This window comes from Cyanistes caeruleus, chromosome 9 (genome assembly GCF_971803275.1).
Source record: "Cyanistes caeruleus chromosome 9, bCyaCae1.hap1.1, whole genome shotgun sequence".
In the NCBI taxonomy this organism is placed as follows: Eukaryota; Metazoa; Chordata; class Aves; order Passeriformes; family Paridae; genus Cyanistes; species Cyanistes caeruleus.
Genome location: NC_141709.1, coordinates 22,517,522 through 22,639,417, shown reverse-complemented (window position 1 = coordinate 22,639,417; position 121,896 = coordinate 22,517,522). Strand labels below are relative to the sequence as shown.

At 38.6% G+C, this 121,896-nt stretch overlaps 1 protein-coding gene across 3 annotated transcripts; it reads right to left on the bottom strand.

The window, feature by feature from the left end:
* Nucleotides 1–7,977: 7,977 nt before the first annotated feature.
* ADGRL4 (adhesion G protein-coupled receptor L4) lies at nt 7,978–81,453 on the bottom strand. 3 transcript variants are annotated; one of them, XM_086841281.1, is made up of 17 exons: nt 80,780–81,228; nt 79,243–79,392; nt 60,432–60,500; nt 43,772–43,924; nt 37,678–37,833; nt 37,089–37,159; nt 35,235–35,408; nt 34,962–35,145; nt 32,605–32,721; nt 31,314–31,507; nt 29,879–30,046; nt 28,159–28,362; nt 26,955–27,175; nt 26,794–26,860; nt 11,860–11,951; nt 10,110–10,278; nt 7,978–9,680 (listed from the first exon to the last, which is right to left on the bottom strand). In XM_086841281.1, exons 3-17 carry the CDS (start codon nt 60,475–60,477, stop codon nt 9,618–9,620), a joined length of 2,079 nt encoding a protein of 692 aa, XP_086697407.1. In that variant the 5' UTR covers nt 60,478–60,500; nt 79,243–79,392; nt 80,780–81,228; the 3' UTR covers nt 7,978–9,617. The 3 variants fall into 3 exon arrangements, with proteins under 3 accessions (XP_086697407.1, XP_023788415.2, XP_086697408.1); XM_023932647.2 differs by lacking the exon at nt 60,432–60,500 and having other exon boundaries at nt 80,780–81,453; XM_086841282.1 differs by lacking the exon at nt 37,678–37,833 and having other exon boundaries at nt 80,780–80,948.
* Nucleotides 81,454–121,896: the final 40,443 nt, after the last annotated feature.

Genomic DNA, 121,896 nt, shown 5'->3' with positions numbered 1-121,896 from the left:
AAGGAGGAAATGCACACACAGAGCCCACATCAATCAACAAGGGAAAAGTGAAACTCGGGTTCCAGTTGCTTTAGGGTGGGCAACTTGTGAACTGCTGCCTACAAAGTGATGAGGCACCTCAAACCACTGCTGTGTCTGCAACCATGGTGGCATTTTGGCCTCTGATGGAGCTGTGCCCTGTGAAAGGACCAGCTGCTAGTTCTACACATCTGGTCTGTCAGCCTGGAAACTGGATCTGAAACCCAGCTTGTCAAGCTGGCAGTGTTGCCACAAATGGTGACCTACTGATTACACCCGCAGTTTGGTGCTTATCTATCTTATTTTTCAAAAAATTATTATCTGGAGTGGTCTAGTAACTCCACCATACATTTCAGTGGGGTGTTTGAGCTTGGGAGACTGGTTTGAAAATTGTGACCCAAGTATATGGGTTATAACCAGGTAACATCCATTCACTCACAAAAAGGGTCAGTAAAAAGCAGCTTGCAGTGCAACAGTTCATGCTATCTCTGTCTTACAGGGTTGAAAAGTACTTTGGTTTCCTGTTTGTTGATTGGGTGCTTTCTCCAGTGCTCAAGTCAGTCAAAGGAAGAAAAAAAATTAACACAGCTTTATAGAAATATTATATTCTTTCCCCGGAGTGGAGGCAAAACAAACAGAAGTTTAAAGTAAACAATCTCTACCAGCAGATCTTTTCCCCTTTATTGCATGAATTACAATGCCCTTCAGCCAGCAGAAGACAGAGAAAGTTCTGCCAGGAAAAAGAGTTATTTGAAAAAGTTTACTTTAAACTTTTGTTTGCTTTGCTGCATGCACACACACACACACAAAAAAAAAAAAAGAAAAAAGGAAAAAAGAAGAGAGAACCTTTCTTCTTCCAGTTTAGTGCTAGGTAGAAAGAAAATGGATTTCTCTTTATCGACTGGTATGTGATTGGCAGAAGTAAAGGCAACTTTCCTCATGGTCATGCTTCTGTGCTCAACCATGACCTGGAAGAACATTGTGAGAGATAAAGCAGGACTGTCCTGTTCACCAAGGACATGCAGAGCAGTGGGAAAAACAAAACATGAGTGTCCCTGATCATTCCACTGATATAAAAAAGCAGAAAGCTACCAAAGCCAAACAGCACAATTTTATTCTAATGGAACTGTTCAATGAATCTTTTTCTTGTAAATCTCTGTCCCTTTTGTGATGCGGACGAAAATTGCAGTCTGTTTTCATTCTCACTCTTGTAAATCTGGAGTAACTGGGAAAGAGATAAAAAAAGCTCTTTGTTGGCTAGGACAAAAATTCTGAGTAAAAAGTAAAGTGTTCTCAAAACAAAAACCATCACCTTTTGTGAAAAATGTTCCCATTTCTGATCGGTTCTAATGTTTTCATTTGAAACAGACTTCTTGATCAGAAGTTAATAAAAGTGTGTTGTGAAATTCTCAGAGCATTTTATAAAATGTATAACAAAAATAGGTGGTTTCATGAAGACTTTATAATAGACAGAACAAGAAAAAGAGACAAAGGAAGATAAAAAGAGATTTCTAGCAATGTGTAAGCAGAGGGGGATAAAGCTGAATAGCTGTTGGATTAGTGCAGCATGAGTTTGTTTTTAAAGTACATCCCTTTTCTGCACTTCCACCCTCTCTTGTTTGCCCCACAACCCTGACCTTGTTCCTCCCCATTTCAAAAGAGCCGTCCCTTCTTATTTCCCTTCTGACCTGCATTCCTCACTGCTGGCTGTAATGTGGTGATAAAGGCACCAGTAAACCCAGCCAGCTTGCCTAAGATCAGAAGATATGGAGGGTGATGTTAGCAAATTAACTGATTGGTATAAAACAAAGGGGGAAAAAAGTTGTCAGGAAGCTGAGAACTTTTGAACCCATTTGAGCAAGTACATGGCAGAGGAGCAGGCTTGTCTGTTACAGGAACAGTGTCTGCAAGAACCAAGCCAGAGCTTGGAAACTACAATCAGATGCAGCCTCAGAGAGCAGCCCCTGGTAGGGGAACAGAAAGGGGAGTTCCTGCCTGGCAAAAGGCAGGAGACAGTGGGATGCTGCTCGCTGCCCTTTCTGCCCTTGCAGACCTGTGCTCTGGACCCTCCACCCTGCAGCACCTGAAAAGAGACAGCAAAGCCTCTTTGTGCACTCCCCTTGTGACTGTGTGCTCAAGGGCCCTGGGCTGGTAAAGAAAGCATGCTTTACTGAAAATAATTGCAGTTAAGGCTTTGAGACACACAGAGACTCATTCATTTAATACTATTAACTGGTTTTCCTGCTTTTCCACCAGCACTAAAAGGGTTAATACCTTCCTCCTGGGCTGGCCTCCAGAGATACTGCTCTCTGTGGCTCCAGCTGGCTTTCAGAAATCTCCGAAGTTTTGTTCCCTCATTAGGGACAGATGTGGGAGTTACAATTTGAAATGTAGGGTCCCTAAAGTAAAGAATTGTGTAATCCCAGGAACCCACAGAAGCACTCTAAATGGTGCCAGTGGTACAGATCACAGAAAACATGCCTCAGCACCAAGAACATCACTTTCCTTCTCCCCCTCCACTTTGTCACAGTATTCCAGTGCAGCTTTCCCTGGTAGCCTCCCACTTTGGCTTTTGCTGCTTCCCCAGAGCCCCACAGCATGGTGCCTTGCCATGGTGGGCACCCTGGGAAAGGGCCTGGCAGCACCGTGTCCTGAGCTAAATCCCACATGCCTCCTTCTGTCCTGAGCTAAATCCCACATGCCTCCTTCTGTCCTGAGCTAAAATCCCACATGCCTCCTTCTGTCCTGACAGCACAGGCACCTGCCCCAGGCACAGCTGGGCACTGATTCTGTCCTGGAATCAGCCCTGCTATTCCAGCACATTTATTACAACCATCTCCTAAAATAACCCGAACCAGAATGCATCTCAGCCACTGCATTTGCCATGAAAGTGGACAGAATTTTTCATCACCTCCATTCAACATACTAGAGAACCACTTCTGGAGTAAGCCTTTGTTACAAATTCCCTTCGTCTCTTCCTGCTATAGAAAGGGGAGATCTAAAATGTGGCTGCACTCCTGGAGAGGACACTTGCTTTGTCAAGTAGCCCATATCACTTGTATGCAGAACCTGACAGGTAAAGCCTCTGAGGTCAGCCTGCACTGGTGCTGTACTTGGAGAAGAGGTTATTGCTTCATTGTCACCCCACACTGCCCTTCACCAGCAGCTCTTGGGCAGAAAACAGACTTGGTACAACTCCCACTTGTACTGTCTTCCATTAGTATTGCTTGGATTTTGGTCTGGGGAGGAGGCCTAAAATAGCCAAAAAATGGGATCATTTCTGAATGGCCTTAAAGTAGATGGCATATAGTAGGGAGAATCTAACTTTTTGGTCATTCAAGTGCTTAAGATAACACTGGTCACCTGAAAGGACAGCTTACTTTAAAACATGGTTTTATGTAACTATTGTACACTGTGCATGACCGGAGAGCACATTTCTGTTCATCCTTCTCTGCACAGACATATAACATGTGCAGAGAAAATATCTCTGAGATGGATGCAGCCCAAGGTCAGCACCAGATTCAGAAGGGTGCTACTCATTTGTATCTCACAGCACATGCATACCCATGCACACAATGTCTTTTTGAAGAAAATAATGGTTTTAAAGGAGAAACAACAACTAAAAAAGACCATTCAAGCCAGGCAGCAGTATAAGCAGATCTCATGGTATTCTTTACTCACTCCAAAGCCAAATGTTGCACTCACTCCTTCTCAGCTGTGTTGGGGGGCTAAGACATAGAGGGAGGGTCTCTGGGTAGGTGTGTCCTCACCTGTCCCTCTGCCAGGGAAGGGCAGACACCTGGTCCTGCCCTATCCACTTAGAGAGGGCATCAATGCAGTGCTGCTTCTGAGAATGAGGAGTCAACCCCCAAAGTGTTCAGGAGTTGTATTATAGGTATTAAGTGTCAATTATAATGAAGACAGAGTAGAGCTGGGCATCAGAAGGGAGATTACCCTTCAGTAGGACATGCACTGTAATTTCACTGAGGATATACTTCACTTTTTTCTGCTTCAGTGTGACTAACCTGCCAGAGAGGAGTACAAGCTGCCTCTCCCTTAGCTGGCATCTATGCTAAATGGGTTACAGCTGCTACTCACTTCATTTAGGGCCTAACCCCTTGACGATAGAAGCCATGACTTGTGCACAGGATTTTGATGAGTCCTAGCTGGGTATTTGCAATTGGTATTTCTGCAGCTCTCTTACACAGCAAGGAGCATATTTTCAGCTTAAGAAGTGTGACCTGATCTTTCATCTCGAGCATAAATGAGCTATACTAATGTGGCTAAGGTGGGCATTTGTAAGTGGAGGGAAAAACCCCACATATGTTAAGTGACAGGGACAAAATCAAAAATGGCTGAGGAGTGGTAATCAAAACAACTTGAAGTTCACTTAAAAGAAAAGGCTCATAAACATCATGGAATGAAAAACAGCTAAATTAATTCCACTACTGATAATGAGCAGGAAGCCCAGTGCTTGGGATCACGAGTTTATGCAAATCTGTTATTACTGCAAATTGGCATCCTAAGACCCTGATCATACAACACTTGCACATATGCTTAACTCTATGCACATGAGCAGCCTCATTAACGCCAAAGACTTAGTCGTGCATAAAACTGAGCAAATACATGAGTGTTTGTGAGATTGGGATTTAAACACAAGGGAGAGAAAACAAATTTACTGTATCATCAACAATTATTTCTGAAACCCAGCAGAAGCCAAGGTGATGCCAGAAATCTACACAGTGCAGAAACATTCAAAGAGAGAGAGGGATGGGATTTTGAAGAGTGTTCCCTTTAACTCAATCCATTAGACCAAATAATGGTGGGCCAGACACAGGAGGAAAACATCTCTACCCAGATTAAAATATAACTGATTTTATTTAACAAAGTAAACTGGATTGTCTCTTGAAAACATAGTTTTCAAGCTTAGTTATTATAAAGAAGAACAGTTTACAATCAACTTGGATTTTACTAAATTATTCAGCAGTGTCTCACAAAAGTCTTACAAAATTAATTTAAATGGTGTTAGGTTTATGTGGATACAGAGCTGACTGCAGCATTTATATAAATTGTTACAATAAATACAAAGACTTACATTGGAGGGAGGTGCCTATTGTGGTGCAGTGAAGACTGATGGTCAGTCTTGGAGCTAGTTTTAATTAGAATATTCAGCAATGCTTTGGGAAACAGAGGAGCCTCCCCTATGTTTGATGAAAGTACACCTTTTCCTTGGGAATCCAGAAGAGTAAATACAATAAAATTTGAGTACTTACCAGCAAAGCAAGAAAAAAAAAAGAAGGAGCTGTAAAACCACATCTGTAGAAGTAAAGCCAGATTTAAAGGGATAGTTCTGGAAAGGGAATTCTGGGAAAAATGCAACCTTGCATTGGGAAGATATAACATAATGCTTCTACAAAATATAATTGCTATCATAAATAGAATCAGTAATAATTTATGTTTCATGATAATTTCAGTGTGCTTTTTAAGCATTTTTTTGTTCCACTTGGAATAAAAAAGAGTACATTCTCAAAAGTCAGTTTTACTGTTACATTTTGGTGTGCATGGATTTTTTTTTTTTCATACTTTCTGTTCTTCTGACCCAGTAGGACTGCTGCTGTCAATATTGCTGTGTGGCAGTAAAGTTGATGGAATTATTGTGTTTCATATTAGTCACATCTTGCAGCTTATTCTGAAGCAGCAGTTCCAGGGCCTCCAGGCTCCATGTGTGGCCATGGACCTGACTCCTGGCACAGTCTGGATGTGTCAAGGGCTCTTGGTTCTCCATAAGGTTTGCTCAGGAGGGTTGTCATGGAGATACAGAGTCTGAAAACAGCAGTCTCGTCCTTCTGTGGCTGCATCTCCATGGACAGGCTGCCCACAGCGATGGCAGTGAGGGCTGAGCTGGCAGGGAGCCAGGCAACTTGTGAAAATGCTTTAGCATATTTGCACTTGACAATTTGGTTGTGCTTAAATGGACTATCAGTGCATTGATGATCAGCTGTTTGCAAGTCTGCATCCATCTTAAAGGCTTAATTTTATAAAAAAATTGCACTGGGGATGACTTTGGTGAGGTGGCACCGTCGCTTCTGTAATCTCAGAGCACTGCACTGAATGTATAAGAACCAAGGGAAAAGAGTAACACAGGCTGGAGGAAGCTGTTGGCCAGTGGCCCTCCTCCTATCACTTTTCCCAGAGGAAAGTTTTAACTTCGTGGGTTTTGACTTTTTAATCTCATCTATACAGATTTCTAAGGAGGAGGTAGGGCTTCTCCTGGGATTAACAGGCACATGGCAAGGGTGTGAGTATGAACTGGCCTTTAAGGAAATATTATGATAAAAGTATAAAAAGTGATATTATTGATGAGAAAAGTGATGCTGGAGGTGTAACAGCTTTAGGAATCAGTCCTGAATATATTTGTCCTGCTTCACATGACCATGTGCAGCATTGCTTGATACGTGGTCAATGAGGTGCACAAGTGTCCAAAGTCCCGGCTGCAGAGCATCACCACGCTCTGAGCTGGAGGTCTGTGACAACTGGAGACTGGAGAAAAGTCTGATATAAATTTGCACTGTATTTATCTGGTTTTAAATGACTACCTGCTTCATTCCAATAGGTAAAGAGCACAGAAGATCTGTTTATTAGCACAGCTCCATCAGACTGAGCCTCCCAATGGCTATGGTGATAATATTGCAGTTTCTTTGAAATACAATTCTAATTCTTTTAGGGAATGTTTATTTTAGAATAGATGAGTCTTTACCTTATCTACTGTATTCTGAAACACACCTTGAAATGCAACACTGAACACTAATTTCTGTTTGGTTTAATGGAAAAAAAATCTTCATCAAGCATTTACTTTCAGAGTGAAACCGTAACATTTTCTTTTTTATCTCTCTGGTCAATCACTGATTTGTTTTTACTTTTTTTATTTTTCCTGTTGGCTCCACTGGACATGTCACATGCCTCTAAAGTGTGTGTAATCTTAAAAAGTGTTGAACAAAATTCTTAGTTTTCAAGCCAGTCAGTTAGCTGATCTGATAAATAGATTATATGAATTTACTTTTGGAAAAACAGTTTGCCTAGCACTTGAGTGCAAGTTTGCATAACAAAATTGTAACTAATGCCTGATTATTATTTTTCTGATTTGATACCATAGACTAATAGAACAATCCATGCTGGAAGGGATCTCAGAAGGTCATCTCATCCACCTTCCTGCTCAGAGCAGGGTCAGGTTGGGATCAGGTTGCTGAGAACTTTATGCAGTTTTAAAAACCTCCAAAGATTTTAACACAATTATAGAAACTCTCTGGGCAATCCTTTCCAACACTTGACTGTCCTCATGTTTTTAACTCATATCTTATTGAAACCTCAACCTTTCTTTTTTAAATTAATGTTCAGTGTCAGTCCTTCTCTCTCTGCTGAGTTGGGGTCCATGTAACTAAGGGTTGTGACAAATAAACCCTTTAATTTCTTGTCAGTACATCTGCATGCACTAGGATGGACAATTGCAATATCTTTTAGAGTCTGAGGCAGGGGATCTAAAAAATTTTTTTTCTGTTCTTTATGTGCTGTATTAAAAGATGAAAACTCCTCCTTGTTTGTAAGGAAAACAGAGTTTCAATGAAGATCTGACCCAGAGACAGAAGTTTTCTTATAAAAGAACATCTTTCATTACAAAGACTATTGTAAGCTAAACATTTATGATATATTTTCTTTCCAAGGACTTTTTTTCAATCTCCCTGAGCATGCTGAAGTCATTATATAGTTACTAGAGATGCTTTGTCCAGATCAGCTTACTGTAGGTTACAGTTCTGCAGGAGATTAAAAATGATGGGCTGGTAGATATCCTTCTAAAAACACTCTTTTAAGTAATATACATCTGCATTTCCCAACCCCAGAAGAACATGTACAACAGCAAAGGAAATACAGGAATAATTGAGGGCAAATGATATGTAACAATGAGAACTTTAACCACTGTATTTATTTAAATGAATGGAAATGTCAAAATGTGAAAGCAAAGCTCTCCAGTTTATTCACATATTTTACATTCAAAGGACCAGGAGATTTCTTTAGTATTTTTTTTGAAAAATAGACTACTCTTTTTTCAAAATACTTGACAAAGGCATGGAACATACTTAATGAAGCCTATCATTGCAGTGCATACAATGAAAACCTTGTGTATAAGAAAAAAAAAAAGATAAAAACCAAAGTTGACCATTACTAAAAAAAGATTTCCTTTAATATAAATAAAATTCAGACTAGTGCTTTATTTTAACAGACAACACAACCATGGGATTTATTAACTACATATTTACAGTGCCTCACTGGCAAAAATACTGGGCTCCTCTGAGATCCTAGACACTTCCTGAGAAGGCAATGTGGACAGGAAATTTCTCAGCACTTCACATAATTTGGGTGCTAAAAGGGTGAAGGCATTAAGGAATACTTTTCAAATAAGTCAGAAGCCATAGGTGGAATGGTTGATGCACTGTGTTTATGCTCTGATCTGCCAAACTTGCACCTCAATACTCCCTTTGATTCTAGTAGTTCTATACATACTCCTAAGGTTAAGTGCAGGATTGTTCCAAACCCAGGAGCCTTGGAGGAATAAAACTGCTTAACTCAAAAACGCTATGAGAAAACTGCTGTAATTGGAATTTTACATGGTACAGAGCCACATTAGCTTAAATTTAAATCTGTGTCCTTCTGCATGGGTGATTTCTACCACTTAAATTTGATCCTACAAAGTCTGGATTCCAAGTATTTCCATGAAGTGACAAACCTGTGAAAGCATCTTCTTCCCACAGCCTCCAAAATCATAGTGCCAGTTAAGCAGATCTCAGTCTTTTTGGCAATTAAATAAAACAAGAACCAGATCTTTTTCAAAGTATTCACAAAATAAACTTTCAGTTATAAAATGACTGTCCCACCATTCTTGTATCAGATCTGACCTCAGCTCTTTAGATCTAAACAATTCTTTAGAAGTTATAAAAATAAAGGATTGATTAATATACAAATATATATTTCAGAGTGATAAGAGAATAATATTAAACAAATTCCTTTTTTAATCTACTTTAAATTAAAAGAAATGTTTTCAAAAGTCTAGGCTGAAGCAGATCTTTATCTATTGACTCTTTAATGGAACCCATTCCCTGCAGATGGTCACATACAACTTAAAGTATGAAGTTCATTACTACAAAAGGATTGTGAACATGTTTCCACTAGCAAAGCACTTCATAAAATCTGCTGTGCCAGTTGGTTTTCGGTATCTTGATTTCAAGAACTGCAGATATTTTTAATATTAGAAACAAAACCTCAGTCTTTAAGTCTTGAGATTCTTTAGAAATTTGCTTCTTTCCCTTGTCTTAACATTTGTTTTGCAATGATCCAGTTTTTTGTATACTGTTAGTATACAGAATAATACAGATGTTCTGCACAAATGCACATGTATGTACAAAACCAGTAATTCATTTAAGAGATATGTCTGCTCACTGGGTCATTTCATACTTTCACAATACCATATTTTGTAGTAATATCCATAACACCACCACGTAAGTTGCTTCTTTCTTCAGCTGAGATGATTTTGGGTGTTTTCTTTCCCTTTATCTCAAGCAGCCAAAACAGCAAGGAACATTTTTGAACAATCTATAATACTCCTCCTGAATCTGAAATAAAAATATTGAATTCAATTATGAAATAGATTTATTAATAGGTCTATATGCCTTTAAACTCATTTTGTACTGCTCCCATCACTAGGTGTTTTAAGGCGGGGATGACTTTTAGTTTAGGACAGAGCACCGAAGGAAGTCTCATCCCAGGGTAAGCGTGGGTGAATCCTGCTGCTAATTGAAAAGACTGGAAGGAAGTTTTATATCATTTTCGTATCATTTCATCAGGTTAACAACACTATCACCAGTTTCATAGTCAAAAAGCCCCATTTTCCCACGTTTCATACATCAGTTTTAAAACTGGAGCAAACGTGAGGATGTAAAAACTGGGCAGAGGGTCTGCCTCCACTGAGGGCAGAAGCTCAGCTTCAGGGCTGGGCACCTGGGCAGTGTAGGGACATGAGTCACTTCCCACAAGGAACTTACCTTCCTAGACAGTACACAAAGAAATATGAAGATGAACATCCCCTGGAATGCATTGAAGATTGTAAAAAGATAGGCAGTAACCACAGATCCCTGGACCACATGGAGGACCCCGAAAATCCAGGTAGCCCCAAGGAGGAAGAGGAGAGCAAGGGCACCTCGGGCACAGGATCTAGACAGGAAGAAAACATTGTGAACAACACGTGGGCATGTGCTACTCGCCTTTTTCTCCACTTTGGGTGGTGAATGCTGCCTTGGAAAATTTTTTTCCCAGTTGCAAAGGCCTGAGAAGTTGCAAGTACAGGGGCTGCTCTTCAGGGTGTGCTGCAGCACTGTAGCATTAACAAAGTCTCATAATCACTTCAGAAGAGCAAAGGAGTAAAACTGGAGGGCCTTAAAACACTGGCTTCTTTAATCTTCAGATATGTTTTCTCTGGTGTACTGCAGCACCATATGATTTGATTTAAATCTACTGTTAGTGTAATTCCCCAAGGAAAAACATATGTCTGTTATGAAGCATTCCCCCACTTATCCTCCTCCCCCTTATCTTCCTCAAAAAAATAACCCAGAAAAATGTTCAGTATGCTCTTAGGTCAGTGCATGTGCATGACATCAAAGGATTCCCAGGCTGCCTCTCAGGTTCACTGTAGAGGATGGGGCAAATTGTAAAACCAGATCTTTTTAAAATTCTGTCTCAAAAAAAATAAAAGAAAGAAAAAAGAAAGAAAAAAAAAGAAATTGTTTTTAGAACACAAGTACTCTCAAATAGTTCCTGGGTCAGCATATTGATGCCTTAAAATTGTAGGAACTGATTGGCTACGATTTTTTTTTCCAAGGATGCTGTAGAGCACTGTTCACAGACTTGAGCAAATTACAGCATGTTGTCTTGGAAATGAAGCTACTGATTACTTTCTTATTCATTCTCAGCTCAGTCATTGCAGGACTTCCTTTGAACAACAGACATTTTTAGCACTGTTCCCCTGAAAATGAATAATTTTCAGCTTCATTAGAAACAGGTCACCACATGAAGCTATGAAAGGCGAGGAATAAGAGAAAGTAATCAATCAAACAATTGCTAAATCCTAACTATAAATCTAGTGCAATGCATTGAAACTGCAGGAGTGTTCCTAAGCAACACAAACAGTAAGTTGTTTTCAATGTTCCCTGTAGTACACTTCAGCTTTTCCTGCACAAACGGTTTTCAAGGTCCCTATAAATCAGTTTTAAAGAGAGTGAGTTGATGGAAAAATCATAGCAGCATGCAAAGTAAAGAATCCACTCCATCCCCCAGTGCCACAGAAGCATAATGTCCTACTGCAGACTTTTCCCAAGTAACATGAATGCCTCCAATCTCTTATCACTTATTACTTCAAGGCAAATATTTTGGTCACATTTCAGGCATAGTTTTGAATTCTTTTTTGCCTTGCATAGAGGCTGTGGAAAATACTTAAAAAAAAGGACAATTACTTCTTGAACTCTGCCATCAGTCTTTACCCTCTGGTTGATATGGGCCACTTGTTTTCTTTGTGCATCTTTCACACACACCCTATCATACAGGGTATTGCTCAGTGGGAATAATGATTGTGAAATTTACATCCAACTACATATAAGGGTAATAACAGAAAAAAAAAAATCTTTATTTTTCTACAGACCTCAGGATATTAAACTGTTACTTTTGAATACTCATTATCAACATACTCTGTCTTTATTTAAACCTACAGAAGGTAGAATTTGTACTGAATGGCAAACTTACCTTATATTTTCATAACAACTGACTTCTGGCTTTAACATTGCAGTGTGTCGAAATACTTTATAAATAATCACTCCAAAAGCCAACAAATTAACCTGGGGCAAGCAGAGAAAAAAGACCTTTTAGTTCAAACCAGGAAACTTTTGAATGCCAATACCAGCTAAACATTTAAATGAAACAAGACAGATACAATTTCTTTGTATCTGAAATCTACAGAATCCCATGCCAGAATGGGAAAAAACCCACCCTGTTCTGATTCACTTCTATTAAAAAAAAATATGAGCCCTGAAATAAAGATTGATCAACAGGGATGTAACCCTACCTTATCTCAGCAGTATCACAACCAACAGTCTGCAAATGTTTATTGATTTTATTGGTAAATCTCTTCTGCTGAGATTATTTTTCCTAAGTAGTGATAAGGAAAGGAAAGGAAAGGAAAGGAAAGGAAAGGAAAGGAAAGGAAAGGAAAGGAAAGGAAAGGAAAGGAAAGGAAAGGAAAGGAAAGGAAAGGAAAGGAAAGGAAAGGAAAGGAAAGGAAAGGAAAGGAAAGGAAAGGAAAGGAAAGGAAAGGAAAGGAAAGGAAAGGAAAGGAAAGGAAAGGAAAGGAAAGGAAAGGAAAGGAAAGGAAAGGAAAGGAAAGGAATTTAAAAAAAGGAAAGAGAAATTGAGAAACTCCTAAAAAACCCTCTACTCTATGGGTTTTCTATTGTATTATATATATATATATATACACACACACATATATATACATTACATTATATATATACCTTATATATATACACCTTATATATATATACACACATATATATGTATATACACACATTATATATATACCTTATATATGTATGTATTGTATTATTTATATTGATCTAGAAATATGTGTGTCTTTTGTTGCTGAATAACATTAAGAGCATCATACAGTTTGAGGTCTTTAGGGTGTGAAAACTTTCAAGTGACACAAAAATCTTAGAGGCTTACACATATAATTAAAAAATCTAGCTTTTGTTGAAAGGCTTCTTGCTGCATATCTTCTCATTTATTTTATGTTTTTTTTTCATAGATTAATAGTTTTGGTATTTTTTCCCTGATTTTTGTACAATGGCATTGCTTGATTAGTTTGAAATAAAGAAAAGCAATTTAAATAAGCAATTTTGCAAATGATGCTCAGTTGTGGTTCTGATCCTCTCTTGGCTTGGCTAGGCTTCACTGATCTTTCAGTTAAATTTATACTGCTTTCCTTTAAAAATGTGGATGGCTGCCTTCTTACTTTGCAGCATTTAACAGCAGAATATATTTAAAATGTTAGTAAATGAACCAAATTTTAGCTGTGTCATTCAGATACTGTTTTTAAATCCTTGGTTGCAGTCCCTCAGTCTGTTCCTGTGGGGTTCCAGCTGTAGAATGAATAGAATTAATGCCTTCCCCAAGCTGTTTCTCCAGAAAGACTGTATTCCCCACACTTTTTTTCATTGAAAAAACACAAACCAAACCCAAAACCCAACCCAAACAAAAACCCAAACCAAAACAAAAGTCTCTGAAATGCAAACGAAAAGCTGTTGGAGCACAGCACCACTTGAAAAGGAATCACTTTCATTTGTTAACTCTTGTAAGTTGTGTCCTTAGAACATTTTTGTTGTGTCAAGGGGGGAGTATCTGATACTAAGGCAGGCTCTGCTTTAATTAGCTGCATGCTCACAGTTTAATGCAGCATAATATATTTACAATTTGATAAGACAGGAGATAGAGCTGAGGAGCAGTTTAGGGAATTAATCCTTCAATGAATACCTTGTACTTGTGCTCATTGTGAGAGCTATTCTGAAGCTCCTTATATTTAAAATTGTAATCTCTGGTATCTCCTAAACCAGCAATTTTTCAAAGTTAATTATGAGTCAGTCAGCAGTTATGGATAATTATATGCAGACTTTCTTTTTATCTTATATTTGTTGGTGAATAATATATCAAATAACTTCATGCACAGACTATAATCTGCATAACCCATAATAATATTTATTAATTTGAAAAAGGTAGCGGGAAATGTGATCAAAGTACCATAAACATGGAGAACGCACCGCTACTTCTCTAGAAACTGCCAGAAGTAGGTTCTGTGAGAAGCTCTAAGGGCCAACCCCCCTTCCTCACAAAAACAGCTGCAGAACTGGCAAGGTTTTGCTGAGCAAGGATGGGGCGGGCAGCAGGCTCCATTTCTCCTTGTCCCAGTGGGGTTCCTTTACACAAATACTATTTGCACTGTCCGTTTCACAGGATAATAGGATTTGGCCTTCTGCATTAAAGTAATACCCATTAACTATGATCTTTTCATTCACCAAGCCATTCTAATGGGAATAATCTTTATGTATCAGGGGAACAGGAGAGGTTAACACCAGCTTCTTGGAGTCAGCTGCCAGAACACAATTATTGTACAATACGTCTCAGGTAGCCTCACAGGAGGTAGTGTTACAGGGTAATGAGGGTGAACTCCTGAAACACCCAGTCATTTCCAAGATTTATTAAAGTCTTAAGTCGGTCTTTGCCCCATTTTTAAACACTCCATTAATAAAAAAATTTCTATAGCAAAGTGAAAGCGCAAAGAGTGGCTTTACACGATGTTTCAACCTATGTTAGAAACCTCTGGAACTGCATTTTGTCCTTTGAATGGGGATGAAACAGATAACAAGAAAGTTGTAGTTACTATCCTGTGACACAGAAATGAAGCAAAACTAGAGGGAAAACAATAGCCTGAACTCAGGGGTAAACCCAGGAGAAAAAACTGGCTAATGTAAACAATGTGTCAAGTGTGGCCTTTGGAACAAACTGGTAATCCAAAATATATCCCAAAAGGTATCCTAAACTTAATGCATCCAGCTTCAACCTGATACTCTGCATGCTCTTTGCTATGAACATTCCAATGGCCTCAACTATTTCTGGGAAATGTAAAGTAAAAAGTTCATATCAGAGGGCAGGACTGAGTATGAACACTAATAAGTTGGACTTACTAGGACTAAAGGGGAAATAAAACTGAATTCCCTAAAGAGCTATATGTGTTCCAACAAATGGAATGAGAAGTCAAATCACTTAAAATGCCTGGCCAAAGTTACAAGCACTTAAGTAATTTGAATTTGTATCCAAAACTGCTTTTCAAACAAGCTGAAATTGAGGTAGTAGGCTGCAAAAGTAATCTAAAATGTAGGTGTACACAAGAAATCCTGGACCCCCAAATTTTCTGTCTGGGACAGAGGGGCTTCTGGATGAGAGACATTGAAACATCTGAAAAGTTTCAGTTGCTCCTTACAGCCAAATATTGTTTTATACTTACTTTGGTTGTAATCATGTGTTTTCATTTCTGTAATTAAACCACAGTCTTAAGATCTTGTTGAATAAACCTTCAATGATATTATAATTAAGACTGCCTTAAGGTGACAGGCAAGGTGACTGAGAAGGAAATGGCAAACATAAGGCAGTGTGTCTCCGGAGAGGGAGCGAGCTGGAGCAGAGCAGGATGTGCAGGCAGCTGTGAAACCCAGCTCAGGACAGCTCTGCACAGGGCTGGGAAGGGCCAGCCTGGGGACGAGTTAGCTGAATAATGAGCACAGCTCGCCTGCAGCTCGGGGCAGAGCCGGAGCTGAGGTGTTGTGGCACGGCCACAGTTTTATCAAGTGAATAACGATGTTACAGTGTGACACGGCAACTTCTGGTGCCTTTGTTTTCAGAGCTATTACATGGCTGAGCAGTCAGAGAAACTGCTGTGTGTCCTGAGAGGGGCTTCTCGGCAAGTCTAATAGACTAGAGGGGAATTGCATTGATTCCAAGCCCTGAACTGAATAATTTTTTTTGTATTTTATTTATTTAACAAACCACCCAGACTGCTATTGGGCAAACAGTGCACTCTGTCCTTACCATTTTACAAAGGAAACCTCTGACTTTCTCCCTACCAGGGCAATTCTCTGAAGTGCAGAGCATCCTCAGCCCTGCCTCCTCTGCATTCAGTGGGAATCATGTTTCACTCATTGCTCAGGTGCACTACAGGACTAATTTTAATAATTAATCTATTCCCTTTTTTTTTTTTTTTTTTAAGTGGTTAATCAAAGTCAAGGACTGATGCAGAAAAAGCCTCCACTCACAGCATCTTCAGGGAATCAAGTCTCTCTAAAGATATTTGTAAAAGTATTTTTAGCCTTCTTAAATTCTAGAAATGTTGTAGTTTATTTATGAACAAATGAAAAACTTAAAATATATTTGTGTGAAATAGACATTGAACAAGAGCAATTATTAGTATGCCACGAAATCAGGACTCTGTAGGTATGGGCAGCTACATTTATGTATCTGTATAACCCTGGGTAATCTCTAAGGAGACACAAACCTGCATGAGCTGGGTTGTATTGCACACCCGAGATGGGGTTTAAGGGAAGGATGGTAAGTGTTTGGTATATCTCTCTCTGGGGCATTACATATGAAAAGGGGAAGAGGGATTTAGGGTTTTGGAGTGACTTCTGAAGCCACTAAACCACTCCCACTGCCACCAGCATTGTCAAGGCTTTAGCCTACACACCACAGGGAATGGCAGTCCAAGACATTCACAGGCAACAGTGGACACTGCTGCAGGTTCTGCTCTGCAGAGCAGCACTTAGAGGTGTCAGGGATGCATACTGTGGTAAAGAGCAGGACAGTGACATTTTCCTGCAGCTGTTTTATCCATGATACAGCTCCCACATTCAGAACTGCGATGTTGGTGGGTTAGGTCCAGCATGCACATAAGGAAGAGTTCAGAGCAGTCTGGAGTGGTACAAGTCATAGGATCAGATCTGACCCACAGATTTGATCTGGATAATTTCCTCTTGTGAGAGAGAAAAAGCAATTTAGAATTCAAAGAAATTTCCTGGTGCTCTCCTAATCATCTTGTCAACAATAAGGAGGCTTTGCCTGGGCTTAGCCTGGGGAGCTCTGTTCAATCAATTGTATGTATTTTAGAATAGGATGGGAAAAGCAGCAGTGTGGAGTTAACCTACCTCCACCTGCATCTAGGATAGCTCTGAAAATCTGCTTGCAGATTAGCATCCCTCCCTCTGTCTCCCTACTACTGAACAGGTGCTTCTGCAAGAAAGGAAAGCTGGGCATGGACTCAGCAAGATGCTGCTGCTCTGGCTGCTACTTTTATCAGGCCTAGGGCTGCTCCAGCAGAGAGCACTGAGGAACAGTCTCATCTATTGTCTAAGCAAATTACCAATTTCTCTGTTGATTGCTAGTATTGTGGAAACTGAGTAATAGTATAAAAATGAGCATGTTGGTCCTAAAATGCTAAATATTCCAGGCTGCTCGAGTTCTGCTAGTAGCGCATTGCCTAGCAACAGCTATATTTAAAATAGGTCCTTAATTTCACTCTTAAATGTACGTATTTTACATACTGGAAGAGTACTGTAGTGTTCTGTCCTCAAGTAAATATGATGTTAGTGCCTCACACCGCATGAAACTCTCTCTCTTTGTAGATACAAAATGATAGTTATTGTTAGTTGAACACTGCACAGTATGAACTACACAAAATTTAATACAACTTGCAAATAAAAATATTTGCACTCAAGTTGAAGAGCTGTAATTTCTTGCATAATTAATTACAATTAAAGACACTGAGTGAAGAGATCCATCATCATTTTGCCCCATCAAAGTAGCTGAAAGCTGTCAAATTTGACAACTAAGACATCTTTCTTCCTTCTTCCCCCCCCTTCATTTTTTAAGGCAAGACAAAGAGCACTTGAAAGCTCAGAGGGGAACGGTCTGTCTTTCATGGCAGTAGCTCAGTTAGCACCTGGACCTCTGGTGAAATTAAATGGATCAGGACAGGGCATTCAAAAAAATTCATCCAATACTTTTTTTTCTTGAAAAATGTCAGTTCATTAGCACTAAAAGACATTTACTGTTTTAGACTGTGTTTTCACCAGGAAACGCTTCCTGACTAGGATAGCTTTTCTGAATAAAACCAGAAAGGACACTCCCGAACAATGAAAGTCCCTGTGGACAGCACATTTATACAGGATGTTGGAGACATGGGGCACAATTTTCTGTTTTACTTAATATTCAGGCTAAGCTATGACCCTTGGTTTCTCCAGGCTCTGTGTAGTTATTCACTGCTACTGCTGGATCTATTCCATGCCATATAAATAATTAAATATTCACTGGAGCAGAAAGACCTGGATTTCCCTCAAACCACCCCCCCCCAATTCCTCATCCAGGATTATCTAAAGACAGTTTTGTTTTTTAAACACTGCTTTAATTGTTTAATATGACACGGAGGTTTTGAGACTATTTCCAATACACATTATTTATAGAATGAAAAAGGAATTCGTAATTTCATGTAGGATATCTTTGTATAAAAGATACACCCTAGCCTTTCAAAAGTTATTAAAACATTTCAAATACCAGCCTTTAAAGGCTCTCTAGTGTTACAAAGAAGAGAAGGTATGAGAAAGAGGCAGCTAATTCTAAAGACTCAGACATACTAGTTCTGATTCAGTCTGAGCACTTCACATTCAAACTTCAAAAATGAAACCCCCAAATCATTCCCTTTTCCTTTCTTAGTCTCTGTCTCAATAATTGATGAAACCATCTATATGCTGATGTCAGATCTCACAAAAAAGAATGAGAAAATTTCTCCTGCTGCTCTCTTAGGCATATACTTGAATTTTTTACATATATCATATTGAATTTGGCTCTTTCAAAAAATGTCTGAAGTTCAGAGCAGCTGTATCTGTATCAGTCTGTACAATGACCCTCATTATGAGCGTTTGAATTAATGAGCTTGTGATGGTCTGAGTTCTGCCACAGAGAGCAATACATTTCTGTCTTTCTGGCTGGATGGCTAATGGCTGGGTAAAACGACAACATTCAGTGGGTCATCGTTATTTCAGTCAGGGGAGAACGGAATTAAGCTATTAACAATACAACAGTTTAAGCTTCAAAATGAAAATGTATGCTGTATTAATTGCATAAAATTGGACGCAAGCTGGCAGTCAAACAGTCAGGGTTTGTCTCCTGACTGATTTATCTCATTACCATGTCCCCAGTGAATATATCTTCTCAAATGCTTTAAGTATACAACAGCAGTCTTATCTGGGAGTAGGAAATGGAACAAAAACATTAATGAACCCCCTTCAGGCTGTATTTTTGGGAAGAATTTTCAATTATTCAGGCGTAGAATTTTATGCTTCTAAGATTTTAATGATTTCACGTGTTTTAAAAGTTAAAACACAGCCAAATGAATTTCTTACAAATCCTGAATCAGGGAAAAAAAAAATCCACATATGATTGTTTTTTATTTATGAATACTTCAAAGTTTTCTTTTACATACTTCAAGCTATAGATTTAGACTCAATTAAGTGTTTCCTTTATATTTTTAGAACACTTAAAAGAATATGTAAATAAATAAATAAATGGGGTTTCCATGCTTTTCATCAGGGCAAACAGCTTTGCTGACTTGTGGATTCAATGTTATTTCTCACTGGATTGCAAAACCAAACACATTATTTACCATCAGTTCTGCAGCCAAGGGCAGGAGGGAACCCAACAGAGCTGTACCAGACAGCCATAAATGCTACCCCAGTTAGATCCAGTGGTAGGACTGGGGTCTATTTTGCTCACACAGTAAATAATTCCTAGGCTTACTCTACATTTCCAGGGAGCTTTTGAGAGGATGTATTGTGATATGGGAGTGACATAAATCAGGCTGTTTAATGAACTAATCCAAGGTGCATCGGAAAGTTCAGATACACATTGCTCCTATGGTTTCCTTGTGTACATGGAAGCCTTTCTTAGGCTGCTACCGGAGCCTTATGCAGGAGCCCTGCAGAAGGTGTTTTACATGGAAAAGAGGGGCGAAATAGTTGAATATCATCTTTTGGTACAACTAGCTTCAGTGACTGGAGGAGCTACCAGGAAGGAGAAAGTATCAGGAGCATGACTGAGATGTGAAGTCTGGGAACAAGCTGTATTTTCCATTTTGGAGGTGTGAATATTTGGCAGAAAGCTATGTATATCTTCCACAATTTGCCAAATCCTCTTGAGGATTTGGTCTTTTGCTTTTTCAGGAATATCTATGATTCTGCTGTGGATATGGTCACAAAATCCCATGGTGTGATTTATTCAAAACCACAAATACTTCTTTTGGTGTCCAAGTGAGATTTCCAAGCAGACTATTCTTGTACAATTAGTATTGTGAATTTAAATTCTCCTATCTAAATGCCTGTCAGGTATGAATAAAAGGGGCAGCTGAATAGTGGAAGAAAATCTGATTCAAGTGAGAAAATATGTCATGCTGATGAAGTCATTATGCAATTGCTAAGAAGATCCAAAAGACATCATCAGTCCATGTTAACTATCTAAAGAAAACCTATGGTATCCTTTCAATGAGCACTTTAGGGCAAGCATATATGTTTATAGTAACTGTACTTTTCATAAGGTAATGTACAGAACCATCAAGAAGATATTAAACAATTAAAAAAACCTAAAAACAAAAAAAACAACCAATTTTAGTCCGTTGTGTGGCTTTCCTGAAAAAAATATCCACAAAAGCTGATTATGTGTGGATCCATTAAAAGAGTGGGGACGGTATAGATTTCTAGAACTGAAGGAGGTTGTGTGTGACATTAATCTCCACTGAGCTGTGGAACATCTCAGGAAATCTGCAGCCAGCTGGCACATGCAGGTGCTCTTCTCCTTTCCCTTGACATCCACCTGTGCTCCCTCCCCTGCTGTGTCTGCTTGGTTCACTCTGGGTGACAGAGGACACATTTGACTTTCAAGTCTACTGTCCTTTCGGTTGCTGCAAGGGAGAACTTCATATGCTTTTTATTACAGAACTACTAAGTTGATTTTTAAAAAAAAAACACTTTTGTTTGGAACACCCTTCAAGGACCCTTCAGCCTTATGAGTTTTTTACTATGCAATAACATAGGCTCAAGTAATTTTTCTAATTACATTAATATGACTAATGGACACCCCCTTTTTTCTATGCATTTCCAGGGACCAGAGAACTGAGGCTATAATGGCAGAGAGAAGGAAGATAAAACCTTGATCCATGTGAAAGCTCTGGTCTTGCTGAGAAATTTGGTTTGGCAATATGGAAGCCGTGTCTTGAAGATTTAGGCTGATCCTGTCCACTGAACAGGGCAAGTATTTTCTGAATCAGTTATTATTTAGCACAGCAGGTATTGTTGCTGAACAACACTGTGGTTTGAACTAATCTGATTCAAGCAAAGTTGCAGACTCTGTCTTTAATGCCACTATATAATTAATTCTCTCCACTTTATCCACAATGGCATAAGGAATGCCATGGAGACACCTTTAGCTGAAGCCACAGAGGGACCAATGAAAAGGGGACTATTACTCTTTAAAAAAAGAACAATAAAGGAATTGCTAGTCCCAGTAGGAATTTATTTCCACTAGAAAGGCAAACTGAGAAATGGCTGTAGATATAAAAAAATGTTTAAAATAGCTTTTTTCCAAAAAACATACAGTAAATGGTAGAGTATAACTTTCACATCTATCTAAGAAACATAACTAAGCATTTATCACAAAAACACCTGCAGAATTTTTCGGAGCATAAATATTCACTGAAAAATGTGAGATGGTTCTATGTTTTGTTAAGTCAGAGGTCAAGCAACATTTTTGATAATAATTGTTAGAATAGCAAGAAATGTGAGGAATACTGAATGTGCAGTGTTTCACTGAAGAGCAGGGATAATAAAGTGAGGAAGCCCAAAGAGGCAGTGGACTTGATGACATCAGTGTGATGTGATTCACCTCAAAGGGACTGCTTTTTTTTTTCTTTCCATTTTTATTTTTAAATGGTAACAATGGTCCATCTGACCGTGTTCTCTATTGAAGCTTGAGAAAATGTAATATCCTAGATTATTTTAATATTTATTTTTTTTATAAGAAAGATGTTCAATTTGAATAGCCTAGATTAAGTACATGAAATTTGTGAGTATATGAGAAAACAGCACAGTAATGGATTTACCAGGAAATTTCTCTGCATTGATTGCAGCACTATTACTAATCCTGAATCAACCTAAATGTAAAGAACTGAATAAGTATTAGAGCTGTCCATTAAGATTTGATAAATGCACTAGTCCATTAATTTTACCTTTTTTTTTGTTGAATAAATTATTTGACAAATAATGGTAAAATTCATCAAATAAATGATCTGATGAATGCATTTTTTAAGTAATCGACTAGCTCTAATGAATATGTAGGCAGTTGCTTAATGAAAAGCATTACTCTACTGTTAGCCTGCTTTCATCACTCATATGTCACTTTTTTGTATTTTGCAACTGCAATCTGTATATTTTATTCATTTACCCATTCATTTATACAAGAAAGGTTCAAAACAGTATGGTTAATCAATCACTGATGTTCTTAGAATATTTTTGCTTTACAGTTGATTATTCATTGCATTTAGCAAAAAGGGCTTGGATGTTCTGGGGACACCACTCCCAAGAATTATTCTTGGTTTTTTGTTCCAAGTCAAGTGCACAAGAATGCTCTGAAAATTGAAGGGTTCATGTATAAGCCATTTTTATAGCTGTAAACACTACAATTACCAATTGTTTCAAGAAACTGGAACTTGAAGCTAAGCCAGACACCTTCAAAGTCCTTAAAAACACTCATTAGAGGAGCAAAACAAGGCATAGCATACAGGAGCTGTCTCCTCACTGCACAGCACTGGGATGTTTGGACAAAAGCCACAGAGAGGATTATCTGGATGATGTTCAATTTTGGAAATGTTCCAACCTCAAAGAGCAAGTCTGTATTTTTTATTGCAGAGGTGATCTCAACAAATGATACTGATAGATTTATACTGTCAAATGGCAAATTGCACCTATTAATGTTACAACACGTCACACTTCTGAGTCCTGGTTCCTCACAGAGGTGTGCCAATTTATTGTGGCGGTGACAGTAGGTACAACAGTCAAGTCTGCATGACTCTGTCGATACTGTAAAAGTACAAATCATGTTTTCATGGGTGACTTTGAACTTGCTGCACAAAGCTCAGCTGAACACATTTGATGGGAGAACCTTGTAGGAGACAGGTATATTAGAAGGGTTGGCTATAGCTGCTCTTGGAGTAGCAGCGACTCTTTTCCAAATTTTCTTTTAAATGTCTCATAGGCTTTCATAACTACAGAGTTAATTGCCCTTGGCCAACCCTTCCAGACATCTTTGCTACTCCCAAATGGATAACTAATATATAGCTGAACCTCAAAATAGGTACAAGTGGAAGGACTTACACTGTGCCCATAGAGTTTAAAAGATGAAGTTTCCAAAAACTGCACCAGGGGTGCAGAATAAAGCCCTACACAAGTCTACTCCTGCTCAAAAAGCTATGATGCCAGAGGTGGGAAAGCCATGTTGAAATCCTCCACAATGGGAAGGAGTTTGTTATTGATTGATATTACATACTAAACAAAACTGCAGCTACGTCACCCTGGTGGCAAATAGTCATTTCCATTCTACACACTTATTACAGGGAGATTATTATTGTAGGAATGTATCACAATAGAATAAGTCTTCTAGGGCTTCTTTTTATTCTCTCTCTCTTTTTTTTTTTCTTCCCCATTTTCATACCTTTTATCACTAGGGTTTATATTTGTCTTTTCCTCAATCAGTCTTGGGTTGCTGTGTGTGTGAATGTTTGTCCTTTAAAGCATGAGATAACCTCATGTTTCTATAAAAAATTTAAATACTTGTTATAAGTAATTTCTCCATTTTTGTATGCTTTGATCTAATCTATTGCATAGTTTTAGTTAAAATGGTTGTGGTTCTAAAGATTACAAATATTAGGAGGAAGAAATAAGTTGTAGAAATTATCTTCAGTTTGCAGCTTGTTTTATAAAGGTTTTAAATGCTTTTTCTTTGCTAAGTCCATCTAAAGAGTTTCTGACCCACTTCTTTTCAAGTACAGTCACCAATCTAATAATAACAATAATTATTTTTAGATGGGATCAATAAAGCCATTGCTTTGCACTTAAGACTTCTAATAGAACCTTAGTATTAATAAGCAAACACTGTCAGAAGTAGTGTTTCTGCTTAGGCAATCAGGGGAGAACTTAATTTGTACTGATAAACACTTGAACTCCCTATGCTTCATTATTACTACAGATTTACAGCCCAAGAACGTGTTTGAAACAACATGCCCTGAGACAGCTAACCCATTGGTACAGGAGTGGTTCTGTTCCTCATCATGTACATGCTGTCTCAGAGGCATATTACAGCATAATCCTAACCACAAATCTCCTGGGCTCCCACTCACAGAAATGGAAACCACCATTTGGGTACAAGGGAATTTGTCCTGACAATGATTTTAATGTTTTTGTGCAAGAATTTTGTGGTGAGTAGCCCTCCAGAGAACTGGTATCCATGGTCTCTTGACTATCTTGGAAAATCTGCAAATTCAATGCTATTAGTAGATGAAGCCCAGGATTAAAGGTGAATTTGAAGCTTCCAAATTTTTCAGTTTTCAGTATGATGGTTGCAGTGCCCTGTCTGGTTATCCCTTATCAAAAATGATATTTTCTTTTCAGAGCCCTTAATTAATTATTTTTTTTCATCTACTTTCTCTTTAATTAGCTATGGGAAGAATGGAAACATTGAGAAAATATTGTCTCTTGTAATTAAAAGGACTGCCCGAGTGGCACTACTTTGGAAAGAGTTTAATCTTTGTCATGTTGGAGCCCATGCAGTGTTCTCAACAGGAAGGCTGCACAATGGAAACAGAATTACTACCAACAATGTGTTTTCCATGGAGAAGACATCTGAAACCCACTTCATCTTCTAGTGTCAGTGCCTATTTTCATAGGGTTTTCCATATTTTCTTTTATTACCAGGGTAGAGCATCAGGAAAACACCTAGGTCTCTGCACCCTTAGAAAATATCTCTTTTGCAGTTCAGGCTTCATTTTGCTATCACTCCATCAAAACAAGCTGTCTGAACCCTCAAAAAAACCCTGGAGCAGCTGAAGCACCTTTCTGAAAGCACCTTGCCTTTTCCTCTGTGGTCTAGTGGCACATTGCTATGAAGAGACAATAAATAAAAATATGCCAATACTTTGAAAACGAGTTAGCACAAAATACTTTAGTAACACACAAAAAAAGTAGCTGAACAACCACAGGGTTCTTTTCTGTTCAGCTACAAGTCTTTTGCATGCCTGCACTTAGGCAAAGGAGAGAGAGGAAAATAAACTAGCTGCTCTCCCCATCCATAGGAGGGCTGCACAGGCCTGGATCAACTTCTAGCACCTCCCTTTTTCCTTTTAATTTGCAGGGATTGCAGGAAGATCTGGAGTGCTCAAAGAATGTCTACAGGCCTCAGAGCCCAGCTTGCAGGATTTGCTTCAGCAGCCAGCCAGATTTACAGCAAAGCCACTGCAGACCTGCTCTGCCTCTGCGCCGTGTACCTGAGATCCCCACTGGGCACAGCCCAGCTGGAGCTGAAAACAAGGCTACAGATGCCTACACTTGGGGCATTTTAGAGATTTTGATAATGCAATTTTCATGTGCTAACCATGGAGAGATACATCACTGTGCATAAATCTTTACTTGAAGGCAGAGGAAGAACAGGAATGAGAGAAACAACAACAAAACCCCAGCCCTGCTGCCTCCATGGAAGAAAAGATAAGGTCCAAAGAGGAAATAGGAAATTGTAAACTTAAACATAAGAATTTTAAGAATTTCCTGGTAAAGGATGATGTCTCACCATGGTTTTCTTCCATTTTAGTAACCTGCTGGCCACCAGGGCTATCTGACCTAGAAGCACTGAGCCAAGGGAGGTCACAGTGCTTTGCCTCTCAAAACCTGCTGTGCTCACCAGAAGGGTGAGATGGGGAGGCACAGCCTTGCAGCTCTATCTGGCAGCTTGCTTCCAGCTGTACCCAATATGCAGTGGGAATTTGGTGTGAAATTTGACCAGAATTATACCTGGTACTTTATTAAGCTTTGAAATGGATAATGCATTGAAATAAAACTGTTTCACTACCAAGTCGTATGTGCAAGGATCTTCCACTTCTTTTTTAACAAATCCTCACATTATACCAAATAGCTTAAAAAGCAAGACAGTTGTAACTGACTTGACCATAGATGTTGTGAGGCCTCACTATTGCACCTTCTCCTTCTGTTAGCTCCAGCTATCACTGTCAACACAGTCCTACAGAATAAAGCCCCATTACAGCTAGAATGGTTCCTTAAACTTTATAGCACTTTGAAATGCTCCTGAGACACCAAAAACATCTCAATTCAGAATTGAACATGTAATACCTGCCAAATTTGCAGGTTTGAAACCACTTCCAATAGGAATTAAAAGGGCCCTCTTCACAGCTGAAATAGGGCTATCAATACTTGACTTGTCTGCCCATCTGAAATAGCGGGTTCTTTTCTCTGACGTCGCAATTTAGTTTAAAATGGCTTTGATGATGACAGGGTACATGCGAATGGTAAAACCACAAAGATGACAGTCTAATCTTACAAAGATGACCGATCACTGATAAGAGATTAAGCCACACAACGTTTGAAAAACCAGATTATCTGTCTGCTAGGATGGTGTCTGTGTACACCCCCTGCTGAGCCATGCTGAGATGCCAGCGACATACAAAGATTCTTTGTAAAAACTAGAAATGCTTCACAGAATTTCTCAAACCGTTGTGATAAAAGAAAGAGAGGAAGAAAAAAATCTCCTCTGATATTATATTGAACTTTTTTGTCAAACATTCATTTTTCAGACTAGTAAAGTATTTAGATGTACAGCATATAAATAATTTAGAGGTACTATAAAAAGGTCTAAATTAGTCAATTCTGCCCTATAATTAGCACTCACAGCTATGCTGGCAGTGGGTGGGTGATTATTAAACACCTTTTATTATTGTCTTTATGTACTACAATAAAAAATTAAAATTATACTTACAAGAATTATTAGACATGCTGGTCCTATAAAACTCCATATAAAGTTATTCTTAGTGCTGAGCCAACATCTGAAAATTAAACATCAGAAAATACCTTGAAATGTGCTTTTGTGTTTATTTCCTCCTTCTGTACGATGATTTGGACACAGAAAGAGTGACTTACACTTCTGTGGTGCCGTAGTACTTGTATCCCAGAGCAGCAGAGATTCCAACAACCACGGCTGGACTGACATAGCCAAAGACATAGAAATTCTTGTGCAAGAAACCCTTGTTGTAGATGACTCCCACAACTATAAGGTAGAGGTGAATACCTTCGATGCACATCCATGCAAAAGCAGCTAGGAGGAAATAATGGAGTAGTCCAGCAGTAATTGAACAGAAGAGCTAGAAATTCAATCAGAGAAAGCAGGAGTCATAATTCCATTAATTTGCTCTTGTCAATATATATTATAACATAATAGTACGTGCACAGCAACAAACTCTGAAGTGGTGATTCAGCCCAGTTGTAGTGTTGGTTAACAAGAACTTGGCCTACACAGATTTGCACATTTGATAATTAGTGCTTTCTGTAGCAAATGGTAAAATAAAGAGACTACATTCAACTTTTAAAATTAGTGTGTGTCTATCCAGAAAAACTGTATAAATGGCTTGATCCTATTGTTATAGCTGAGTACTCTATATGTTTGGTCTACACAAAGTTAATTTTTATTATTTTGATAGCATTGTAATTAGGCATCACAAGGAACTATTTCTGAAATAACTTCTCTTATACAAAATGTTTGTAAAATGATATTTTTCAGTCCATCAGTAATGGAGTGCTACATCAGGGATAGCAGGTCATATTTTTTCAAGTGATTTTAAATGCTGTTCAGCCACTTACAGTAGGCTATTTTGATAATTTATGCATAACTTTATTTCCTAAAACTAATCTGAGATGCAAAAATCGACATTCTAGCTTTCTGAAAAGCAAAAGGGACAGGTCAAGACCCCACATGTGGTCCTCCAGCTAACAGCTCAATATCTCAGATGTCAGCTTGGGATTGCAGCTCTGGCCTGATTTTAGAGAAAACTCACACTGGGAGCCACCAATGTGGCTTTTTATATATCATCCTAAGTGAAGAGAAAATGCTAAACACATTGAGATCACAGCCTCAGTAAAGGCGACAAATTTTCAATGAAACCCGTGGAGCAAAGCTCAGATGAAGGCCCTGCTCCTTTAAATGACCATTTTGTATTTCCTGTTACTGTACTGGAAAGCCAGGGTCACTGTTGTAGGTAGGAAATGTGGGGAGTAGAAGGAAGAGCATATCTTATACAGTGTTTTTATTTTGCAACACAAAGTCAAGGCACAAGTGAAAACTACCCACCTTATTATTGTTCATATTAATTCCAATCAGAAAAATAAGTTCCGCCAGGAAAAGGCTGCAGCAGAGGTTTTTGTGAATTGTCGTTCTAGTGCTTTGAATTTCACTGAAGAACCAGAATGTGAAAATGCACATGGAGAGGCAAATCAACGAAATAATTATTCCTAGCTGAGTGATTCTTGTAAGAATGCTATAATTTGTAACACCCTGGGGGAAAATTATAATATAGTATTTAAAAGAACAGCTTTGTAACTTCTCAAGAAAGACCTCATTCTATAATACAGCTCTTTTCCTCTTTTCTACAAAATATTAATCAAAACTGTTGGTAGAGTTTCACTGGAAATGTAAACTTTGGATAATCTATAAAGTATTGGGTTTTTGTGAGACAGATATAATTCTAGGGGAAATTAGTAATAAACTGTATATATTCCCCCTCTTGCATTTTCTGATATTTCTTAACAAAACTTTTTATTAACCTCAGTATCTCTTAATAAGATTTTCAAAATCAGATCATTTTAGTGAATGACAAATACACTGGTAGTAGGACATCTATTAATATGACATGAACATTTTCTAATATAAAAGGACTTATCACAGCAGTGACTTAGATAAGCAAAACTGAATAACTGTCTTACTGAATTTGCAACATGATCAAAACAAGACTCTGAAATAACAATCACTTCAAGCAAATGTTATTCCAGACATGCAACATGAACTTTCTCCATTGAAACACAAGATATTTCAATACCGGATGTGAATATTTTCTGTATAAGAATACAATTTCTTTTTGCTGTTTGCTATTTGAACAAAGAAACTCTGAAATACATGTCTGTACATCAGCAAAAGGAGAGCATTCAGCTGACCATAAAATGTATCTAAGTATTTTTTTACTAAATAAAGGATGAGAGATTCTTCACCTCCCAGCCTTTCTTTTCAAAATAACTATATAAGTACCTGCAAAGGTTTTAAATTTGAACTGAAGACTTAGGATGCTATTTAGCAACCAGGAAACAGCCTCTATCAGCATGAAATTCACAGTGTGAGAGAACTGTCTCAATACAGTATATTCATGCTAATATTCTGCTTGCTGTCAGTTCTGATACCTTATAAAGCTGCCTCCTGAGGCAGGACCTGAGCTCCTGCAGATCCCCACTGAGACCCTGGAAATCTGTGGGGCTTCTTAATATAAGAAGGACATAAATTGAATGGCCATTCTCCCAATTTTGTTCTGGTTGTGAGTGTCCATGTTTAATAGTCATAAGCTTCAGATTGATTATGCTGCTGCAAACTCTCCAGAGAGAATTTAAAGCAGATTTTTAGATGCTGAGGCTAGACAAATGGGTGGCAAAGTTTTGAGAGACAAAAATTCAGGGCCATATGGTTACTGACCACCAATGAATGGCAGATAAATCCCACAGCAGTCTTAAAGTGAGATTTAAAATGAAATGCAATGCTCCAAAAATAAGCACAACAGACTGTGTTTTTGGAACAAGATACTTTGCTGCATCACTGCTCTGTAATACTGCAGAAAGGACATAAGGAAATTCAAACACATATGGCAGGAATTTTGTTTGCTTTGTGCACAATAAATAGTGTGTTTGCTGAACAAAACCTAGAGACAACCTAAACGGGGGTAAGTATGCAGGTTGCACTAACATAAAAACATAAGGAATAAAACCAGAAGAAAGTATCAGGTAAAACACTAAATTAAAATAGCACTTACAACGGAGCCACCTGAGGACATCAAAACAGCAAAATGAGTCAGATGATTACATTTGCATGAGATATGAGTGGAGTTGGAATGTGTTAGCTCACAGCCTTCTGTAGCCCAGTTGCCATTCATTGTGTCTGAGTAGTTCCAAAATGCACATTTAATGTCTTTATCTGCAGTCTGGAACAGAAACAAGATGTTCTGCTGATGGCAAAAGGCAGGATATTTCCCATCAAGAGACCTTTCTTACGCTAGACCGCGCAATTCATTAAAAAAATGCTTGTTATCATTGGAAGGTTGGGAAACAAAAAACACATTCTGCGAGGCCTATTCCAAGCAATTAAAATGTGGCTGGGGATGGAAGCAATTTATTCACACAGCTAAAACCCCACCAAACATGTAGTCTAATCAGATTGCTGAACCCTTCTGGCACCTGCAAAGATGTTGGAATTTTTACCTATTGAAAACATTGTTATGTATACAATTGCACCTGCTGAACATGGACTAGACTCCAAGGTTACAGCCACATTGCTTATCCATTCCAAATGAGCAGTTCAAAAGCTGAGACTTGTTCTGTGCTTTTTACAAAGCAATCTGGGATAAACCCAGGGTCATATCACACCTGCTGTATCACCTGCTACACAGCAGTGATGAGTAAGACCAAGAGTACCAGTACAGTTAGTCCTTACTAAATCTAGTCAAAGACTAAGTCTCCCCTGTAATATAGCCTTTATAAATATATGCAAATTTACATAAAAGTGATTTCTAACTCAGAAGGGAAGTAACAAATTTAAAAGCTATGTAACCAGGGTTAGCACCTTGTCCCGTTGCTCACCTCTCTACAGAGTTTCTGTCTTGTTATGTTTCTGATTATTCTTTGTGCGGTATAAGGTGATTCTTCACATATGAGTGAAGCCAGAAACAAAGTCTGTATTTGCTGGAAGTAAACCTCTCTGTTTTAAATAAATGTCTTCAGATTTCAGACATAACAAACCTTCAAAACCATAGGTTCTGCTATGACCCCCTGATTCCTTTTTAGCATTAACCTTGAAGCATTTCTTCTCTTTTTTTTTAGTATACATGCTTAAGCATCTGATAAACATTCAGCAAAAAACCCCCAAACCCACCTAAATACAGAGCAATCAAGATTCTGTAATATTCTCTGGTTTAGGCATCTACATTTTTTCCATACTACAACCCAGGAAAGATGGCATTATTGCCCTTGTTTTAGTCCCATAGCAATTTTCCTCTGTATCATATTTAGTATATTGCACTTAGGATGTCACATTTGAGATTAATCTTATTAGAGTAATAAATGACAACCTCACATCAGCAAACAACAGAATTATGTCTTAGTTTATCACATGCTGCAGGTATGCTCACATCACATAAAATGATTAGCTAATGTTTTGTTTTACTTGAAGCTGATAATAAAAAACCCCCTTACCTTGGCATACTTTAAGGTAAATGTTATTTTCTCGAGCTCATAGAGTGTGGGTGGATTTGAGCTAATTGCAACAGCTATAACTGCTGAGCTTACTGTCTGTCTCTGCTCTGAAGGATCTTTGGAGGAGCGGTTTTTAGGTGATGAAAGCAGAGAACCGATATTGCTGTACCGCAGAAAGACAACTGCAACAGTGCCTATCAATCAAACCGACCATGGTTAGTACTTTGTGGGTTTTTATAGAAGAACAAAATTGAAGACATTAAGGAAACAATAAACAATAGACATTATTGCTGCTATTGCATAAAATATGCAAACCAGATGGAGCCTTGGTGGAATACTTATAAAAATGTTTTAGAGACAATGAAATATAGCTTTATTTAAAACAATGTAACTGGCATTAGGAATAAAAATGTGTGTTCACACTGGTAATGCTAATTAGATATATGCATATATATTTTTCCTAGAGTAATGTATGCTTGCTGCTGTTCTGTAACTGGTTACACATGTGGTGTCAGCTCTTACAAGGTAAAATGTCTCACACCTGAAATAAATACTGGACCTTTCTGAAGTACCTGGCTTGCTTTGACTTCCATTACTGTGGACCCAGGATGAAATACAAATAGGGAAAAGGAAAACATTTTTGGATTCTGTGTGATCTTAAAAAATATAGTGACTTTTTCCCTGGTCCCACAATAAACCACATTTTTAGATATTGACATGTGTCAAGATACAGATTAGATGGAAGATGAGGATTTAAAAATCTTTTCCATGTTTATTTCATTATGTGTTTTAATTCCTGAGCTGTTTAAACACACACATTAATATTTAGTGATGACAATTGTTGTAAGCCTTTTCTGTATCACTCTGAGGTACAAGCCAGATCTGGGTCCTGCTGGTTTTGGTACTAAAGATTATGTGTTCTTGCCCCAGTGAGCTTCTCTTTGAGTGGAAAAATGCAGCCAATTTTGAAGGGGAAGTAACACAGAGAGTTGAAGGGGCCAGTCCAAAGTCATACAGCAGATCTGTGGCTGAGGAAAGGATAAAGCTCAGATTTGTGATATCAACACCTAGTGTGAAAACTCACTGATTGCTCACTGTGCCACTGGATATGTTAGAAATATCATTCTTGAGACAATAAAGGAGAAAGAGTGAAAAAAATACCTTGTCTTCTTTGTAGCTAGCAGTGTGGAAATTCAGCTTTGGTAAACTGCACATTTGGCTGTTTTGTAGTGGATACAAGTCTATCCAAAGTGTTTATTAACCCACCTACTCTCCAACCTTTGTTTCTTACCATTTGGATGAGGTTCCTTTCTCTTCTTCGGAGAGATCTTTATGAAATCTCCCCCTGTGTATACATGAGGGTGGATGTGTTTCATGTGGTGTGAATCAAAAGCAAAAACCTTGAGCGCTGCAAGAGAAGAAAAATACTGTACAAATAACAGCTCCATTATGGCCTACCATAATTTAGAATTGGGTTAATAAATGTGCTACTGGATTGCATAATTACTCTGAATTTTAAGACTCTATCCTTGTGCAAAATATTTCAAGAAAAAGGTCATTAATATAACATGTTTGTTTAAACATCTATGTTTTTTTATTTTCACGCATACATTTTGCTCTCCTATGTTTTACTCTTTCCATGAAAAATATAGTCTCTTATTTACCTTGCCTTAAATTAGGTACTGGAAAAAACAATGTAGGTTACTTTAGGAAGAGCTATTGCTTTATTAAAAATGTATTTCTGAAAGGGGCCACAAATCACAATTATAAAAAGGAAAGCATAAAATTCTCCACTGAATAATAACATTTGATAAAAGCCAATTTTTGAAAAGTATATATTTTATGGTTATCTATCCACGCTTCCAAATACACATTGCACCATGAACTAATGATATGTCTTGTCAAAAAGCAAACAAACAAGCATCACCCCTTAGGACAAAAACTACATTAGAGTCTATTGAGCTCTTTACTTGGTTCATTACAGTGCTGAGTTTCAATCACCCAGGATGGGAACAAAAATAAGTCAATCAGGCTTCTTTAAAAACAAAACAAAACAACAGCAAACAAATCTAAAAGTTGACTGATGGTGGAATATCACTAAGCTAGACCATCTGCATTGCTTATAGCACAGCACACAAAAATAATATGAGCTATTCAATAGACCAGCTGTCAGAAAATGTTTGTAAGGGCATAAGAAATTGTTTTTTTTGGCTAGAGTTTTATAAAGCTCGTAGTTCAAGAGCTTGCACCAAAAAAAACAGTGGAGAGAGACAGGTGATGTAGGTTTTATCCCAGAATAGTTGTGTGTGGCACATACGAGACCTGTGAAAAGTTTATTCATGCTGAAAAAGAGTAACAAAAAATTTTAGTGTTTGTGTCCAATTTGGAAAAGAGGTCATTCAGTTTACCATTTTAGAACAAACCCAAGGAAGATAATCATTAACCTTTCAGCAGAAGAATTCCTCTCCATTCTCTTTACAGCTTTTTCTGTCACCTTGGTGACTGACACCTACAGTTCCACTGGAAACTGCACCTGAATCCTCTCGTCCTGACTTTCATGGCCCCAGCTCTGTGGTGATGAGAAGCCTCTGCTTTCAAGCAAGGGAGGTGTGGGGAGGGGGCACAGGGGTTTTACAGCCAGCACCTGGCCCTGCTCTGGACCTGCTGCAGACCCAGAGGTCTCTGCAACACCCTAAGTCTGATTCTACAGAGTCTGTGTCAAGGAACAAATCCATCCCTACTTTTTCATCACTCTGTCTAATTTATTTTCAGAAAGGTGAGGGTAGAACAGGCAGTTTGACCTGCCTCGAGACCACAGTAGGAGTTTCTCATCAAGTCATCATATAAAACAGCAAGCCTGTGAGAGACACCGAAGGACTGTACCAAATCTAAAATAAGAAATCAGATCACATACAGTTTGGGGACATTCAGAAAAAATAAAGATGAAAGAGTGACCACTGACAAAGGAATCAGCCATGCTTTATCAGGATTTTCAAAAGTGGCTGGTGTCAGCATTTCTCCACTCTCATTGAAGGAATGGTAAAACTATTATTACCACAGGAAAATCTGCAGGTATTGGTGGGAAGACACCAGCACACAGGGAGAAGGCAGAAGAGAAAAATGGTGCAGTTGAGACTAACCAATTCTCCTCCTGGGGAATTCCTCTTAAAATGAGAAATTGCTGTTGAGATAAAGCCACTCAAGTTTAAACTCACTAGGTACAATCCTTATTCCAAGTTCATTTATAATAACTAGACTAAACCAAAAGGAATAAAAAAAAAAATCTGTAGAGAGCAAGTCCAAATTTTGTTCCACTGGTGTTTTTTTATACACATAAGATGCACAGGATAATTTTGTGCTTATAAAATGAATCTAGACTGTGTGATAGGTCATAATGGTTAATTTAAGAGAATATGAAAACAAGTTTCCATAGACTCTCAATTTAATTTTTTTGCTCTGGACTCAAATGTTTAGTCTGTGAAAATTATGATACCTACACTGAAAGTCAGGTGTTAGTTACAAAAATCATACAAATTAACACCTGTGTCTTTCACATAACACCATTTCTAATCTTCACAATTGTGCTGAAAAACTCCTCTGTTTAATCCACATCTAAAGTACATCTTAGAATGATTTTCTTTATCTTACCTATGTCACTTGCATTAGCATCCAGCTGGGCTGTCCTTTTGAAGCTCTGTGACATGAGAAGTGTCGCCTGCTCTGCAGTGTGCAGCAGCTTAGTCAGGCTCCTCCTTTGGTTATCTGCAGGTAGAGCTTCCCAGACTGTCATTTTGTCTTTTTGTAAAAAATTGTTCACAGTGTTGACCAAAACCTGTAAGTAAGAGCACGTGTTTGAGCAGAGTCATAGGCTGTCCTTGGAATAGGGATAAACCCCACAACTCCAAGGCTTGGGCCACTCACGTTAATGGTGGTGTTGTGCAGGGCTTCATTGTCAGAGACAGAGTCACTCATGGTGCTCCACGATGAATAAGACAGAGCTTCAACATATGAAACCACTTCTACAGGTAAAAGGGGTCCCAAAGTGTTTTTATTAATTTCTTGCAGCTTCTCCAGAGGTGTTTTTAAATGACTAATCTGAAAAATGCCAGAATTCACATCTTAGTGAAACAAGTAAAGCTGTATTTCTGCATGTGAAAATGATCCCAATAGGCTGATTTCTGTTAATTAACATACTGGTTTATAAGACACTTGTGCATAAACACCCCTTCTCAACCAACAGGCTGTCCTATAAATTATTGATATTACACATATTTAATATAACTTTCACAAGCAACCATGATTAAAAAAATCGTGTGCTACCATTACACATTTTTTCCCTATAGCAGTTGCTTTGTTTATCCTCATGATCTAAAGTGAACCAGTAAATGTTCTGCAAAAGTAATTAAATATCAGTGATATGATTATTCTGCTTCTGTATAAATCTATTGATTTTCTTTTAAGTTTTAACTGAAGAGGTGGGAACAGATGGAAGTATTTGTATATTTTTTAGTTGTTTTTCCCCAAATGCAAATTATAAAGCATGTAGTGGAGTGAACTGTACTGTCTATTTCTCCTTCAGTGTTTCAGCTTATAAACTTCTAAGTGCACTTACATAAAACAGCTAATTTAAAAATATAGGCAGGAAAGGGTGAGATGAAGATTAAGCTTCCACATTTAAGTCTCATGGCTGAATAAGAGAAGAATTCTTACTACACAAAACTAGAATCTAATTAATAAAACACTCAGCATCTGATTTTGTATGATCTCTACTCTCTGCTGCTGAACAGTTTTTATGGGGATTGCTTTGTCTTTGAAACTGAACAGAACTGGAAAACAGGCTAAAAATCTGACAGATATTTACACAAAAGTATTTTGAATTATTAATTTAATTTAATTTTAAATTTTCAAAAATCTCCTTCTAAGATTCCGCTGTAACTTTTACCATGGCTTTGCCCCGAAGTGTGATGAGCAGGTATTATATCTGATATAATGTATTACACTGCAGGTAAACATAAAAATGTTAACATGTTAACACAACATGTATATAACACTAGGTTAATAAAATACTTAAAAATAATATATTTTTGAACCAAGTAACTTCATAAAATTCCTTAATATCAAATGCAAACATATACAATTGCTTTAAATTTATTTATCCCTATGCTTCATTTATCCTTTAAAATTAGACAATACTGAAGTTGTAGAATAATGACTAGTGCATTCATTAATATATTTTTAATTTGCTTCAGGAATCTCTGTTTCTGGTGAAAAATACTCTGGCCACAGAATATTTGTTTCTATAAATCCTGTATCACTTTAAACACTCGCCTTTGAGGAGTAAATAATCCAGCATACCAAGATGTTACGGCTCCCTTTTCTGTTTAGTCACTTGTTGACATTACTTTTGGAAGCTATCTCGCCTTTCTTCTGAACAAGCAAATAATTGCACATCAGTAAATGCAGCAGTGTGTAACTCCAGAAATTAGAGAAACAGCTGAGTAATTACCACACTTCTGAATTTTTCATGCATCATGAATCACTTTGCTGGAAAGGGAACATGCAGATTCCCAGCAAGTTATTATCATGTGTAGAACATACAACCCAGTTCAAATAATTTGAAATTATTAAAAAGCCTTCTGTAAACATGCTTAAGTTCAATTGTATGCTTCAAGCCTTTGTAAAAAACTGTTTAAGAACTATTACAATTGAAATAGCAATTTCAAACAGAAACAATTAAAGGATTTAAAAATTAATCTATGAACCAATGCTACTTACTCTGGCTAAAGTTCTGTTAATATGTTCAGCTATACAGTCTTTGAATAACTCACACTTGGCCTTTGGATTTTCTGTAAAAATAAAAAGGGAAACTAATTATACATTGCAGTTCAATCAATATTCAATACATACTAATTGCAAAAGCTCTTGTCTAGGTCATTCCCCAAGCCACCAGCACTCTGAATTTATGCACACAAAGCACAGCATTCTGTTCTCAAACTGCAATTATAAAGACTTTATCTTAGCCAAAATTATAGCATTGGATTGCAATGAGCTGTTTTATTCAGGTAGAGGGTTTGGTCCCTTTTATGAGACTTCCACAGGTGGAGCAGAGACAGCTCAAATTTAGAGAGAGGAGTACAGATCTGACAGCTATGAGGAGGTAACCATTAATTCAAATGGATCTCATCACACTGTTTAGCAAAAATGCATTTACAAAATTATTCTATTCTCAGGAATTGTAGATGCCACAGCCTTGCCTCTTTTTCATGTCTTGCTGATTAATCTAACTGAAGATAAATAGGCACTGGTGGGTTTCTCAGAAGATGTATCTCTATAATAACACATAAACCTTTATAAAATCATGTACCTTGGCAGGAAGTGCCATCATTTGGCTTAAACTGCAATTTTCCTGTGGATGGTTGATAACCTTCCTTACAGGAGCAGTTAAACCCTCCATCCACGTTTTCACATTTTGCATGATCTCCACAGGCAACAGCTCCTTCATTGCTGCACTCATCTACATCTGCAAATATCGGTAGAAATTGAATTTTTATTAAGTATTTACAGACTAACACCTTGCTGCTTTGTTGATAATAGCCCCACACACTACAAGCAGTTTCATAATAAAATTTCATGTAATAAAAAAAAGCAAAAACTAAATCCACAATCTCAATGGCAAAATCCCTGCCAGTTATAATACTTAAGGATTAGAAGGATAAGTCATAATTGATCATATTTTTATACCACCTCTTTTATTGCTATATAATACTACACTGTTCGTGTTTTAAAACCATATTAATTCTATCATAACAAAATGGTTGGCATGATGCAGATCATCTGAAATCCATTTTTCAAAGATTAGACTAAATAGATTTTCTCAGTTCAGTTAGAAAAAGAAAAAACCAACCTGCAGACTTGTCTTTTAAGTTGCAGCTCTAAAATGACACTGCAAAAGCTCACTCTGTCCATCTTGTTAATCTAATAATTAAACTCTGTGCCCTTTAAAGTGCTTGGCATATCCTTTTTTAAAAATTCACATTTAAATTACATTTGCCTAAAATGTCCTTTGTGCTTCTAAGTAAATTGCCATTAAGTAGACAAGTTCAGTAACTGGGTGGGGCATAGTCCAAGAGTAAAACCAATGAATTCCAGGAAGGGAATTCATGAATTGATCAATTTAGGAGAGCTGGGTACTAAACCCCTGGCTGGAGTACCAATTATTTTGCATTATTTGACTGGCTAAGGATAAAGATCGAATAACTCAATGGAGAAAGCAAACTGGGAACTATACCAAATAATTCTGGAGAATGAAGTAATGGACTGTGAAGTGCTGTGTTGGAAAGGAGAAAAAAATGAAGAGCTTTGGGACAGGTATATCTGAAAAATGAGGTGGTACATGAGTGGGTTTAGAGTAACAGCTTGAGAACTGAACTGAAGGAAAAGACAGTGCAGGGAATGCAGGAGAGAGGGTGACAACTCCAGTCAAGAACTGGTATACCACTTAATTTTGGAAAGAAATTGGAAGTGGTTAATTGATCAGTGGAGAAGAGCTATCTGAACTGATAGGCAGCCTCTGCTCAGCTAGAGGGGGTGTTAAGAACAGACAAGCAGAAAGCAGATATGGGGCGGCTGGAAATACACTATTAGCATATAGCACACTGCTTTGATACAAGAATCTTGGTAGTTTACAAAAAGGAGCACAAAAAGGAGCAATAACACGTGTGAAGTGAGGTTATTATTGAAAAATAGAAGGATATACTGCATGTATATGGATATATCAAGGGAATGCAAAAAAATACCTGAAGGTTACCTGGGGGTCATCTGTCTATTTGGACAGAGGTGTCCCTGGGATTCAAAGTTGAAGTCCCACCTCACTTTCATATATCCCTTTTTCTCATTGAGCCATTGGCTCTGATTTGCACCTGATGTGTTGTGTTTTAAGCCTGAAGTTCAGAAGTTGCCATGGGAAAGCCACTCAGAGTCCTGCACGGACAGGGAGGAGATGTGGGGCTGGAGGTGCTCCTGCCCTCCCCAGCAGAACCACCACTGCTCTGCAGGGAGAGCCACCAAGAAAGCAGTGTGTTTAAATGGCTTCTGCCAGCCTGGAAGTTTAAAGCAGGTGGTTAAATTATGATTGTCTGTGTTAGGGAAATAGGGTTTTTTCCATATTTAATGCCCCAAACTGCTAATGTTTCTCTTTAAGAAACTGAGTTTTGAATTATCTGTATATGTATGGTTTCTGTGACCTCAATGTTCATAGTTATGGAGCTAACCACATTATACATGAACCAGTCTGGCAAAAGGGAAGGAAAATAGCATGATATAGTGCTCCACACAGAATACCTCGTAATTAAATGCTGTCATTTAAAGACATAACACTAGAGCTGTTAATCTTTGCATTTAAATAACCTCTCACATCAGTAAATTATAAAGCTCTGTTTGAAACAAGTGGGTGTGTGTCAGTGCCTTGTGTGACTCTGTAAAACAGAGACTTTGAATGAATTGAAGTGGCAAGGGTGAAAATCATGACAAAGCCAGTTTGTCTAACAAGAAAACACATCACCCTTAAACCAAAGATTTCTCTGGCCTTGTCAGCTGCATGGAGGACATGTACATCTGAGCAAGCCATTCATCATTTAATGCAGTGCTAAACCACCAGCAATTCACAACTATCTTTGCCAAAACTTACAATAACCTATAAATAAGAAAAGGAATATTTGAATGCTTTTGAGAATACTGTTAACTAAGGATCATGTTTCAGTATGATTTACTGATAAAAATGTTTCAAAATTACCATGACATTTTTCTTTTCATAAACTTTTAGATCAGTAAATCATTTATTTGTTATCATTGGGCAGTCATGCAAATTCTTTTTGTAATTATGTCAGATATTAAGTGTAATGGGGATTTTAATGAGAAGACAGGATTATCCAAAACAACAGCAGAAATCCAAGTATTTTGGCACATCTCTGGCAACAGGGCTGCTATTTAAAGTCTGATAGAGACACCCTGTTGAGTATATGCAAATAGACTTTCTGCAGTTGAGTTGTCCATATGGAATGAGTCCATATCAAGCCTATTTAATTCACTGTTTCCAGAGGAATAAAACAACTCCTGGATGACAAAATTAAAAGGCAATATGCCTGATCTTGCAAGGTACTAATCAGCTTTGTATCTCTTCTGAATCAATGAGATTGTCAGGGGCAGCCAACAGTTTGTGACAGTTGCAAGAATGCAGCTTTTAAGTTCCTGCTTTGAAATGCTGTGTGCAGTAGCCGTAGGCTTTTGTTTCTTTATATTTTGTAGTTATGCTTTTTTAGCCAAATATGCAATTGTTGGGCACCCATGGACAACAGCTTGTCAGTGCTTTCAGTGATACAATTTTAGGGGAGCTTTGGGGTGAGGATCCCAAACTCCACCTTGAGCAGGGAGCAGAAGAGCAGGAATTGGGCTGCCAAGGCTTGCCTGAGCAGTCTTCACAGACAGCATTCCTGAGCAAAGGTTGGAGAACAACAGCTTTTTAAACAGAAGAGCATTTGCTATAGGTCTGTAAAAAAAGCCCTGGACTTTCAGTAAATATTCAAAACAAATCCTGGAGCTGAACTATGACGTTTTTATAATAGCTGTGATCAGAAAAATAATATCACCAACACCACTTAGGCTAGTGTGAAAATAGATTTATAACCTTTTATTTTATTTCTGTGCTTTGTCACTCTTCATTTACTGCAGCAGGCAAGAAAATTCCAATTAAATTAAAAGTACGGAGAGCAGTTATTATGTTCAGTCTTGCCAATTACAGGATTGTACCTACATCGCTTTGATTCTTCTCCAGCCAGTCAAGACAGCTTGATGTCTACATCATACCTTCTGCTTATTAGTAGCTTGCAAGTGATTGAAAAGTCCAATTGCAAAGGACTACATGTTCCCTCCCCGTGTCTCCACACTGTGGAAGGCAGCAGCACACACAAAGTAGAAATGAAAAAGGCTATGAATGGCAAAGGTAAAAGAAAAGTTAGCAGTGTGGCCCAGTGCCAGATTCCATCCACTGTACAGCTCCCTTGTCACAGCAAAGGATGAGATGGAGAATGGGTGCCTTCCCAAATACCTGAAGAGAGCTAATAGCATGTTCCCAGAAAAGGCAGAGTGGTGTGGATGTCACTTTCATTTCACAGATGGCCATTTTCATGTTTTTACTCTGTTGACTGGGGTGAAAAAAGTAGGTTTATATTTCACTTTTTTACCTGCAGCTGAGCATTCAATAAATTGTCAAGTCTAAGGAAAAGTATGGCTTTTGCACAAATCAAAAAAGAGATTTTAATAGCTCACTTTGAGGTCAGCAGAAAAATGCCTTCAGAAATATCACATCTCTGCATCCTTATTTTTTTCTTTTCCATTTCCTTTATAATTTTCTTCTCCATTTCCTTTATCCTTTTCTTCTCCTCTCTTTCCCTTCCCACCATCTAGTTCCTCATCTGTCTGCATCTTTGTCATATCTTCACCAGTTGTCCTTGATTACGTGGGTAGGAAATACTTTTGACCCTGGCTCAAATCTCAGCATTCTGACTGGATTAAGGGTGAGGCAACATTCCTCAAAGCCATTGTCCCAAGAATTCTTTTGATCTACTACCTTGGGGAGCATGACCATTTTTCACTTGGGATCTTATTGTGGTTTCCAAAGAGGGAACACACTTGTACGTGCAAGGAATTTGAAAGTGACTTGCACACACGTTTGTACCACACTTGCATGACTGGAAACTCAGGTGGGTTTGAGGGCATAAACAAATAGGGTTCATAATGGTATACTCTCCAAAATTCACCACTGTAGTTTTAAATTTATTGCCATGTACATATATATATTAAAAAGAAGATTTAAGACTTCTAAAAATATATTGTGGGGCCCTATAAACATGTGTAGGATGGATATTTGGTAGTTCTGTTCCATGATTTTTACTAAGTAACTTTCACTCTATTTACAATGAAATGATATTTGCTTCAGCTGTCACCCTGAATACACAACTGTCAGCTGCTTGTGTGCAAGTCATGTCTGCTACCTGTAGCAGCAGGTCCATTGGGTACAAGATAGCTTATTATGGTTTCCCTGACAGATAAAGTCAAAAATCATGGACCAAAAAGTTGTCTTCAGGACTCACATCTTGGTAAAGTAATTGGTGCACTTGTTTAATGAGAAAACATGCTCACCTTGTTTAATGACAAATGGCAAATTTTAATTTCAGTGTGAGTTTGGAAAGCTCTTGGCTCCTCCATGTGGATTTTCAAAAGGAAGTATTAAACTTAACTCTAGTAGAGGATAAGAAAGATCAATCTGCCCAGTAAAGAAGGAAAAAAAGGAAGAAATTATCGGGCTAATGGTAAGAAGTGAAAGTGACACAAAGTCAGAGAAATAACTTTGAAAACAAACTTCTGAAGCTGAGGAAATATCATAATGTAAAAATCAAAACCTGGAGCAGTAATGGTGAGAATATTTACAGCTCAATGTGCTAACTGTCTCCATCCCAGCTAATTTAAGAATGATTCATAGCAGCTGAATAAAGCAGAGCACTTTTAGATGGATGTGAGCAATGGGCAAGAAATGTCGATTAGATCACTTTCTGGCTTAATATGCAACCACTCTGCTGATATTAAGAGCAGTGAGAAGAGAGGTTGTCAGCACTCACAAGCTCACAGGAGACATACCTAGAATGAGACACAGTCAGCATAAAGGTGTAAAGGGCAATAGATTTATTTCTCATTTTCCCATTCCCTGAGGACTTTTGCAACATACAGAGAAAATTACCAAGAGTTTGAAAAAAGAGAAACAGTTACAGTTCTTCCATTCAGAGGAAATCCTAAAGGATTGCATGGTTGTTCAGAAATAACATTTTTCCAGAGAACTTTTTCTTGCCTGTTATCTTGAACGGGTTCCATCCAACTGGTACAGAAACAGAGACTAGCAAATGGCTCAGGAGACAGGATAACCACTGATCTTGCCCTTGCTTTTGATCAGACTTGAAAAATTACAAAAAGTATCCCAACCAAGTTTCCAAACAAAAGATATTTGAAGTATACTAGTTCAAACTTACATAGAATTTTGGTGATCCAGATCTGAATGCAGAATATTTTGTCACTTTTTTTCCTGAGAATGTGACCACCTTGCTCACAGATCGGTGAAACAGTGGCATAAATGGGTGAATTGGTGATTTCTACACTGCCTTAATTATATATTTATTGTGTAATTCTGTGGCATGTGGATTTCAATATATTGAAAGCAGAGTCAAGATTCAGGTGTCACTGAAAGCAACCAGAATATTAAGCTAGCCTGTTCCAGTCCAAAATGTGGGAATTTTATACCCAGACTCCAAACTTCACAACTATGGAAGCCTTTTGCTAGGTTTCTATAATTAAGAGAGGCAATAAGAGAAGAGTGACAGTGTAAAGCTATCGGGCAGACAGTAGTAACTTACCCACGCAGGAGGTTCCATCATTAGGAACAAAAATTTGTTGACCATTGCTGGGTTTGAAACCAGACATACACGTGCAGTAATAACTTCCCTCTGTGTTTGTGCAATTGGCATGCTCTCCACAAGGCTGAGTAGCATTTTCACACTCATTATCATCTGCAAGACACAAATTATGGAGAAATACATTTTCATTTGAAGACTGAAGAAAGCAGTATTGTATAAGATTAATTTGGCTCTGGTGTTTCACTCGTATAAGCCTTGAATGCTGAGCTGGCACTCTTGGTGTTTGTCTATGTAGTTTTCCCATTGCCAAGGATGTAATCAGGTGTTCAGCAGCACTCATCTGCCCTCATCCTGTGTGAATAAACAAGTGAGAGCGTTGGTGGGATCCTGAAATGAATGATTTAATTGGATATAAACTTGGAATAAAGGATTGAGACAAATGCGCGCTCTGCTGTGGTTGTAATTGATAATGGTTTTTTCCTATCCAAAAATCTACAGGTAGAAAGTCACTCTGAGGATGTGTCTGGGAATTCTGAATTATAAAAAAAAGAGGTCAGAAGGATATAAAGAAATCACCCTATTCATTCTCTAACATCAAAACCACTATAGCTAAATGCACATTTTTTTTATGTGCTGTTTTTAAAGATCTTCTGGGATATTTCTCAGCATTACTGGAAAACAAAAATTCATCCTACTGACTGGCCTGACTTTTCAAGTATATTGTTTTTTCTTTAGTTATCCCAAAGACCTTAGGAAAGAGATGAGCAAGATTCATGTCTTGAGCCTTAGCAATTGCTAAGCATACTCTTAGCAATTGCTCTGCAGGTCATATTTTTTGTACCTGCAAATTCTCATGAACAATTTTACAGGGTTAATTCCAGGCCCCCAATTATACAGGGAAAAGGACTGATACACACAAGTTTGTGACTATGTCATCTCTGCAGAGCTATCATATGAGCATGGGGATCCAGCAATCTTGATCAAAGGTCAAACAAAATCATCAACTCATGCTTTGGATTGTATAGTTGATCTTCTGCAATGACTCAATAAAACCATTTCCTCTCTAAAATCTTCCATGGTTTCTATCATCTATTGAGTAATTTTCAGACCAAACTTGAAAAAAATTTCAAAAACATTTTTATCAAGGCACACTACTTATCAAACAGAGAGAAATGCTCACAATACTGATAAATCCATCTTTCCAATAGCCCATTTCTATTAAAGTACCACAAAACTTTGAAACAAACAAAAAAATCATTGAAAGTCTCCAAAAGAAGGTGACACTCTTGAGCAGAATTCTCCATTTTCTACATCATGAGAAAGGAAAAAGAGTTACAGACTTCCTTAAGTGTACTGGGATTTTGTTCCTGTTCTCAAGCAAAAGGTACTCATAACATGATGAATGGCAGGAAGGAGTTTTAACAGGGAGAGAAATAACAATTTATTGCAGAAGAGAAATGATTAAGGAGCATGACAGAGAAAAGAAATATGATTTCAGAAAAGACACCCAAAGATGAGCTTTAGGAAGGTGCTCCTGCTTCCTGATGGTCAGAGTTCTCATAAGCTGTTTACAGAGATAGGATGCAGATAAGGAAAGCCTCATGTAAGCTGGGGCAGTGACAAGTTTAAATTACAGCAAGAGCTTTGCTAGAATACATTTCTGGAATATAACAGTCATAACCCTCAGCATAACTCGAACAGGACATTTTTTGAGATTTGAAGTCTGACATGATTTTGAATGTGACTCAGTTGACTCAGACATGCAAATATAAATTCAGAGCTGCAGTTTTCCTCAGTGGAATTTGGGTTAACAGTATCAAATGGATTATGCTCATTAAAACTAAAATTTAATGTAATTTATTGAGGAATACAAGTATAAAAGCACTGTGCCAACACACGTCAACAATATTTATTCTACAGCCTTGGTATTCATGAGAATACAGCAGAGGATGTGTATGATTTGGATTTTAAAGAATGCCAAAGTCAAAACTAATTAGCCTGAGTGGAATAATAATAGGGAGGAAAAAGTGTGATGTTGATCCCAGTTCAAAAAAAAAGCATGCGAATAGGAAAAATCTGGTTTGTCACATAGCATTGCAGAGACCAGGTAACAGAAAACTTTGAAAACCTTGATTACAGGGTCCACTTGTAATGTATTTTCTGTGTGTTTGACTCCTTTGCAATCTAAATTTGCTCCCAGACCCCAGTGTTTAGTGACAACAAAAAAAGAGTGTTCTACCCTATTGTAGTTGTAAAATAAATTTGGTCTTGGGAGAATATTACAGATTCTAGAAAAGAGTTTTACTTTGGAAAGCTTGTGGGATTGTAGTCTTGGAAGATGAGAACTAGAAGTTCACTGATGGTGGAAGGACTTGATTTAAAACAGAGGAATAGCAGAGCTAAGGAGTCTAAAGGCTACATGCAGGAACATTTCCTTTGGATTTTTTCTCTGGATGATGTCCTGCCATATTGCCTTTTTCAGGTGGTCCAAAGGATTTATAAGCAATATTAAAATGACTCATACAGTGCTTATCAATAAATTCTCTACAGTTATGCCTAAATAACTTCACTGGATTGTTGGTGTTTTTCTCAATATTTATGATGTCTGCAAGGGGTTTATTGGTGACTATATGGCCTTGGTTAGCTCGCTTATTGAGAGATCTTTCATTCAGAAACCTTTTGAACATTGAAGAGCAGCAATAACTTGCATTGCAAACACAAGAATGAATATTTTAAAGAGTTAAATTCACATGGAGCTTTCTTTTCTCCATTCCCATGGTCTAAAGTAATACTGAGCAGACTGTGCTGAGAGATAATTTACTGGACCACATTCTGCTTGCACTGAAATTAGTGACATAAAAGCTACTGACGTAAGTAGACTATGGAAAACTACTAGGTTAATGAGAAAGGCAAGGAAAGAGTTTTGAAGAAAACAGAGAGGATTTTTGTACACAGTCTATCCAAACATTCTTTTTTACACAAAATAATCAGCAAGATAAAAAATGATGGCAAAAATATTATTGAGTTCTCTGTTCAAACAGCCTGAATTTTTTATTCAAACAGCACTCCAATGAGGAGCCCAGGGGCTTAAAGTAGTGTTCCAAATTTTACATGATTTATAATGTCATTGGATTTGTGAATTTCAGGAAAAAACAAGGGATGACAAATGTTTTTTAACAAAATTTTCTGCCTGAGCAGAAAGGATACTTTAAGTGACAGCACTCATATAATCCACCTGCTTTGTTGCTACCTAATTTAATTACAGCATGTGTATTTAATGCTGCACAGATACTCATTGAACACTGCAGGCAGTATTTCAGGAATGCACATTGCTTTTAAAGATTTTTTATCTCCAGTAAATGATGAAAAATTTGGAGACATGACTAGCCAAATGACAAGGTTAATTATCATGGATAAATGGTAACATTGCATTCAAGTCTGTTTGATACTCAAGGCATTTCCTGAATAGCTGCACTGTCTTAAGGAATGACAGTGGGGGACATGGAGAAGTTTGTTGGGATTCTAGGCTTGGCTGGTTTTTTTGGGTTGCTTTCCATTTTTGATGAGTTATTTTTTTATATGGCAGATCTATGATTTGGGTTGCTCTAAAATCCCATCATTACCAATCAAAATGTAAGGAAGGTTATAAATAGTTTCCAAGGAAATTTGTGTTGAGTAACTCAAAGACATGTGGGGAATATAGGAATGTGTACCTGAATATTGGTAGGATGTTTACATGGTAGAGTTGTATAATAAAATCCATTTTCCATTTTTACTTTAAAATTACAGCTAGCAGGTATTTTACTGTACATAAATGTCATTATGGTTAGATAGAATCAACTACTGTTATAGTAATCAATGTAATGATTGTAAATACCTCTACTAGTCTCTTGAGAGCATTTTATGGATTTTCAAGAGCAAAAAAAAAAGAAAAAAGAAAAAACTGATATATCCCTCTAGAGCTCCATTTTGATTTAAGCTAGTAATTCTGTTTTAAAACACTTGTGCTCATTAATATGCTTACATTTTTGTATAGAGAGCAATAAATTATTTTAGAAACTTTAATACATACCAATACAAAAAGGAAGAATGATTTGTGGATTTTAGGGTCATGATGCACTTGGAAGCTAAAGGAACTTGATAAGATTTTAGGAGGGAAAAACCCAACCTGGAACATTTCCTTTGTTGTATTCCATATCCCTTTTAAAATGCAAGATTTACCCTGTCATATATGGTAAATATAGGGTATTTTAATAATGTGTGGTTATGAAATGATAACCTACATTTGGAAAACAGCTACAAAATTGCATAACTTGTTTTCTTTGTGACAAGCATTGGAAAATTCTTTGAGTTATCAATTTTGAAGATTTTTTTGTAATATTGTTTGCATATTTACATGAAAAATATAATGAGGAAAAGTCTTTTGGTAGTGGGTTTATCAAACAGCTATGAAATATTTTCATTGCACTGGGCATATCTCTGTGATAGACTATTTGATGATACGATGACATATAATATGAAGAATTAATTTTGGGGTGAAGCTTGTCATATTGATTCATAACCACAAAGAAGTTTTTCCTGTTTTACTTTTCATACATTTTGAAATAAATTGTTCCTCCCTTCACTTCAAGTAACAAACAAACAAGGTGTAAATCCAAAGTTAAACAGAATGATTTTTGCATTTTCAGTCCCCCCCAATCCATGCAAATTGAGATTTTGTAGAAATGAAAAGAATATTAAGGACTCCTTGAATTTGTTAACCTGAGTTTTCCCAAAGCCACATTGGAACGAGCATAGGTCCAATGCTGTGATTTTCATAAGTTTAGTGAAGCCTCATGTTACTAAGCAGCTCTTTCACTACAATATATCCACATCCTATTTAGTGCCTGATAGCATATAGTTACTGCAATTAAAGCATCAACAATTAATTTTTCCCTAATCTGTGGGAACCTGCAGAAACCGAGATGGGAGAGCTCTGGGGCACACCCCCCAGCCAGGATGGACACAGAATCTGTGGGGCACAGCAGACTGAGAGCTGGGCAGCAGTGGGTAGGAGGGAAATGCAGCCAGGGTGGCTGGGGAATACATTGATTCATTGCATCCAGCTGCTCTCTCCTGACAGGAGCCTCTGCTGCCAGAGCTGCTATGGAGCCCCTGGGGGAAATGAAAACCACCCTTCCCCAGTGTAACCCTCATGGGAGAACAGGGCTGGAAGTGCCTCACTTAACCCCTCAAAAGCTAGCAAATAAAGGCTTCCTGTAAAACAAATTCCAATGCTACTCTCCCCCTGCTGTGCTTAGCTTGTCTGGAGGTCTCAGAACAGTGGGTGATTTTACATACATTTACTTGTGTGCTGCAGGACTGCATCTACTGCCATCAAAGCCAGAACAGAGAACAGCAATACCATTAACTGCCTTGCCTTCCCTTTCTTGTGATTTGTTTCCATTAATGGCAATTTAACACAATTTGTTTATGATTCTCCAAAGATTCAGCATTTGAGCTTGGTCTAAATCAGCTTGAAAGAGCAGATGCTTAGAATAACCACTTGAGACTGTAGAAACTGGCCTGGAAATCTCATTTAAATATGAATTGCTTTCATAATGCGCCTGATTCATCTTTGTCCTACACCTGGGCAGGGAACCATGCAGTAGCTGCCTAGGAAATCTTGCCACTGCAAGCTCTGCCCTGTTAAGATTTCACATTTCCCTACAGCCTTCAAGAGCTTTTTACAATGCCTTCTCTGGGTGTTTTTGTAGCTTGGCAGGAGTTTTTAACTGGTTTTAACCTGGTGGCTCTGCAACTAGCTGGTCTCCTATAAGGTCTTAGTACAGCAAACAAGTATTTTCTGTCACACCTTCACAGGCTATGTGTATATAAAGGGATGATTTCAGATAAGCAGTTCTTTCATGTCTGGGTGAACTAAAGGGCCTCACAACAGAAAATTCCCTTAGTCCCAGTTTAAGGAACAGGACAGAACAGTGTAAAAGAAGGAAGAAAGGAAAGTTTCTACATATTAAAGTCACTCAGGTTGAGCTTCAGAGAATGGACAAGGTTTGAAGAGGTTAATATATTATCTAAACTGTTTCCCTCATCTCTTGCTGATATTTCCAGACATTATAAATTAAACATGAACAGCATTTATTATCGGGTAAGTGCCAGTGATGAAATTGTCATTTGTTTAGCCACACAGAACATCCTGCCTTTTTAGCACTTGTGAAATACCAGAAAAAGGAAATCTATAATTTGTGATCACTCATATGTGAAGAATGGAGTTGTGGTGGGGCATATATCATTAAAGGTACTAGTCCTTGACTGGAAACAAACCATTTACCCAGAGAGGCATCTGCAAGGATTTGAGAACAAAAAGGAACAAGGTGCTTAAATTAGTGAGACAGAAGTAAAAGGGGAATTAAATAATTGAAGGAGGGAATAAGTATTGAGTGGTCCTGTCACACTTCTTCACCCATAACTTCCTCCCCTGCACCTCTGGAGAGCTGAGGTCTACATGCAGTGCATCAACACCCTCCCATCACTCTCCCAGAAGAGACCTCATTGCTGCACTGACCAACAGAGATTCAGCAAAAAACTTCAGAGCTGCAAGTGCAGAGCATCAGTTTCATTGTCCAAACCACAAATTAGTTATTTATTGTCTGATGGACACCCCTTCCCTGATCAGATCATGAGGGTGAGACCTGGGAGTGCTATGAAGATTCACCCTTTCCACTGCAGGCAGAACTCAGAGCTGGTCAGGCATGCCCTGCTTGTGGAGAGCAGGGTCTCAGCCTGGCAGAGATGTGGGTGCTGGGCACAGCCCAAGGGGCAGCTCAGGCACAAGGGATAAGGAGCTGTCACTCACTCTTCAGGGTAGCTGACTGTGACCTCCTTGTGTCTGGAGTACTCCAGGATCCCCTTCTGTCTTTCTCCCAAGAACATAGCATTAATTTACCAGCTGCTCTGATGAGCTGTTAGGATGCAATGCTAAAGAAGGAGAGAGATGAGTAATGTCAGAGCAGAGTAATGTCAGTAATGTCAGAGACAGTGGGAAAGGTCTGAAAACAGGTTGCAGATGGTCTGCTGGAGTTCCAAGACTGATTTTTGAGGTGAGAAGTTGTGACTAGGTGAACTATTTGGAAAACTGGCTAATAGATACTCAATAGGTTTGGATAAAAAATAATCTCAATTTCAGTTCCAGTCACATGCAGCTCCTGGTTGGCTATACTCTGAACTCAACACAATGCTTCCATCTGACAGGATGTGAATGAGATGTCACCACTCAAATCTAAACATTTTGGTCCCACGCAAGAGATTAGACAGAAGGAAAGCAGTTTAGGAAACAGTCTGATTAAGGGGGAATAAAAGCTTCCCTTCCAGGCAACACTGTCCTAAATTTCAAAACAAAAAAAAATATTTATTCAGAAAACACAGCTAGGAAATGCATCAGCACTTTAAAGCTTATATATGAAATACAGTGTGGGGCCTCATGGTGTGGGTGAGCAAGATGTGAAGGTGATGTAACTGAGACAACACAACTTGACTGAGGCAGAGGAACATGGAGCATTATCTCACGAGCTTTATCAAACTTGCTACAAACATGCAGCAAAGGCTATGATAAGAAATGGTGCTGTTCTATGCCAGGATATGGGTTTATCACCCTTCAGTCACTCAGGACTACATCCTGGGGTCTGGAATGTCACATGGCAACAGCAGCACTGTGTTCCCACTGTGCCAGGCAGCTGGGGCTGGAAGCACCCAAATGCACCTGTGCTGCTCTGGGAGCCTCTGCAAAGCACAAAGGGCAGTATCAGATATTTAATATCAGTGACACTGTGAGGTGTGTGAGCTTGTTTCACAGGTGGCACCCAGTGATGGACACAAATGAGTGAGCACGTGGGGCTCTGCAATGATTCATAAAATAACTGCTCAGGCACAGAGCTGGTTGGTAAAGGTAGCTTGGAGCTGATGGGATCCATTTGTTTGGGGTGGTTCCTAGTATACATTTGGGAGCCAGAAATTAAGACTGGGTTGCTGAATTCCTCCCTGGAGCAGGCAGACAGGTGTGTTTGAACTAAAGGACAAGCTCTGGTTCACATCTAATTCTGAAACAGGCTTTCCCCTAGCTGACATGTTTCATTGCTCCTCAGAAGCAGGAGCTCAGAAATACCAGGACTGTTTCTGCATTTCTCTCCAAGTGAATATGCTCATGTTTGGTTTAAGTGTGTGAAAAGTCTGTTTCCATAAAAGAGCCTGACCTCAAACTCACAAATGCCCAAGGAGTGACTCCCATTAACCTACACCATTGCTATTACGGGAGCAAAGGGGCAGCATCTGCCGAGAGCAGAAGTCAAAAATGAAGATCACATTGCTCTCCCTTTCCTCACCCCACTCTGATTTAATTACAAAACCCAACCTCAGCATCCTGGCAGACACCCTGAGTGAAGCTTGCTACTTCAGGATTAGGCAGAATGTAATTGAGACACATCATTAGTCTCTTGGTTCACCTCCTTCAAAAACAAGGAATTAACACAAAGTGAAGTGCAGCTGAATGGAGATATGCTGGATTTGAACTGCTGGCAGTGTGCAGGTGTCAGTGTTTTTCTGAATGCTACCAGCAGAAGTGCTTTAGAAACTTCACTGCTATTAAATTACATCTTTTCCCATCTAGCTTTTATTTTTGTTGCGAACTTGCTTGTTTTCACTGGAAAACATCCTTTAACTGAAAAGTAGAAAAGGACATGCACAGTCAGAATATTTTTCCTTAAAGGAAAGTGAGCAGCAAGCACAGCAGTTCCCTACTGAAAGGGACTTGCCAGTAGATAACCATGCCCCCTCCTGCAGAAGTGAATGGGAGCCCAAGTAGAAGTTGTGTTTCAGCACTGCAAATAAGACTGCATCAAATAAAAACAACAAAGAAAATCAGAAATCCAACCAGCCCCAAAACAAATTACAACCAGACAATATCTGCATTCTAATTTCTCTCAGATTTCCCATTGCATTTTCCATTTTCCATAATGCTGGCATAGAATCAGCACCATCCATGAAAGGAGATACATCAGAATGTGAGAATGAAGTCTTGATTACCTTAACTCTTTCTTTAGAGTATTTACTCATTCTGTGTACATAGATCTGTCCAATACTCCAGTAGCCCCTGTATAATAGTATTAAGGAAAATAAAACTTGTTCAAATAAAGACTTGAACAAATAAAGTTGTTCGATTACCAATGCACCTGCTTCTTGTAATTTCCAGCACTAATTCCTCAAAACTCTGCGTGCAGAACTTTCTGAAACACAAACTCAGTATGACAGAATTTTTTGCATGTTACATCAGAACCGTAAACACTCTTGTAGAGGACATAATTCCCCAGTAGCTGCAAAGAGGTTGTACATTACCATGCACCAAATCTTGTGATCTATCTGATCTGCATGCAACAGATGTTAAATGCATCCAAAGAAAGACAGCACAACTACATGAGGATTACTCTGTTCACATCTAAATCCCAAAGGCTACGAGATGGATGTCTCCTACAGACAGTTACAGAGGGTTTCTCTCAGAGGCTGGGGTCTCTCTGGCTTCCTCAACAATGTCCCACCAAACAGCAAGCGAAACACAAAGCTAGAGGTCAGGGGGAACATGAATTCCTGCATCTCACATTTCCAGACTACCTTCATGGTCCATGGGAGATAAAGTCTGTCCCTTTACATTCGCCATTTTACCAGCAATTTTGGAAGGGAAAAGAGGAACTAAATTTTACTTAGAAGGTTTTTGCTAAATCCTAAATTTAGAGCTGTAGCATTGAGACTTTCTTTGGGCAACAAGGACAGCTAGATACGTAGAAAGGACAAATGGGCTCCTCAGTGTTCAGCTTTTGAATCTGCTGCTTAAAACCAGGTAGGACATTATGAACCCAGCTATCACTGTGTTACATTATTTTCCAAAGGACATATTTATTGCAGATAATTTCCTGTAACATATTTGAAACAGTATTAAGAACATTTCTTGCTTCAGAGATGCTGAAATGCACTATGTTCCCTTTTGAATTTTAAAAGCAGAATACAATAAAAGATGTGGTAAAATTTCTTTGAGAGAAGTAGTAACTCAAATAACATGGAAGGCCATAAAACAGTGACTACAGAAGCTATTTTTTTCCCACTGTGGAATAGTATTCATTGATTTCTGAAACCATGGGCTAATTATGCTCTGAGTGGATGAAGTACCTTAAAGAGTCTGGTCTGGGCATCAGAGACACAGAGATGACTATTTATTTTTGTCAAACCCAACTTACTGTACTAAAGACAGGAGTATCTTGACAAAATTTGATTGCCACTCTTCAAGAGGTTAGATGAGGTGACCTAATCCCACTCTATGAGACACTTGTACCTATATTTCCCTAATATAATATTAGGGTTGGGTGTTTAGAAGAAGATACTACAGTAGTGAATAGTGGTTCTATTTATTTTATTTTTAAAGTCAAAAATTACATGTTAAATATTCATCTTCTACAGTGGCCCACATAACTTTTATGTGGCTGCTTTTTATATTAGTCCTATTTGTGAGTTATCCCATTTAAATGTTCTGGAATTCAATAGCTTCACTTCTGGATAATAGACTAAATCACAAAAGGAAATAATTTCTATCTATAACTGAGAAAAGTCATTAATTGCTGGAATACATCCAGCCTCCAAACCTGAAGATATCAAATATGGTCTGGCAAGGAGGAGACAATTAGGCTGAGGAATTCTACCCAGAGGGACAACATGCCAGCATTATTTCAGCTGGACTAATGACTACAACAGTAACCACTGAAGTATTCCCAGCTACTGTCAATGCTGAAAGTATTTAACTCCATGGTCAAAATATCTTAACTACTGACAGTGATATTCTTAGAGACTGACTCCAGTGGGTGATTTCAGAAAAAAAATATCACTATAAAAATCACACAGTTTTGATGCTGTGTACTCCACACAACCTCCCCCTCCTTTTTTTTTTTTTTTTTTTTCTGACCTGAATAAAAGCTAAATGTAATGATAGAAATGGAACAGGAGGTTATAAAACTTACAAGTTAAATCTGTGGTACTGTTTGGCTCAGTTAAAAGGTTACAGGTATTTTGATGATTATAATCATTTTCCCATATAATAGCCAAATATTATCTTAGTGGAATTTGCTGATTTGAAAAACATTTAGCTCTCCCCATTTCTGTAGCAACCTCTTCCAAAAACAAGACTGGTCTTAAGGCCAAATTTCCTCTTTCATCTCTTCCTCCTGAAACAGATAGCTTTGAAGTGATGGAACTCATGGTCTCCTCATGCCAAATACTCTGGGTAGCTCTTTCTGGACCTTTTCTTTAAGGCATAAAATCTGGAAAATTTTAGCTTCATGTCAAACAGTAGAATGAGTTAATCTTCTTAGATCTCTTAATGAATTTTGAGTGTGAGGGGAGTACATTGCATCCTAAATCAATCTGAAGTGACTTCTCCCTTGCTGACTACACTAACAACTTTACTCTTCATTAGTTAATACATCCTAGGTTGAAATATTCTGTTTATTCATAATCACTGTTGTCAACATAAATTTGTTATTTTCTAGCAGAGTTTTTATTCTCAGAAACAGAGGCCAAGGGCTTTGTTATCCCAAAGATACAAAACACTTAGTAGGCAAAAATATAAAATTCCATTAAAAGCACATCCAGATTTTGGACAGAAGTGATACACGTACCATGGAACAAAGTTGAAATGTAGCACAAGCCAGAGATGAAAACACTTTTAAGTTTGCCTACCATGATGCAAGCTGCCACATAAAGTGTTATAATGTACATTTAATGCCTGGGAGTACTGACAGGCGGGAGGGTGTGGATATGCTGCATAAATGCTGTGTATCTTTTGGCAGCAGGAGCCATGCAGAGTGCCACACTGGGGGGCTGCATGAGCTCAGAGGTGTGTCCTGTCACAGGCAGCGATGCTGCAGCAGTGTAACTCTCTAGGGGGTTAATCTGCCCTTTGAATCCAGTCTTTATTAGCCTGGCACAGCCAGGACACTGCTCGCTGCTGCCTGACCTGCTTTATCCAGCCCTGCACCCTCCCAGCTCAGCAGACACGTGGAGAAAAGGTCCCAGTTACAAAGCACAGAGAAAGCACTGCTACCACTGGTTAAAGTGAGGGGCTTAATTTACATACCAAGATGACAGAAAAGGAGGATTGTCCTAGGGTACTGAGTGAACACACGTAAAACACAACAGAGGCTGCTGTGATGAGGTTCCACTGAGAGGGAGGCACTGCAGAAACTTCCACTAGTATTGTTCTCTGAGTATTACTCTGCTTCAAAGTTCTCACCTGGAAAGGCTAAAAAACTGGCTTCCCAAGAAAATCACTCAAAAATAGAAAAAGAACCTTCCCTTCACATATTGAAATAACCCCCTCAAAATAAGTGCCTAAAACTAAGTTCAAGCAAAAATAATCAAGATAAATATTACGATTACTGAATCAACTGAACTCATAGAAGCATTGGGTAGATTCCTGCAGCATGTTAAGTATCCCTGAAAATTGGGCTGTTTATTGGAAATGTGGTGAAGTCCTGCAAGCTGCAGTAGAGATGGTTCCTTTGTTTTCAGTCTAGGAAAACTATTATATCATGTATCAAATGTTTTATTCATCAAAAGAAGTCATTGCCTTTTGTCCTCTGCACCCACTTGTGAATGCATCAGCACAGGCAGTTCTATAGGAGGGCCTCAGTTTTGCTCCAAAGTCTTAACACAATCAAAGTACTGAAAATCTCTGTTTCAGTTTGTTGGGAAATGTTCTCTGTGCTTGAAAATGCGTCAAATTTGACATTATTCTAAGCATTAAACATTTCACTTAGAGTAGGTTTACACCTCAAATCTAAATTCAGACTATGGACACAAAAAATAGTGTTTAAAAAGACATTAATTTTCAAATGGTCAAGCTGTTATATATTAAAATAATATATTAGAGCTCAAATTCTTATACCAGCTGCCTTGGCTCCAGATCAGGCACTGTAAAGTTAACCTCCAGGACCTCCTCCAGAGACTCACTGAAAGATCTGGGATACAGAACAGCTGGAGCCAGGGAAAAGGGCATGTTGGGGTTGGGACAGCATGCCATGCTTTGGGAAGGTTGATATTTTATTGACTATTGTTCAGAGAAGTGTTTTACCAGTCCTAAAATCTACTCAGGGATTTAAGTAAAGAAAGGGCATGCCTTTCTTCTTAACTGGTGACATCCATGTTACAGCTGCTAGAGACAACTGGCAGAGTCACCCTGTGAGTTAAGGCTCAGGCAAGAAGGAAAAATTGTTTTCTAAGCAGGCCCCACTTTTAGGCCATTAAACTGCAAGATAATGATGGCTTTTTTGAGGAGCAACAAATTTCTTTAGAGCTTTATTTGGTGCCTGTTTTAGCCAAAGGCTGCTGTGTTGTGATATTTTATGTTTAAATGTGCCCTACTCTGACAAGCCACCGAAGTCTCTAAAGTCTTCTCATCTTTATTGCAGACAGTACTTTGATCTCAATGCCAGAAAAGGTCAACACAAGAACTTCAGAATTAGACTTGTTTACATCCAACATAAAATACAAATAAATGAATGTGGCAAGGACATCTCAGGCAGATTAAATAAGGCCACGTTTTCCTAGTTCCACTCAAAATGTTTTTGTTTTTGCCAACCATTGTGCAAGCAATATCATCATCAAATCCAATGAAATTCACTTATTGAGGCACTTTCCCCCTCAGAATGTTTCATCAATCATAGCCCAGAAGGGCTCTGTCATAGGATAATTGCAACTTGGCGTACCAACAAAGAGCATCCCAACATCACCAGCTTCCTTATCTATACAATAGGCAGGGATGACAGCCATTTCATTAGCTGAGATATTGTTACCCCCATCAGATAAAATAGCATGTTTTGTTGCTTTGATGTTTTCTGTCACCAGAGCAGAGCTGTCGTTTCCAACTGCATGTTTAGAGAATGGCTGTGGTAGCAGCTTGTGTTCCCTCACAACACCCCTGCCCACAAACATCTCACAGAGTGGGTCAAGGGATGTACTAATTGCACTTTATCAGAAAGGAATGGGAACAACAAACAGGGTTTCTGCCACAGTAATTTCTAGCCAAGACATAATTGTGGAGTCATTTCTTGTCTAAGTACTTTTCCATGAGGAAGAAAAAATCCCGAGTGAATTCCCCCTGAAAGCAGCCAGCTGAGAAGCCACACAAAGATGATTTCTGCCATTCCTGTTCCAATGTCTCCACATATGGTATTATTAATCCACAGAATATTTAGTGAATTAAAATAACATTTGGGGTAACTACTTACTTTTAACCATTTTCCACAATAACAAAATTTATAGCAGTCAGAAATATGTATCTTGCTTCTACATGCTTGGTTAGATCATGCAGACTTTGAAGGCTAACAAAAAATCTGTCATGCAGAGCAATATGCAAACCCATTTAATTTTCTATTTAAATTCTTTCTGAGAGAGTGGACTTTTCTTGAATTTGAAAATAGCAAGCCTGTTAACCAAACTCCGAAGGTGGAAAAGTCTGCTTGTCGACACCGGGCTTATCTCGCTCTACCATCACTTGGGCAATAATTATATGAAGTGCTGTAGACATAATTTAATAATTCAACATTTGCCTACTGCTACTGAAGACTTCCCATCTATTCTAAGAGAAGTGCTCTGGCCTGTCCAGTGGGCTGCATGACAAATATGTTCACATCCTTTTTGCCAGCATGGCTGTAGCACACTGCTTTGTGACGAGGGGTGGTGTTGGAGCGATAACAGGAACAGCACATTTAAAAGTCATTAACCCAGCAGGAAATCTCATCTTTGGTGGCTACTCAGCAAGGGGTTGCCCCTGATGACAAAGAACAAAGTAAACAAGTGTAAACTGTTCTGGCAAATACCAGCATCTCTGTTGACCTTCACAGTTCTGCACATGCGTTGTGCCTCAGAGTCAGGCATTTCCATCGGTGCTCAGTCCAGCAGCCCTGACATGATGACACCTCTCTCTGCTATGCCTCCACCTCCCCAACCCCCAGCCCTAAGTAATTCCCAAATGCAAAAGGTGCCTTACTTCCTTTCCACAGCAATCTCCTCTCCTGGTTTTCCACCTCCATACATGCTCCTGAAGCCACCTCCACAACTGAAGGTTGTGAGCTGGATGTGCCCTTGATTATATGACCTTGAGAGATGCACAGATTTAATTTTCTTTTATTGACTGTCCTATAGACTGTGGGTGGAAGCCCATGGAAGCCTGTGGAATCACTTAACCTGCCTTTGTCTCAGTTCCCCATCTACAAAATCCTTTCATTTACCTTGTCTGTTTTGATTTAAACAAAACGAGCTCAAACCCTTAAAGGTCACATTTGCTTTGATAGCAATATGAACTCATTTGGTACCTTGATCTTGTTTGGGTAAGCTTAAACCACATAATGAATCTTAAGAAATGAAACAAACTGAAACTTCCTTTCAAGCACTGCTCTCCAGAATGTTTTTACTTCGAGTGAAGGACGGTGCAAGATTAAGTTGCATAGTTAGAAAGGTACCTTATTACCCCATTAAAAAGCAGAGCTGAAAAGGAAATTCTGTCATGGATTCAAGTAGTTGGGAGGTTTAACCTTGAATACCCTTTTGGTATTGCAGAGAAGGTACTCATGTTTGTCTCTAAGCCCTGTACCGCTGTTTCCCTTGTTGAGCACAGGAGAGGATCTGGAGACACAGAGGTGGGGTCCTGTAGCCCAGTCATCAGATGCCTTCCTCACAGCAACCTTCTCAAGCTGATTAAACCCCACTCTAAAGAAAAGTTCATTCTCCTATGGAAAAATGTCCTAATGTAGAAGCTAAGGTCAAAATTACAGACAAAAAGAGAGTTGTGATGGTCTATTTTGAGCAGAATTGCTTATTATTTTTATGCATCAGTGGGCACCTAAAAGCTAGAGTGCTCAGTCTTTAGAAATGCCTCCTCTATATGAAATTAATACTTTTACAAAATTCAGTATTTTCCTTTTACTTAAAGCTTTAGCTCCTGAAATCACATCAACAACTCTAATACTTAAAACCTAAAAAAAACCCCCAAAACCCAAGTATCAGCAGCTCCTAGCAACAGAAATTTTAATGTATTTTAAATCAAAGAAAGTCAAGTGTATTCATGATTCTACTTTCCTGGTTTGCAGGGTAATGCATACATGAGGTATGGTTCACAGATACATAGCTTGGCAAAAAGGTTCTACAGATCCAGTGGTCCTTCCATTTAGTTCATGAAATTCTCTGGTTTTTCAATTTTGCAGACACACCCTGGGCATACCGCCTATCAAGTCTCTTGAAAATTAATAAAATATTGAGTTAAATAAATGCGCCCCCTTATTTTGTTAACACATTTCTGAAAACCTTCTCACAGGAATGTGACAGATGATAAACTAACAATAAAGAAGACAGAAACCAGCAAATAATCAAGGGAAAGTCAATGGCAGGGAATCACTCATTTAATTTCTTTACGTATTTCTTCAAACAGTAGCTTCTGACTCCAGTCTTGCAGCTCTGACTAACACCTGCTGACAGACTTAGCTCATATCTGACTACCTGCTTCACAGAGAAAATAACTGTGTAAGGGTCCCACCTTGCTTTCTGCTTTTAAAAACATGGAAGCACTTACCCTTCCTGCTGGTTTTCTTCCTGCTGCTGCTGCTGCTCACTGCCATGTCTGCCTACGCCCTGAAACACACTGTCAGTGGAAATCTCAGTGATGTTTCCACTTCCTTCCCTTTTAATAGATAGCTCAGGAAAGAGGTAGCAGATTGGCACTTGGAGTATTGGGGCTCAGGAAACTACTCAGCTGCAATTGAAATTGTCTGTGTGTCAGGTTTGATGAGTTCTGAGAAAAAAAAGTCAGAAACTTCCACAAATGAACTGCAACTGCCTGAATCACAGCACGGCGGAAAAAGGCACTCTTCAATGGACAGAGTGCTATTTGGCCATTTATCAAGGATTATTCAATTATCTAATAATGAAACCTTTAGATAGTGAAATATTTTTTGGAAGGTGGAGGGAGAAAAAACAACCAGGACTTTGCTGAAGCAGATGTAAAACTGACACATCTGCCTCCCTCGACACCACCAAATTGGCTCTTTCAATATGTTTCATTTGTTCTCCTGCCAATTGCTGATCTCTCGTCAATTTACTTTCAGACTTGGAAGAAAATTAAATGTTTTGATGACATATTGGTATTTTATCTTTGAAATGCAAAATACATATTTCAATGATCTTAGAAATGTTTCACTTCTTTGAAATGTTTGCAGTTGTACGATGTCGGACTTGATCTCCATCTGGAACAAAAGAGTATAGCTCCAGCTAACTAAATGAAGCTAGGCAGTTTGTCACAGCTGGTGATCTTCTCCATATTTTTTTTCATTGATTAACAAAGAATATATCATATACTTATTTAGAAATATGCAGTGTGAAAGGTGGTGACACCCTATATGCTTTAGGCATGCCTGAAAATACCTGTAGTAGATGATTACCTAAAAATGCTTCCTAATAGCCTTAAATAGTCAAAATGAAATGACAGAACTGTCATCACAGAAAATCACACAGGGAAAGAAAAATGATGCCAGCATTAACTGCATCAGCCACCTGCTCTATATAGGTTATTAAAATGATGGAAACAGTATGTTGACTATTCCATATATGCAGGCTAAAATCCCCAGCAGGTCCAATGTTTCATAATACTAGTTGTAATTTACATGCCTATAATTTATACTATACTATAATTTATACAGCATTTCTCAAAATGCTGGCTGGTAAAGACTGGCTACTGACTGGGGTCCTCTAATTCCTTTCTCTGTGACTACTTCCTTCTTTAATCACAACTTGAAAAAACAATTTTGGCACCAAAAACACTTTGACAAATGCCTGTGTTGTGCTTCTTTACATGCTCAGGACTGTTTTGACCCTGTCAACAATAAGTGGGGCAGTCTTTATTTTGTAACGATGCCTCAGTTCCACTGGGAGCTCTTTGTCAAAGTGTTGGGGTCCTGTAAACACCCAAGGGAGCTTGTGCTATGATCAGCAGAGCTGCAGTCACTTTCATTCAAACAGAGGAAGAAGAAAAGGAGAAAGACATGGAGGGAACAGCAATGGCCTCTTCATTAGCAGTGTTTTAGCATGAAGGAGTTTAGAGGCAGTCCTAAACAAACCTGCCCTCCCCTTGTCCTGAGACAAGGCTGATCACCCAGGTGCGGGCAGTGCCTGCGCACACCTGCACCCCATCCCTCCTACCCAGGGCAGCTCAATCACCCCGAGCCCAGGGGTGCATCTCTCCAGCTGGGCAGGTAATGCCTCATGTGCCAGCCTTGATTTCAGGTTCCTGCTCTGGGGATGCCTAATGTATTTTATCCAAGAGTTGTTTAAAGTAAAATAATCTGTCATATAAATGAATGGAAAGAGGCTCATTTTAGGAGACACTGCCACTATGACTGACCAATATAGATGAAAGTGCTTAGATTTAGGCTTTCTTAACTCAAAGCAGTGGCTTCCCTCTCTTTATGCTAAGTTTACCCATCTGTAAAGCAGACATATTACAGTTTACCTAACTCAGAGAAATGAGATAATACAACTTTGACAAAAGAAAGGCTCCATCACATTTCTTTACTAGACATAAAAAGGTAATATAAATATATGATTTGAAATCAACATTAAGATAGTGTAGACGCTGGGACATTTCTGATATTACTTTGGTTGGATAATGTAATTTATTTTCAAACAGGTTTCTTGAAGTGCTTAATATTCCACAAAGTCAGCCTGTGTTACAAGATGTACATAGCTAATCTGCTGAGAAATAATAAACAACACTTTATCCCAAATTATTTTATTCATGAGAGCATTTCTCCAATTGGTGCAATCTTCAAGTATGGGTTGGAACTTGGGTTCACGTAGCCACGCCAACACAACCCTAAGTTAATGCTTTAAACATTCTTAATCTACAGAGGAAGAAGGTGGTGCAAAATATTTAAGGTTGGTGTATGTGGTTTAAAACATCCTTGTGTTTTCTTTTATTTCTTCTTTTGTTTTTGCATATTTTCATAATGGATAAAATCTCATTACACGATTACCCATACTTTCCTATGTAAGTATTGTGAGCAGTTACTTTCCAGGGTGGAAATGACAGCATCTGCCTCTGATTGTCCCAGCACAGGAAGTATGACTTTTGGGAGCTCTCAGAACAGGCACCCACCACTGCCAGAAACATCTTGAGCAAGATTATATTGCTTCTTTTTTCCCCAGGAGCTGGACTGAAATTTTTGTAATATGCATAAAGTGTCCACATATAACTTACAAATCAGCCATCACATATTTTCAGCAGTATTGTTTTCACAGGATAAACCTGGTGTTGTGCAAAACTAAATCTGTTATCTATTTGATGAATGCATTTTAAAATCCAAGAACATGGGTAAGTGACACAAAGAGAGGGAAGATTTGCAAGCAGTGACAAGAGTTGACAGGAAGGAAAACCAGCATCTTTACAAGTGGCTTGTCAGAAGTCATCTCCCCCCAAAAATTTAACTCTGCTTATCCACACTTGTGCAGTACTTATAAATTAATACAAAAGCTTCATTAGATACTATCCCTGTAAATTATTGAAGAGAGGTAGATCCCAAGGTCTTGGAGACATTGTCCAGAAGATCCTGCTAGATTGGATGCTGAGAGCTGTCTCCCATGACAGTCCTGGATACTAAGCCACTGTTAAATGTCTGTCTTGACAGAGATTTATTTTGTATGTGCTTGAAACTGAACCATGTCACATATTTGGCAGGAAATGTAATCCCTTCAGAAAGAGGATTTGATCCTCGGTGTGATCTTGCCATTCTCAGGCTGGAATAGCTCTTGGTAAAGCCAGCACAAGGTCTGCCCATACATTCCTGTCTGAGCAAGAGAAAAGTCCCAAACATGGGGCTATGAGAGCAAAAGCTCCTGTCCCCACCAATCCACATGGCCCCAATGGCATGAGAAGAGATGTCCTACAGATACAAAACTGCACAGTGCACACACAAGATGCCTCCATCTGAATTCATCCAGAGAATTGCTGGATATTTTTCAAATTGTTTCCCACTCCCCCAAGTAGCATGCCATGCAAACAGCAGCAGAAGAATTAGTAATGAGAGTAATGCAGGGCTCCTGGTTTGAACAGAAGCAAAAAAATCACTGAATGAATGACAGCTTAGAGATCCTCCCTGAGAGCTGACAGCTCCAGAATTCCCCCACCAAGTTGATTCTGAGTTTTGATACTTTCTTTGGCTTGCCCTTCTCCTTTCTTCTGTTCAGACCATCATGGCAGCCCTTCCCCTGCTATCAGCTATACCATGTCTTTCTGTCCTTTCCTGCTGACTGTATCTCCTAAATGTAGCTAGTCCCACCTCTCTGCCATTCTGTGTTTTCTAGTTGCACTTCTCATATGAGATTCCCATTGCTGCAGTATATGAGTTGGAATTTACTACTCACTTTGCCTGAAAACCTGAGGTGTGAACCTCAGCAACAGCTGAAAGCGCAGCATATCTGGGGATGTAGCCTAGCATTTGATACAGTGGCTCACAAAATCTTATTAGAAAAATATCTTATAATGTCTTGGATAAGAGTGCTGTCATGGGGATTGCAAACCAGCTGCAGGAATGTAAACAAAGGACAGCAGGTCAGGACAGACAGCACTGGTCTGAGCTGTGAAGGGGAATCCTGCTGGGTTTCCCCAGGAGTTTCATTTTACATATTTCTTAATGCTCTGGAGAAAGAGATGAACATTCTGAGCATTAAATTCATGGATGATACTAAATTACTAGATGCTTTTAATATCAATCAGGACTGAGTTATTCTATAGAGGGAAAGCAGAGAGGATGGGAATGGGAAGAGTGTGTGACCAGACTCATCTATAGAAATATGTGAGGAAGGGTTTTATGTCCCAGCTGATAATAATGGGAGGCCACTGAAAGTCCAGCCAAAAGCAGTTTATATCTGATCTGTCAAAGGCTGGAGCAGAGAAATAACAACAAAATCAGCTAGGAGGTAATTATTAATTATAAAATTTCTCCCAAAGATGCCAGATATAAATTTTCATTTTCTAGTCTCAATGTATTTCAATGTTTGTGGCTTTCTAAGATTTGTGTGGTTTCATGCTACAGAGTAGCATGTAGCAATGTAATACAAAGCCATGTGTCTTCATATAAACATATAATATCTCTTTTCTGAGGGGAAACCAATGGTAAAAATCATACCATTTTCTTTGCATAACTTTGCATGACTTTGTATGACTTCTTCTATCAACATGATGAGAACAGAAGTAGTAAAAATTGACACAGAGGCAATAAACCCTTTTAGGAATTTCACTCTCTACAAGCAAAACAATCCCCCAAATAGAATCTGCCTAGAGGTGTAAAAGCAAGAATTACTTCTGCGTGTTCCCAATTGGTCCTTTATTACAGAATAATGGAATCATCAGAGAATGGTTTGGGTTTGAAGGGACCATAAAGATCTAGTTCTAACCCCTTAGCTATGAACAGGCTCCTCATGAAAAATGAGATTTTTTTCCAAGCACTATGCTCTGTATGCTATGGAAACACCCATGAAAGCATGCCACTGTCCTTATCTATTTTAGTGACAATATGTGTGGAGTGCTTAACTGTATCACACTACTCCATAACAGATTGTGTCATGCTCAGCACGTATAGCTGGAGGAGGAAGGTGGAAGGGGGGACATTCAGAGTGATGGCTTTTGTTTTTCTAGGTTACGGATGATGGAGCCCTGCTGTCCTGGAATGACTGAACACCTGCCTGCTCATGGGAGTGGTGAATGGAAGCCCTGTTTTGCTTTTCTTGTGTGCATGACTCTTGCTGTACTTGTAAAACTGCCTTTTTTTTCAGCCCACAAGTTTTCTCACTTTTTCTTTCCTGATTCTTTGCGCTACCCTGCTGGGGAAGGCAAAGCAGCAGCTGTGGGGGGCTCAGTCACTGGCTAGAGTCAAACCATGACACACCAAAAACCTAAACATGTCAGCTAAAACAAAGGTATCCATTGAAGATTATACTGTTCCCTACTTTCCCTCCTGACTGGTAAACACTGATATGGAAAAGTAGAGCAGAATCAACAGAGGAAAGTGTATGCAACACACACAAAAGTCTCTTCAGGTTGCTTTAAGTCATGACAGAGGATAACTTCAACAGAGGAATGAAAACCATGCCTGGCTCCAAGTACAAATCCCAAATGTTTGAGGAGCTAATGAGATGATTTTAATCCACCTTTAGAAATACCCATCACTGCTAGTGGCTTATATTTTTTTCATGTGAGTATTGCCAAAGAGACTTCTTAGGGAGGAAGGTTAAAAATTTCCAGGAGCTATAGCACACCTAAAGTAAACATAAATTTCAGTTTTGTGCAATGCAATCGTTTGTATGACATAAAACACTAATGTGTGGATGCTTTATTTTTTAAGTGAATGTTACACCTAAAAGTTCTTAGGGCTGACAAGGGCAAAAATACCTGGGCCTGAATCTCATTTGGTAAAAGCTTGTATAGTTACTTTAAATTTAAAGAATGCCTTTCAAATATGATAAAAAGTGTTTTCTAATGGGTTCTCTTGTATTATAATTTTCTCTATTTTCTTATGAATTTAACACATCTTTTCAGTGGAATATTTGCAGAGACTCTTCCTTTCTCCAAAGTTTCTACAGAAGTTAAACACAAATTTGCCTAGAAAAGTTATGTGGAGCTAGCTTCTGGCAGCAATCTGGCAGCATCTTTACATCTGCACAGCATTGTGATTATCTCACAAATTCACAATACTTTAATTCTGAACCCTATTATTTTCCATAGAGGCAATATCTTCAGTGCTATTCTGAATGCTCTGAATGTTAAGTGTCTGGCTCTGGCTGGATTCCCTACATTTTTTTGTCCGTGAACACGTAGCACATGGCTCTTGATTACTACTTTTAAATTGATCTGTGTCTGCTATGAAAATATATTGCTTCATAAAAGTCTTTCAGGGTATCAGCTTCCAAATTAATGATTTTTCTCTCAAGCTCTGACTTTGAGAGCTTACAGTACAGAATCGTGCAGTCCAGCTACTTGAATCAAATTGAAATCCATCCATCTGCAATTCAGATCCAAATTCTTTCAGTGCTCTTGGCTCATCTCTAGGTAAAGAGCAGCTGTTGTCCTGTTAAAATGACTGTAAATAATTCTAACTTCAAGCTCCAGCAGTGAAATTCACCCTGCTTCACTGGGGAGCACTTAATCCCCAGGATGTTCCTGGGTTTGGTGTTCAGCTGGCGGAAGCTGCATGGTGGTGCTGCAGCGGTGCTGCTTTACAGGCTCTGGCCCTGGCAGAGGCTGTGCCCAGCGCTGCCAGGAGCTGTGGCAGCCCTGCAGGGCACTGTGCCCTCCTGGGGCCACAAGGCTGAGCCACAAACCCTGACTTGGGCTAATTTCACAGGGTGCTTGCACCTGTACAACATAGGTGAGGAGGGGAAAGCACTATGGTTTCTTTCTCTCGCTATTTTCTCCTTTTTCATGCCAAATGAGCCTGTCACTGTGCTTTTCAGGGGTTACATGTGTTCTGCAACACAAACAACACAGCACCAGGGAAAAGCTTGTTTACAGCAGAGATTCAGTAAAGTGTTTAAAGGAAGAATTTTCCAGTAAAAGGAGATGGGCCCTAACCAAGAAGGAAGGTACTTGTTAAAGCAACTCTATCAGAATAGCAGATGAATCACAATGTGATATAGCACTATTCGAAAGGATGTTTTGAATGGAGCTGTCAGCAAGTATTTTAATAGCAAGTCTTCAATTTCTTCTTTATGGGGTTTTTAACTACCAAGAAGAAAACATAAGTAACAAGGAGGGATTTAGGAATTGTTTAGTGTTTGGCTGTTCAAAGAAAGAAAAGAGCCCTCCACATGCATTGCAGCTAATGAAAATTGCCATTATGGGGTTTTTTATTCCATTTGTGAATGCTAAACACTGTAATAATGCAAAGTCCTTATGATTTTCTAAATCTCCTCAATAAGGAGGATATTATCTACTTATTTAATGACCCAATCTCTAATGGCAAAGAGCTGCTACCACCAGCAGCTCCAGCTCATTCACATAGTTCCTCTCCCTAATTAAAAGGTCTTTACAGTTAAAAATAAAGAAATGAATCAATCAAAAACCCAAACTGCCATCAGATGAGAGGAAAATAAAAGGCACTTCAGGGACAGATTTTCAATTGCTTGGCATCTACAACTGGGAGTACTCTTTTGAAACAACTCCGTCCTCCTTCAGGCACCTCGGATAGAGCCAGACAGTTCAAAAGTGCTCAACAAATATTTCTTTGGAAAATCCATCCCTAGCTGTGGCTTTGTGTCCTACAGCCATTGTGGATAGCGAGACTCAATCGTAAGTCACCTACCTCCCTGTTGGAGGAATGTCATAGCATCACCCCTTCTGCAGGAGACTATCATAAAGTACCTGACTGTACTCATCCTGCCACTGCTTGCTGCTACAAGAACAGAGGCAGCAGGTCTATTTTTACCACACTGCCAGTGAAGGCAGCAATAGCCCTGCTCTTGGATTTCCCTTGCAGGGCTCAAAGCCAGATATCCGTGTTGCTGCACAGGCTCCTTGCTAGCTTGAATACCAAGCTCAAAATGGAATGTCACTCTCTGCATGGCATTCCTTGGGGGTAATGTGCCAGGTTAAAGGTTTCCTGTGTGATCATCAGTCTAAGGCCAAAACTTGAGTAATTATTCAAGAGCAGTTTACAGCTAATGAAAGCTGTAGTAGCTTTCTCTAAGAACAGAGAACAAAGCCCAGAGGTTTTACAGCACATCCCTCTGCTCAAGCATTTGGTGGTATTAACATATTACCTGTTTATTCTGTAGGAAATACAAAAAGTTCAGCTAACAGTTCTTTTTCTCATCAGTCTACAGCTGTGTAAATATTATCCCAGAGTCTCCTTTGACATCCACCTAATCCCCAGACCTTGTGTGCAAAATGATATAAATGGAGTCACTTGTGTAACCCACTGCTGTGTCCCAACATACCTAGGACTGAATATTTGACTTGTGTGAGACCAGTGATGTCGTATGACACATCCCTAAAGTGACCTCATTTTCTAGGCACAGTTTTATTATGAGTTTCCTAGGTTTTAACCATGGAGCTGAGTATGATGAAAGAGTTGTGGAATCACCATAACAAGATTTGCATGACAACACTGAAAAAGAAGCCAAATTTTCATTCTGCATCGTTTACTGCTGTTGCCCTGCACAGTTTCTGTTTGGATCTGCTCAGATGAAAAGCTCTGTTAAGTTTTAGAAACTTCTCCTCATCTCTGCTTTTGAGTCACTTTTGAAGGCTATTTGTCTTTCCCATTTTCTCTGTGGTAGCTAAGGAGACGAAAGTCTTTCTGTATGCACCAGATATCCCTTACACAATGGGAGAGAAATATTGATATTTTTATATTGCACAGTGGGTCATATTTATGAATTGATGCATGCTTCATCATAGCTCTAAATAATGGAACATTTTGGATAGGAACAAAGGGCCTGAAACTCTCTGTCAGAGTTTCCAGCTGCAGCTTCCTTTCCCTTCTGAACTCCTTGCAGGCTGATTTTGGAAAGGTAGAGCTTTCTCAGAATCAATGCTACCCATGAAAATGATTTATTCAAGAGAAAAAGTAAGGCAAAGCCTTCATTGTGATACAATTTTCCACCTACTCTTTTCTCATCACCTCAAGGAAAAAATGCACGACTCAGAGCTCATATTAGGCCTGCAGAGCTTAGCTGAATTCCTCTTTCAGTCCATGCCAGAAGTTTCTCTGGTATTTCTTTAGGACCTCTGATGTTACAGGGATCAGTGATGAAGACTGCCCTGTGATGCAGAGATTATTGCTGCAATATTGCACTGCCTGCCATGATGCAAACTGTGATCCAAAGCTGTGTTACCCTCAGCCCTTTTGAGCTTTGGGATACCCAAAACAGCTGTAACATCAGGAGGGCAGTGAAGATGACTCTACTCTGTCCCAGAAGAACAGAACAGAAGAGGAGAAGGCAGGACAATGTTGTGGGAACAGACCCACAGCTCATCGACACAGATGGGGCAGGAATCTCCTAGTGTAGGGTGAATTCACCTTTTCTCTTTGTTTTCCACTGTTAAAATTCTGGGGATGAAAACTGCAGTACCTCAGGCTAATTTCACATTTTTAAAATTGAGATTCAGACACTTTGCAACAAACTAAAAGTAAATATATAAACATGCAAGTCACCATCCAAGCTTATGTTCTCCCTCACTGTAACTTATGTAGATTGCTGCCTATGTGCATAGCTTTCATTACAAATAAAACATAAAAGCCAGCGCATATCCTGAAGAACTATTTTTCTTTATTGCAACACCATTACACAAAGCCTAGTAACATAAACAAAGATTAGACTTGGCTGTTTTGAACAAATAACCATTTATTGCCAAGGCTTTTCAGGAGCTTTCATTTTCCTTTTTGAAAAACAAGATCCCGTGCCAACCTAGCAAATGTGTAACATTAAATAATAAGCAAAATAATGGGACACCCTACCACTCTAGTTTATAGACAGCCTCAGAGTGCCACAGTTGTACATGTCCAAGCTAAGTCAGAAAACCAGTTAAATTAAACAGACATAGTCAATCAAAACCCCATCAGCAGAGTCCCTTGGGACACAGCTGCTGTTCCCTAGTGCTGCAGCCAGCCTTTAGAGCGGGAGGACACAGGAGGAATGGTCCAGGGGCAGATTGCTCCATGCCACTGGAGCAGCAGAACACAGCCAGAGAAGCTTTGTGCAGTTTCCTGTCCTGGCACAGTGCCAGAGAGCACAGCACAGAGCTGTCTCAGCCCTAGAGGAGCAGCCAGGTTTGTGGTGGGCAGGTGGAAGGAAGGAGAACCCCCTGTGCCTGGGCTGTGCAGCCCTGCCTGCCTGCTCCGGCTGCTCCACTGCTTCCCTCAATGTTAATTCCACCAGACCTCTCCATTTTAAAGTAATCGTGAATCTCCTAAGCCCAGCCAGAAGTAATCACACAACAAGCTGTCCCTTAGACAATGAACAGAGATTATTCAGCTTCCTTGTACCCCAGTGAAACAGCAGCTTCCTTCCTGTGGCTGGGGCTGTGATTAACCATGCGGTTCAAGGTGAAAGAAGAATGCGGTTCCAGGCATATATGGCTTCCTTTAACCTCAGCAAAACACGGTGCCAGATATTTCAATTAGTGTGTACCAAGGTCACAAAATCAATTTCTTATCGCCGAAAAACACACATACTGTAAATTTCATTTTCAAGCCATAATCTCTAAATTAAATCTGTGTACCTAAAAAATATACAGTGCAAAATTGCAGTCCTTCAGCCCCCTCCTTCTCTTGCAGCCCAGCAACATTTTCACAAACATCACCTGGCTTTGTGCTCTATATTTAGAGCACAATGTTTGGTTAGATTCTAATCTTCTTGGAGAACGTCATTATCTCTTTCTTTGGCAAATAGAGGTCCAAAGTGTCAATTACCTTCTTAAACTCTTTCATACACAAAGGGCTGAGCTGGGTTTGATATTCTGTCTGCCAACAGCTCAGTCGGCAATTTTTCACAGTCATACACAGAAAAATTGTGCACCAGCATATCATCCTAGATAAATTACACATTTCAAATGTGGTTACATACAACTTCACCACTCCTGGCAGTATATTCTTGCAGAAGAGAATAAAAAACAAGTTAAAAAAAAGGGAAAATAAATCCCAAAGAGAACACTTTTCTGCAATTGAACCCTATGAGTTCAATATAGACTTACAGAGAAAAAAAGTCAAATGAGTGTAGGAGATTAGTGGGCTATTGTACATAAATCAGTGTATCTGTGCAGAGATGACATCATCTCTTCTGTGTGTAATTCCTGATGATACATCCCTCGTTCTGTGGGTGACACTGACTTCATAGCCCCAAAGGCAGCTGCACAATCTGAAGGCTGCCTCCACCACGGGTGAGTCTAGGTTGAGAAGTCTCAAGGAAGTGGAATGTATGGAAGCAATTTCTTTAAAATAAATCCTGCTCTTCCCTTAACAAAAGCTGATTTTGACTATACAATCACGGAACAAGTAAAACTGACAATTTTGAGATTGCCTTATTTTCTTTCATAGAAAAGTCTGCTTTTATTCACATGCCTACTTATACACAGGTTCCTGTGTATATGGTTGTGTGCATCTAATATACATGTATGAGTATACATGTTCAGGAAATACTTTTCATCCTTTTACTTCAAACCAGCAAGAGAAGAACACTTTGTTACTGTTGGACCTCCGGGGACTGCTTCAGATGTCAGACACAGGAAGGGAATCATATCTCTGGTAAACACAAAGCTAGCAAACTCTGAAATAACAAGTTTATAGCTCCTTAAATTGATTTTCCCACATCCTATAAACATGCAACATTTTGATTCTTAGTACCATAAAGCAGGATGAAAGGAGTATTTTCTCAAGAAAGGAAATTAGCGTTATTTGGCAAGGGTTAAAACACATTTTGAATTAAACAAGAAAGAAACCATCCAAGTGCAGATGATCAGCCTAAAGTTTGTGTAAATTTTTGAGAGAGACAAATAACTCTTTTCTACCACATCATCTACACACATTTTAAAAACTCTTTTTTGATGCAAACAGGACAAATTTAAAAGAGAGTCTGGTTATGATTAAAGATATAACGAGCAAGTTTTTTTTCTTTCTGGTCCTTTCCAAAATGTATTACTGTATTTTAGTCATGCTCAAAGTACCATTTCAAAAAAATGTAAACAAAACACATGAAAAAAATGGAGGGGTCTTTTTTCTTCCCCCCCCTTTGTTTTTTTGGCTCAAATCTGTGAATGTAATGAGTCTCTCTAAAAAGTCCCTGAAATGGACTTTGTCCAAGACTTCTTAAAGTTAGGGTCAATTTTACTGATGGTTTTTGTGGGCTGTGTCTTTGGCCCAGGTGAGCTGTGTTTTTTTGGAAGCAGGAAGAAGAGCTAATCCTCTGGTGATCCTCTGTCTCTCTTTTGAGTGGGAAACTGTGAGGGATTTCTTAATTTCTGGATTTGACATTTTGGGTGCATAAAATGCTTTGAGTCAAAATTTTACGGACTCAGCCATTTACAGAGGTAAGACAATTGGAGTGAGACAGCCTCCACCTTGCCTTACTCAGCAGACGTTGTACTCCAGACATCCTGCACTGCTTTCCTGACTCATGTTCTCATGCATCGCCAGGCACTGCTGTTACACATGCTCCCCTTTCAAATTCCTGACCTACTCTTAAAAAATTCAACTAAAACATAATTTGAATAGTAGCTATAAAAAATAAATTCAAGGCTACAGAAGCTGTTTTGACTAATATTGTTAGCCAAGGGTATGGCTATTTTCAAGAACATAAACATAACTCCATTCTTTGTGGCTGGAAGGCAACCATACAACAGCTGGTTAGTCCCCAGCAGCCTACAGACATCACAACCATCAAGCCTTTCCAAATTCACAGAAAAATGTGACATCTTGCACATGAAAAGGCAAAGGACATACATAAAGCCGTAGGTCCCCAAATGGCCAGGAACCTGCTATGTTAACATTAACACCAGCACTTTCCTAGGCAAGTGGACTGTTATGCACCAGAAAATCAAATCCTCCCGGTTAATTTGTCCAGCCTTTTCAATTCCATGGTCTGCCTACAGGTTTAATCTGGAATATGAAATCAAGATACCTCAGCTGGGCAACATCTCACAGCCCAGCAGTCAATCTTCAAAAAAAGTATAAAACCACTCAGCTATATTATTACTGAAGAAGACACAAGGGAAGAAAACTTTCTGTTTCCTGGAGAAGAACCCTGAAGGCATGGGCTCAGTTAAATATAATACTTAAATATGCAACAGACAGGATCCTTTGGTGATCCCAACAAATCTTTGGATCACCAAAATATCCAACACCTAAACCTGAAGTAGGAATTCTGATTTCAAAGGTGACTCCTGCTCTTTCCCTGAAACCATGTAAAAGCTCCAGCAGAATACAGAGGCAAAGAAGTAGAGATTAGGAGATGCAGGAAAAGGGGAAAGGAAAAAGGGAAGGAGCATGTCAAAAGGGCTGGGAATCAGTGATCTTCTTTGGCCCCCCATATAGCACATCCCAAGTTTTCCGAGCTGTCACACGCTGAGTTGAACCCTGTTAGTGTTTGGCTAAGGCATATCTTTCTCCTGCTGTGCTATGTTAGAGCAGCTGCAATTTGCCTTTTTATAGCTTGTGGTAACTGATAGCAGTGAAATGAATTTAGGAAGTGTGTGGATTGGATCTTCCATATCAGCGATTTCAGACTATTTGGTAAACACAGAAGTGACATCCAGTGATGTATGCCTGCTGTTAAGAAAAGTAAAAATAAAATTTTCCTTTGGTGACCCAACATTTGAATTAAATAATTTTCTACTGAAGAACAGTTTTGGATAGAATGAAATGATTATACAGAGTAGTTTTACAGGGCCATTTTAATTTTAAAGCAAAAATTCCCTCTATAAAAACTATACACAAATTGGGTGCTGCAGAATGGCAACAGTGACACCAGTGAATCCAAACAAATTCAGTGACTGCAATAAAAGTCAGTGGTGGGACTCAGCAACATCACATTAGAACAAGGAACTGAGGTCTCACAGGAGAACTCCTTTTTATAGATGGCAAAAGCCAGAGAGTTTGTCTTTCGACCCTCCATAAAACAAGAAAATATGTTTGTGTTCAGATATTGAGCATGCTTTCAACTTGATTCATCTGGATTCATACAAATTGCCCTGTGTTCTAACAGGGATGCTGTATTTTGATATAAAATACCACTCTGCACTGATGTATTTTGTACCCCTGTAAAGCGATAAATCCTCCTACACTGAACTTCAGAAACAGAGTTACTGCTCCAACAGAAAGTTTCTCTGACAGCCTAAGTCCTTGCACAATATTTCTGGAAGAGCTGTAACTATTTTACAAGTAACACTGATTAATCCTGCAGTATGATTTGCAAGTGACATTTACAAGGGAATATTGTGTAGGGATATCTGGGAGGGATATTGTGTTCAGGCTCTTCCTGCTTGCCTGCCTACCCTCCTGGAACAAACAGCGCTGCTTCATTTTCCTTCCGTATTTTACAAAGTTAAAGTAAACACTGTGATCACACTGTTTACTTTAATTTCCTGCAGTGTGCCAGCAAAGCAGCAAATTGGCAGTCAGCAATCAAGAAGCAGCCAGCATTTGAAACAGCAGAGCTGCTTAGGAAAGCATCACTGATGCCAACTCATTTTCCCTTTGTTTTAAAAATAAAATATTGGCTTCTATGAAGTTTTACTTCAACTCTTATCTTTTCTAAGGGATCTGAAATTTGTTTTTTTCCTTTAATTTTCTTTTGGAAGAAAGCTGGAATTATGAACAACACCTAATTTATATGTCCTACTCTTATACAAAGAAATACATTTACAACTGTGGCAAATACATTTTATTTATCTGTAAAAAATCTGTGCCATTTTTGCATGAGAGGAAGTTAACTTGTCTATAAATCAGTTGTGTCTGGGTATATCTTTATTTTTTATGCCAAGATCTTTAGCCCATGTTACTTTAATTAGGTGTATGATATGGTGAAGCTAAAGCCTAGTGCATTACAGGCAGAATACACATCTGCCCAAGAACAGTCCTAAAAAGCAAATAGATGTACTGTCAGAGGTCATTCTTTCTTATTTAATACTACATAAAGCAAGGAATATAAATACAAAAGAAAAAGTAAGGAGACTGGGATAGTATTTTCTACCTCAGAGGTGTAAAGCATGACAAGGTGACTTCATTTATGGCTTTTTGGAAGATACTGTACAGAGGGAATTTATTGCTATGTAGGTTATAATTCCAATATATAAAAGAGGCCAGATACCACAATCTGTTATTCTCCTGACTATGTACATTCCTGCATATATTCTTGCTGAAGACAATGAGATTATGAAGAGGATTAGCTTTTTGTTAGAGTGGCCAAAGTATGCCTACAGAAAGTCCAAAACATGACCTAATTTAAAGTGGTTGAAATCTTGTGGGAAAGATTGTAAAAGGGTAATTATTTTAAAAGCCATGACTTTGACACCAGGAAATTAAATTCATATCTATGTGTCTTTATCTATACACAGCAAATCCAATAATCTTGAGCTCTCTGCAGTCACTTAGCCAGCTGGCAAAGGGAGCAAAGTCAAAACTAACAAACCCCATTCCTAAAGGTATGTTGACATCAGTGATTCATGATTCATCAATAATGGTGCTAGGAAATAAATGTAAGAGGACATTATTGCCTTTTGCAGCACAGAAAACTCAAGGGAAAATGTCTGAGTGTGTCACAGTGAAAAGACAGGTCTAGCAAAGAAATAACTTTTACAAGTATTTAAGAGGTGTTACAAACAAGTGAAGGCAGAGAAACAAATGTAAACCTTTCACTGTAAGAATGTACCTATAAATAAAAATGAAGAGTGTCTCAGCTGTGAAAGCTTAAGAGGACTAACCTGAAAATTAACATTTTCTGTTCAACATGTTTATAAGGAGGAAGAATTTGAATTGCTTGTTTCAGAATAAAGTCTCAAAACAATGACTGTATTGATTTAACTGTCCACCAGGATAAGCACAATGAAGAGTGGTTCTACGTTACACAAAATTACTAATGTTGTTGACAGTAATTATGACTCTCACAACCTATCTAAATAACTAAAAGGGCAAATATATAAACACAATGTACGATATGGGCTCTTCCGAAAATGCCTGTATTAGCACATAATTGATGATCTCCTTTGAAGGTGACTGCACTACCATTGTAAAAGCCCAAGATTATTAACTGAATAAAAATGGGTAGCTATCTCTAGAACAGCAGATACACCTGCTGCTTGTGCCACACAGAACAGCAAGATCTCATACATCATTAAACAACTGAGGCTTTGCTTTACGTTTTCACAGCTTTAAACTATTTATGATAGGGTGTAGCCTACATTTCTAACCCTTTATAGAACCCAGCCAATTAAAATTCTGGTTATTTTTTTTTTTGTTATTAGGGGACTACTGCACAATTTTAGTAATGCACTGGGTTACATGCTGCCCTAGAGAAACATTGTCTCTTTTTCAGGGCCAGCAGCCACACAGCTCTGATATAAGCTTTGCTGCTTTGCTGAAGGGTGACTTTTGTGGATGTTGAGGTATTTTACCATAGAAAATGTTGGTCTCCAGACATGAGATTTGCTTCAAACCATTGTCACTTTCCTGCAAAGCACCACAAGTACATCTAGAGTCTTGCTTGCCTGGACTGACATTGGAAATTTTATTTTAAAGACTGAGTTTTCAAACACTGAGCATAGTTCTTACTAAACAATTAATGGATTAACAAGATTTATGAATGCATATTACACTGCACTGAATTTTCTTAAAGTGCTCAATAAATGTTTTTGTGAAATTTGAATGTAGATTTCTCTAGGAAAATAGAGGTAAAAAAAAGAGAAAGTAAGAAAAAGATATTGTATGAGAAAAGAAAGAGCATGGAAGGCAAGATAAATCTGTCCTCAAAAATTTGGATTCAATAGCATTAAGATATATCCATATATGATGGATAAGTTTAAGAACATCATGGCAGCGAGAAAAACAGGTATCTTGCAAATTTAATTGATGATTCATAATCACAGACTTTGTAGACCAGTACAGACAATGTAGTGGGTACCAGATGATGCTAGGTAAGTAAATTCTAGTTTGATTTATTCCAGGCAGTATTGCTAGAATTGACTTGGTTTTCTTCTTTCTCTGCATTATTTACGAGTGTAGGCCCCTGACTCTGCAAACATGAGGTGCACTGCACTTATTGTTCAAACCAGCTGACTTTCATGGTATTAAAACTGAGCTAGTGCAAGAGCAAAAGCAATGTTGTGAAGGCCATTTCTTACTTTCTTTTGACCAGCTTGATAGACAAACAATGATTAACCTATCACAGCAAGGTTAGCATTAAATTCAAGCAATATATTTAGAAACTACATGACACTTGATGCAAAGAAGAGCTTGACAGAACAGTGTTTGTTCAGGCTTTAGAAGGGAAGGCAAAGGGTAAATAATAGTGCTGCCTACACTACCTAATGGGAGGTCGTGAGGGTTTGTGGAGGAGATGAAGCTAAACTATTATTAGAAATGTACAGTGGTAAGTCCATGTGGGAAGGAAAAGTTACGAGCTGCAACTGGAGAAACCTCAACCAGATACCAGAAAAAATGTTTTCACAGTTATGGTGATCAGACATTGAAACAAGGGCCCAGAGGTTTCATCCTTGGATATACTCAAAACTCAGCTGCCCAAAGCTCTGAGCTACCTGCTCTAAGTTGGATCTGCTCTGAGTGGGGAGCTGGACCAGATGACCTACAGAAGTCCCTTCTAAACTAAATTATTCTATGATCCTGTGATTCCTCATTTTTTGTTATTTTATCCATTTATATTTCTCTTTAAACATTCCCACCTTATAAAAGGGTAGATGCCTTTCTTAGAAAAAAGGGCCTTTGTATTCTAAATTTTCCTAAGCAAACATACTTCCAAGCACAGCATGGCAAATGAGCTATAAAAATCCAAAACCCTGTGGGCTGTTTTCCTACACTCATACCAAACCAAATGGTTACTGCTACATTTCCCAAGATGCTTGAAACACAAAAACTGACCTGGTAGATGGTTACTACTCATAACTACTTCTCAGGATACTGAAAACTGACAAGATTCATGTGACTTTTAGCCTGTCTGAAGGTGTAAGGTATGGACATAGCCATACCCAACAGTTAAAATAAATATTAGAGCTATTCATAGTGGAAAATAACTCAAATATAAAGGCAGGAAAAAGATTTCAGCTTACTGTTCTTTAGAAGAAAGACAGTCATCCCAAAGTAGATTGCTTAATAGGATTTCTGGCATATTTCTCTTGCAAGAAGCTGTAGTAGAAAAATCGACACTGGTACATCTCTGTGGCATACACACCTCCTTGGTTTTCTAGAGCAGCCCAGGAGCTGTTATTTGATGGTGATCAGCTGCTGGGAAAGAGTGGCCAAGCGCTGTGTGTGTGAGGCAGGGAGCTGAGGGCTGCACAGCAGCCACCACACCAGCCCTAACTTCAGAAATCCTGAGTCACAAGGGAAATTGCTGAGGGTAAATCAGCAAAGATTAGTTAGCAGCTCTCACGGAAAAGGAAAGCTAGAAAACAGGTCATACTCAACTGAGATTCATGGCAAGCTATATCAAAACACCAGGCTGAGCATAATTTGTACAATTTCTCAAAAAATATTAAAGTTTTTGGCCTTGAAAACATGTTAGTGTGTGACACTGTTGTGACATTAATTTTAATCCTTGAACTAGTGGGCCCTTGGGTAAGCTTTTCAATTGAGCACATAACAAAAAAGGCATAAGTAAAATCTGTTTACCTTTACAGACTGTTATGCCATTTCCTGTGTATCCTTGGGAACAATAGCAGCCTGTTGTCCCACCCTGAACTTCACACCTGGCGTCTTTGTGGCATGTCATGTTGCAGCTTGGAGAAGTGCAGCCATAGTCCAGCAGACTGGAAATCAGAACTGGAACAAAGGAAAATCAGACTTGTTTCATTATCTAAGAACTTTATTCTGAGCTCTAAAGCAAGGTCTGGGCTAAAGGATTCCACAAAATGGGTGTATTGCAGCGAGCATCATCACAGACTCAGTTGTAGGGCAAGGCCACCAGCTGCAGTGACCTTATCTCTGGTAAAACAGCAGACACCACAGATAAACAACTCAAATGTGTTCTCAACCAGTATAAAATTGGTAAACAGCATAGAAGTTACTCAGTGGTCTGAGGGAAACATTTGGATTTCTTTCAAAGCTCTCTAGTAGTTTCCAGTAAAGCCCAGGCACGTATTTGCACTCTGAATTCTGTATGGAGCATAATCCAAACTGCCCTAGACATCTGATGGAAAAACACCAAAGAGGGTTCCTCTGATTGGAGTTGTTATTCTTATAAGCATCCCATACTTCTGTAGCTAACACAGAGGCATGGTCTGGTAGATCAAGATGAAATGTCACATATTTACATCATTATGACAGCACAGTTTAAAAATTATTCATGGTGTGGCAAATTATTTATTCTCTTAAAATACCATAACAACTTTTCCATTGTATGAATGCATATGGTTTTCAACACAAAGAATAAAAGGAATCTCTTCTTTTGAGAAAACTTACAGATCACTGTACTGTCACACACACCCTATTATTGGTTAGATATAGAGAAAGTAAGAAAGGAAAGTAAGTTTTTTACTTTTTAGTTTACAAACTGTAAGCAGGACATAGGGAAAGCTGTAGAACACCAAGATCCACCTGGGTGCCGTCTTCCCCTGCAGCTCTGTTTTTCCCTACCTAAATGTCACTCTGGATATTTGTTAGCCTAGTATTACTGTTCTATTGCCTCATGAAATCTCACTGATATGTTGTTTTCTTGGACAAATTAAGACTTCATGAAAAGTTCAAAAGACTAAAAATTGCACACAATTTCAAAATAATTACATATCATCTGAGTCAATTTATATATCAACAAATTTCACATTTTCTCTGTGTTTCTAAGAGACTGTCTTCCACAGTGATTTAAACAGAAACCTGTGGGACTGTGTTGTCATTTTACTGTTTTCAGCATGTGAAATCTAAAGATTTTCCAAGCAGATGGAGAGAGAAGGAAAAAACACCAAAAACAAATGCACAGAAACTCACAATGTTTCTGTGGAAAAGTACAAAAGCCACAATGAGATAAAGACAGGCATTTTGGGGTTTGGCTGGGGGTTGATACTAGCCATGCTGATTACCAAATCCAGCAGCAGCACCGATCAAAGCTAAAGGGACTTCCAGTTCAACCATCCCCAATATAGCAATTCCTCCTGCCGGATCCCACTCCCTTCTCACCTGCCACACACTCCCCAGAGACAGAGATTTCACCTACCTAGGAATGGAAGCAGTTTCATTGGTGATGCTGTTGCAGTGCCTGGTGCAGAACCCCTGTGTCAGAGAAAGAAACTCCCTGATTTAAAATAAATGACCGTGTGCAAAATACGCACACATGAGTATCAGGGAAGCGATGTCCTGCTACAAGAACAGCCCTGACACTGCCCTTTGTCCCAAGCCTCACGCTCCCAAAAGTTCCTGAGTCTCTCAGGCAGGACAGGAAGCGTCAGGAGGGGCTGAGGACCTGGTCTTCTGGCAAGTAGGAAAGCAGTGAGAAAGCAAAAGGGAAACAAGAGGCTGCGTCTTGCAGAGGGTATCAGAGAGGATTCCGGGGTGAGGAGGTTAGAGGAGCATGGAGCTGCTTGGGAGAGTGGCTGGGGCAGGGGGAGGGCGAGGCTGGAAGGGGTGGCTGCAGCCTGCTGGCAGTACAGGAGCAGCAGGTGGAGCAGAAGAGGGAGGGTGAGGAAGAGGTGGAGGAGAATAGTAACTTGCTCAGTGTTTACGAGCTCAGAGGTAACGGTCTACATGCTTCCTTCCACCTTTTCCTGCTGACATGAGTATATGTGAGCCCTGAGACTCCTTTTGTTTGGAATCAATCTTGGCTAACTGCTGTTCTTACTGCTTTCTTCAGTTTTGAGATGGATCTTTACCGCAGCCAAGCGATGTTGCTTTAAGGGTAATGGGACGTAAGGGAGGTACAGGAAATCACTGAACTCTGCCTTGTGAGGAAAACAAAGACAGGCAGGGAGGAAAGAGACAGGAAACTCAGGAACTGAAGGAGACCAAATTTCTGTGAGTTCATGGGTTGTGTAATGGGACATGTTCAATACAGCATTTGGCATGTCTCTGTGTTAAACACGAGAGCAGCTCCGTTCTCACTATAGCATCCTGATGAGACTTCAGCATGAGCCTATCTCATGCATTGACATGGCAATATTTTCTCTAATCTTGCCAGGGACAATGTGCCTACAGTCATTTCCCAGCTTTCTGGAGAGGAAGACTCTCATGTTGAAGCACTGCAAAGCTGAAGCAATGGCGTGTGCCTGTCCTTATAGATGCAAGCTGAAGGATGTGCACAAGCATGCACGTCCCATGCGTGCCATGCTGCTGGGAGAATGGAGACTCTCTCTAAGGTAAAAAAACCACATGAGGCTGTGGAATGCCACTGTCACAAAATATATCATGTCTGACTAGAAAGTTTTGAGGCTGGGACTTTGGTAAGTACCTGATGGGAAAGTCAGTCTGATCCTGGGAATTATCTCTAGATCTGGCAACAATTTTTTCTAAACTTTTTAGGAACTATTTGCTCACCACCATTTTCCAGCCTCATGATCACTGCTGGCTGGAGTTCAGTGAGTAAAATGACTCGGGCCAGGGAGGTGTGAGGCATGTAGAAATAGCACGTAGGTGTCTGGTTGGCACAAAGCTCTTCTGCAGCACCTTGGCAAACAGAGAGGAAGCTCTGGGAACCGGATGTTGATTTCTGATGAACCTCAGTGTAAGGAACAAAGGGTCCAGGTGTAGGAAGACTTTTTTCCTCCTGTTTGACTGTGATGGGGGGAGGACTTAAAGAGTAAGAGAGGAAGGGACTAGGAATTTGTTTGTTTTCTTAAGTTTTCCCGTAATCTAATGCCTAGAGACACAGAGGAAGAGAAAATCAGATGACCTGAGGACAGCTTTGATCTACATGTCCTGTCCCTTGTGCTGGCATGTGCTGCAAGCTCAGCTGCTCTCTACTAAATTACAGATCCTGCTGCTAAACTTCAGTGGAATAATAGGGGCTGAAAACTTATAATGCAGAAAATATTATTATTTTTATTTAATTTAAAATATTATTATTACAATATTATTGTTCTGTGTCTTATTACTCCCCAAAAATCAAGCTAAAAGATTTTAACAGTAAACAAGAGAGCAAGAAGTTACAACCTAAGATTTGGGTCTTAAGAGCTGGAAACAAGTCAGAGATGTATACTTTTTACAAGTCAGAGATGTACACTTCAATTTTGTTTAGACATCAGCTTTCTGCAAGGGGTGTCCAGATAGACTGGTTGGAGAGAAACTTTATAACCCCAGTGATAGTAAATTTATACTGAAAAACTTTAATTCCTTTTCTGATTCAAGGTCTAAAGATAGAGGACAAATCGTGGATTACTCAGAAAAACCCCCATTATCTATTACTCTATTATCTATTATCTATTATATATCATCTATTATTAATCAATAAACTATTGTGAGACAAATGCCTCCTTTTCTTTTTGCTGAAAAAGCACGTGATAGCACCTTTTCACTAGCCATTGATTCACACTTACAAGGGGGCTATGCTGATGACATCAGGCTGTTTTCCATCTGGAGCAGAGCTGGTGAGCTGCTGATGGCACTCGCAGGGAGCGTGGAGCACACCCAAGGCACTGCACAGGTCTAATTGGCAAGTGGCTTACCCTGTGAGTGGCAGTGGGTGAGGAGGGAGCACATCAAGAAGAAAGATGAGGAAGAGCAGAGCAAGGACAGGAGAAAGGTAGGCTAGGTCAAGAGCAACTCGGTGATAAAAGGAGCTTCGATCAGATTTAGAAGGCAATAGGGAGACAGTGAAGAAGAGGGATTTAGGAATATCTTAATGAGATCTCAATACTGGGAGCAGTGGATTACTTTTGCATTACACTGCTTTAAAAACTGGCTAATGTGAGTGTCATTTAGAGGCTGAAGACGGCAAGGTCGCAATAGGAATGGATGTGGAGAAGGATGGACTTGACAAAGATTTTATGGGGAGAATGAAGAGGAAAGAAGAGATTTCTGAGACATTTTGGAGATTAAACCAGGGGGATTTACTGATAATATCTATTGGCATACAGGGACAGGAGTTAAACAAGTGAAGATGAGCAAGTGAACACATGAAAAGGAGACACTTTCAAATTTGTGCTGTCAAAAATTTCAAAAAATGCTGAGAAAAAAAAAATATTGAGATGTCACAAAACTGAAGTATTGATGGGTGCCTGTCTTTATAGGCAGGGAGAAGGCACATGCACAAATGTGCATTGAAAGAGTGGAGAATATGTTTAAGCTAAATAAAATGGTTACAAGAATGTGGAATATCAGTACTGCAGAATCCATCATTAAGAAACATTAAAAATAAATGGCTTGTGGAAATATTTCAAAAGTCAGTCTTTCCATTCTTATCCATGGAGAGCAAAGCCCCAGTTCTATACTTAACTGTGTTGCTCATTTCATAAATGGGTTAATTTATCTTTGCAAGACTGAGTTAGGAAGATATATGTAAATGAATATACACAGGTTAACATGCTTGACTTCAAGCCACACATTTCTGATTACTGATCACTGTGATTACAACATCTTACATGTGACTGCAGAATTTTCAAGCTGTTTTTTTTTTTTTGCTGTGAACTGATAGGAAGACATCAGCCTGCTTTTATAAATTATTGGGTATTTTCCAAGCTTTGTATCATGAAAAAACCTATTTATTCATAGGGGTTTTAAAGGTAATTGGGATGCTGATTATACAGACAATGCTGTGAAAATAACATGTGCAGCTGATGGCTTTCTAGAGCTCAATCTTAGGTAGCTTTCAAAAGATAAATATAGATAAATACAGAACACTGCTTTCATTCCAGAAACTGCCTATAGAGCCAACAAAAGAGCAAAAAATGAACAGAGCTAGTATTAGGTGTGTTTTTTTAACTGAAAACATGACCTAAGAAGCATGATCTACTGTGTTCAAGATATAGTTTGGTGTGATCAAATTTGGACTACTGGCTGAATATATAGGAAAGAATCTCCCCAAATTTGCACTTTGCCATAGGCTGCAGACCCCACTTCCAGACCACAACGGGTCATCCTCAAAGGAGATGGTGAGAGGGTGGGTCAGACTGAAAGATGCTGACTCTGGGTAGGTTTATAAATCTTCAGCCTCCTTGGTGTTGAGTTCTGTGTATATTCTGCACCCCCAAATGCCAGCATCTAACCCATCATAGTGTGCTCAGTATAATCCACCCTGTATATGCAGAACAGCCAAATGCATGTGCATGCAACACACACATTTATCACACAAGCACATACATGTATCAGTTACTGAATTAAGACAATAAATATTTAATGCCAATAATAAAATTTCAATAATTATGATCATGATCTTACCTTTCAGTCTTTACTTTTTTTTTTTTTTGACAAATTACTATTGAGTCACCAAGTTTCCTGCCAAAGAGAAAATATTATATAAAACAGACAGAGGATGCACAAATGCATTGGACAAAGCTTTTTCTCTGATGCTTGCTGTGTTTTTTATATCAAATTTATTTATTGGTTTCAAATCAAGTCCTATCACTTCAAAAACTTAGATGGTCTTTATAATACTTCAGAAATGTTTCATTTATCCTTGTCACTAGGGCAAGTACAGTTTTTTTATTCTAGTCACTGAAATCTGGATACAATTGAAAATGTACTTAAATGTCAGATGAAAATAATGAAGTTCCATTATTGGTTAAAATTATTTTTAAATAAAAAAGATCCATGGAAAGTATTTTTCAAACAGGCTACTCAATCATAGGACAGCCTATCTCAGAGGGCTCTAGCTCCAAAGTAGTGTCAGCATCTGTTTTATAACTGTCTCACCTCACCTTCCTGTCTGAGTGCTTTACAAATCCTTATCATTTTATGTGCAAACATCATATTCCATCTGAGCATTCAAGGCTGAATAGATCTCTTGGGATGATGTAACTCTAGGCAATTCTGAAGCAATAAACACACAAACTCACATAAACATATGCATGCACACATCCTCCTAAATCTGCGTAGCCATGTCCACCTGAAGGAAATGGCACATTTCAGTGCTCAGAGCCGGTTCCTTTCTTCTCTTTGTTTTACCTTGGATGAAGTCATGAAATAAGGGAATTTAAAGTGAATGCAATGTTTCTGAAAGCCAGATTAACTGCCCTGAAATTGGGCTCTGTTTCTACATCTGCTATAATACAGCAGAGATGTACAGATTGAGTATAAAGTCCCCACAGCTAAAAGGGATAAAGTAATTCAGTTTCCATGTCTGTTTGTGTTCTCCTGGTCATGCTACAGTGAAATTGTAACACTAGTCACATCTCTGCAGGAGAAATAGAGTGAACTCCATGAATAATTATACCAATGAAATGCCAGACTACCTGTTTCTTTTAATACACTCATTTTATACCAGAGCATCAGAAGCAAAGGGCTCTTACAGTGCAAGGCTAACATCCGACCCACCAGACTGGGTCCTACAGGCCCACGATTTCATCTTTGTGTTTTTCACATGGGAGACGAGTTCTGACACTTTCTGTTTGCCTACCACAGAGTCCTAGACTGGCAGTCCCTGTCCTGGCCTGTCCAGGTGTTTACCCTCTCAATGCCACAGTCAGTCTCCCAGCAGAGCAATATCCCACAAAAATCAGCTTGAATTTTTTGTCCTCAGGTAACACTGAGAGCTGGTTAAATTATGACATAAGTTTGGGGTCTTATCAATTAACTTCAGTGTCCGTTGAAGAATGACTTGATCCTGAGCAAGGATATCAGGATTTGGTCCTGCATTCCCAGGAACTGATGAGCCATGGGGTTGAATCTTGCAGAAATACAGGTCAAAGGGAGCAGAGGAGGACCTGTGGCCAGCTAGATGTGACCAAGGGAATGGGCAGAACTGTGGTCAGAAGGACGTATACACAATACTGGTAAAGAAGATGCTTTTTTCCATTCTCTCAGTTCCTCATAATTACAGATGTCCTGGATAACAGTTCATAAAAGTTCTGGTGTTCTGCTGCTGTGTTCTGCCTCACTTCTCACAATCCTGCTGAGCCCAGAGCCCTCTTCCCCCTGCCCTCTTTCCTTCCTTACCCCCTTACCCCTTCTACCTTCTCCCAGTGACTCCTCAAGAAGCTGTTCATTTCCTATCTGAGAACACTTGCAGAAGGAAAAATACTTGAGCACCATGACAGGAAACAAAATTTTACTCAGAAGAGGAAAATAATCAATGATCATTTAGGACAGAGAGTTGAAAATTTCATTGTATGAGCTGCCAAGAGTGCTTTAAGTCAAACCCAAACATCTGCATTACAAACAATCCTGTAATCACTGACTCTGCATTATCCCTTCTCAGGCAGAAAGTACTCTGTGGTACATGGGCCAATAAAACAATTATTCTGTAATAGTCCTTCTCTGTGATATCATCTTCTTCCTTGAAGGTTTCAGGAACATGAGAATTTGCTGGGAAGTTGTAATGTTTGGATGAAAGTTGGCTGTAGCACACGGAGTGCAAGTGAGGCCTCTCCACTCAATGGCAGCATGGATAAGTCTTTGAAAGAGAGCATGGACAGGAGGGACAGGTCTTTGGACAACCCTGCTATTATCCAATTGCTTTTCCATCACACCTGTCACTTGGTAAAGCATGTTCTTCATGTGGACTGACTCCAGAAAGGACTTTCCTTGGACCCCAGTACTAGAAAGCTGAGAGTTTGTAGTAGCTATGGAAACGATTTTTGTTTGGCCCAGTGACTTAGAGCCATGTTCTCCCTCACTCGTGCTACAGGGTCATGTTTCTCTGGTGTTGGGGCACTAATAGCTCAGTGCTGGCAAGTTCTGTTGGAACTGTTTCATTTTCAGTTTAGAATGAAAATCTGAAGTATGCTGAAATGGTTAGCATCCTCATATAAGCCTACGAACTCATTGCTAAAACTTTGTTCTCTCATGCTTGACGTTGGATTGTGGAATGCCTTGAAGAAACTCAAAATTTGCCCCTCACAGAGTTGCATATTCTGTATGGTGCTGGTGCTCTTGATGCTCTCTTGACTTTGAGAGTAAAATTGCAATTTTAACTTGCATCCTTCAGACCCCTTCTCAGATGTACCTGGCATTTTACCTGGAGTTGTTTGTCTTTTCAGAGATTCCTTTTAGCTTAAATTGATGCAATTTTATCCCCAAAAAGAGAAATTAATTATCAATAAATAAATCTAGTGATAATTGTTTCTCAGCTTGGACTCCTTGCATCTTGCATTAACCCTGCAAGGTTATTTTCTATCTTTCTATATTTTTTTATGTTTCTATCTAACCCTGCTCATGGCTGGAGTAGAAATGAAGAGATATTTCTGCTCTGGATTTACCCTCCCCCCTGGCTTACAGCACTTTTCCTTCCTTTCTGCTGCTGGATAGTGAGTCCATCCTAACCCAGAGGTTAGAGCTAATTCACACCCCATCAATATACACAAGTAGTTTAAATGATTTCTTACAGTGTTCATTATCTTGTACCTGTCTGCAGTGAACTTCATCTGGTATCTTGTTAGTCAGTCACTCAGGTTTTATTAGCTCCTCCTGAAATTCCTTTCTTTGCTCCTTGGTTTATATTAACTTAAATTATTGTGTATTGTCAGCAAATTTCAGCACCTTGTTATTCATTCCATTTCCCATATCATTAAATATGAGTGGTGAGCAAATAGCGGAGGAAATTATTCATGAATATTCATTTGAAGTTAAAAGCAAATTCCATTTTCACAGCATTCGTGACTAGCCCTTGTTCACTTTCTGCAAACAACTGGGTGTTGAAGATTTACTAGTGCAAATGCATGCAGAAGATTCACATTTTATTCCCATATACAAATAATCTCTCCAAAAATTTCCACCTGCATGTTTCTAGACAAAATTCACATTTCAGGAGTAGATATCCATAGAGAGGGGACAGAATCCCAGAAGCTAAGAGTATATTTGAAAGTATATTCCTTTCTCATGCAGAGACAATCTGACACAAGTGAGGAGAGAGCTGCACCTCTGACACATCCTGTTCAACATCTGCACTGGTGTTCACCCAACGCCAAGCAAAGACCTGCAGCCTTTTATCGCCATCTGCATGGGCTCCTGACAGCATTTCCAGCTAGTCTGGCTTATGGATTGGCTGTTCCATGTATCCTGGTGCTCTGGTCCAGTCCTGTCTGGCAGAGCATCGTGGGCTCCCTGCCAGCCTCGGTATGGCAGCGGTGGTCAGCGGCGGTCAGCGGTGGTCAGCGGTGGTCAGCGGTGGTCAGCTGGCCACGGGACCCTGCTCTGCTCTGCAGCTGCACACCCAGACAAAGCTCTGGCCAGGTCACTGCCCCTCCTGGGTCCCTGGCCACCTGCTCCATTCCAAGAAGCCAGAGCCTCCCTCACCTGTACAGCAGAGGTTGCACTGCTTACACCAAGCACAGCTCTTCAAACATTACCCTGTGCATTTCTGAAACAACATAATGAGATGTGTCATAAATGAAGACCATGAAAGAATGAGCTATTTTTATAATAGCAGTTAAGAACCCATCCAGTCTGTTAGAAATTCTGTTGTGAGTGGCACAGCGGTGCTAACCTAGATCAAGGTTATCTTTGGAGTCCATGTAGATGCTGAAAAGAGAGAAAGAGAGGCGAGGCCAGTGAATGGGGCAGGCAATCTGCGAAACTGTGACACAGTGCATGAGAAACATCGCTGTAGCCAAGGAATTAAATCGATTTGTCTTCCAAATGCCAAGGAGAGGCTGAATGGAGGTAGCTGGTGAGCAGTTTAATTTGATTGCCCCCATACTTTATTCCTTATTTTTTAAAATGGTATCTATACTCTGTTGAACGTGAATATAAGGAAAAGAACCCCTTCAGTTGCTTCAGTAAATTCAAATCTGTGCTCCACATTTAGCTCCACGTGAACACAATGTCACACACACTCATAGCAGACAATCTGGCCTTTTGGGTGATTAGCCTAAATTGTTTTAAGGTCTGCTCCATGCATTAGTATAATGACAAAAACAGGATGGAGTGGTTTGCAGTACTTAAAAAGCAGCAAGAAATATGTGCTTGCTTCAGTCATATGTACTTCTGCATGTGAACACTCAGGTGTGGCAGGCATTTCCCGAATAAACTCCTGCCTGCAAGCTAAATTTAGTGGAAATTTTGCTCATGCATAGCTATAGAACTTGTTCTTTAAAAGAACTGCAATACAATAAGCCTGTTCACAAACTGCTTTCACTAGTACACTGAAATCTTCACTTACTAAATCAGATGTTTTCAGATTAAATATTTAAAATATTTTCAAAACACACTGCTGCTGTATGTATGTGGCCCAGTCAGTGCTGATTATACCATATGATTCAGCTTTTTTCATAAGATTGCAGGGAAGGAGACGTGCAGATAGTCATATGCAACTTCCTTCACAGAAATGCCTGTATTTAAAGTGGAAAAAGAAAGGAAATTAAAATGGGATTCCATTGTTTAGATGAGAAAGTGCAAAGGTTCATGACTAGATTAATGTAATTCTGACTTTGACCTTTAGACAAAGCATTTAAGAGCTTTTCAATAATGACATCATATTTACTTGGTGCCTATGCCTTAGTTTGCAGTTTAATTACTCAAAGAATAAACCAACTATAGATTTATAGTATATGCATTATACTGTAGATATGTTATAACCCTTGCAATCATCACAGTTGCTTTAATTGATTCAAATGATGATATGCTGGACTTCAGCTCACAAAGCCCTTCCCATAGCTTCACAGCCATGATCCTAGAAACATCTGGGTGCACGAATGGATGCTCGTGAGAAATTCCATTGTGTTTCAGGGAACAACAGTGATGCAGAAGATGAATGTATACATTTACTGCTCTGTATTTCACATTGTTTGTCAATCTTCATTTTAAAAAAAATTCTCCCCTAGGTATCTTGAATTATCTTTTATTTCAATATTTTTGAAGCCTCCCTATCAAGAAGAGGGTTTCCTTGGAGATTTTGAGATTTTGAGTTCACTGAAGTCAAGGGAACTATGCTGTTTCAAGCAAGCTGGGGATTTAGTCTGATAGTCTCATCTTAGTGAATACAGAGCAGACTGAATTTATCCAAAGTTATGAAAGCCACATGAATAAGTTTGTTTGAACAATTCTGTTGTATCCCCTCTGTATTTACAGTGCAATTTAGCAGGCTGAAATTAATTTTTCCTCCCTGATTATGTTTGCTACAGACCCTGGAAAGGTTGATGAGTACAATATAGTTTTAAATGATGTGCCTTATTCATGCTTTTTTTCTTTATGTTCCATTACTTTAGGATTTGAGTGGAACCATATGATTATAATCTTAGGCTGTCATGCAAATGGACTAATTTTGTTCCATTTCCCATTCCCCTCACCGTCCTTGTCAATGCGACGGATAAATCTTGCTCTGTGTTCTGTTCCTCATAGACTTGCAGGGCTGTCATCAGACTGGATTAATCTACAGCCTGTGTTATCACAAAATTCTCTGTCCTAACAATGACTTATCACCGAATTTAAAGCTTGATATACTTTATACTCAATCTGTAGACTTAGTCTTGCAACAAAAATTGTAATGAGAGCTAAAAATGGTACAAAAATAATCCATTCTTATCACAGTCTTTGAATTGTAATTTCGTGGATTTCCTTGAATACAGTATTTTACTGAACAATACCAAGAGAGAACACGATAGAATAACATACTTGAAATTTCAATTTTAAATGTCATCTAAATTAAGCTTCCAAATTGTTTAATTAAGTGACCATTGCTGTATTAAGGTTATTGTCAGCACAATCTCTGTGCAAGTAGTTCCTTCAATAAAAGCCAGGGTGTGGACAAACAATTACTCAACAGCATATAAAAACACCACTAAAAACTATTATAATGGTGGGATTCAAACCTAATATAATACAAATCTTAGAGTTAATTCTTCCACATATAATCCTTTAACTCCCTCCTTCATGCTTGGCTATTGCATGGTTTTTAAACTAACATATGGTTGTTATACACGCCTGTAATTTATTCTTTTCTCAGGGTTCTTACACTGTACTACATTACAAGAAAAAATGTTTTAAGCATTTCTTTAAAATATGTATTTATCTGTGTGCACAAGATACTAGAAGAAATAACAATTTTTTATTACTTTTGCCCTCTGATGTAAGGTATAAAAGGTCAAAATAAACTGACTTAAACTACTCTACATAAAAATAATGCTTTCTAAACTTAAAGCTATCTTGTTATTTTTTTAGCATATTAGGTTTGTCTGCATGGGAATTTTAGAATGAGGCAAAGAAGTCGGTGCTAGATTATGTAAAATGGAAGGGGCTTCCACTCTACTACCTAGAGCTGATTTGCAGAAATTCCTACATTAACCATTCATTTACAGATTCTATTTTATCTTTACAGATAATTTTTTTTTTTTTTTACTTCATAGTTGGCAATTTTGGCAAGGAACCCAGCGCAAACTTTTGCGTGTCAGCTTTGTGATTTTTCTCACCGTGCTGTACGAGATGCCTCCTACAACTGGCAGTAGGCCTGAGACTGGCTGTGTTAAAGTGCCATGATGCTTTTCCCATAACTCAGCTGTGTTTTGCCAGCTCCATTTCTAAACTGCCATGAGAGCAGCCTGCAAGACACACTGCTCACTTGCAGCAGGCTTTAATATAAACAGGATAATGTCTGTATTGGCACTCATGCAGCCAGATGGATTTGCCCATGTAGCTTTGGAGGAGCAACATTATGATTTCAGGAGAAAGAAATCTGGAGGATGATGTAAAAAGCAGTGTGTGGTTTGTTGTGTTTTCAGTAGTTGGTTTGTTTTTGTTTTTGTTTTTTTTTGTTTTTGTTTTTGTTTCATTATTCTTTGAAGGTCTCTCTCTGCAAATGCATTCAGAAAGTGCAACATTGCTGCTTTCCTTGGCAGCCTGTCAATGTCTGGTAGGATGAATTCCTGGGAGGAAAAGCACTGCTGAAAAATTTTATGCTGGAGAAGGTGATGATCCCACTAAGCTGTTTGGTGCTCATTTGAAGGTACAGAATATCCACATGAAAACCTTTTCCTCCCTATAATTTAATATCGCTCCTGCCTAAAGTACTGAAGAAGTAAAAGCTTGAAAGGCAGCAGCAATGAGTGGGGAATGTGCTGGGTATTATGGATGTCCCCTACAGACATTAAGGACATTTGGCTAGGTCAGTAACATATTGTGCTGCCCATGGGTGAGAAGTGGCTGCTTCAGAAATGGAAGAAGACCTGGACAATTTGCAAGATAAAACCTGTCTTGAAATGAGCATGTGAAACAGACTGTTTTGCCATGAGCTGCTCTCTATGACACCCACTCCCACACATCACACTTTGCACCCATGGTATAAAGAATGTTTTAAAATTATAAAAAAATTATTAAGAAGTGCTCCTGCTTCGAACATTAGCCCATCAATGCAGTGTGTCAGATCCAGTGTTCTCTGTCTGGAGTATAACACTGATGCACAGCTCAGTCTTGGGAGCCAAATTACAGCCCTGACTTTTGCAAATTTCATAGCATATACACAGAAATGGTTTGCTTGAGGAGCTCTCATTGTCTGCAAGGTGATATAGTTTATGAGCACCATTAAAAGTCTCCTCCTGGTCAGATCTCAGCATCTATGTAGAAAGGTTGTCATTATGGTATAAAGGGAATTTGTCATCTTTTCTTGGGTTCCTGTTTGGCTTCAATAATTTTTGAGAAACTTTACAGAGTGTTGGTAAGCACACTGGAAGTGTGCAGTGATAGAATCTCTTGCCAGAGTGCTGTTTTCCAAGGAAACAGGAAGGCATTGGGAGCACTGACTGAGGCTTGGTCCTCTCTTGTCTTCAACACAAGAATATTTTTCCTTTGACTTGGCACAGGGAGTAGAGCAGGAATTACCATCTCAGTTTTATTTATTCCAACAACATCTTGTAGACATTTGCTTTTGTGACACCCTTCCAGATGGGACTGAGCATGCAGCTATTTGAGTCCCAGAGCTCTACAGATGTCCAGATGGAAGACTAGAGTGCACAGCAATCAGTGAGTAATTGGGTAAGTGATAGACCTGCTGCAAAGCAGCATTACCTCAGCCTTAAGGAGGATTAATTACAAAAGACCTATGATGCCAATTAATTCTCTTTAAATAAAGTTATGTGTGGATTCAAGGCACTCTAAGTCAAAGAAGCTGTAGTTAATTCAACATAATATGCCTACAAAAATAAGCAAGTGTTGAAAGATATTAAGCAATTTATATAACACACTAGCAAAAGTATCTGAGGTTTTTTTTTTTTTGTAAACGTGTTCTGGAAACAGTAATAAACTGATCCCCTGTCACCAGAGGTGGTCTTCCTAAAGCATAGTGTAACCTCTAGTTTTGTCTCACACATAGCACCCAGTGCTGAATACTGAACATGAAGTTTGATCCCAAAGTGCTGATAAAATACAGCTGATTTCTCAGCTTAGGCTGACAAGATTTGTTCATGCTTAAAAAAATAATGCCTCAAGTGACAAGCCCTCAAGATTTCAAAGGAACCCTAAGAGAGTTTTGTTCAATCAGAAGGTAACAGAGATGCTCTTCCTGACACATCGCTGCATTCTCAATGGAATAAGATAGACACCAAGGAGGGGGAAATACTACTGATCAGGTTAACATGAAAACTTTTTTGCAAGCACTAATTGGAATGCAAATCTTTGTACCATAAAAAACCCGAGCTATGAATAGAGCATTGGAGTTTAATTGATTAAATCTGTCAGTTTCTAAAAAAGCCAGATATACACGCTCTGATATACTTGACTCCCAACAGTTTTATTAATAGCTACATGGTGCTTCAGCTTCCTTAGAGATGCAGGTATAAAACACTGTATATTTCCCCACTTAAGTAGGTTTCCCATGAAAGGCACACAGCAGAGAGTGACTCACAAGGTGAGCAGGAATGTGCCTGTCGGTGGGGCGCTGGCTGTGCTGGCACAGCTGAACTGCCGAGGCTGGGGGGCTGGACAGCAGCAGGAGTCAGCCTGACACTCACTGGAGACCAGGGACATGCAGAGGTTTGCCATTGCTCCATGAAATAAATTACAATAAGTTGTAACAAACACAGACTGTGAAATACCAGGAAATCAAAGAGAAGGAATAAGAGAAAAAATGAAGTCTGGCTGTTTTAATTTCATCGCCATTTTCCCAAATTTCTGCTCTGAGGAGCTAACAAATTTATGAATGCTGCACGGAGAGATGTGCTCCCCTTTAGATAAGTTTAGACAGAATGTATGAGTGTGTGTGTGTGGGGAGGGTGTGGGCCCCTCTGCTTATCAGTATGCTCAAGCTTAATGCTTAACGTGACAACTTCCCCCACAGCTGCTTTCTCATTATAACTCAAGTAGGTTAGCTTCAAAATTATATCTCCAGTAAGTCACTCTACAGATGTTCTCTGTCACCCTATGAATCCTCTGTCTTATTTCCTCAATGTGAATTCTACTTTCCTCAAATCCTGGACCAACATTTATCAGAACATATATTGGAACTTTTCAAAATAAATTAATTTGTAATCAGTTGAGAGTCTGTAAGTTCCTTACCTATCCAAGGGCAAGAATAAAACCCTGCAATGAAATGCCATTAAAAATTATAGATTTTTAATTAAATTAAAAATAAACTATATTATAATTATTTGTAATAATCATATAAATTAAAGCTGAACTGTAGTGTTTTTGTTAATCTTCCATCCTGCTACCAAACTTAAAAAAATAATAAAGACTTCATGATCCTATGATCCAAAATAACAATACCCATGTGTACAGCGTGACACATGCTGTTTCACTAGTAAGAGTGCTGTATGGTTTGTGTTTTATTACTGCAATAGCATTTAAGATAGTTCTTACACTTGGCATTGCATACCTGTTCTCACATTGTGGCTCAAATATTTAGTCTTTAAAGAAGAGACCATGAAAAGAGGAAATAAAAAAATTAATTCAATAGGCTCATATTTCTACTCTGTGTAGAACCACATGAACCTTTTCTGATTTTCTAGCAACTCCAAAATGTCTGAAACAGTTCCAAACCACCTGAGTCACAATGAGAAAGCATGAACTACCTGAAAACATAAGATAGCAGTTTAAAAATTAAAATGGTAAAGGAAAAAGACCTTCAAGTAGAAAAATCCTTTCAATTTGGAATACTGGAATATCAAGATATTGAATCAGAGCAAAGCACCTTAACTTCTATTTCAGTTTTTATTTAAATTTCCATCAATCTCTTCTTGACCCAAACAATTCAGAAAAATTGAAATGGAGCCAAGGAAAAATTCATTGCCACCCAATCAGTGTTTTCCAACAAAATCTGACCTACCCCTACTTTCTCTCCGTGCTTGGCAAGGAGATTAATTTATTTATGAATTTTTCAACTTTACTTTTTATGTTTTTCTATAGAAAAAAACAAACACAAGAGGGGGAAGAGGTTCCAACATAAATATATTTGACAGCTCATGGAGAGATAACTTGCTGCTATTAATCCTGCTGGCTAATAACAGCATAAATTTACCCTGCACAGAGTCCTCCTTGTAAGGTATGAACGCTCAAGTTTGGACATACTAAATAAAAAGTGAGTGACTCGTTCCAATGCAGGTGGGGTGGGTGTGGGCAGCACCACAGGGAGCAAAGCCCAAAGCCCTGCTGGGGCTGTGGCACCTGGTGGGGGTGAGCGATGTGGGGAAGGCTCCAGCCAACATTGCATGGCCACAGCAACTGCAGCAAGTGAAATTTGGGGTGGCCACACCCCAAGAGCCCATCACTGACCTCAGCCAAGCAGACCCTGAGGGGTCAGGGGAAAGGTCCCTGGGGAGGTGGAGCTGTCACCCGTCCTTGCAGGGCAATGCTGCAGGCAGAGCAGACACAGGACATGTAAAACACTCCTCCTGTGCAGAGGAGCTGGGCCTGAAACCTGCAGGGTGTGCCTTGGCTCCAAATGCCATAGCAGCCAGTTTCAGGGTTCAGGGCATTTCAGTGGAGGAGCAGAGATCACAAATGGTGCCCTTTAATTGACACTGTACAATATGTTTCCTATACAGGCTGACATAGCTGTCTATATTTCAAGTGGTAGGTTTATACAGCAATGGTTGGAAATGAGCAGATTTACTGCAAATACCACCATAAATAAACTTTCCTGAACCAACATCGGTAACACAAACAAATGATTATGGCTGTTGTCTGAAATGCAGCAAAAAGCAAAATTGTGGCAGGTGTGACACCTGATAGCTAAATTGAAATTTATAGAATGCATATGGCAGAACTTCATTTTTATTTTTTATGTAGTGATCAAAAACTAGATGACAGACAGTGTAAAATGAAAACAGATGAAATGAATTTCTGAATGGATCCTGCCAAGTTTCATTTTCTCCACAAGTTCTTGGAAAGCCCAGAACCTATTCCCATGTGCACAGCCAGAATTTGCAGATTCTGCTCTTTACCTCTTCATCCTGCCATCTGACAGTTTGCCAAGTCCTGTGTGCTGCAGAATGATTGTGAAGAGAGGTCTGTTTATTATGGTACCAAGATCATTCTGTCAGACTTGATAGCCTAATTTTTATATGCAGTATAAATAAAATAATAGATAAGTATATATGTACACGTGCACACATTAATTACAAAAGTTTCCATAGTCATAGTAATTATAATGCTTCCCCTGATGAAAGTAGAAAGACTGGATAATAAGCAAAGTGTAATGGAAATTTGATATGAGTTTTTAAATGTGGGCTGAGGTAAAAGGTGAACATAAGCAACAGATCCTTTTACTCGTCTGATATGAAACAAGATTCTCTGTGGAATAAGTTTCAGACAGGCATGGAGAATTTATTTTTAATCAGCTTTAAAATACAGTCTATAATAAGCATGCCCCTAGGCAGTTATACTGTGCATGCCATCACAAAAAGAAGGAAAAAAAAAAAAAAAGGAAAAAAATCTTACAATGAGGCTTAAGAAAAATGGCCAACTGGCTGCTAGATTTTTTAATCTGTGGTTGTCTTTGCCCCTGCTGAGGATTCCTATATCATCTTTTCATCAGGAGAGTTTGGCAAAGCCACTCAGCGGGTGCTGTATGTTGGGAGCCACAAAAATCAATATAGGGAATATGGAGGCAATTTTTAAAAGCTAATGTGTGAAACATTAAAAATCCATGCAGTATAAACCATGTATAATCTTAGCAACTCCCCGGCTCAAACGGATCAAACAGCAGAAATTGTGGTATATTGCACACTAAAGTGAAGTAACCTTTAAGGCTGAAGATTGATTCTTTTGGGAAAGTATTTACAATATGGTATATTAAGCACTTTGGATAGAAATAACATTCTAGTTATTCTCATAACAAGATATACACTTGTGAAAGAAAACAACTGGACAGTGACCTCATGAGCTAAAGGAAAGGATTCAAGCATATGGGGATAAAGCTCAAAATTTATGCCTTTTCATGAGAAAATTATTGGATAGTTTTCACTTCAGAGTGTAACATCGCTCAATTACAGCTTTTAATTAGGACATATTAGTTGCAAATTTATGTAGTGTTTTCTTGGAGACAACATATGTCATATAGCACTGGAATTATTTTGGATAAAGCTTTATAAACCTCTTAAGCATCTAATGAGGTCCAGTGCAAAAAAAAAAAAAAAATTGCCCTTGGCAGAGTTTCCATGCATCAAAGATATCTCACTAAAATTGAAATGATTGTTCTGGGGGAAAAATTGTGCAAAACACCAAAGCATGCTGCAGTCTACCCCAAAGAGATGAGAGATGGGGAGTATTTCTGCCTTGGCTGGGTAGCTGGAAACATGAAGAACAGAGATGAAGGGACATGCCAAGGTTATGTACAAAGTCTTTGTCAAGGCAGGATCTAAATATACATCTTGAGAGTCCTAGAGGGCACAATATTGTCTCATTTTGAATCGAAGTACTCTTTCTAATTCAGTGCAATCTTCCAAAACAATTATAGCCTACAGCATATGCACAATATCCTTGAAAAAAATTAACATGTGTTTTGTATAAAATTCCCAGCACAATTATCATCCTAGCGCATTAGTATGAAATCAGGAATAAAGAGGTAGGTAAAAGGAAACAGCAATAAGCAGAAAACACTGAAAAATGGAAAAAAAAAATGGAAAATCTCCATGAAACCCCAAACAGAGAACTGAAGCAGACATTTTTACCCTCAGCTCTACCAAATTGTCCCTGTACTGGCCAACCAGATTAAAAGGGCAAAGGAATCCAAACGTGAACCTAACTGGAACTTGTCTCAATTTCTGTGCAAATACACACACAATGTCTCCAAAGAGATATACTTTGCAACTTTGTCATAGGAATAATATATTCCATGGCTCTTAATAATTTCATTGAGATCTATGGAAGTCCCTTGTTAAAACTTTTGCTGTGATGTAAAGTCACACTTTTTCTTATTTAACATTTTTGTATTGTGAGTTTTGTATTTGAAGAGTTTTAACTGGAACATTAAAAACCTTCTCCTTCAGAACAGAAGTGTATTAAGTAAAGAACAAATTTGCATAAGACTTCTTAAAAGAGAGAGAGATTAAAAATGCCTCTACAACACCTAAAATACCTGCTAGCAGTCAAGAAAAGGAGGAGGAAAATGAAATTCTTCAAAATATAATGAACTCCTGCACTGTAATATTAAAGAAAAAAAGAATAAAATTTTCAAAAATGTCCAGGGGTAAGAAAAACAAAAGACGGAGTAAGATTTTTGAATAACTTCTGTTTTTTGTTTTTTTTTATTTGTTTTTTGGTTTTGAATAACTTGAGAAGAAGAAACATTCACCAAGGACTTAGGCATGGCAAAACTACTGTGTAAACACTTCTCTCCATACTTATAATAGGAATTAATCAGAAGCAAAGATGTATTGGATGCAAAATCCAAGAAAACATAGGGAACATGTAAAGCTGATCTTCAGTGAAGGGAATGTAAACATATACTTAAGTTAAGCAAAGAATACTTCAGGATCTGAAGGGTTTTGCTACTTGGGCACAGGTAACTAGCAGAGATGATTGCAGGGGGCATCTGACTGATTTTGCAGATCAGGCTGCAGCACCCAAATGTTAAACAAAATGTAGAGCTCGAGTTTAAACAGAGAGGAAAGACTGAGTGACCGGGACATGTAAACTTTTAACCTGGCTTTTGTTCCAGGTGAAGAACTTGAAAGGATCACAGAGGAATTAATTTATGAGAGCTGATGGAGTGGAAAGCATCTCAGCAGAGTCAGCTTGTGTTTGCTGAACTCAGGCTAACATCACCGATCGACTTTTTCCACATACTGAACTGGGCAAAAAAGGATGAGGTAAAATTAATCTGGACTGCAGCAAGATGTTTTGATCTAGTTGCAATCAGAAGAGCCACTGAGATAATGGAGATGAATTGCTGGCTCAAGATGATGATATGGTGGATGGTGATTAGTTTTCAGATAGAGTATTATCAGCCTGAGTCATGGTTCAGCTCAGCCAGCACTGTACTATATAATCTCTAGTGATTTTAAGGCAGTGATTAATTTGGTCTTGGCCAAATCTATTGTTGGGATTGGGAGCAGCAATAAATATTTTCTTAGAGTTACTGTTATATACATTAAAAGCATCTGAGGGGGACTCTGGGTATTGATGGAGCAGCAGTTATGAGCTCTTATGTCAAGGAATGGAAGAGATGGTGAGTCACAATTTATAAAACAATTTTTTAAGTGTTACTTAGAAAATGATTAGAAATATAGTGATAGGGGAAAAGCTGTGAGTAAAGAAGGGGTAGAATACACATAAAATGGCCATTGAAAAGGCAGTTTTCTCCTGGGATGAATACAGGGGGACATAAGCTATGCTTGTTGCATAGTAATGTGTATTCAGCTCGGGCTGAGTACAAGAGACCACCAAGCAGAAGCACTTGAAGTTTCTCACCACTTCCAGGAGTGTGACAGACTGTGTGTGGTACTGAGTGGAGAATTCAGGTCAGCAGCATTCCCAATTCAGCGTCAAAGCAATTCTAAATGGCCTCAATTCCATTTAGAATACCACAAAATATGCATTTTATGTCCAGTGGATTTTTTGCAAATGACATCACAAAGGGAAAAGTGGTTCCTGAAATGGAAATTTAACGTGAAATGCAGATTTCCCTAGTCAAGATGCCATTGAGCCTCCTTCTCCACAACAATCTTACAAAGGCTCTACTTTGCCTGGCAGCAGCACCATTCCACATAGCCCTGTTCTTTGTCCTCTGCTTTAATGCCCAGGCTAGGATTTAGGGAAGAGCAAAGTACATTACTTTGGAGATGGAAATAATTAATTTGCACTTGGGTAGGGGGACCATTCAACAGCCCTCACATTTTTACTTTTGCATTGAGCCTGGGCTGCATCTCCCCAGGTAGGGAACAGCCTCTGGAGTTTTTGCCTTACTATTTCCCATGCTGGTGTTCAGATACTTGTAGAAGAACAGGTAACAGCTCATAAGAGAAGTGATCACCTTAGGAATGCTCTGTACCACCCCTACTTTCTTACAACTGGATTGGTTTGATGGAGAAGAAAGATTTTAAACCCAGAAATGCTGGCAGTAGCAAAGCTATGCTGATTGGCCTCAGTATCCTCATTCAGAAATGTCACTCCAGTTCCAGTCCAGATCTGCTGGGACTGGAATAACAGTCTTTTTGTTCAATGTTTTCTTGATTTTTCCTTTATACATACAAAATTTTGTATTCCCATACCTCTAACAGGATGTATTTTTACTTTTTTCTGACTCCTCTTCCTGGCAGGAAACTGGATCAGCCTCTCTGTATTTAGTGTAAAAAGAGATAAAAGAGTCAAGGTGGTGACTTTGGATAATATTTTGCCATTATTTATTTCACAAAGTTTCTTCTTAACAGAAGGTACTGTTTCCAGGGTATTTTCCCCTGCTTTTTTAGATTCTTTTCTCTGGGAAAATGAAGAAAAATAATAACAATTTTTTTGGAGTGTCAGCTATTCTAACAACAAAAGAGAAAGAAACCAAGTTGGCTTTATTTTAGCAAATTAACCATATGCCTAATATCAGTGGGAGATGTACCCCATTGAGAGGAAATAATTGCCCCTGATTTTATGGAGATCTATGCCAGGCTATGGGCTTGGCTTCTGATCTGCACAGAACATTTATCAATGCTTACAGGTTTGTTGGAATTATTCCTCTATGCTTATGCTGACAGAGACCAAAGCAGATGGGGAAAAGAAGAAATATTGCTTTAGCCTTACTTCCACAGAAGGGACATATATCATAGCATACCATAATATAAATGCAGTAATATAAACACAATATTACAAGATTGTGGTCAAAGCACAGCCCTGTTCACATTTCTTGATACAGTTTAAAGAGAAACATCTCCTTTGGATATACCCATTGGAATAGACAGCACAAAGATTTTGACCCATAAACATTTGTGCACAGGTTCAGCTTCTACTACTGATACTAATCAAACCTTTCCACTGGCCTCATCACATACTTAAACTTGAGTGTGAGATCTAAGAACTCACAGGGCCAGAAATATGAACCAGGAGAAAAATGAACGTGGAGAGAATTGAGGTCCAGAGGGATGCAGTTGTCAGGAAGTGACTATATATCAGAAGAAAAATTGAATTCAGACCTCTGAGATCCAACTAAATCACAAGAGCAAATTTCCTCTATTTAATTGTTAGATAAAAACTGAGGTTGAAGAAAAAACTTGAATTTGTTTGGAAACATTTTTTGACTCCATTTTGGGACCAGATTTCAAAAACAGTACATTTGTCAAATTCAAAAGGGTAAATGCCCACAGAAAGTGCCAGTGGAAGACTGTGATTTCTCATTTGCTTGTTGCTGTTTTTTTTGTTTCCCTAACAAGAATTCCTAAAATAATCTAAAACATATATTTTCTATATCTGAAGAAAACAGTTTAAAATATGCATACCTGTTTCTAGTGAGTTGAAAGCACAATGTAACTATGATTTTATTACCATATCTTTTGTTCTCTGGGTTTCTATTTCAAGGATTTGATCAAAATTAATGTGGTCTCTCTACCCAATGGCATTTATTTTGGTTATAAGATTAGAAATGTAAATTTGCAATAAAAGAAGAAAATAGGAAGCTGTTTTTAATGAATATTTTACACATGACTAATTAACAGAATCCCCTACAGGAATTTGGAAGTAATAAGGAATTGACTGAAAATAAATTAAAAATTAATAAAGGGGTCTCCAAACAACTTTGTTTATGAGCATTACCAGTTGCATTCTTAGTTATGAATATTTCAAGCTGCTTTACTATTCAGAATGTTTTATTCTTGGAGTGTTCATAATTTTAGAGGTGATTAGGCAAAAAAAGAAGAACAACACAAAACAAAATGTCTTGAAATGATAAAGCCTACCTGGGGAAAACTTGCTAATGCACAAATAATGGCTTAATATCCATTCTTTTTGTCTAATAATACCTGTGGTATGATGTTCCTCTTAATCCTCATCTTCTAAATGGAGGGAACAGAAATGCTCGCTAATTCATTGAGAAAAATGAGAAACTTTTCCCAGATACTGTCTTGAGAGAAGAGCAGCAGCCAGCAGCTGTGCACAGTCACTGTGGCTGTGAGCTTTGCCCTGGGCTGGGGCTGGGCTGGGGCTGCAGCGCTGCTGGGCTGTGGGGCAGAGCTGTGTGACCTGCACACACACACAGCTGCTCTAAGGGCACAAGGCATGAGCACCACCAGGCTGTCCTGCTCCCATCTCCTCTGCTAGACCCGGGCATTAAAGGGAATTGCAGTGGTACAAGAAGTATGGCTTTATATGTTTGGAGTGTATCTTCATTTATCAGTGTAGCAGAAATGGTACCTGGGGAGGGCGGAGGGGAGGGGGAAACAAATGCCATGTGTTCTCCTATGCCTAATGTGATGTCTTAGCTAGGTTAAAAGTCTTTGAAATGAAAGTGATTTAAACTCTGTGGCATTGCTTTTCATACAAAAACTGATATAAAAAAAATCCTCAGAGAACTTAGGCTAAACCATCCAACACCTTTAGCTGAGGAAGATCAGAACATAAACCTGAAGAAGAGGAAAGAAAAGAGAACAACTGAATGCCTTCAAAATAAATAAATAGATCCTCTTCACTGCTAGATGATCTGAGACAATCCAATCAATCTATATATCCTAATATCAAATATAAATTACTGCAAAACTAGAATAAAAAAATAAACACTGACTGAGGTTTTTTTTCTTGGGGGGGGGGTTGTTTTGTTTTTTTTGTTTTGTTTTGCTGTATCATCCAGCTGATACCAAATATTCACAGAGAAGATACATGCTGTCAATGTTCAGAGGTAAAGAACCAATACATCCTGTATAATCAGTGAAGACTTTGTGAAGGTTCCCTGAACGAGAGCTTGATTATCACTGATGCCCAGAATAAAAGGAGCAGCATAGTATTTTTCTAAACGTGACCCCCACAAATAAGAATATAATACTGCTGCTACTACAAATAATAAAAAATACATTTGGTCACATATGGAAAGAGAAGTCACACACATTAATGTAGGAAATTCTAACCCTTCACTTCAGTGAAGACCACAGTTTCTCTGTCCAACACAGCAAAAAGCTCTTTCCTAGCTAAGTGTTTGGGCAAGTAGCAATCCCATTTTGCTTCAGTTTCTGGGCAAATGTGTCTCACAGAAGGTGCATGTCAGCAGTGTTTGATGGCTCTTTTCAAAGGCTGTATCAGACAAGATGTATGTGTCTTATTTCCCCCCCCCACCCCTCCAGGGAGACAGAATAGCAAGAGATCTGCTACCTCCCATGATAAAATTACCCATAGAAAAACAAGATTAAGAAAATACAAAAATCCAATCTCATCTTTTAATTCACTAATTGCTTTTACATTGTCACTGCCACCTGAGAAGTGTAAGGTACCTTAAAATATGAACTAACATTTATGGTGTGGCCTCCTCCCTTGGAAAAAGTCTGCACATCTCTTGAGAATAAAGAAAATGATGACTCCATCATCAAATGCAAAGTCCCTTAAGAACTTATTACACTCCAGGCCTGGCTCTTATCATAAATTACAAGTTTTTGCTCTAATCCATGGAGGCACTAGAACTTTTCTATCACACAGAGGAAGACCACTTATTTCTCTGATCAACAGCACAGAGTAATTAATTTTGTTTAAGTTTTCTGAAATAGAAATACTTCCCTGTGTCTTGCAGGATGAAACTTAAAAAGATTCATGGTCAGATTTGATCTTAGGCAGACTCCAATGAAACCTAAGAAAGCTCCTAAGTCTCTGAATTCCTATCTGAACGTGACAGTCTTCAGATATCCTGTGCAAGTAATTTAAAATTACAATAGGCACTCTTGAGAAGTCAAGGAATTCTCTCCAAGTGTGAAGTCACTTGTTAGCCTCTGATCTTTTTTTCCATTGCCCTTGTCTAACAATGAACCAACCCTAAAGCTCCCAACAGTTTTCACCAATCTGTAAATGTGATGTGTTTCTTAAAAATAAGCGACTGATTACGATGATTTAGTTATCAGTAAAAGCTTTTAAATAAAACCTAAAATATATCCACATTGTAAAAAGAAATTGTAGCTTCTGAGGTTTATTGATAAGGCCGTTTATTAAGGACTTTGGAGCTGATTTGCTCATTTGAAGATAAGCCTCGAACAACATTTGTTGGATATTCATTCAATTCTCCACAGCCTTTGTTCATTCCCCTCTTCCTAATGGAAACATTCTTTTTTTTTTTCCTTTTCCTTTTAGAGTAGAAAATCACCTTGTGTGCTTCTGAGCGGCCTGCAAAGACTAGACTGAAGCAATGGCTGACCCCGAAACATCAATATCTGCCAGCAAACACGGGCAAGGAGTTTTTGTTGGAGGAAACAAGGCCGTGATTCCCGTTGGGAATTAGCGCTGCGCGGAGCCGTGTTCCGCAGCGCGGTGGAACCGCCAGCGGGAAGAGGCTGTGGAGCTGGGGAGGGTGCACAGCCAGCAGCTGGGGAACAGCCTGGCTCACAGGAGCTGCCATGGTGCTAGGAAGGAAGGCTGGTGGAGAGATTCATGGATGTTTTACAAATAACAAGCCCATGGCTGTGTCCAGCTGTGAATAGTCAAGCTGCAAATAACAGTCTGAGGTTCCAGGCCAGCTCTGCCCAGAGCTAGGAGGCGGTGGGGTGGATTGTGGCTGCAATGCTTTCTGCCCACAGGAGTGGGGGAAGGAAGGAGCAGCAGCCTCTTCTCCCCTCCCTGTAGCTCTTGCAGACCGAACACAAAATTCAGCACCCAGTTCTGCTGCGTGCTCGCACAACCAGCTGTCAGACTGTAACTGTTTGGAGCATCAAACCTTTCAAACCACTCTGCCAAAGAAGAAAACCTTTCAAACAACAGAAAGATCAAATACAGGCCCTGATTGACGTTTTGCAAGAGTTCTTCAAAACAAGCCCCAAAAACCAAAGGAGCAATTTGTATATATTTTCTAAGGTTTTATTGTACTAACTCTTTAGAAAACTCTGGCAAATCTTCCTCACGAGACACACGTAACAGGGAAGTACCCAATACACCAGACTTCTCAGGTCATGCTGTTTAGTTCAAGAAAACTTGAAACAAACAGAGCAAGAACTGAAAAGTGAATGAAGATTTTGAAGTCTCTTATGTATAATTTCTTCAGGTTCTCATCTTACATTGAGTCTTCAGAGCAGCTATTACAGGGTCTAACTCGATAATTTCTATTTACAATAAAGCAGCAAGCAGGTGAGCAGTAGAGGTAGCAGTAATTTGCACTAGCCATTGTGGAAATACTTACAAATGATGGCTCTAATGGACTTTTATGATTAAAAAAAGAAATTATTCAATGCTGGAAAATGACATGCAAAAGAGTCTTGTGAGGGCAAACTAATTGTGTATGCACTGAGTCATGCTCCATGGGAAAAACAAAATTCCTTTACTTAAAAAATAAAAATAAAATAAAAAGGATTAGTAATGATTTGAAAGCAGAAGTCTGTCCATATATAAAGAGCTAAAAACTATAAAAAACAGATTGAAAAATGTGTTTAATTGACATTTCTAGCATCTGTTTTATTTTCATCTTCAATTAGCAACCAAATCCAAAGAAAAGATGTGTTTTGGCTCTGAGTCAAGTTAAATTTTTCCAGATTTAGTTCATTTTTATCAAGTGCAGTTTCAACACCTTTTATTTATTTATTTATCTATTTTTATGGCTCAATCTTTTATAGAACATCTTGCATACATGGGTGAGTTTTAGATCAGAAATAAAGCAATATACATTGACATTTCCAGTAAAAGCTATAGAAATGTTATGAAACTCTGACATGCCTTCCTATCCTCCCCACTTCTCCCTTCCCCAAACAACAGTAATTTCTGGCAGTTATTTGGACCCACTGTCTCACCAATGCATGAAGAATTTTGAGTTCTGGAAAAAACAATGATCAGGTATAATTTAGACTTTTATTTCAGTTTCCCAGCAGAGCTCATCCCACAACAAATTGAACATAGTTTCCATCATGAACCTAAACCATGGTAAGTTTGTGTCTCTGCAGACACCACCCTAGCTTCTGTCCTTTCCCCAGATTTCCTGCTTGCATGTTGTCAAGGGCACCAGCTCAGGCTATTTTTGCCCTGCTGGATGCTTTACCTTCCCCTGTCTCCATCTCTTTTCGACTCAAAATTTCTGGGGGTGCAGGTGGTACACTGCCTCTGGCCATTGCTGTGGTGGATCATACATCCCATTAGAATTATTCCAAACTCTCATGGAGCCCTACATGTCAAAATTCACACCCAAAATGAATAAGGGGGCCCATAAGAAACCACCACCTATGATCTACTTGGTACCTGAAAGCCTTGCAAATAAATCTTTAAATATGATTTAGCTAAGATACAGCTGTTTAAGATCCTTAGTTGAAAAGAAAAGGTTGTAAGATGTGAGCAAGTCCCAAGAAATTTTTGTCTTTAATGACAGTACACTGACAAGGACAGAGCTTTTTAAAACAAAACCAACTTTTCACTGTAGCTGTGAGTTTGAATAAGGTGTATTTTATTGCTTATTTTCCTTGCTGCATTACCCAGGGACTGTAATGTAATTTTCTGATGCCACCTGCCCTATTCCAATACAATAAAATAAGGATTCTTTATTGTATTCTGAAGAATGTAGCCACTTTGTCCTTTGATCTCAAGCTTGTATTAAAAATCATGTTTGGATGTTTGATTTGTTTTTACAATGAGTAAGCAGGCAGTGTTTTGCAATAGGTTTCCATAATCAGATATTCACTTCTATCAGGCACTTTTAAATAAAGTATAAAGTGTTGGCATGGAGAAAAAGTACAAAGCTATTCCAAAAGGAAGCACACTGATTAAAAATGAATAAATATGTTCAAATAATGAATGACTCTAAAGTAAGCCAAAATCTACATTCCAATGCAAGCAATGTATGAGGATCACAATGTGTCTACATTAAGTTTCTATTTAACTCTACTGACAGGTAACACTGAAATAATACCACATCTTTCTTCTCTTTCCCTTACACATGTATATATATCTATATATATATATATGAGTGTGTGTGTGTATTATGACACACAGATACTAGTACTAGCATTTCTTCTGTACAATTAACTCTGATGAAGGTTTCAGCCTTGCAGCCTGGGAGATTGAATTGCATCATGCCAGAGTTTTCAATGAATGGAATTTCCATGCTCACAAGAGCTGAATCCCAGGTATTAAACAGAGAGAGGTTAAGTGCTTACACCTGTCTTGCCTGGGACCCTACTGCTTTGATACAATTTTTAGCTCCTTTTAAGAGATAATTAAGCCCCAAAAACACTTTCATGGAAGACCTTTGGGCATTCGTGTACAACAGATCAGGGCTGGAATCTGCAGATTGCTGATCAGGACCCTTTCTCTTATAACATCAAAGTATTTCTCTTTTATTTTATGAACAGTCCTTGAAACTGTTCCTCTATCCACTAAAAAAGCATACTAGAGCCAATTAAGCTGTCATATGAAATTGATTGGGCATTAAACTGAAAAATCTATGTTTAAAGCCTTGCCTTCATGCAAGCTGGTTTTACAACTGGACTGATCTATAGCAAATAGTCAAGAGCATCAGAAATAGTATGATGGACCATTGTATAAATGGAGACTTGCAGTCAGTCAGAAGAGTTTGCACTTTATTGATCAGCTAAGAAGAGAAAAAAGATCTGTAAGTGCAAGTCTGAAAGTAAGGGGAGTTCTTAGACATCTCGTTTACCTGTACCAGAAACTAAAATGCCTGGATTCTTCAATACTTTGGAGCTGAATTTAAAGATTCAGTACACCAAAATACTGCCTTAAACAATCTGTAGCCAAAACCTCAGACAAAAGAAAGGGCTCAACATCTGTCACGAGCATTTCTGAATTAACATGTAGCAAAACTGTTGTGTATTTCACACACAGACTCAAAAGGAGTGAATTACTTCTTGCATGAATATTGGCCATTCCAAAGGTTATGGAAGATATAAATATTACATACAGGAGATATAAATATTACATACTTTTCAACATAAATTATGTTATTAATCATATATAACAGTTACAAATATATCTGGAAGAAACAGAAGAATTTAATGTAAAACCTCTATAAACATGAGGATTGGATTTTGGCCAGTAACATCTTTTATCCAATACCTTAGCAGGTAAAAAGCTCTCTTTCCTGGTGAATGGCACCCTGAGGGAGGGAGGATGGCATGAAAACTGAACACTGTAAATACACGGAATGATTTCTTTTATAGTGGTGTATTACTAATGACTCCCTAGTTAAGACTGGATTGAGATTTACATTTAAATCAAGGCTGAAAGAGCCTTATTTCACACTTTAATGGTTGAGTAGTCTCTAAATTTGGCACAGTAAACTTCAGAGTAGAATCTTGCTAGTTACTTTCTTTAGTAAATATTTACTACACTGTTATTAAATATTTGCAAATGGAAGTTGCAAAGGAAACAACTTTCTTTTTGTGTCTCATTTTCTTGCATTTTACAGCCCTCAAGCCCAGAAAACTTCACAAATACCTAAGTGCATATATGTGTATGTGCACACCTTACAGTCCTTCAGGAATTTTTTACCTGGTAACTTACTGCCAACATAGACACTCTGGAAATTCGGAATGAAGCACAAACTGCTGTTTGCCAAGCCAGCCAACCAATCTACTGGAGCTGTATGTAGAGGACACCCTTCATCCAGGCTCTTGTTGTGTTTGAAATAAGTCTCTTGTTCCTTGGGTTCACCTGTCCTTTTCTCCTGTGTGGAGCTGGGCAGCTCATCACATATATCGTATAATATAGTATCACATAATAACATGTAACATAATATCATATCATATAATAATTATTAAATATAATAATTATTAATGTATTAAAGATTGTTACAATCATGGATTTTTATGATTGTATACTTTGATCCATAAAAAGGACCCAGTCATAACTGTAATGGGAAAATAACACTGTTACAGAGATACATGAAATGGTGGAATTGGAGAACTTACCCAAAGCTAATCATAAGGACTGGAAAAATGGGTTATGAAATTGTATAGGACCTGAATGAATAATATAATTCTTCATTCCTGCTTTAAATCTTTTCATTGTAAACCTTCTGTTAGCCCCATAACTGCTTCACTTCCTCACCTTTTTTATTCCCATGGCCAAACTCCCCACTGCAGGACAGCCCCAATCCAAGGTACTTCACCACTCAGATATGAGGTGTTTCTTTTGTACTAAGCCAGAAGAAATTCAGCAGAATTTCAGAGGTGAGGATTTGAATTAGACTAAGTTTAAGGTGGGTAGGGTTAAGGAAGAGGCCAAGGAGAGAAATAATAAATCAAATGCCAGCAGAATATCAGGTAACTTCAGAGCTTATTTGCCTTTCACAGCTGGTGTTACTGGGATGTATAATCCAATAACCCTATCCATGGAAAAGAAAGCAAACAACAAACCTGTGTGGACTTCATACAGTGTAGCAAATATTTGGTTTAATGTATAATATTACAACTGGATTATGAATAATGGATCAAATTTCTCTTTGATTAAGTAGTGCTGGATTAGGAAATGAGTAGTCTTGGATCAAGCAGCTTGTGGAAAGAATTAACACAGTTCTTGAGAAGCCTAGCAACTAGCAAAAAAGAAAAAAGAGAGAGAGAGAGAAGAACATTAAAAGAGCACAACAAAAAGTTCCCAGCTTCAGAAGGGCAGAGAAACTCTAAAGAGCAGTGAACCTTGGGTGCAAGTGAGAGGTTGCCACATCCCGCCCCATGAGAAGCACTGAAAAGCTGTGCCACAGGGATTTTCTCCTCTGTCCATCGTATTGCCTCCAGTTCCTCTACTGTTTGTCTGTGTGAAAGACCCCTTTTTTTTTCAATTACATAAAAGGACAAGAAGAGATAAAAGATGGGTCCAGGAAGTTATGCTGCCCAGATAATGACCCTTTCTTTGTTAAAATTCCTACATGTGAAATCACAGAGAACAAATTCAGCCTCTCATCTTCTATTTCCCTTCCTCCTTTTGTCCATGTTGCTGTCAGTCTCTTTGACACATTATTCTTCAAACACTCCCTATCAACTCTAATATTTCCCAAGAAGGAGACTCTTTTATGTTCTTCATCATCATGAAGACACCATACATTTCTTTGGGTCAATGAACAACTTTCTCTCTGACCATTCAACCTGACAAGTAAATTACACTCAGACTTCAGAAGAAAATAATACATCTATGACCAAGATCAAACAGAACCCATACTAACAGTGTGTGATTCACCATGGACCCTTTACTCATTTCAGTGTTACTGGAAATACAGCTTATCAATATTAACTAACCTAAATATTTTCATGCTTTTAAAATCAAATGGAAATGTTAAGACTGCAGTTATCCCTAATGTGGAAAGCCTTGGATTATTTGTTGCAGCTTCCACTGACACAGCAGCATTTAAAGAGAAAAGCTGCCTGGCCAAGCATAGACCAAAGGAACGTATAAATTATCTATTCAGAAGCCCTAACTGGCTGCAAAATAGACACCACTGGTGCACTTTAAGTGAGTGCAAATGACAATAAAGTGCTTCAGGTCATGGAAGGGAAAGCAAGTGACTGTCAGAAAAATGCCCAGTGATAGGCAAAATAGGAGACAACTGAAGTGATGAATATTTAGGTACAGAACTGAAAACAAATATTTCCATGGTAATTTAATTTTTTTTTTTTGGTGGAAAAAATTAGAAATTATTATGGCTGCAACAGAAATTGAGCTATAGGTTTGTCTTGAAGCCTTTATTTAGGCTAGGGCTCACAGTTTAATTCTTGTCTAGCATCATAAACCAAAGAGACAGCTAAAATGAGTAAATATTCTTAAGATTTGAAGGATTCAGTGCATAAAGGGTGTGGCATACACAAGTAGGTAAATAATACAAATCTAAGAGATCAAGGTGTTAGATGTGGGATTTTAAGTTTGAAGTACATTTCACTGAGATGGGCACAGCTTACCCAGCTACTGCATAGTATACACAGCAAAAAAGCACAAATAGGAAATTCCCTATGAAAAACAAGACACTCAGTGACTCTTCTAAACTACCTAAAAACTGAACAAATTTTTAGACATCATTTACCATAGTTTTATACAATATTACTGATAAATGAATTTTTTGTTTGTTTTACAAGGACAACTGTGCTATGTGGTAAGCTGAAAAAACTTAGTGTTAAACGGGTAACATTATACAATTCCTTAGCTGAATCAGAATAACAGCTTAATACAGGCATTCCACACAGCTAAAAACAGGTAACTGGAATGCAAAATATAATAGAAAGGACTTATCATCAGATACTCTGTCTTCCTGCTATAAGAACAACCATAACAACAGTGATTCACAGTCGTGCAGAGAGATGCTTAGCTACTGAAACATCCTTTACTGGTATTCTTGGTCCCATAAAGATTTTGGAGATGCAAATCTTCATTTATAGGTCTTGGAGATCTTTGAATAATTTGTACTTTAAGGAGATTTTTTTTCATTTCTTAAAGTTTGTCAGACTCTGGAATTCCTATTTTTTTTTTTTTTCTGTACACAGAAATAATAGCATGCTGTAAAAGCTGTGGATAGAAATAATATACAGAATACACATCACTTTTCTGGGTAAACTTTGAAATACTGAGGTATGGAAATTTAAACTCCTCAAAGAGTTTGTTACCTGCCAGCGTATGTAAGATGCTTTCTGCTCATACTTTAATAATCAAACCATTCTGTTGGTCCACCTCACCCATTTTCTTTTTCACATCAAGCTTTCTACCTTAGTGTTGAAAGTGTGATAGTGCACGTTTTCTTAAGCAAAATAATATTTTCCACATCAAAAAACTGCAAACATGGAATCAAGGGTGGAGCTGAAAAGAAAATGATGAATAGCAAACTTGTTAAAAAATTCATTAAAACAAACAACCCTCCTTCCTTTTTGAGTGGGAGGAGAAAACTTATTAGCAAATTCAGGCTGACTTATTATTCAGACTGAAAATATTTTTACTCAAAAATGAAACATTTTGTTTTGACGTCTTTTGACATTGAAATATTCCTTTATGGAAATAACAATATCTTTCACTTTGACATTTTCTAAGAAAACATTTTTGAATTTTTATTTTGAAAATAATTTTTTATTTGAAAGAGGCTCAAATAATTAAATATGCTTTAAATGAGGAAGAATATTCTGCTCAAGGAAAAAGAAAAAAAAATTCCTTATCTTGAAGAAAACCCATAAAAGGAACATTTTCAGTATTTGTGGACTTTCTCTCTAAGTTGTAGTTTGCTTAAATTTGTTGCCTACAGTCACTGTGGTTCATCCTCTTTCATTGGTCTCTACCACTTGGCTTCAGCTGGACCACAGTGTGTACAGAACGACCAAAACTCTGCATTCTGTGTTCAGAAAGGAGAAGACTCCAGGAAGAGAAAGGGAATGCTGTCATCAGCAGAGTGCCTGTGGGTGTCCCTGACTGTCCATTCCTCCCTCCCTCACAGCCGAGTCCCCATTTTCCATCTGTTTAATTTGCTTAAGCAGTTAATTAATTTATAGGCAGCTTGTGTCAATATGTTTAGTTAGCAAGTAGCTGTCACAGGAGTATCCCATCTCACTAGTGGGAAGATGATTTTTAATTGTCAGATGAGGATTTAATGATGTAAATGTTGGTATTTTGTCAGAAATTCTGCTTTACATCACGGGAATAGGCACAGGACATCACATCTACCTTTTGTTTATGAAGGATACAGCCCTGTCCTCATGGGAGCTGCCCACCAGGCAATTTACCCCAGCATTTACAAGATTTGTTCAAAACAGGCATACCAGGGCAGGACTTTTGTTGTTTATAATTTTTAGAGAAAAGTTCTAGAAACCGTCAGTGCCCCTGTGAACTATGAGCTTTCTTTATGTTTTTACAAGCAAAGGAGAAGTTCCCTCATTGATTTTCCTACGATATTTCCTCTCCCTGAACTCTGGTCCCATTTCATATTCGGTCATTTCCTATTTCACAGGTACTTTGGGTTCTCTCACTGGAGCGGGCCATTCACGCATGGAGACATTTCTTGTCAAATCAGGCTTGAAATGCCACTGCACTTTTGCTTTTATTAACCACCTTTACATGATAATCATCACCTTGCTGCTGTGACTCAGCACTGAGCATTAGTGATCTATGTGCTGCAGATCACTGCAGTTGGTGCAAAAAGTGGGTTTTTCCCTCTCCTCCCTGATAATCGAGGCTTGGCTTAGATGGCAAGAGGGAAAATATTAACACCTGGAGATGAGAGAAAAACAAACAGCATTGTTGAGCTTCATTATAACTAAGAGCTTTACTAAAAGGAACATCAGTGCAATTAGAGTGTAATCCAAAGCCCATTAAAGTCATTGGGAATCAGTCCACTGAATTAAATAGGCTTTAGATCAGGCCCACACTGCAAATCAGAAGGCAGTGCTATCTGGAGGAGATTGCATTTCGAAGTGTGAATAACACTGCTGCACACACAGCTTTGCTAATAGAAATTCCAGCTCTGACACATTTTCTGTTGCTGGCATCCTCTTTTCATCAACATTTGTCTTGTAGCAGATTGTGCTTATTATTCTAAATCCAAAATGCTTTTTGAAAAAGCATCATCATCATCTGGGCAGATCTGCTGAATAGTTCTATAATACAGTGGGCATGGCCATGGCCTACACAGAGCAATAATAAAAAGGCACCTTGGAAACATGTCATTTTAATGTCCTATCAATTTTATAGACATTTTGAATGTTTTGTAGCTATGACCAAAAGTGGCTCTGTATGCAGAAGCAGCAGCACAACTGGGGTCAGTTGCTCAGAATGCTTGAATGTCTTACAGAAGCCCTGTGTCAAAAGGCCATGAAATAACCATACCCCATCACCCTGTGATGCTGCCAAGAGAGGGGAGGTGTCAGAAAGTATTCTGATCATTAGTAACAACTTTGTCCCTAAATTCATTGCTGATACCCATTGCTGGCTCAGCTAATTATGGTGAGTCAGAAGAGGGCAGATTGTTGTATTTACCGAAATTAAAATGAAAGAAATGGAGTGTGCTAAGGGAGCTGGCGTTATACAAAATTCCTTCACCAACATGTGGCACACACCAGGGTGCTGGCTTTCCTCTTCCTCCTTTTGCATGGATGAATGTTTTTGTAGGGGTTGTGCACCATCTCTACCAGCTACACCTGTGATCAGCAGGGCAAGGCATTTGTGCTGAACCATCATTCCCTGTCCTGCTGTGCCCGAGAACTCTGCCCCTTACCTCTATGGACTAATCCTGCTTTCAACATGGGAGTCATTGTGGGGAAAAAACCACAAGTCTAGATGGGCTAGAAGGAAAGGATCTTCTGACTAGGCCCATTTTTCTCACTAGACACATTTCCAGGACTTTTACAGAAGCTGTGTTTATAGGAGAAGTGACATGAAGGTAAAACAGTGATTGTTACTGTGTACTTTACCATAGATGAGGGGATGATGGAAAAAAAGTTATGAAAGATGCAAAAAACTCAAGTAAAACAGTTAATTAGCTTGATGTAGGAAGCTGAGAGCATATGTCTGCTTTATATCACTCAGTCTGGCAGGCAAGAGGAAAGGTGGTGGCTCTCTGGGGTTGAAGAAGGCGATGAGTGGAAGAGCCCATCAGTCTCTAACCCAAAGGCAGCTTGTTTAGCTGACAAGAACACAATGTTCTTTGGTGGGGGAGGTTTTAAAAAGCCTTGAACAAATTTCTTTTTATATTCCAGGCCAAGTAAGGCAATATTAATACTGTCAACTAATCTTCAGAGTTGTCTTTTTCCATTAGTAGCCTTCAAAGAGATTTACAAATTAATTCGGTGTCAATATCTGACAGACAAAGCAAAGAAACACTACATGAGCTACACTTGAGGAACCTTTTTGACAAAGCAGGGGAAACAGAAATAGTGTGGAACAGCAGACATATTTCTTTTTCACCCATCTATGAGAAAATTCAAGACAAAATTTAAATCAATTAATAAAAGCAGAAGAATGTTCCTTTATCCAATTCTGGGATGGAACTATTAACTCTTAGATATGAGAGTTTACAAAACTCCCCAAAAACCTACTAGAAGTGCTGTTTCTGAGAGCACTGAAGTTTTGCTACTGGTGGCAAGTAATAAAATATGGGAAGGCAAGACATAGAGTTTGCTATTCCTGTTATAAATATGCATCCTCTTTCACCCAGCAGAGAAGATAAATTTAAATTCTCAGTTCTTCAATTCAGCTACATCATTTGAAATTAATTTCCCTAAAGAAAAAGCAAGGGATCAAACAAGGTTGATCTCTGTTACAGTCACCAAACAGAATTGAACTTGATGCCAAATATTAATAATCCTTGGGCATAACCAGTGGTAGAAATAGCAAATTTCTGACTCAAGGCAAAATACGTTAGCTCTAATAAAAAAGGCTTGGATTGAATTTATGATTTGCAGATGAGGCATCTAACACAATTATATTCTGATAAACTCACGTCAGAAAAAGGCCAGAATATTTTTCATGATGCCCAGTGTCTGCCTTGGGTGAGGTAAGTAAGAGTTTGTACTTCTGTAGCTGCTTTTTCTGAAGAAACCAGAATGATGTACAAGCATCACTTCACTTGTGCAAACAATGGAGAACAGATAATTACAAGGTGAAATAAAACTACCCTGGTGTGAAACTCAAAAACAATCTACGAAAGTTTAATCAGGTGGGCAGACATTCTCCACTGGAAACAGCAAGAGCACTTTGGAGATGAAGTCTGGACATACGTTTATGCAAAGTGGTCAAGACCTCAATTTCACATTTTGCATTTTCATATTCAATAGCTCATTACTCCATATACTTTTCTTCATCTTTAATTTAATTACAACTGGATGCTGAAATGATGTGCATTGAATAACTGGTGCCCCTTCCTACAGCCTATTTTTCTGCCCATTCAAAAAGTCTGATAGACTTACAGTAGAAAGTGGTGTAACAAAGTGTTATCATATTGTGAAGTGAAGGAAATAAAATCAAATTAACACTAATTTCATTTTGAATACAAATGTCCACAATAAGGTCTTAAAGTAATTTAGCTTCACTATTTAAATGGCCAATTCAGATTAATTTTCTAGTAGTCATGCAGATAAGGTCTTATTCAGTAGTGACTGACTTCTCACTTCTGGGGAAACATTTCACTGACAATTCAAAAACAGGCAAAGGTGTTCATCACAAAAGTGACACCTAGGAAGAAACCTATTAGCTATTGACTGGATAACTTAAATCAGAAGTGACAACAAGAGGATTACATCCAGGTCACATAAAACCAATACCAAGTTCAACAGACATTGGCAATATAAGAGGAAGTGGATGAATTATCACAGATTTCTTGAACTTTGAATAAATATAAAGGCAGAGACTAAATGTAACGACACACAAAGCTTTGAAACATGGTCAAGGCAGAGCGTGATCATTTTACAATTTTAAACAGTTTTGATTTCTGTTAAGGGCAACTTTTGTCTTCTATTTTATCCACTCTGAAATGAGGTGTTTGCACCATGGTGTCAGGCTTTGCCCTTTTAGAAATTAAATTTTATCTGTCAGATATTAGTGGAATATTAGTATGTGCCCACATTCTCACACATTGGTATCTTAAAATGATTTTGTGAGGAAGATATTTTAAGCCATGTTTAAACAGAACAAAATAAAATCAGCCCATATATATTCTCTGTCTAAAAGAAATTGATTTTAACATTACTTTGGAGCACATACATCACTTCTGCACGCTGCTTCCTCTGTACTTTCTGAAAACTCCATCTCCCTGCTAGAAAAATCAACAAATATAAAATATTGCTGCTTAAAAGCACATCATAAAATGTGTCTGATGGACACAGATATCACATGCTGAATGCCTGAATTGCCATACTTCCAGATGCTGGTTTGGGTAGATCTTTTTATTCACTGTGCTTTGCTATTAGCATCTTTGAGTTTGCTGTTTTCCAAACATTTTGCTTTTATTTTTAAGAGATTGCACTCATGCTTACATGCACAAATATGTGGCAAAGGGGCTAAGATGGAGGTAGAGAACAAACCAAAACAGACACCTTTTATTTTCTGCCCACCAACATTTCTATGTAAGAGGTCTTTGCTGTATTTCCAAAAGCAGTATTCTTGCAAAAACATAGAGACAACTTCATCTTCCTGCTTTCCTAAAATGTTTCCCTGAGGCAGCTCAAGGAGAGCAGTAAAGATAGACATATAATTGTTTTGATTTCAATAAAAGTAACCAATTTCACCTCTCAGGTCAGGTGTTATGGTGTGATAATGCCATTTAGATGCAGAGTCATTTCTAGAGCAACAAGCATTTTCATAGCCCAAGGAACAGTGGCCCAGCTCTTTAGCTGGCATAAATCAGCGCAGTTGCAATGAACCAAATGGAGCAACTCTGATTTACATAAACCAGAAACATGGTCCTGTATTTCCAGAACCACATTTTGTAATATCCTGAGGGTATGTTTTGAAATAAATAAATAATTCAGGGCGGTGTTATTCTCCTGGCAAGCTCGCCTTGCTGCGCTGAGCCAACACTCGAGCACAGCCCTTACAGGCACCGTTAACTCACAATTTCACAGCAATATCCACAAATATCCAGTCTGACTCAAGAATATTGCAGAAATGACTTTCCCACCCCAGATCTCATGTCATGGAGGAATATCAAATTGCTACTTAGCACAAGAATTTCTTCTGAAGAAATTGGCCATTAGATAGACATCTCATCCTTGCAGAGAGCATGAGACTCAAAATCCTACTTTAATTAGTGTTTGATGGAGACAGAACACCCAAAGCAGGGCACAAGAAAAACAGAAGAGCAGTGTTATAAATAAAATTGTTTTTTGTTGGTTATCAAGTGCTGTAATTTAACAATATGGGAATTTTCTAAACTAAACATCAGGAAGTATGTGGGAGCCCTTGGTAATTCCCCTCAGGCCCACCTGTATCCCATACTTTAAATTAAGGAGAGAGAAAAATACACTGGTTTAAATTTTACAACAATTTTGGCCTGAAGCAAACCTCACATTTTCCCCAACACAAATCAGCTACATTTAATTCCCCAGACAGCTGGCATGAACACAGCCTCTCCACAGGACACCTGAATTACAAAATTAGCACATTCAGAACTCTAAATCACATTCCATTACATTAAGCCCTAAGGTCCAACGTTATGGAGAAGGAGAATAAATTGCAGAACTTCTCCTGAATTAACCCTCTTAGCACGCTCTCAAAGTTAAATTGCCCTTTCCTCCCCTTTATAGAGTGATGCAAACTTAAACACTCCCTCCTGCCCTTTCTCATCTGTTTCTCTTCTTGCCTAATGGCACAGCTTATGGGACATAAGTCGAATATCTTGTCAAAAACTCACATTTTTAAATTAACACATCACAAAGCTGTTTTGCCTCACTTAGGAAACGTGGAGGTTAATTTTTATGCCTGGTCCTGCAGACAGTGCTGAGCCATCCAGTTCTCCTCGGCAGCGCACTGTTGTGGTGTGAGGGCACACCTGCCTGAAACAAGAATGTGTCCATCGGGTTTTCTCGTGTGCAGGTTGCTGCAAACAAAGTTGTAATTCTTGGGAGAAGAGATGCAAGTTTATGAGACAGTTTATGTTGTGTGCAGCTATGCAGCACTGACCTGATTAGACTGTTGCACATGTGATAATTCTTGCTATGCTATAGTTACATTATTTTTCTGTTGCAAATAGAATGAATTTTCATGTTAGGTACAGTACACTTGAAGACCAGTGTTTTACAGACTCAGCTTTTCACTCAATAGATGAAGACAATTAAAAATATTATGAAAAAGTAACAGCAGACCTTCAAGGAGGAAGAATAGGGTCAGAAAAAAACCCACAGCCATGTGCTTAAGAAAAAAAAGTATGTTTGAAAAAGCACCCTCTTTCCAAATTTTAGATTCTTTTAATATTAAGTACTGAATATCAATGTAATGTTAAGGTATCTCAAACAAGTATAAATATTTTTACATTTGCTCTACATGTGTAACAAAATGCTGACGTGTGAAATTTAGTCCTTCCCCCATCCACCTCACAGAAGCTCCTGAGCAGATAGTTCTGCATGCATCTGCTGTGCTGAGAATCTTCAAGGACTTGCTCCATTCACGGGTTCAGCTGTGCCTTGAGATGAAAGTACAACCAAGATTCACTGGCATTTGCAGGGAAGTTCTGCCGTTTGTTCACTCCTTGTCACATTTTTTTAGTGTGGTAGGAAAAGGGCTGGGTTGAATCATTACAAGCATACCCAGGACTTGTTGCTTGAAATTACCTCACATCCAAACATTAATAATTTCTGCATGTAAATGCCTCTCTGCAGTTGAATCTTCTCTCCTGTCTTTTATTTCATACTTTGTTGCCTGTCGCACAGAAAATAATTTTTTAACATTGACATTCATTATTTATATACTTGAGATGACTTGTCCTGTGCTAAGCCCAGCCAGTCCATAGTGCCTCTGCTCTAAAGCCAGGTAAAGCTGTGCACTTGTATTGTACACTTTTGACTTCTTTGATAACTTAAATCAATTATTTCCAAGGTGTATTTGACTACATGTTCATTCAGTGCATCTTTGCCTCTTATTTCTTGTTACAGATATTAAATTACTATTGTATGGGATACCAGAAATCCATGACAACTGAGGCAATGAGTTTTGTACTTTACAGAAAATTTCAGTGCTTGGAGAATGAGAATAAGCAATGATTCAGTATTTATCTCCAAAAACCTTCCTGGATCCATCTTTGCAAAATATGTTTTATAAGCAAATAACCTAGGTAGTTTAATTTCACTTGTATAGTAGATGTAAAACTTGTGATAAAACAAACTGAAACAAATTGTGTTAAGACAAGCCCTGCCAGCTAAGCTAGGAATCTTGATCTTTTGTAAGATATGCAAGGGAGTTGCAATAGTTAGCAGAGTAATTTGTATACAGATATTTGATTTGGGGACCTGGCTTTCCCTGCTCTGGAGAGACTCCTTGGGCTGTGAGGTAGGGCTGCACCTCACAGTGCAGGGACTCTCAGCACCTTGTTCTGAAACAGCTCAACAAGCTGTAGAAATGAGAGTTTGCTGAGACAGAGACCTTTGTGGAGCTGAGCTGCACTTCAGCAGCAGCAGGAGCAGGCTCAGCTCAGCTGCCAGAGCCCAGAAGGCAGTCACGGTGGTTTTTGTGTCTCACAGACCTGGGGAAAGGCAGAACATACACGGCTGTTTGTACATTTTGTGTTGGACATGCCATGTGCTGCGCTCAGAAGAGGAATTTGTGAGAGGCTCTTCTGTTTCCTTTTTGTTGCCTTTGGCTGAGCCTCACATGGACATTTCCCTGCTGAGAAAACCAAATTAATATCTTGAGGGTCACTCCACATTGCAAGAAAGAGACAGGTAATACATACATAAACTTTGCATCAGGAGGCTAAAAGGGAAGACATCCTCTCCAATATTAATAAATCATGTTGTAGCAGAGGAGAATAAAAAAAATGATTATGGTGGAACAATTCCATGAAGAGGGAAAGTGACTCTCTGCCCCCGGGGATGCTGGGTATTAGATTTTAGAATAGAGGAATTAGACCATGTTGTCATTTGGTTTCTGGCTTTTTTTGCAGAGAAAACAAAAAACATAAAATAACTTTTGAAAACAGATTTAGTTTAAATATGTGCGTTGCTGAGTATTTCAAGAAGGGATTTGAAGAATTCAAAGAACTTAATGAAAAATAATAACAACCAAAGAGAACAATTTGCAATAAGTGGAGCAAATAGAAAATAATGAAAG

Bases quoted from the DNA above. Each gene is read 5' to 3' on its own strand.
- ADGRL4 (XM_023932647.2), bottom strand. From the start codon at position 80,801: ATGAAACTGCTTCCATTCCTAG. The intron at 37,834-43,771 runs GTAAGTTACTAC...CGATATTTGCAG, and splicing joins TGATGGAACCTCCTGCGTGG to ATGTAGATGAGTGCAGCAAT. The intron at 30,047-31,313 runs GTAAGGGGGTTT...TTTCTGTTCCAG, and splicing joins TTACCTTAAAGTATGCCAAG to ACTGCAGATAAAGACATTAA.